Raw genomic sequence first — 128,414 nt, 5'->3', positions numbered from 1 at the left:
TGGAGGGTTGTTAACATGAATGTTGAAGTCTCCCACAATGTTTAAACAGTTATAATTAACACTGACCTTTACAGATAAGAGGTCATTGACATCAATGAAAAAGTTTCCAAACTTATACAAATCTACAACACATCTTAGATCTTCACTGAGTTCCTTGGAATCAGTCCAGTGAGTTCTGTCAAACAAATCTTTTATTGTTGGCAAAGAGTAATCACCAGATTAAGTTATATAATAATGATCCTTCATGGAAAATCAACAGACATTGGCCTTATCCAGTTAAAATACATTCTAGCATGCAGGAATCATGGTCCACCTGATTCCTGCATACAGGCAGAAACTAAAGCTCTGCAAACCTGTTGTGAGGACGACAAGGAAGTGGAGCAGTGAGGCTGTGGAGAATCTCCAGGCGTGTTTAGGCTGTACAGACTGGGATGTGTTCAGGACTACTACCAACAGTCTGGACGAATACACAGAGGCTGTGACTTCCTACATCACCTTCTGTGAGGACAGCTGTGTACCATCATGCACCAGGGTGAGTTACAACAACGACAAACCCTGGTTCACAGCTAAACTCAGAAGGTTAAGACTGGATAAGGAAAAGGCCTTCAGGAGTGGGGACAAAGACATATACAGAGAGGCAAAGTACAAGTTTGGCAAGGCAGTGAAAGAGGCCAAACGACTGTACTCTGAGAAGCTCCAAAACCAGTTCTCAGCCAACGACTCTGCGTCTGTCTGGAAAGGGCTCAAGCAAATCACCAACTACAAGCCGAAAGCCCCCCACTCCATCAACGACCGACGCCTCGCCAACGACCTGAACGAGTTCTACTGCCGCTTTGAAAGACAAAGGGACAGTCCTGCAACCATCCCCCACGACGCCCCCCAACAGCTGCAGCCACAATCCACCACCCCCATCTCTCCAACCTCAAGAGGGGCCTTGGCACCTCCAACCCCCACCCTGAAGTTCCCCCCCACCAGCCCACTACCCACGCCGAGGACGGCTCTTTCCATCCAGGAGAGGGACGTCAACAAACTCTTCAGGAGACAGAACCCCTGGAAAGCTGCTGGTCCGGATTCTGTCTCACCAGCCAGCCTGAAGCACTGCGCTGATCAGCTGTCTCCAGTCTTCACAGACATTTTTAACACCTCACTGGAGACATGTCATGTGCCAGCCTGCTTCAAGTCCTCCACCATCGTCCCTGTTCCCAAGAAGCCAAGGACCACAGGGCTTAATGACTTCAGACCCGTCGCCCTGACCTCTGTGGTGATGAAGTCCTTTGAGCGCCTTGTGCTCTCACACCTAAAAGACATCACCGACCCCCTCCTGGACCCCCTGCAGTTTGCCTACAGAGCCAACAGGTCTGTAGATGATGCAGTCAACCTAGCCCTTCACTTCATCCTCCGGCACCTGGACTCCACAGGAACCTATGCCAGGATCCTGTTTGTGGATTTCAGCTCTGCCTTCAACACCATCGTCCCAGTTCTGCTACAGGAGAAACTCTCCCAGCTGAGTGTGCCCGACTCCACCTGCAGGTGGATCACTGACTTCCTGTCTGACAGGAAGCAGCGCGTGAGGCTGGGGAAGCACGTCTCTGACTCCCTGACCATCAGCACCGGTTCCCCCCAAGGCTGTGTTCTCTCTCCTCTGCTCTTCTCCCTGTACACCAACAGCTGCACCTCCAGTCACCAGTCTGTCAAGCTTCTGAAGTTTGCGGACGACACCACCCTGATCGGACTCATCTCTGATGGTGATGAGTCTGCGTACAGATGGGAGGTGGACCATCTGTTGGACTGGTGCAGCCAGAACAACCTTGAGCTCAACGCTCTAAAGACAGTGGAGATGGTTGTGAACTTCAGGCAGAACCCAGCCCCACCTGCCCCCATCACCCTCTGTGACTCCACAATTGACACTGTGGAATCTTTCCGCTTCCTGGGAACCATCATCTCCCAGGATCTCAAGTGGGAGCCAAACATCAGCTCCCTCATCAAGAAAGCCCAGCAGAGGATGTTCTTCCTGCGGCAGCTGAAGAAATTCAACCTGCCAAAGACTATGATGGTGCACTTCTACACAGCCATCATTGAGTCCATCCTCACCTCCTCCATCACCATCTGGTACGCCGCTGCTACAGCCAAGGATAAGGGCAGGCTGCAGCGTGTCATTCGGTCTGCTGAGAAGGTGATTGGCTGCAGTCTACTGTCGCTCCAGGAACTGTACACCTCCAGGACCCTGAAGCGGGCAGGGAAGATTCTGGCTGATCCCTCCCACCCCGGTCACAGACTCTTTGAAACTCTCCCCTCTGGCAGGAGGCTGCGGTCCATCCGGACCAAAACCTCACGCCACAAGAACAGTTTTTTCCCATCTGCCACCAGCCTGGTTAACAAAGCCCGGAAACCACACTGACACTGTCCCTTTCCCCCACACCCCCCCTTTTTTTGCTGACAGGACACTTGTAACTTGTAACTCTATGCGTTACATTAACGTTCAGCATGGACTCCTGCTTTACTTGCACTGCTTTACTTGCACAATGATCACCTGCACTGTTGTATTGCTCTTGCATCTTATACTGCTCTATATTTACTCTCACTCACTTAAAACTGTGCACATATATTTATATTATATTGTAGATATGTTTATACTGTTTAATTTGTACTGTATTGCACTGACTACGCCAAAACAAATTCCTTGTATGTCCAAAAACGTACTTGGCAATAAAGCTTTTCTGATTCTGATTCTGATAGAACTTTAAGCTGATGCATTTGCAGATATTTGAGCCTGTAGGTATAATTTTAACCTCAATGTTGATTTAAGAAAAAATCCAACTTAAGTACACTGTCTAAAAAGAATCATTGTAGTTGTTTGTTGTATGAAGATTCCATAATGAAAAAAGACTAATGAAAAGCCAAAATTAATAAAATTTGCTAAGTAAGGAAGGAAGGAAGGACTGAGGGAATGAAGAAACGAACGAACAAATGGACAAACAGAAAGAAGAGACTATCGAGTTCTTTTCAACAGAGGTTGAATGTCTCCATTATTTTTCTTAGAGTTGACATTCAGCCCTTTTGGTGGGAGAACAATGTTGTTGTTGTCTCTTGACTATTTCGACAGCAATACCACCTCCATTCATGCATTAGGGGGAGTTTCAAAAGGATGGACTGAGGCGCATCAAGAGCTACTACACACTGATCAATCCTACAAGTGGGATACAAATGTCACATTCCACAGTTCAAGACACTTCTGAACCAGAAACTGGACTGTTGCTCAGTAGTCCAACGTTCTCTTTTCAGATAAGTAAAGTTTACATTTCATTTGGAAATCAAGGTCCCAGAATCTGAAGGAATAGTAGAGAGGCACAGGACTCATGTTGCTTGAAGTCCAGTGTGACGTTTCCACAGTCAGTGATGATTTGGGGTACCATGTCATCTGCTGGTGTTGGTCCACTAGGTTTTCTAAAGTCCACAGTCAATGCAGCCATCTTCCAGGAAATCTTAAAGCACTCCATGCTTCCTTTTGCTGACTAGCTTTATGGAGATCCTGATTTAATTTTCCAGCAGGACTTGTTACCTGACAGAATTTTGGGTTTCCATTATCTGTAAGTCAAACCCAGTTAAATTACAAAAATGAAGGCTTGATTTTTTTTTATTCGATGTGTAATTAATCTATATTATATATGATTTTCACTTTATGAAGTGAGTGACAAAAATATAGAGCTTTTTCATAATATTCTAAGTTTTTGAGATGTACCTGGAATGGTACCTAAGGATGACCCAAACCTATGAATGTCCGAAGTTTCTTCCTGATAGCTTGGCTGATTTCTTTTATTATTTCAATGCTGTCACACAAGGAAGCATCAAAACCCTTCTCAAAGTGCGTAAAGACACAGTAATCTTAGAATATGTAAACTTCCAAATTTGAAAAAAAAAAAACACGATGCAATTAAGCAGACAGAAATATTTATAGTTAATCCTAACCAACCTAAAACTGGGAAATTCTGGTTGGATTCAAAGTGAGAATATGAGGAAACAGTGGTTATGCATTTTTTAATACAGTGTATGTAAATTTCTGGTTTCAGTGGTATATGCATGTGAACCTATGTAATCCATCTTATCTGCAGACCTGCAACTTCAATTTTAGTACAATGAGTCAGTTTTAACTCAACATAAAGTAAATGTTAGATTTGCTAAGACTGCCTGTTTGACCTGCAGAGGAGTTAAGATTTGTTTGATGTGATTGTTGAGGTCTCTTCCTGTTAGAAAACACACATACGTCACAGTTTTGTTTATACTGTTTGATTGCTGTATTGATTGAACTGGTGGGGTAGCACTTTCAATAAAGATCATCTTTCTGAGTAAATAATGACTGAATAATCCCTGAATTGTGTTTATTATTATGATTGTGGTTCACTTTTTGCACTTAATAGATTTTTTTCTGTCTGTTTCTGTCCTTAAAAGTCTCAATACCCAAAAAAGGAGAGTGCTTTCGCTGTTACCCTACTCATCTCTGCGAGTTGCAAAGTTTCTGCTGTAACACGATTTAGTGACTTTGGGGCTTTTATCATACATAGAAATGCACATGCACACAATAATCTCTGTTTCAGTGTTCTGCAAATTAAACGTCAATCTGTCCTTACGCTTTACAATGGCGGACTTAAAGAATCTCAGCCAATCAGAGATGGTTCGGAGGAAGCTGATGTCCCCTCATTGGTACATCCTCCATGGGTCTGCATGGTGACACCCTAGGCTGTTTCTCAGCTGACTAAGCTTCAATTAGAGAAATACTGCTGTGAACGCACCGCTCTACATTTGCAGGAACGTTCAAAGCAGATTACAGAGGGATGTGCATTTGGTGTTAGAAATGCAAGAGTGAAGGAAAGAGAAATTCCATCAGAGCATAAAACAGATTTCTTTACTGTTAGCTAACTGAATTACATCTGGAATGAAATATATCATTTGCATTCCGTTCACCTTATATGCGTTATGCCTTTAATTCTGAATTTCTTGTTTTTATTTGTATTTTCTCATGAAACGTCATAAAATTTGCCCTCTCTCACATTTCTTTCTACATCGAAATACACGCATACATGCAGTTTCTCTTTGAGGCTTCCCAAGCTGTTATAGCTACACTGAGTCGACCCATTTTTCTTCAAGCAATTTTAAAGACACAAGGACATAAAAATAAATTTATTGAACTTTAGTTATAGGTGATGACTTGAGCAAGTTTAACAGCATGTGTAACAATATTGATCAGTCATGTGGACGTTTGGAATGACGAGCTCAAATCCCATCCTTGAAACTGTTTTGACCACACATACTCACATGTGCAGTCAGACGTGGAAAGCCAGCGGTGAACCTGCTGTCCAGGGTTTACCACAGTGTGTGTCCCTCCGCCATGAACATTCCCAGCACATGGCAACAGGAGCTAAATATAGCCCCAGCAGCCTGGCTTCACAGCAGGATCATGCTTCCTCTCACTAGTGGAGGATCTCTCTCTGTACTGCTGTCTGTCCTTCTCTGCTGCCTACAAATATGGTGCACTTCCCCTCTGCTCTTCATTTGCTTTACTACATCTTTGAAGTTAAAGTTACTCCCATTCTGTCACTGTGTGCCATTACCCCATGCATTGTAGCTGTAACGTATCTGTTATATATATAAATATATTGTATTATATATTATATATATATATATATATATATATGTAGTTGCAACTAAAAGTTTTAAAAGTTAACTTAATCATACAACTTCATTTTCACTGGGTTTTAGCCCTGCCACAAGATAATCTTCTAGCATAAGTTTAATTCACTTTTCATTAGTGAACACCATTATTAAAGGCAGGACAGCTATCATCATAGCTTTGCATCAGAAAGGGTTTTGCAGGAAGGGGTAATGGAGTTTAAATGAAAATTCAACATGGAAGACTCACCATCACCGCCAGCTTCGTCTAATTACAGATTGACATTCTACAAGAAGTACAAGGAATGGATTCTGGAGAACTAGAGTTTTTTTTGTTTTTTTTTTTTAGGTAACCCTCTTCAGACTGGGGCATATGGAGAAAGGGCTGTCCAGAAAATAATAGATGAGTCCAGTGTCATCCTGAGACCATTTACAGTATATACCTAAATGTTTAGATATTACACAAAAAGGAGTTTTCAAAAAAGGATTTTGTTTTAGTTATCCAAAGCTATCCTACCTCTGTGTGAAAAGTATTTGTCACCTAAACCGAATAACTGGTTGTGCCACCCTTGGTAGCAACCACTAAATTGTTGATGATACCATGAAATAAGACTTTTGCAACACTGTAGAGGAATTTTTGGCCCACCTGTAAAATAGTTTTAATTAGGCCACATTGGATGGTTTTCAAGCAGGAACCAATGTGTTTAAAATCATAACACAACATCTTATTCAGAATTCATTTCAAACTTTGACTAGATGGGGCTGCACGGTGGTGCAGTTGGTAGCACTGTTGCCTTGCAGCAAGAAGGTCCTGGGTTCAATTCCTTGGCCTGGGGTCTTTCTGCATGGAGTTTGCATGTTCTCCCTGTGCATGCTTAGGTTCTTACCAAGTACTCTGGCTTCCTCCTACAGTCCAAAGACATGCCTGTTAGGTTAATTGGTCACTCTAAATTGCCCTTAGGTGTGTGTGCATGGTTGTTTGTGTGTTGCCCTGCGATGGGCTGGCAACCTGTCCAGGGTGTACCCCACCTCTTGCCCATAGACTGCTGGAGATAGGCACCAACTCCCCTGTGACTCACTATGGAATAAGCAGTAGAAAATGACTGACTTTGACTAGATCTCTCCAAAACTTTTTTTATCCAGTCAGACAGTGTATTTTGGATCATTGTCCTGTTGCATAACCCAGTTGAGCTTGAGCTGAAGGTCAGAAGCTGAAAGGTCAGAAGCTGATGATCATGCATTCTCCCTTAGGATTTTCTGCTTCAGAGCATGCATGGTTCCTTCAATTGTGGAACGTGATCCAGATTTTTTAAACAGCGAGGTCTCTTTCCTGTTGATGAATCATGAACTCTGACATTAAATGAGGCAAGTGAGACCTGCAGAGCCTTAGATGTTGTTCTCAGGATTTTTTCTGTAAGAGTTGTCAATGGGCTCCTGATGTAATTACGGAAGCCACTCCTGGGAAGGTTCACCACTGTTCTGTGTTATCTTCTACTGGATAATGGCTCTCACTGTGGTTCAGTAGAGGTTCCAAGAAATGGCTTTGCAACCCTTTCCAGATTCATCGATGGTGTCATGAATTTCTTTAGATCCCCAGATGGGGACAGGGGTCGTTGGGGGCTGGTGTCGGAGTGGGGGGTCAGGGTTTGGGCCGGGGTTGCTGGAGTTCGGGCGGTGCCAGCACTAGTCTGGGCTTGTGTTGGGACGGTCTGCCTGTCTCCACACCGGAATGAAAGGGACAACCTCCTGGGTCCAGGGGCTGGTTGCCACTCTGGGATATCGGTACCTGGACCTGGGAGTTTAGATTATGTATAGAGAGTGTGAGTGACTGTACAACGTCCACTGTTGTGTGTCTTTATGTTGGGTGTGTGGGTGTGAGTGTTTTTATGTGTCTCTGCCCTCCTGGGGTATTGGTATTTCTCGGTGTCTGAGCGTCAGTGCTTTGGAGTGTGTCAGCTCCATCCCAGTGGCTGCTTGCCAGGGCCCCCTGGCTCTGTTGAGCTTCCACTGGATGGTGATGTGCGCTCTGGGGGGGGGGCCTTTGGATGTCTGTGGCTCGGATCTCCTCCGTGTCTGTCTTGAGTCCAGGGGGGCAGGTCTGTGGTTCCTCATGCTTGCTATTGCATATTTTTATGGAGATACCTTTTATACAGTACACAAGCGGGCTCGCACTAACACTCACACCCACACCCACAGGAGTTTAGACTTGTGTTAACAGATACACAGATGTTCTATATTCAGCTGCAGTTACCACTAAATCCATCTTGAATTCATTAGTACCGTGCACTTTTCAGTAACATTGCTGTTGTTATATGTTTCTGCAGGTGTAGAAGCAGTATTCTGTTACCTGGTAATCTCTCATCCTTCTTTCTCTCTATTACTTTGTCCTTCTCTCCCTTTTCCCCAACCTCTCTCTTTTCTTGCTTCTTTTTTATTCCTTTTCGTTTCCATCTCTGTATCTAGTACAATTGAAATAATCCCAAAGCAGTTTCTAATAAAGTTTCTTTTTATATATATCAAGTGGGACATTATAGTGTTAGCCATAATTCTCCACTTGTGAAAGTAAACCTGTTGGGCTTCTTCTTGGCACTCAGACAACAATTCTGAGTGCTACTCTGCTGGACAGGACATGGTAAAAAAAAGAGAAAATAAGCCACAAGATGTGCTCTTAATTAGCAAAACAGACTAATGTAAGGGTTAGCACTAAACTTAGTTTCACCTAAGAAACTCTTAACTAACCCATACATGCACAGCTGGGGATTAAAAAGATTATTTTAAATTAAAATATATTAGTATTAGAACTTTTAAAGTGCTCTAAATTGTTCTATTATTATTCTGCACATGCTTCAGTAAGAGCAACTCATGACAGAGAGGTTAGAGCAGAGGAGAGGAAAGAATTGAGGTTAAATACTTGAATGCTCCCAACAGATTTGCATTAATGCAGGGGACACAAACAAAAATATATAAGTCCTAGTGCTTTAATGTGACTGACCCTTCCGTGATGGCACTAAACTGCTGGAGCATGGGGTATAATCCTGGCTTAATTTGGCACAGTGAGGTATTACATTGCTCACAGGCTGCATAAGTCCCACTGATGACATGTGCAAGCTTGCATTCACTACTGTTGCAGCACTGGGACGAAGGAGAGATGAACTTTGCAACAGGAGGTCACAGAGGACATGAAGTTTAAAGTTTGCAAACATTGAAATTAAGTGAGCTGGAAAATGACTGGAGTAAAAATTAAAATGGGTCCCTTGAGATCTTCTATTGGCTTGATTAGAGTATGATGACCTCAAACACCTCAAATGAGACCTTTCACATGCTTTTTATTATGTTCTTCCATTACCTTGACATGAAAATATCTATTTTAGAAATTCAGAAAGCTTTTTAAAAAATCCAGAATTTATTAATGATTACTCCTAACTTTAAAAGTGACTTGTCTTCTCACATAGTTGGAAACCCAGAATAGAGACTGGTTCTGCCAGTGAGATTGTTTATTTACCGATGCATTCTCATTTAAACAATGCGGTTCAATATAATAGATAAATGTTCTTTTATTGACTGTCTGTGATGTGGCTATACCTTCCACAAATTTTATCCCTTGTTAGCAGCTCAGTCCAGTGATGTTTTCCTCTTCCAGAACCTCCGGCTGCCTGAGTTCTGACTCAGACAGACAAAAACAAAAACTCTTATCCGAAACCAGGTTGCGAGGGCAACAGTCTCAGCAGAGACGCCCAGACTTCCCTTCCACCTCCTTCAGCTCCTTTGGGGGAAGCCCAAGACGTTCCTAGGTCAGCTGAGAGACAAAGCTCTTCCAGCATGTCCTGGGCCGTCCCCTGAGCCTGTCCTGGTGGGACGTGCCTGGAACACAACAACAAGCCTTACCCACCCATTGAGTTCAGAAATAGGTTGGTGAGGGCCCCAGATCTGGAGATCCAGCCTGGATCGCAAAGGGGTGTAAGGCATTCTGATTCTTCTGATATGGTGGTTTTTCTCATGCTGAGAAAAAGTGTCTTGGAAGCTTGGAATCCCTCCCTGAAGTTTTTCTCCTAAACATTTTTTCCCATCAGAATTACTGTTGGATAATAAAATTAAAAATTGGGCCAGGAGTCCTTCCTTAAACTTCAGAGAGGGGTCAAGAAAACGCTCGATTAAAAATTAAAACTTTATTTGGAGCAGACAATATTTCACATTAATCGCTTATTCATAAACCTTTTCACATTTAGAAATAGTAAAAAAGTAATGTTGGTCTCTTTTTTTATGGTTTGTATTTTGTAACTAAATTAAATCCTTGATTTTGTGAAATTATTATTTAAATCGATTGGTGAACATTATTTTAACAGATATTCCAAAGTGATCCCAGGGACAGGAAAATAATTCCTACTTAAGGTAGTTAGTTTAGTCACTAGTGGCCTGTAGTTTCTCAGGATTTTGATGGGCGAACAGGAAAGGGGGTGGAGGGAAGGGGAAGACATGCAGCAAACGTCGACAGCCCGGGACTCGAACTCGGGACAACCGCCTCAAAGAAGCATCTGTACACGGGTCGCCTGCCTAATTCCTGCGCAGCTGCTGCGCCCCTTGATGCTGTTGGTTGATAGATTATTGACAGATTATGATGTAAATTATGAGAATGAATGAAACATGTTTACAGCCTAGCCCAACATGTTTCATGCATTTGGTTGATTTAGATTTAAAACTATTTCTATTCAAGCAAGAAGTTTGTTTGTGATAGGAGATGAGACGGTTTTCCAACTACAGATAGCAAAATAATGGACAAAAGATTGTATCTGTTTTTATTTAGATTTTAATAAAAAAATCGTGTTGTGAAAATTATTTATAAACCTCTTAAAAATCAATGTAAAATATGTACAAGCATTACAGCAATCAAAGCCTTCATATCATTGCTGACCAGCTTTTGGCATGTTTCCTCTGATATTTTGATGATTTGTCTTCTGGTGATGAGCTGCAAGTCTTTGCAGTAGGAACGCCTTCTTACTATCACCTTAATGTTTAGCTTCCTCCACAGATTCTCTGCCAGATTGAAGTCAGGATTCTGGCTGACCCGCACCACAACGTTAATATTATTTTCAGTCAGAAGAAAGATCTTGGTCAGTTTCAATGTTCACTGCATGTATATAAATATAAATGAAGTTATGTAGGTTCGGGAGCAGGGCCACACCTCTAATTACCCAGCAGTCTACTTATACGCAGTTCACCGATCCTTTAAAGTCTCCCTTACCCTCAACTCCATCCCTATCATCCCTATTCCTCCTCTTCATCCCATCACCCTCATCCCTATTTCCTTATATTTATCCTCACCTCTTCATTGTAGGTTCCATCTGTGAGGGTCGTAAGTGGGCTCGGCAAAACGCCATTTCCCGAAGATTGCACCTTACACCGAGTCTCCTCCTCCCAAGCCTTCAAGCAAGTCTCCCCAGATGACCCGTCCTCAGTCCAAATTCATCCAAGCCCTGGACCCCTTCCTTCAGTAAACCTTTAATCTGATATCTTTGCAGCATGGTCCTTGCAAGTGAAATTAAAGAAGTTATCAAATGATGAATATGAGTGTTAGCACAATTTTTGGTGTGAGTGGCTAAACACCAACAAAAGATTATTAACTAAAATTATTGTCAGATCTATCTCCATTCAAAATACAGGGTTGTCAGAAGATTTTATAAAATCTAAAGTCATACAGGAATGATTTTCAGGACCTTTTCCATCTTTAAGTAAAATGCTGTTTTTACACCTAAGTAAAAATAGAGTTCATCCTGTAACCAGTGGGTTGCTGGTTCAAACCCCCGCTCTCTCCATCTCAGATGTGTCCATTGCGTTCAAGACACTTTTCACCCGACTTGCCTGCTGATGGTTGTCAGAGGGCTCGGTGGCCGCTGTGTATGGCAGCCTGTGTGTATGAATGAGTGGATGAGTGATTGTAGTGTAAAGTGCTTTGGGGCCTCTGGGGACTTGATAAAGCGCTATACATGTTCAGGCCATTTACCATTACTCACAAACACCAAATTATTTTGTCATTTAAATAAAATGAGACATAGATTGTTTACAAAATCCATCCATCATCAGAGGGGTCAGAGGTAGGGTACACCCTGTACAAATCGCCATTTGTATCGCAGGGGAACACACAGACACACATGACATTCTTCATTAAATAAAAATATATATAAAAACAGTATTTTGAAAGTTGAAGACAGTTTTTACCATCATTTGAAAAACATAAATGTTCAGATGTTCACAGAACTGTAGACAAACATAATACATTACATGTTAGTTACCATGTAGCTGTAAAATGTACAAGATGCAGTTTTCAAACAGCTCAACTAATCCCCTTCATATCATCCACTTTCAAACACCTAAGCATTAACAGTTAAGCTCAAAATTATTCACACCCCTGGCAGGTTTTGATTTTAATGCTATCCGGGATTCATCTGGCTTTAGTCTGTCAACTTGTATCTGAATCAAGCAGAATGCATGTTAATACCAGGTGTGAGCAGAACCTCAAGTAAACTGAGCCTCAGGTCAGGTAAAACCTCTTAAAATAAATGGTCCAAAAATGCATGGTGTGAGATCACTAGAATTCAAAACTCTCAGTCACAAAGTACAATTAAATTCAACATATATATGTGTAGTATGCAGCAATTAGACACCAGGAAATATCATGTAGTTTAAACGCTGCTTCAATATGCATAGAAACATCTGCAGAAGCAAACTATAGTGTTTAGAAAAAAAGAATTAATATACAGAGCCGTTTCATTCAGATTCTTATTCCTCCAATGAATGTTTGAAAATAAGGTCTTGTGATCTTGCATTTGGGAAAAGGTTTAGCAGTGAAATCATCTGGGATTGTGTCTGTTTTTGTTTTAGGAGATTACCTAAGAACATGCATAAAAATACTGCTGCTATACGACTTTCTCTGGAAATATCTGAAAGCTTAAAAGGGTTAAAATAACCACTCGGCATGCCTGTGCAAGTCATAGTGAGTCACTGTACTTGTGCATATTTCACCTTCAACTCTATAATTGTGTTACTGAAATAAATGAACTTTTCAATAATATTCTAATTGAATGAATGGGTCTGTATATTAAGAGTATTACAGTAGCACATACAATCCTAAATGTGGCTAAAAGATGAGACTTCTGTAGAACCTCTTAGCATAATACTCTAAAACTTTCAACGGGAAACAGTTTTTCTTCCAGCCTGTATATGTACTAGTTTTAGTTCTTTATTTCATTTCATGAAGCCGCTGAACTAATTGGTAGCTCTACCGAATGGATCAGCTGACCTCCGCGTGAAGCTGAAACACAATGCTTCCTACAGTTACATTTTCTCTACCTGTCTGCACATAGCTTAGTGTGTTTCAGCAAGAGGATCTTGTGTGTGCCACATGTGAGCAGACCTCAGCACAATTAGATTCTTGTGCGACTCTGTTCCCCCCCCCCCCAGGCAATGTGGATTCTTATGGCACAGCTGACTCCAGAATCAGCAATGTTAAGTCTGTGGAGGCTACCCATATTTAAATAGCCAGCGTGCCCTGTCAGCACACCCTTGCAGCATACGCATGGGTTCCAGGCAGCTGCCAAAACTCACCCGAAGAAGGACCAGTAAACCGGCTCAGACAACGGGATCACCAGGAGAGGTGGGGGAGGAGGAGGGAGTCAAGTTACCCTGAACTCTTTCACCTGTCTCTTCCTCAAATGTTCAGCTGTACACTTCCACACAAAGTGTTTATTGGAGGAGTGCACGGAGTGATGAGGCAGCAGCAATTCATCGTCTTGACTCAGGCTGAAGGACAGGCTCTTGTTGTGTGGAGCTTTAACAGTCCTGATTATCTCCTCGCAAATCACAAGGTATATGTTAAAGTCAACTTAGAAATGGTCAAAAATAACAACAGGATCCAAACTAATTAATTCAAAATTTAAAATGCTATCCTTTTGTCAGTCAGTCATCTTCTATACTGCTTCTTCCATAGTGGGTCGCGAGGTAGCTGGTGCCTATCTCCAGCACTCTAAGGGCAGGAGGCAGGGCACACCCTGGACAGGTCGCCAATCCATCGCAGGGCAACACAGAGGACAAACAACCATGTGACCCATTCACACCTAAGGGCAATTTAGAGAGACCAATTAACCTAACAGTCATATTTTTGGACTGTGGGAGGAAGCCGGAGTACCTAGTGAGAACTCACACATGCACAGGGAGAACATGCAGAAAGACCCCTGGCGGGGAGTCGAAACCCTAGACCTTCTTGCTGCAAGGCAAAAGGGCTACGATCTGTGCCATTTACAAAAGCAATCCTTTTGTAAATTCTTTTAAAAAAAGGATTGCATCTATCAAACTGACCAAGAATCCACTGTTGTTCTATTGTTTGTGTTGTTTCATATTTCAATGTGTACATGTAAGTCTCTGACCAGAAAAGTCACATATCTGAATTATTTTTCAATATATCCATTTCCTGGAAATTAAGAAAAAGCTTGATCACTCATCCTACACTGGTCCATGCTCTTATTGAGCTTTTTTATCAATAGCTTGTTGAAAATGTTTAAAAGATGGTTTTCTCCTGCAGTTAATAGGCAAGATTCAGGGTTCAGTCATGATCACTAGTCAGTCTAGTCCTCAATTAACCCAACATGCATGTCTTTGGAATATGGTGAGTAGCTGGGGGAACCTGAAGAACACCCTGAATCTTGAAAGGGGAGAACATGCAACCTCCATTGACAACCCAGAACTGCTGAGAGGTAACAAAACTAACCACCACATCAAAATGTAACTTCTTATCCAATTTCAAAATATTTTTTATTTAAATTTCCAGGAGGAAGGTTGTTGACACAATGCCCTTGAGGCCAATACTTTTAACTTCTGAACAATTTTTCTATGTTGGTCTTCTGATGCTTTGAAGGATTTGGGTCCATAATTACATACTATGTTTATGTTACAGCTCTATTGGACAGTTACATTTTTTTTAGGTGGAGAACTGTTAAAAGGTTACAAGAAGTAAATATCTTAATCGAAGTAGATCATTCTTTTGGAGCCTTTATGTAAATATGGATTTCATGTTCCCGGAGGTCTAAAACTATTAATTTACGCAACACTAAGGTGGATTTATTTAGTCTATAGAATACTTGCTTGCATAAAAAGCTATTGGTATTCACAGGAAAGAGCATAGTAGGTTAGTCCATTATATTCATTTTCATGGGGCAACATATTGCATATGCAACTGCCAGGTTAGAGCAACTATGTATTACAATGATAAAGAAATGTAAAAAACCAAAATATTATACTGGTTTAGGTGGAAACCAAATCATTGCCTGACCTTTCCAGAGTTTAGTTCTTCTGCTCAGATATGCTCCATCTTGCAATACATGTTTTCAATCCAAGGTAACTGGCACTGGGCTACAAACTATCAGTCTCTGTTGTTAATTACAGTAGACTTGCATGAAAATGTGAACAAGAGGTTCAGAGATATTTCTGAAATTGGAGTAAAGATAGAAGACATCTACTTTTAGTCTCAGACCTGCTCTGAGTATGTTAAAAAGTATCCTGTACCTTCTCAGCTTCACATAACCTCTCAACAGAACAGTTAAAAAAAAAATACGAACTATCCCTTTATGACACAGGCTTCAAACTCCAGTCCCCGAGGGCCAGCATTCTCCAACGTTTAGATGTGCCTGTCAACACACCTGAATCTCATAATTAGGTCATTAGCAGGAGTGCATGAGGAGGTAAACCAGACCTACGATTCAGGTGTGTTGGATGTGGAACAGGTCAAAAAACTGCAGGACAGCAGCCCAGCTCTACAGGTCCTTCTCAAAATATTAGCATATTGTGATAAAGTTCATTATTTTCCATAATGTCATGATGAAAATTTAACATTCATATATTTTAGATTCATTGCACACTAACTGAAATATTTCAGGTCTTTTATTGTCTTAATACGGATGATTTTGGCATACAGCTCATGAAAACCCAAAATTCCTATCTCACAAAATTATCATATTTCATCCGACCAATAAAAGAAAAGTGTTTTTAATACAAAAAAAGTCAACCTTCAAATAATCATGTACTGTTATGCACTCAATACTTGGTCGGGAATCCTTTTGCAGAAAGGACTGCTTCAATGCGGCGTGGCATGGAGGCAATCAGCCTGTGGCACTGCTGAGGTCTTATGGAGGCCCAGGATGCTTCGATAGCGGCCTTTAGCTCATCCAGAGTGTTGGGTCTTGAGTCTCTCAATGTTCTCTTCACAATATCCCACAGATTCTCTATGGGGTTCAGGTCAGGAGAGTTGGCAGGCCAATTGAGCACAGTGATACCATGGTCAGTAAACCATTTACCAGTGGTTTTGGCACTGTGAGCAGGTGCCAGGTCGTGCTGAAAAATGAAATCTTCATCTCCATAAAGCTTTTCAGCAGATGGAAGCATGAAGTGCTCCAAAATCTCCTGATAGCTAGCTGCATTGACCCTGCCCTTGATAAAACACAGTGGACAAACACCAGCAGCTGACACGGCACCCCAGACCATCACTGACTGTGGGTACTTGACACTGGACTTCTGGTATTTTGGCATTTCCTTCTCCCCAGTCTTCCTCCAGACTCTGGCACCTTGATTTCCGAATGACATGCAGAATTTGTTTTCATCCGAAAAAAGTACTTTGGACCACTGAGCAACAGTCCAGTGCTGCTTCTCTGTAGCCCAAGTCAGGCGCTTCTACCGCTGTTTCTGGTTCAAAAGTGGCTTGACCTGGGGAATGCGGCACCTGTAGCCCATTTCTTGCACACGCCTGTGCACGGTGGCTCTGGATGTTTCTACTCCAGACTCAGTCCACTGCTTCCGCAGGTCCCCCAAGGTCTGGAATCGGCCCTTCTCCACAATCTTCCTCAGGGTCCGGTCACCTCTTCTCGTTGTGCAGCGTTTTCTGCCACACTTTTTCCTTCCCACAGACTTCCCACTGAGGTGCCTTGATACAGCACTCTGGGAACAGGCTATTCGTTCAGAAATTTCTTTCTGTGTCTTACCCTCTTGCTTGAGGGTCTCAATAGTGGCCTTCTGGACAGCAGTCAGGTCGGCAGTCTTACCCATGATTGGGGTTTTGAGTGATGAACCAGGCTGGGAGATTTAAAGGCCTCAGGAATCTTTTGCAGGTGTTTAGAGTTAACTCGTTGATTCAGATGATTAGGTTCATAGCTCGTTTAGAGACCCTTTTAATGATATGCTAATTTTGTGAGATAGGAATTTTGGGTTTTCATGAGCTGTATGCCAAAATCATCCGTATTAAGACAATAAAAGACCTGAAATATTTCAGTTAGTGTGCAATGAATCTAAAATATATGAATGTTGAATTTTCATCATGACATTATGGAAAATAATGAACTTTATCACAATATGCTAATATTTTGAGAAGGACCTGTATGTAGCGCATCAAATTATAGGACAAACAAAAGGCTGTTTGCTCAGTAAGAGAATCTACCACCGTTAACATATCACTTTGCATCGCTGACATATTTTAAAAAGGGGAAAAACAGCTAGAAGTATATCCAACTGAGCAACCGAGTAAACTCCTCTTGACTTCATGTTCTTTAAGGATACAAATGGCAAACATCCGAGTCTGTTTAAGGCAGAGATGTCCAGGCCCTCTTAACATTTTCGTGCACCCTTTGACCACAACTCTAGAATGAAGCAAATCTGGCCTGAAAACACAGGTGTTAGATGCAGATACTTTTTTTTTTATTATTATGTTAGGGCAAAATCTTCTTTAGAAAATGTTGGGTACAACACATCAACACCTTTTAAAGCTACCCTGCCAATTTAGTCCTGAACAATGACAAGAACGTGACCCTACTGGAGACACATCCTCAGGAAGGTCCTGTCCATCTTAAGTTAAAAACATTTACAACCAACTACTTTAGTAAATATTAAAACCTTAAAAAGCCATTGGTGCAGGACGGGATATGAAGGGAATCATTAAAAAATATCAAATCAGGACATCTATGATTTGTTCCGCTTGATATTTTCAGTAACTTCTCCACTGTCCAGAAATGCTTTAATAACACAGAAAGTGCATGATAAAGAAAAAATGGAAAACTGTTCAAAGCTACGCCAGAAAATGTTTAATATCCTGACAGAAAGGAGGGCTGTCCGTGAAATTTTGAGATTCTAAAGCTGCAGCAAAAAAGTGAAAACATTAGGATCATAACTTTGAGTTATATAAAAAAAAAAAAAAAAAAAAAAGGTTTTGTAAGAGATCGGCCCCAAACCAAACACTAACGATACTTACTATTGTTATTTTGGCTACTGACAAATTCTCCACATTTTAGGAGCTGAAAGATTTCTCATTAAAAAACGTTTTTAAATTAAATATTAAAAAACTGCTTTTTGTATAAACTCAGGTTGTTTGGTCAGATATTAAAATGTGTTTAATCTGAAAAATGTAAGTGTGACATTAAAACCAGAAGAATTGCCCTGAATATTTGGCTTTTCGGCTCTTAATAGAACAGAGTCTAACAGTCAAATGAGCTAAATCCTCTTTATTTTTTCTCTTTAGTCAATGCATCAAAATTCAGACTTTTAAAACTTTCCAAACGTTTCTGTGTAAATCTTGTGAAACCAGGGTTACCATAATGTGAAGATCACAGCTAAGCTCAGGTTACTGCAATGATAATTGATCAGTTTGATCAAATGTGGAGTAAATAAAGTAACTTTAAAGAAAACCCCATGTCTTAATAGCACATAAAAATCACAACACTGAATGGTAAATTTAAACTTGTTTTAATCAAGGAAATCTTATAATTTCACTCTGGGAAGAACAAAATGAAACAAAAATCTGGAACTTTAAATCACATCTTTGTTCTATGAAAATTTATTTTTATTTTTAGTCATGAAACTCCTTTAGATAATACATTTTCTTTATAAGTATTTGAAAATATATTTTGCTGGTTTGCTTTATAATATATGTCATGTAAGCTGAATTTTATTTCAATATACTTCTTTTGGAAAAAAAAGAATAAAAAAGGAAAACATCCATCAATGCACATCTGTCCAGGGTCTTTGACATGTCTGAAGATGTCAGATACAGGCCTAAGCTGTACCAGACCTCATCTTTCCAGCCCCGGACCACCACAGAAAGCCTGATGGGAAAACTCCTCGCTGTATCTGAAGCAGCGCTCGCCTGCCAAGCGCTAGACATTTGGACCCTTGTTGTGTAGGAGCTAATGACCACTGGATAAGTCCCTGTGTGTTGTCCACTCTGAGGCCCGCTTCCCGCATGTTTAACGCAGCGCCAGGGATGCTCTGGTGCTCATCCTACTGAAGACACCATAAATTTAGCTTTGCTAAAAATTGTATGTATAACATAAAACCCAGCTGACCTGCACTGTAACTGACTGCTGGAGTCAAAGCTTTAATTCATTCCATGAGGCCGTTGTTGTTCGGGCTTGCACATAACCCTCTCGGCAGCTTCCCCCTAACATTTTGGGTAATCTTTCGATTGACAGCCTACAGATGCATGCTTGTTTGACAGCTCTCCATTTGCTGAAATAGATCACTGGCAGCAGCTCTCTATAAATTCCTCTCCAGTTCTTCAAACTGACTTACGAGACTCCCACAAACTGCCCACAGAGGAGAGACCTGGACCAGAACAGGATGGATGCTCGCCTTCTCCTAAACTCAAGCAAGGAAATCCTCTTAAGCAGGTCCTCACTCTTTAAATATACACTAGGTTCCAAACTGGATAGTAATCATTGGTTTCAGTTCTAGTTATAAAAACCAATCTGCTGGTTTTAGTAGCATGTCTTTCCTCTTTTTCGTTAAACATCAAAGCATAACTCACTCTTTTTTTTAAACCAATGAGATATCTCATTTACACATATTTTCCACTTTCAGAGAATCACACAACCACTCCAACCCTTAAACCTACAAACTTTTGAGATAATACACCAATAAGTCCCTGAACATGTACTTTTTTACGCCACAATACTTTAGTAGGCTATTACAGCACGATTTGTCATGCACTTTTATCTGTCGTTTCTGCTTTTTTTCTTCTTTTATGAAAAATACCCCTATGTTGCACATCTGTGGAGTAGCTGGACTAACAGCTGCTGTAATTCGCGTTCTCAGTCGTCATCCACGTCGTCCCCCTCGGACTCTTCTCTCCTCTCGTACATCTTGTCCCTCTGCCGCTCCTGGATCTCCTTCATCTCCTCGGCATACCTGCAGAAGGCTCCTCCGAACTTGCTCCAGGCTTTGAACGGAATGGTGATAGAGTTCCTGTAGCTGGGCTTCACCTCGCTCACCCGCAGGAACACTCCGTATTTGTTGGATCCGACGTCGAAAAAGAAGCGCTTGGAGTCCACCATGATGGAGGTGCCCTCGGGAAGCTCGCTGTAGCCCCCCGGGACCGTGCCCCCCGTCAGCTCCCCGTCATCTCCCCCATAATCATCTATGAGCTTAGCAAGGGCGTCTCTGAACTCTATTAGCCCTTGCGCCGGAAGGGCAATGGTCTGGCCGGCAAGCATGCCACCCACGGGCCCCCCGACTCCAAAGCCAGGTCCGCGGTTTACGGTTTGCCGGATGCGCAGGAACCTACCCCGCTGGTTCTCCTTCAAGTCGAGGTAGTACTTGCGGTTTTCCCGAACAAGAAATTCGCTCTTTAGAGCTCGCCTCGGCCCACCGTCTTCACCCGCGGTGGCATGGGCTATTTGCTCCGGCGTGCTAGGCCCCAGCTGGGCGTAGTGCTCGATGAAATCCCCGAGGTAGTCACGGAACTCCGCCGCAACTGACAGCGAGAGGGTCAAGCGACTTTTGGAGCCCCCGGCCCCTACCTCGGCGATTTTAATGAACCTGCCTTTACTGTTCTGCTTGACATCCAAGTAGAAACGCTTGTTTTGAATGTCAAGGCGCTTGCTCGCCAGCTCCTGGGTCTCCTGGTCTCTCTGAAAGTGCTGGAAGCCTCCTCCTCCGCTACTTCCACCGCGCTCACTCCCACTGTCGCCATCCGCCATCTTCAGCACCACCATTCGGCTTCTGCCCCCCTCTTTCTGCGCAGCAGCTCTTTGCGTGCAGTTGTCAGCAAGCGTCGCGCACCCTCCCCTTACGTTCACTATTGAAGCGCTGTGATTGGCCAAAACACTTGCCACTTCAACGTGTTCACACCGTTACGGCGTTTTTATTGGTCAATAAATTTCCGTGCTATCGTCCATCTTTAAAATCGCTTGTCAGCCATTGGTCCACACTTGAGTTATGTCAGCAAATGCGTACTTCTCAAACCTTGTTTTACATTAAAGTTGTGTTTGTGTAATATAACACCTTTAAAGCCGTCGTTTTAAAATGTTTTGAATGGTATCAGAAATTGTTTGGATAATTTTTGTTTCTTTCTCACTGATACAACGGGACTTCCCCGTCCTTTAAATGTAATAACGCAAAATACTATTGGAGAAAAACGTGTTGGTGGTTTTCTAAGCTGTAGCGATGCTACATTGCTGTTGCATTACCCGGTTTTGACACCAGATGGCATGACACCATTGTATACTCAGCCAACCGTTATTTTGCTTCTACTTCTTCCTAGTCTAGTATCCATGACATCTACTGTAAGTTTGAATGACAATATAATATTGTTTTATTGCTCTTTTGTGTATATATTTCTGTACATGAAAGACTGGATGTGGTTTAACATGGGAAAACTCAAGTAATAAAGAGCGCTTATAATAGTAAAACTGAAATATGTTTATTTCATTCAAATAACAAATGTCAAATTTTGTTTATTCTACTATATGATGTCATCAGATATACTCCCTTCAAATCACAATCCAGTAAAAACCCGTAAATCAAGTTCCAAACTCTTACCTGTGCTGCCAGGCATCATAAAGGACTTTGTTGCCATAGGAAACTTCATAAAGTCAACAACTTACAAACCACCAGCACTGAAGCTTGCTATCAGCTGAGAACTGCTTGAACATCAGTTTCGCTTTCCAAAATGGTGCAAGATTTACATCATGTCAGACTGAGATGGTGCTGAAGAATCATCAAGAAAATCAGCACTTTCAAGCTTGACTGAAGTAGTCATCTGTCCACAGTGCAATGTAAAAAGTCTTCCGGAGAAAAGGTTTGTGGTCAAATGAGACAAAGATTGAGTTGCAGTGGCAAGAAGCAATGGAGGAAACCAACCATTTCAAATGAGGCAATTCTTCAAATATCAGCCACACATTTTGATGTCCGTCTGTCCGTCCGTCATCTATACCCGCTTATCCTTGCAGGGTCACAGGGGTGGTGGGTAGTGCTTATCTCTAATTTTAATTGGGCAAGAAGCGGGGGAAACCCAGGACAGGACACCAGTCCATCACAGGGCAACAGAGAAACACCGGTCAAACAACCATGCACATACTGTTTTCTTGGTATCCCTGTTAATGATGTGTTCAAAAGACCTATAACAAATGGTTTCTTTGGAGACTTGATGACATCAAGGTGCCACTGTTTGCTGCAATCCATCCTCCTCACAGTGTGTGGTGACATATAAAAGTCAGAACCATAAAACGGACATCATTTTCAGCTTTATCTTTTTTGTTTTCATGGATATTTTTATAAGATTTAAAATTCTAGATGATGAAATCTACAAACATTATTCCTCTGTTCTCATCTGTCTAATGCTCTTTATCATCATCCTCTGGAGTTGGCATGTACCAGGTTTTTGGGAAAACCTGGTCTGATCCGGAGAGACGGCATCCATCCCACTTTGGATGGAGCTGCTCTTCTTTCTAGGAATCTGGCTGAATTTATTAGTTCTCCAAAACTCTGACAACCCAGGGTTCAGACCAGGAAGCAGGGTCGTAGTTTAACACTCCTTTCTGCAGCTTCTGTACTGCTACCCACCCATTACCCTATTAAGACAGTGTCTCGCCAACGGCCAAAATTGAATAGATTAAAAAATAATCTAAAAGGAGGAAATCAGGAAAATCTAATAAAAATAAACACAACTCAGACCGAAAAGAAAAATAAAACAATTAAATGTGGCTTACTGAACATAAGATCTCTCTCTTCAAAGACATTTCTAATTAGTGACCTGATTTGTGACAATAAGATTGATTTACTTTGCCTCACAGAAACCTGGCTGCAGCAAGAGGATTATTTTACTATAGGATTATGTTACTATAAATGAGTCAACTCCTACTAATTATTTAAATTTTCACATTCCTCGAATTACTGGGCGAGGAGGAGTAGCAACCATCTTTCAGTCGGATTTATTGATTAGCCCCAGACCAATCAATAGCTACAACTCTTTTGAATATTTAATCCTTAGTTTTCCTCATCCAAATTGCAAAGCACTAAAACCTCTTCTGTTTGTTGTTTTGTACTGTCCAACAGGCCCTTACTCTCAATTTTTAGATCAGTTTTCAGACCTTTTATCTGATTTAGTGTTAAATATAGATAAAGTTATTATAGTGGAGGATTTTAACATTCATGTAGACGCTGAAAGTGATAGCCTAAATATAGCGTTTAATGCTATCTTAGACTCAATTGGCTTTGATCAAAACATTAACAAACCTACCCACCTTTGTCTTCATTCTCTGGACCTTGTGCTGACATATGGCATTGAGTGTAAAGACATAACAATATTCTCTCATAACCCTGTCCTGTGACCATTTCTTAATAACCTTTGAGTTTAATTTAACCGAGTACTCCACACCTGAAAGAAAATTTCATTATAGCAGATCATTATCAGGCGATGCTGTAACAACCTTTAAAGAATCTGTTCCACTTTTAATTTCCTCATTATCACTAAAAAGCACAATGGAGGGCAATAATTCTGTTTCTGCCCCTTCACAAATTGATTCTTTTGTTCATAGTGTTTCTTCATCATTGCGTGATGCATTAGACAATGCAGCCCCTTGAAAAAGAAGGTAATCATTAATAGGAGGCTAGCTCCTTGGTTTAATTCAGAGCTGCATACTTTAAAGCACAATGTTAGAAAATTGGAGAGAAAATGGCGCTCTATACACCTAGAGGATTCCTACTTAATCTGGAAAAATAGCCTACTGTTGTATAAAAAGACACTTCGCCAAGCTAGAACAGCTTATTTCTCATCATTAATAGAAGAGAACAAGAATAATCCTAGGTTTCTCTTTAGTACAGTTGCTAAACTTACACAGAATCATAGCTCTGTTGAGCCATCCATTCCCTTAGCTCTTAGCAGCCATGACTTTATGGGATTCTTCTTAAATAAAATTGATTCTATTAAAAAGAAAATCTTTGACATACTCCCAAAGATGATTACTTCATCCTCAGCAAGTGAGACAACATTGGAAATAACTGCAGAACCTTATTTGTGTTTGGACTGTTTTGATCCTGTGTAGCTTCCTGAGTTATCAGAAATATTAGCTTCATCTAAACCTTCAACTTGTATGTTAGACCCAATCCCGACCAAATTATTTAAGGAAGTGTTCCCTCTGATTACCAGCCCCATTTTAGATATGATTAATCTATCTTTAGTAAATGGATATGTACCACAGGCTTTTAAGTTAGCTGTAATTAAACCTTTACTTAAGAAACCTTCGCTTGATCGAGATGACTTGAAAAATTACAGACCTATATCCAATCTTCCATTCTTATCTAAAATTCTTGAGAAAATTGTTGCTAATCAAATGTGAGAGCATCTACACAGCAATGACCTGTTTGAAGAGTTTCAGTCAGGTTTCAGAGCTCATCATAGCACTGAAACAGCTCTGCTGAAAGTCACTAATGATATTCTTATGGCCTCAGATAATGGACTAGTGTCTATTCTGGTTCTGTTAGATCTCAGTGCTGCATTTGATACAGTCGATCACAAAATTCTCTTAGAAAGGCTGGAATATGCTGTAGGGATCAGGGGAACAGCGCTAGGCTGGTTTAAATCTTATCTGTCTGACAGATTCCAGTTTGTTCATGTAAATGATAAATCATCTTTAAACTCCGGGGTTAATTGTGGAATACCACAGGGCTCAGTACTTGGGCCAATTCTCTTTACTATATATATGCTTCCAATAGGTCAAATTATTTGGCAGCATGGAATAAATTTTCACTGTTATGCTGATGATACTCAGGTTTACTTATCCATAAATCCTGATGAGCCCAACCAGTTAGATAGACCACAAGCATGTCTTGAAGATATAAAAACTTGGATGATGTTAAATGTTTTGCTTCTAAATTCAGACAAGACAGAAGTTGTCGTCTTTGGACCGGAGTCTTTAAAAAAGAAACTGCTTAGTCAATCACTTAACCTGGACGGCGTTAAATTGACCTCTGATAATAAAGTAAAAAACCTTGGTGTTATTTTTGACCAGGACATGTCATTTAAATCCCATATTAAACAGGTTTCTAGGATTTCCTTCTTTCATCTCCGGAACATTGCCAAAATTAGAAATATCCTATCTAGGAGTGACGCTGAAAAACTGAGCCATGCATTTGTTACTTCAAGGCTGGACTATTGTAATTCGTTACTATCAGGATGTCCTCAAAATGCAGTTAAAAGCCTTCAGCTGATTCAAAATGCTGCAGCAAGAGTTCTGATGAAAATTAAAAAGAGAGATCATATTTCTCCTATTTTAGCTTCCCTTCATCGGCTCCCTGTTAAATCCAGAATAGAATTTAAAATTCTCCTCCTCACATATAAAGCCCTTAATGATCTAGCTCCATCATACATCAGAGATCTGATTGTTCCATATGTTCCTAACAGAGCACTTCGTTCTCAGACTGCATGTTTACTGGTGGTTCCTAGAGTCTCTAGAAGTAGAATGGGAGGCAGATCCTTTAGTTATCAGGCTCCTCTCCTGTGGAACCAGCTCCCAGTTTTAGTCCGTGAGGCAGACACCCTGTCTACTTTTAAGGCTAGGCTTAAAACTTTCCTTTTTGATAAAGCTTATAGTTAGAGTGGCTTAGTTTATCCTGAGCTATCTTCCTTATTTTTTACCTCCGTCTTCTTCCCTCCCTGTTGGTTGGAGTAAGGGGGAGTCAGGTTTAGCCTAAACCGGCTCAGTTATGGTTGAGGTGCAAACACACCCTCCATTTCTGCTACCTGTATGACCTCTTCTCTTTTCCAATGGTTATAATCAGTCTGACAGAGGGAGGTATCCCAATCATTGTGGTTTTTAGTATAACAATGACCATCAGTGGGACCCTTTGTGGGGTGCCTTGAGACGACATTGTTGTAAATAAGCGCCGTTTAACTAAATAATCTGAACTGAAACTATCTGTGTAGTTATGCTGCTATAGGCTTAGGCTGCTGGAGGACATAACGACCACTTTCACCCTCTTCGCTACATTCTCACACTACCCTCCAATTTTGCATTGTTTGCTGTTATTTCAGCTTTTAACCTTGTTCTCTCTTTTCTCTTCCTAGAAGCTACACCTGGCCTGACTCTGTGTCTACCTGTGACACCTTTCTGGAGAGGGGAATCGTCCGAGCTTCTGCTGGCAACAACTTAATGCTCACCCTCTACCGATGATCCACATAGCCCTGTCTTTTAGTGTTTAACCCTTTCTCTCTCCTAGACATGGAAATTGACTGAGCTTTTACTGTGACTAATTATATGTGCTCTCTTTCAGATTCTAACCTTGAAAACTGGCTCAGAGTTTATCTGTTCTTTCCTTCTAGGTGAAACGACTAAAGGAGCTACATCCATTAACATTTACTTTTCCTTCCCATAGAAAGTACTCCTTTATCAGTGCTTCTTTGTTCTCTTTGTGTCTCTGCTCTGTTCTCTCAAACCCCCAGTCAATTGTGGAAGATGGCCGCTCACACTGGGCCTGGTTGTGCTGGAGGTTTCTTCCTGTTAAAAGGGAATTTTTCCTCTCCGCTGTCGCGACATGCATGCTCAGTATGAGGGATTGCTTCAAAGTCAACGCCAGTGACTGTCCACTGTCTCTACATGCTCATCCAGGAGGAGGGAATGCTGAAAGTCACTGACTGGATGCAATCTGCTGGGTTTCCTTAGATAGAAAAACTTTTTATCCAATTTGAATAAAAAGCTAACTCCGACTGCACTGTTCAATTGTTAGGATTAATAGGAACGTATGTACCTGACTGTTGTGAAGTGCCTTGAGACAACATGTGTTGTGAATTGGCGCTATATAAATAAAACTGAATTGAATTGAATGTAGCCCAGTCCAGATGTAAAATGTTCCAACACTCAACATGACCAGATTATTATCTATTATCATTTTCACTATGTCAAATAAGAACATACTAATCAGTGTTTAATCAATTTACAGGACTGTTTGATGTCTCGGTTTTATCATTTGGCATATGACCTATATTCTCCAATTAAAATGAGTTTTTTTCAATTTTGCGACACCTTGTGTCTTTGATAGCTTAGATGCATTTAAAGTAACTCAGAGGAGCATTTTAGTTGCATACCCTTTCAGTTTTAAGAGATCAGCATTACTAGTATAAAATATAACTTTACTAAAAATCCCTCCTGCTCAATAAAAAGCCTACCTATGCCTGTTTGAGCAACTTGTTTATTCAACCAGGATGAACAGCTGCTCACACAGAAAACACAGGAAAAATGGCAGGAATACATTTTCTTCTGGGCTGCACGGTGGTGCAGTTGGTAGCACTGTTGCCTTGCAGCAAGAAGGTCCTGGGTTCAATTCCCAGCCTGGGGTCTTTCTGCATGGAGCTTGCATGTTCTCCCCGTGCATGCGTGGGTTCTCACCAGGTACTCCGGCTTCCTCCCACAGTCCAAAGACATGCCTGTTAGGTTAATTGGTCACTCTAAATTGACCTTAGGTGTATGAATGAGTGTGTGCATGGTTGTTTGTGTGTTGCCCTGTGATGGACTGGCGATCTGTCCAGGGTGTACCCTGCCTCTCGCCCATAGACTGCTGGAGATAGGCACCAGCTCCCCCGCGACCCACTATGGAATAAGCGGTAGAAAATGACTGACTGACATTTTCTTTATTTAAATTTATTTTCACAGTCACATAAAAACACAACTCTACATAAGCAGCTTCATCAGTGTAAATTTAAATAGATCAAAACTGTACAAACACAGAGATACACACACACTCACACACTGTTCATTTTATTGCACGCCACCCAGTTCATGTTGGAATTTTAGGAGATTGTAAACTATTTGGTTCCGTTAATCTTAACAGGATGATATCAACGGTTTTGTTATAAAAAATATCCTTTTTTGTCTCAGAAATGCAAAATGCTCCAAAGGTTTCTTTTCAGTGTCTGTGATCAGTAGTATTGAGGGTATGGTGTGTAGGATCCCCTGAGATGAGAGGTGGCAGTGGGCAGCATGACTCCTGGGAGGCTGCTGTACTGGTAGAAAGGGTCCAGGGGCAGAACGGAGGTGTTTGACAGAGGGGAGCTGTACTGAAAGGTGGGAGGATGAACGTAGGATGCGGGAGTTGTGGCCTCTGGCAGCACCGCTGCTGCCGCTGAGTGGTATGTGGGGTACGGCCCGGGCCTGTAGGCATGTAGCTCAGGATAATGCATGAAATGAGAGGCAGCATTGGCCTGGCAGGCGTGAGCCAAGGCATCCTGCACCGTCCTCTTTAGCTTCATCCGCCTGTTCTGGAACCAGTTTCTGATCTAAGAGAGATATTATAATGGGAGCATATTAGGCTGAAGCAGGAGTTTTAAATAATAAATAATTTTACAAGCATTTACTTCGCATTCCAAAATCTATGTGAGACAAAACATAGCTAACAGTTTTACAAATAAAACAATAAAGTTATGTAATTCAGTCACAGGCGTTAAAAAACCCAGACAACATTTTATTAATCAATTTATACATTCAAATCGGTTTGGCACCAATAATTAATACAGCCCATTCTGTCCCAGGTACAACAAGATACTTTCCCCAACTCACAAGATACTCACCGACCCTGCTGTTTTTTGAGGTTAGTTGTAACCTGGTTTCTGTCTGACTTAAAGGTTACTTTCCTGGCTGCTCTTAGGGTATCAAGTCCTGCATTGTAGTGTGATCCAGGTCTCTAAAGTACACTGTAAGTTTCACAAAGTAACCTGTAAGTACTGAAAGTTCCAGAGAGTAACCTGTAGGTTTGTTAAAAAAAAAAAACCTGAAACTTCAGAAAATAGCATCTAAGTACTGAAAGTAACCAGTATGTTTGGAAGAGTACCCAGAACTTTTCAGGAAATAATGCTTAAGTACCAGAAAGTAACCATTACGTTTAAGAAAATAACATTTAACTTCAGAAAATGTATTTCAGTGTACTGAACAGTAGCCTATTAGTTCAGGAATTTAACCAAGAAGTTCCAGAAAGTAACCTTATTTAATCAGTAAAGTAAGCCATACATTTTAAAGCAGTGTTTCAGTTTCAGAAATTAAACTGTCTGTACCAAAAGTAACCTGTGGGATTTAGAAAGCAACTTTTAAATTTGGGAAAGTTAAATGTAAGTTTTGGAAGGTTTTAGAAAGTTAATGTAAGTTCCAGAGAGTGACCTCTAAATACTGAAAAGTAACCAAAATATCCATTAACTTCAAGAAAGTAATTTTCTGAGGTTCAGAAAGTAACATGTAAGTTCGTGAAAAATAGTCTCAGCTACATATTGGCATTTCTTGCTAAATGTTAAAATATAGACATTTTTTAAATCTAAACTTAATTGTATTTATTCATTTAAAAAAACGTCATAAATGATCATAAAAACATCATGAACATATATAAACGAGCTAATGACTTCTAATTACAGTGCGTGGTTAGTGTGTTACTTTATAACTTTCCCTAGCGATCAGTTGAAAATCATCTGAGCTGTTAAAAAGCTACCTCGTCAACGAGCGATTCACCGTCGGCCAATCGAGGATTGTTACCTGTTTGTCGGAGAGGTTGAGCTTCTTGCAGAGCTCCGCCTTGTCTTGTGTTCCCAGGTAAGCGTTTCTCTTGAAAGCTCTCTCCAGGCTGCTGATCTGCTCTGCCGTGAAGGCTGTGCGGGGCCTCCTGCCCACGGGGGACGTGGAGGAGGCGCTGTCGGTGTGGGTGGACGGGGAATGAGACTGACCGCCTTCACTCTCGTACCCTGAGGTCTCCTCCTCGGTGCCGCTGCTGAAACCGGCCTCATTCGCAGCTTACAGCAAGAAGCAAGGAAGACATTACTTTAAATGAACGTTACTAACATCAGACACAGACTAAAGCACCACTGATGGTATATTGTGAAGGTAATAAACCACCGTTTCTGTGAAGGTTCAAAGGAAAACTTAAACATAAGAGCAAATGTGGATATTTTTATACACTTCTATGAGAAATAAACAAATCTCTCAGATTATATATGTTACAGATACATCTGTATATATTATTGTCTTTTAAAACTAATGTACAATTTAAGCTAAATTCTTCTGATTTGAATTTCTGACATTAACATCTTTAAATTGCCGTAGAGAATAAAACAATTAAAATCTCATACAAAAGATTATAGAAGACCAGTTCAACAGAACGTTGTTGGATGTATGTTAAAAACGGTAAATAATATATTTTGATTATAATATTACAGATACAAATTTGTTTTAAAACTGAAATCTAAGTTTAAAAAAAAAGCAATTTGATCAAATAAAAATAAAAGAAGCTTGTGTAACTACCCTTAGGGTTAGGGTTAGGTTAGGTTAACCCTAACTATCCTAACTACTTTTCAAATTTCAAATTCCAAATACCATATTTATTTGTACCTTTAGGACAGGTATCATTTAAATATTAACTTTTCCCCATAAAAATTCACAAAATAGAAGATCTTTGGTAAAGGTTGAGATAAAAGTCATGAACCTGCCACCTCTTAACCCCCCCGGACTGAACTATACACAGAGTTAAACTCTTACCTTCATTGCTGGGAGATGTTTGGTGCTGAGGAGCTTCTTGGCTTAAAGTGTTGATGTATTGCTGCTCCAGCTCTAGTAGCTTTTCAGATTTTGGCTTGCAGTAAAAACCCGGCAGACTCTCTGAATGCGTCCCCCAAGCTGCTGGCACGGGTGCTAGAGCGGGGAAAGTCCCTGACACTGCTGGCTTACTGCTTTGGGCCATCCACTCGATGGAGAAATGTCCCCTCATGGTTGCTGAAGATTAAAGGTTCTCTCTGCAGGAAGCTGGGAAGAAAAAAATCCTTTTGTGGCTTCTTAGCTCAGAGTTTAGGTCAGGGGAATGTTCTTCTCAGGATGGTTACTTGCAAAGGTCACAGACTTATGATTGTTTCTCCAAGCAGGCCGTATTTATAGTAGATGTCCCAACCTGAAGATCAAAGCATGTTCCTTCAGTTTTCACAACTGGAGTAATTAAGATGTCCCATTCAGTCTCAATGAGGCTGTTACAGCAAGGCTCCAGTGAGTCTGGGAAGGACCCCCACCTCTCCTCCAGCACCCTCCTCCTTCCTGCCTCTGCAACAGATAATAGACTCACCCCAAACCGTCTGCATCTCCCCTACGGCAACAGCCATGCCGTAAAAACATGGTTAGTTAAGATTTTCTTCAGGGAAGAAATTTCCACTCAGGACGGGTGTGGAAATTCTTAAAAGCAGAATCAGATTCAGCTGAATTGTTGGGTGGAAGTTGGAGAGAGGTCAAAGTTTCAAACATAAACCAACCTCAAATGAAATTTATGTTGCATCTTTTTTGAGAATATGTACTTGTATTTGCTAACTGATTTGGCCCCTTTAAATGAAAAAACAAATCCAAACACAATTTAAAAATGATATATAAGAAAATAACAATGAGGAAAAAATTGTTTAAATAAATTCAAAATCAAAGAAACATTCTGTTTTTTTTTGTGGGATAATAATCCTCAAACTAAAAGCCTGTGGTAAAACAGAACGGAGGGGATTAGGAGGCGTGAAGGCTAATATTCACCACTTTCTTTGTTTTCTAAGGTAGTAAAATAAAATATATTTTTAACCTTTTATTTTAACCTCTGAAACTTTTAATCAGTTAAAAAAATAACAATTCAATTTCAATTGGCAATCATCAAAAAACTTTTGCTGATCAATGGGGAAAAAAATCACGTTTACAGCCTTAAATGCTCTCAGGGTGGTAAGCTTCTCATCATGGCCAGTAAATCAGGATCAACTACTTAGAAATGATGTTTCCTGCATCTCCAAGAGAGAAGGAGTCATCAGGTTAATAAGCAACATAATGAGCAGTGAGTGGTTTAACATACAGACAACAGTTAATCTTGAGATCATCCAGAGATTAAAGGCAGACTTTGTAAAGCTGATACACACGCACACACACACTCTCTTGTTTTGCTATATGTAGTGAGGACCATCTGTTGACTCCCATTGATTTTCAGTCATTTTCAACCCTTTCTATGCCCTAACCCTGACAATAACCCTAAACCTAACAATTACCAGTGCATGCCTCACCCTAACCTTAACCTAAACTCAATTCATACCTTAGTCCTAAACCTAACCGTTAGCAAAATAGGTCGTGAGGACCAGCAAAATGTCCTCACTTTGGTACAAACGGTCCTCAATTTGATGGTGAAATCGGGAAAATGGTTCTCACTGTGATGCCAACACAAGAACACACACACACACACACAGGGGATGCTGGTTGTGTAATCAGGATTCAGCTAGTTCTTATGTTCTCATGCCCAGTTGTACTTGTCTACTTTCATTTTGTACTCGTACTCGTCGTCTTCCGCTTTATCCGGGACCGGGTCGCGGGGGCAGCAGACTCAACAGAGACGCCCAGACGTCCCTCTCTCCAGACACCTCCTCCAGTTCCTCCAGGGGGAGCCCAAGGCGTTCCCAGCCCAGCCGAGAGACATAGTCCCTCCAGCGTGTCCTGGGCCGTACCCTGGGCCTCCTCCCGGTGGGACGTGCCTGGAACACCTCCCGAGGAAGGCATCCAGGAGGCATCCGGTATAGATGCCCGAGCCACCTCAACTGGCTCCTCTCGACGTGGAGGAGCAGCGGCTCTACTCCGAGCCCCTCCCGGATGGCCGAGCTCCTCACCCTATCTCTAAGGGAGTGCCCGGCCACCCTACGGAGGAAGCTCATTTCAGCCGCTTGTATCTGGGATCTCGTTCTTTCGGTCATGACCCAAAGTTCATGGCCATAAGTTAGGGTAGGAACGTACACCGACCAGTAAATTGAGAGTTTTGCTTTTCGGCTCAGCTCTCTCTTCACCACAACGGACCGGCACAGCGCCCCCATTACTGTGGCAGCCGCACCGATCCGTCTGTCGATCTCCCGCTCCATTCTTCCCTCACTCGTGAACAAGACCCCGAGATACTTAAACTCCTCCACTTGAGGCAGGAACTCCCATCCAACCTGAAGAGGACAAGCCACCCTTTTCCGGTCGAGTACCATGGCCTCGGACTTGGAGGAGCTGATCCTCATCCCAGCTGCTTCACACTCGGCTGCGAACCGCCACAGCGCATGCTGTAGGTCTTGGCTAGAGGGGGCCAGCAGGACCTCTCCAATACCCTGGCGTAGGCCTTACCAGGGAGGCTGAGGAGTGTGATCCCCCTGTAGTTGGAACACACCCTCCGGTCCCCCTTCTTATGAAGGGGGACCACCACCCCAGTCTGCCAGTCCAGAGGCACTGTCCCCAACCGCCACGCAATGTTGAAGAGACGTGTCAACCATGACAGCCCTACAACATCCAGAGACTTGAGGTACTCAGGGCGGATCTCGTCCACCCCCGAAGCCTTGCCACCGCGGAGCTTTTTAACCACCTCGGTGACTTCAGCCTGGGTGATGAAAGAGTCCAACCCCGAGTCCCCAGCCTCTGTTTCCACCACGGAATGCGTGATGGCAGGATTGAGGAGATCCTCGAAGTACTCCTTCCACCGCCCGATAATGTCCTCAGTCGAGGTCAGCAGTCTCCCGCCCCCACTATAAACAGTGTTGGCGAAGCACTGCTTTCCCCTCCTGAGGCGATGGACGGTTTGCTGGAATCGCTTCGAGGCCAACCGGTAGTCCTTCTCCATGGCCTCACCGAACTCCTCCCAGGCCCGTGTTTTTGCCTCTGCCACAGCCCGGGCCGCAGCACGCTTGGCCTCACGGTACCCGTCAGACGCCTCAGGAGTCCCACAAGCCAACCACAGCCGATAGGACTCCTTTTTCAGCTTAACAGCATCCCTTACTGCCGGTGTCCACCACCGGGTTCTGGGATTGCCGCCGCGACTGTTAGCTTTCCATCCCTCCATGACATCTTGCTACTACAGCTAAATAGACTTCACACTGCTTCACTATAAATTGAATTAACCATTTTAGACTACAGTATGTCAGTTTATTTTCCATTTTAAGTAAGTGTTTTCATGAATTTTGGAGATAAATGTCAATAAAAATCTTAAGTCTTTACGATAGCGCTCCACAATTGCGAAACTATATCTGGTATTCTGAGAGATGTCGAGGAACATAAGCTTTCCCCTTATGCTGATGACCTTCTGCTGTATGTCACTTCCTCTGGTTCTAGCACGGCTCAGTCAGTTTGACAGTTTTTCAGGCTATAAACTCAACATCAGCAAGAGCATGCTCTTCCCCGTTAATGAAGCAGCACGAGCCTCAGACTTTACTAATTTCACCTTTAAAATTGAATCTAATAAGTTCACCTTTTTAGGAGTTACAGTTACCAGAAATGATAAAAACTAATTTAAAGAAAACTTATTTAATCAGATTAAATGGTCCCTGTCACAGAGGTCACCACTATCCATGTCTCTGGTTGGACGGGTGAACTCTGTTCAAATGGTCATATTGCCAAAACTTATGTACCTCTTTCAAACGTTACCAGTTTTTATTCCTGGCTCCTTCTTACAGCAGTTGTACACAGCCTTATCTTCATATATATGGCAAGGTAACCGACAGCGCCTAAATAAAACCCATCTTCAAAAAGTAAAAATTGCAAGGTGGGTTCACGCTGCCAAACTTCCGTTTTTATTATTGGGCTTCCAACTTGAGAAATCTTGTGCATTGGTGCATTTGACATGACCACCCCGACCGTCTGGGTTGTGACAGAGCTCAGCTTACATAACAACCTATTTCCACGGGCCCTTGTTGGCTCTGCCCTACCTTTACGTCCCATTCCGTCATTTGATAACCCTGTGGCTAGACATTCACTGAGAATATGGCCACAGTTCAGGAGACATTTCGGCCTTTGCAGTTTTTCTGTTTGGAATCATATTACCACAAATAACCCCTTTAAACCATCTATGACAGATCCAGGCTTTCAGCGATGGCGCAAAAGTGGTATCATTAGTTTTAAGGATTTACTTATAGATGATACCTGGCATCATTCATACAACTGAAAGACAAAATTGACCTTTTAAATTCAGATTTTTTTATCTTCAAACACAGCATTTGTTTTTACCTCACAACTGCCCGATTTCTCTATTTCAACAGAGACGGAAACATTCAAGCAAAGGTCTTATCTCTAAACTGTATAATATCATGCTGGATATTTTAATAAACCCTGGTGGATCAAATTAAGACTGCTTGGGAAAAAGATAAAAGCCTTCCTTTATCTGAGGACACCTGGGTCTCAGCTCTTATAATTCATCTTCACTTTGTGCTCAACATCGGTTAATCCAGTTTAAGGTGGTACATCGGGCCCATATTTCTAAGGCTAAGCTGTCTTCTGCGTACCCTACTATTAGTCCACTGTGCACCAGATGTAACCTTATGGACGCCTCTTTCTACCATATGTTCTTTTCATGTTCACACCTCAGTAACTACTGGAAAGAAGTATTTGGCAAAATATCTGCGATATTCATCGTCAAACTGGAAGCAAACCCAATACCAGGTCTTTTTGGGGTCATAGAGGGCATAAATATTTTAAGCACTGTTAAAAACGGTCTATAGCCTTTGCACTATTTCCTGGCACGTCAAGTTATCCTCCTTAAATGGAAGGACGCCTCTCTACCATCTCACTCACAATGGTTGCAAGATATCATGTCTTGCCTAAAACTGATGCTTTAGACAGTTCATGGGGTTCTTTCTTGAAGTCAATATTACCTTTTGGGTAGCTAAAACATTTTTAGGAGAGTAACTGCATGTTATTATACACTAGGCAGGCCCTAAGTGCGGTGAAGCGACAGCGCAACTTTGGCAGTGGTTATTTGTTGGAAGGTAAGGGTTGTTTTACTTTATTTGGGGTTTCTTTCTTTCTTTCTTTCTTTCTTTCTTTTTTACTGTTTTCTTTTGTTTGATTTGAATCACATGGTCTATTCCTTCTAAATATTTTCTGTTTAAGTCTTTCAATTTGAAAGTCAACCCTGTAACAATTACAAGTGTGATCTCAAGCACGTTTGTGAAACCCAATAAATATATCTTGAGTAAAAATAAAATCTCAAAGATAGTTTGGCTAAATTCTATATTATTATTTTAAAACTTTGTATTACACTCTATTTCCACATATTTCGGTTCTGATACTTGTATGGGCCAGCTGAGTTTAAATATCATCCAACAGCACATTTTATTTCAATATATTTCTAGATACAGATTTTCTTACAGAACACAATGAAGGAATAATATCGAATTACTGTGAATTCTCCGTGTTCAAAGCAGGTATGTAATGTCCCCCTGGCGGGTAGAAATTGATGCATGGTCAATATAAAATGACCCACATTAGACGGCACCATTTTCTTACCCAAAGAGAGTTAGGAACCCGATTCAGCTCTAGATGACAACGGGACAGTACGTTTTAGATCAATCAGTTAAAGAAATTAGCCTTTATTTTATCACTTCAGGACTAAAGAAAAACCGGAACATAAAGAAGATTTGAATCATTCACGGAAAAATAAGGGACCTATGTAAAGTATAAGGAGTCCTGTAATCCATCTTTGAAATACACCAAGAACTGTTCAGAGTTTTTATGTAAAGCAAGCCAAAATTAAGGAGCAAAATTGCAGCTGCAACAATATTTTCAGCCAAATATGCATCAATTAAACATATATTGATCAAACCCTAAAATGGAACTGTAACAAGTGCATATTTTGTTGCTATTTAAAGCTACACTCCTGCATTTGAAAGTCAGAGTATAAAAGATAAAAAACGTGCATCTTCTAAAGTAAAACAAAAAAAATTGGAAATAGTGTTCTCTGTTATCACTTGTTAGTTAGTTAGTTAGTTAGACACAATTTGCAAGTTTAGGTTAATTAGACTTTTAACTGCATTGCTTATAAGTTAATATGAGTTTTTAAAATAAAAACTTAAGCTATATTACATTCTTTTACAATAGTGGAAGTAATAATAGCACCTTTTACAGTAAATGTTCCTACATTTAAGCCCTTTAAAAAAAAAGTTTTTTAGACCATTTTGTTTAAAGTAACCTACAGGACTACTTTTAAAAAAATCCTGACAGAGAAATGCTTGAAAGCTCATTCATAAACATGTGTGTTTTCCTAAACAATCTTCAGATATGTCATTTCTGTAAAGTTCCTCTGTTTCTCGCAAATGCATCATTCCTAGAAATGTCTTCATCCAGGCAAAAATGACACATGGCGCTACAGTAACAATGCCAGACTTGTACCCGGTGCTGTAATAGTGCTACAGAAATGCACAATAGATAGAAAAGACGACATGCGGCATTCACAAAAAGCAGATTGACCGATATGCTGCTGGTCAGGGGTTAGATTAGAAGTGGGACTATATGGAACCTGTTTAAGAAAATATTATTTCACTGCTTCCAAAACACAGTTTCTGTGAGACCAAGGCAATGCAAGTTTATTTATATAGAACAATTCAGCAACAGGACAGTTCAAAGTGCTTTACATGATTAAAAAAAAGTAAATACAGTGACAAAAAAACATAAAAAAATATATTGCACTTGCATGATAAAAGAAAGTAAAAAAAAAAAGCAAAGTAAAGAAACAATAATTAACTTTGGCTTATTCTCACAACATCACTAAACACCCTGTATCATTGAAAAAGTTCATTTATTTTAGTAACTTAAATGACTTAGTCAAACACATTATATGGATTAATTACACACAGACTAATGTTTTCAAGCCTTTATTTCTGTTTATGATGATTCTCTGCTTTCAGCTAATGAAAATACAACATTTAAGATTAAAACATTCCATTAGACCAATTAAAAACACATTTTAATAAAGCAATGTGGGTTTAATGAAAAGTATGTCGAATACCTGCTTAAAGGTTGTTATTTTCAAAAGACATTTTTATCTAACAAACAGGCCTCATTGGAATTTTAATTTATTGATGACTGTAAATACACTATACTGCTAAAAATATTCGCTCACCCATCCAAATGAATAAAATCAGGTGTTCCAATCACTTCCATGGCCACAGGTGTATAAATCAAGTCCCCAGGCATGCAGACTGTTTCTACATTTGTGAAGGAATGGGTTTCTCTCAGGAGCTCAGTGAATTCCAGCCTGGTACTGTGATAGGATGCCACCTGTCCAACAAGCCTAGTCATGAAATTTCCTCACTCCTAAATATTCCACCGTCAACTGTCAGTGGTATTATAAGAAACTGGAAGCAATGGGAAATGACAGTAACTCAGCCACGTAAACTCACCGAGCGGTGGTGCATAGTGCACAGAGGTCCTCGACTTTCCGCAGAGTAAATCGCTACAGACATCCAAACCTCATCTGGCCTTCAGATTAGCTCCATAACAATGCATAGAGAGCTTCATAGAATGGGTTTTTATGGTCGAGCAGCTGCATCCAAGATACATCATCAAGAGCAATGCAACGTGTCAGGCAGGCTAGCCAATACATTTGGCAATATAAATTAATTGTTAATAATAACACAACAAAGGCATTGTAGGCTGAATTACTACTTATCAACAATTATACAGGTTCATATTTTAAAAAGTCCTTTTATTTGCTTTATGCATAAAAGTTAAACTTAGTAACCTTAAAATCTGTGATGTTTATTATGCTTAGCCTCCTTTGAGAGAAAAAGGTCCAACAGCAAGATCTGTTAAATAAGTAGAGCTATCAGAACTAGTTTGTTTCTAAGAGATTAGTTCGTCCAACAACAAATCCTAAGTGTTGTCTTTGTGGCGCCTCCAATCATCATAAACTATAAAGAGTTTTTGGAGTGATTGATAAGGAGCCGAGGATGATGATCCCAGCTGTGGAGGGGTTCTTTAGGGGCTCCGCTGCCCTGATGGACCAGAGTGCGAAAAAAGGCCGACGGACAGGTGCTGTTTTGTACGCAAATGCTGCGTGGATACATCGTATTGTTCGATTCTTAAGGAGTAATCCCGTCAATCACAGAGGTGTGCTGCTACTGATAAGATAATAAGCGAAGTTAGGCATTGCGCGCGGAATGTTCTGCGCTTTTTCCGCGCGCCTGCAAACGCGCTGTTTGTGCGCGCGGAGGAAAGGAGCCGGTGCTAACAAGTTCCTACTGAAACCAGAACACTTCAAAGGTCGTCGGTGCTTTGAAAACAACAGGCGGGAAGGGGGGAAGATACGGAGGAGCGACACCTCGCAGCCTGTTAACGGCCATTCAGCCCTCATAAAGTCAGTCTGTGGTAAACCCTAATAAACACCTCTAACTGCCTAATTTATGGATTTTGATTGAGAATTTGTAAACTTTCAAGTGCGAGTAGTTTCTATTATGAAGCAAATGACTTGAGACACGATTTACTGAAATCTGACACTTTAAGACATCTCTCTCAAGATCATACTCCTTTTTCATCGGTCATACAGAGAGCTTGAAAGAGCAGCAAAAGATCTAAACATCCAGATTGGGTATTGATCAAATGTGAGCAGTCAAAGGAGCTTTTCTGCTCTGGCCAAACATAAAAATCAAATTCAGGAGAAAATTGTTTTGCCACTGAAAGGAATAAGTACGGGTTCAAGCTTTCTGTGATTTGACCTGCATGAAACATGTTTATATAGATTTTATGAGTGCATTAAAATGCTGTGTGGAAAGTCACAGCAAAAATAAAGACCTATCAGTGTTACCACGCAACTGCTGAAAACCTGAACATCTCTGTCTAATGACTGCCTTGTTTACTTGTTGAGATTCTTTAAGAGGTCCTGTTTGGGTTTGGTGGAACAGGTACAAAAATATCCAAACTCCTTAGTGAGACAATCAAACAAACAAGTTCGATCCCTATCCAAGTTACATCCCGTCTAAAAACTGTGGAAGACCACAAGTGCCACAATTTAATAAAAATTATTAGTAAATTAAGACTTTGATGAGTCATTGTTTATTTAAAACATGCAACAAACAAACTTAATGGATTAGATTAATAATTCAACAAATATCTAATTATAATATAAATATTTAAAATGATTATTTCACCTTGTATTTTTTTTCTGGGGTTACTGCAACACATCATAAACTAACAGTGCTTTCACACCAAAGCTTTGGAATGCTTTGCACCGTGCCAGAGTCCAGTTTCTTGAGCAGATCCCACCTATGTTACCCATCCCAGACCCTGAAACAGACCACAGAACCAACCAGCATGGTTACAGCGGTCTCGGCACGGTTTATCCGAACCGTTGAGGAGTTTGCTTGCAGTGTGAATGCATGCCGGGTCAGCAGGGGGATGTTATGTAAGAGCAGCGCATTTGAGTAGAAGAAGAACTAGAGGACCAACAAAAGAGCTTGAAACTGAAAGAGTTTGAGAATGTCTCATGGGTCTAAGTGGAGTAGTAAAGAGGGACATGCCCACAACTACATTTGAATACCAAAATAGCAACAGAAAACCAGATGAGACACACTTTGTTCTTCATGCTTTTTCTCTTCTCAATCTCACAATACTACACCGAGACAACTGAAGATGTTAATATTTTCCCTTTTACTGATTCCTGGACAGATCCCTGGACTGGACCAGCAGTGTGAATGCGCCCTTATTGATCCATCGACAGTGTTACCATGGTTAAAACTGCTCAGTCCAAGATAATTGATATGAAGTGGACATGAATGTTAACCAATTCGACGTTAGAATCTATTTTACAAGCCATAGTAATAGTTAAAATTATTTTATATTTCCTGCTCTAGAAAATAAACCATGAAATAGTCAAACAAATAACAAAATACATATATTTCACTTAAAATTTTAAATAATGAAAAAATTAGCGTATTAGGTATTTATTTGCTTATTTATTTATTCATATTGGCATTTGTGGCACGTAATGGTAATACTATTGCAGAAAATGTTAAAATATTATTACAAACTGATTTGAGGACTTTTATTTTGTCCATTTGGAACTACTCGAATTATGTTTATGTATTGATTTTGACCATTTGACTAAAAATCGACTTATATTGTAACTTATAACTGCTTGACTGGGGTAAGGAACCGATCCACAGATTATTTAGAGTACTGTGTCCAGAGTGCCCTATAAAACTGGCTGTAGAAGTGTGATTTATTATGGTCTGTATAAACAAAAGACATTAAGTTATAACAAGAAAAAAACATAAGGTTGACCAGTTTAAAGTCTCCCTCCGCCTGACATTCACTAATGTACAAAGTGGGACATAAAACTGATTCACAATCAATGTCAGAATCTGACAAAAGTCTCTTGACAGACATGTTTACTAAAGTCATCACCTTGAAACAGTTGAGTGGTTTTACACATGAAAACAGAATGTTGGTCTTTCAAGATTTCTGTGTAGATAAAAAGTGATGCTAATTGTTGCTTATTTGTGTATCAGTGTTCCAGTGTATATGACACCAATGTGTGCTTTTCTGCACTAAAGTGGCCATGTTTTCTCCAAACCCCATACCATCACAGATCCAAGCTTTTGGACTTGGAGCTAATAACATACAACATTATCCTTCTGGTTATTGGGTGAGGGGCCATCCTAGATGCCTCAGAGCCCAAAGTGGCTTACAGGATGCATTCATGAATGTAAATCTATAATTGTGGAGCTTGACAAAGGTTTCCCATAGTAATCCCTTGGCTGTGTGGTTCTGTCAGAGCTTACCCTCACTGTTAACTTGAAATTACAAGACAGAAGAAACAGCAGACTGTTGATTGGTACAGTTTAGAGTTCAAAGGACTGCTGTTTTCTCTCTGTCACCTCCACCGCTGCATCCCTCTCAGTTTGTCTGTCTGTCTGTATGATGATGATGTATGATGGGGCGGATGTCTGAGGAGCAGCCTCAGCCTGCCCCTCCTCCTCCTCCTCCTTCCCGTCCTGATCTGTGACATGCGGTGTTCCCGCTCTTTGATGTAAGGATTGCAGAGACAGATGAGAGGACAGGAGACGAGTGGCATAAGAGACGATTGTCAGGTCTTTTTGCTGTTTATAAACTTAACAAAGGGTCTGTGAAAACCTGACTAATCTGGTAATAAGAAACTGCTACATTACCCCTAAATATACTTTAGTGATATTTATGCTGTTTTGCACAAAGGCAGGACTCAGAGATTTTTTATGGTTTGTTTCACAGCATTAGAGGCCATTATTTATAGTTTTTTTTCTTTAAGTAGGCAGACAGGAACTGGGGTGGAGAGAGGGGAAAAACGTGCAGCAAACGTCACCTGAATCTGGGACAGCTGCATCACGGAGTATGACCTACATACATGAGTTGCATACTCTACCGCTGCGCCACAAGCTGTGACCCAAGAGTTTTTAAATATCTGGATTTTTTTATATTTGTGATGCCTGAGTTTTCTTGAAAACACAGAGGCAGAAATGTTACCATTTTCCTCAAAAAGTCAGATAAATGACAAGAATGGCAAATACCCTAACAATCTAAACTTGGACCAGTTTTGATAACTTGAACCCAACTACACTCATTTTTCTATTCCTTAAGTGACCAATTTAAAGGGCCATCTTCTTGGAGACTAACATCTGATGCCTGATTTCAGGTGGGGCAGCTCGCCTGTTCACCACTTTGTACCGTGCCTTAACATAAATTAAGTTCAGACTGGGTCTTAATGTAAAAAAGACAATTGAGTCCAGACTTTGTCTAGTCCACTCCAAAACCTTAATTTTGTGTTCATAGGTGGACTTGCAGCTTTGCATCTCCTCAAGATGTTCTGTACAGAGTAAAGGTTGTCCAGTTCCTGATGATGCAAAGAAGCCCCAGACTATTGCACTGCCACCACCAGTGACACAAATAACTAAAGCCCCTTTCAGATCATAGTCCTGCAAGCATGAATCCCCCAGTACCAATCACTTTGTCCTTTGAATTCAAGTCAGTCCTCAAAAATCACAGGCCATGTGTATTTTCAGATCATCTGTTGAAAAAATGGGATCTGGCTAACTGAAACTGAGCTGCAGCACGGTGGCCAAGATCATACAGCGGTTTAACAGGATAGGTTCCATTCAAAACAGGCCTCACCATGGTTTACCAAAGAAATTGAGTTCCCGAGCTCAGCTTCATGTCCAGAGGTTACCTTTTAAAAATAGACGTATGAGTGCTGCCAGTTGCTGCAGAGGTTGAAGAAGCGGAGGGTCAGCCTGTCCGTGCTCAGACCATACACCACACACTGCTTTAAATTGGCCTGCATAGCTGTCTGCCCTGAAGAAAGCCTCTTTTAAAGATGATGGACAAGAAAGCCTGCAGTTCGGTTAAGACAAGCAGACTAAAGACATAGATTACTAGAATCATGTCCTGTGGTGTGTCTTGTCTACAGTAAAACATGGGGTTGGGAGTGTCATTGTTTGGGACTGCATGAATGCTGCCAGCTGTGGGGAGCTACAGTTCATTGAGGCAACCATGAATGCCAACCTGTACAATGACACCATAATCCTCTCCCTTTGGAAACTCATGTTGGAATCCCTCCCACAGTACTCCAGCATGATACCGACCCTCCAACACACCTCCAAGACGACTATTGCCTTGCTAAAGAAACTGAGGATAAAGGTGCTGGACTGGCCAAGAATGTCTCCAGAACTAAACCCTATTGAGAATCTGTAGGTCATCCTCAAACGGAAGTTGGAGGAGCTCAAGGTCTCTAACCACCACCAGTGGAAGATGATTCCAGTGGCAACCTGTGAAGCTCCAGTGAACTACATGCCCAAGAGAGTTAAGGCAGTGCTGGAAAATAATGGTGGCTACACAAAATATTGACACTTTGGGCACAATTTGGACAGTTTTACTTAGGGGTGTACTCACTTTTGTTGTCAGCGGTTTAGAAAGTAATGGCTGTGTGTTAAGTTATTTTGAGGGGGCAGCAAATGTACGCTGTTATACAAGCTGTACACTGACTACATTACATTACGACATCAAAGTGTCATATCTTCAGTGTTGTCTCATAACAAGATATAATAAAGTATTTACAAAAATGACTCACCTCTGTGAGATACTGAGCTCGTTGTCACTGTCACATTATTGGCTGCCCAAAATAGATTCAGTGATTTAGATGAAAGAAAACTCCTTGTGTGTAATATTGGTGGGTCGACCTCAACCCTCCATTTGTTTTGGGGACCTTTCAGCTGATCGTGAGGCATAAAGGGGATGATCTGAAAGGGGCTTAAGTGACCTCTTGCTGACTACTTAACAGAGTCACATAACTGCAACTTCACCTCCTGATAAAATACTATTAGCAGATAATAGAAAATTACTTTGAACTAAAAGTTTTTAAACAAAGGCTCCTACGGCGGACACAAATTGTTGCATGCTCAGTATGGAACATCCAGACAGCTACCTTTACTTGAAAAATCTGCTTACAAAATAACAATAACTATAAAATTCCAAAACAGCAAAAAGGCAAAGCTCTCTTTGCTCACATGTTGCCTCGTCCTCAAACATGAAACATGAAGTCTGTTAAATGGCTACAATTCTTCTCTGAATGGAAACAGATTGTAAGTAAGAGTGTGTGTGTGTATTAACGCGTCTTATCCATGACATGGGGGAGATTGGTCCTTCTTCGGCCCCAATCACAGGCTGCTGCTGTCTGTGGGGTAACAGATCCCCTGCAGGGCCCCTCTTTGATTGGCTCCATTCAGACGCTTTAATCTCTAATGGGCCTGTTTGCTGCTCTGTTATGGACACAAACGCACCTCAACCTCCCCTCCCTTTCCCCAGTCTCAGCCCATCCTCCCCCACCTGGGAGGGAGATGCGTGTCCAACCAGATTGGAGTTTCTGAGTCCCTCATGACTTTATGTGATTCCCCAAACTGAGCTACCCTAATCTCACTTGAGCTCGTCCTTGTCCTCTGACACAATTTAAAGGGTGAAAAGGCTTTAAAGTCAGTAGCTTTCAGCTCTGAGTTCAGTTCATCCCACTCAATACAAATTTCAAGCTTTCACAACAAATAGTTTCCTTTTAGAAACGGATATTATTTGTGACAAAAAAGGTTTGAGGACAATTTTTTTGTAAAACCAAGGAGGCAGCTGTTGTCATTTGAAAACGAATCAGTATCAAGATGAACCAGCTATTTAATAGCTTGTTCAACTGTAGACTTAGAACAGTTCAAAAGTAAATACGTTTTTCTTTTTTTTTTGCTAATTTCCCAATAAAAACATTAATTTCTGTCTTATTGCATAGGTGAGTGGATTTCATTTAAAATTTCCTTATTATCTTATTTCCTTTAGATCCAAACAATCCAACAGTCTAACCTTTCTCATTTCGTTCTCATCTCAAACCTCAACTACCTCAACCTTTTAAATGTTGGTAGTAATTTACTGGTGTTTCCTAATCAGGATAATGCATTTTGCTTAATCAGCCCAAACTACAGTTTTTGATGCAGTTGAATTTATCTTTAATAAAAATCTCCATATCTTTTATAATGTTGATTTAAAGATGATAAACTGTGCAATTATTGCATTTTACTGTGTTTTTATTGGTTGATTCAATGAGGGCATCAAAGAATCTGGAGGATCCATAATTTATTTATTCTAATCAAATGGGATGGCTAAAAAAACAACAACAATGTACAGTAAAAAATGGTATTTTTAATCATGTAAAAGCTTCAAATAAATAAAGAAGTGTGAAAACTATACACTAAAACCATCACTCATTCGCAAGGCTGTTGTTCATTATTTTCCCTTTTTTACATCTTATGCCTTGAAACATCACATTAAAGAAATGCTATGTTTTGTTCCTGTATAAAGCAGTCTGGACTCTGCTGATACACATTAGTGCTAATTTAGTTGAAGAAATATTTTTTCAGCATTTGTCTTCCTTTCCAAACCAAAATGAGATGAAAATGAATTTTAAACTCACAGAACCATGGTGGAAAAGACAGACATTATTTTAGATATTTAAAAAAGGGGAGACTACTGATATAAACAGCCAAATTCAAGTAACAGTAAGTTTGCCTGTGTATTGCAAAATGTAGCACCTCAGTGTAAAGAAATGTAAGACAGCTTAAAAAATGATTACTTCATAACTTAGTCAGAAGTTAAATACAATGTTGTATGATTTAAGTAAAACCTAAAAACACTACAGATGACAAATATGTAACAGAAACGAAATGGCATTCTAGTCATTAGACTATGACTATACATAAACAAAAAATTGCATTAAAAATGAACAGAGATGTTCATCTGTATTGTTGCAAACTAATGTATGTAAGCATAGACTTTCCCAGAGTTTCAATTCAAAAGTTCTAAAATTCTTTCTTTTTAACAGAGCATTTCAGGATTGTGATCCATGTTGTCCTTTGCTTTGTCTGACTTTGATCCAGCCACAGGCATTATAGTTGTCCATGGTCTGCATGTTGACTGATCATCGGCCAGACGGACCATAATGATAGCCTGATCCTCAGTCTACTGATCAAACTAGCCACAGTTCTGAGGTTATTCTAGTTCTAATTCTAGTTTTGGAGTTTGCTCAGCAGCTTATTATTCCACATTTAGTGTTAAAAGATTATTTAACATCTCCTCTCTCTGTTGGTGGGGAAACAGTACCTTTTGTTTACACTCCTAGGACTAATTTATTCATAGTGTTGGTCTTCTTTGCATGAATTGTTTAGAATAAACAGAGCAAATGGGAAAAAAGCCCAAGATGTGGCCTTTGACACAGATATGTAGGATCTGCTAAACACCTCAGAAGATGGCCCTTTGATGCTGAATGGATTCCTCTATGCAGATCAAGGCGGTGATGGCGCCTAATAATCATTGATCTCCATTGCCGGCAGTCTCCAGCAGTTGCCCGCCCCGTCTGTAACACAGTCAGTTAAGACCTCTTCCCTTGTCTCATTGATCCCTATCAACCTCATCAAAGGCTCCCTGGGCTTTGATGGGGCCAGTGGGACTGGTCCCAGTGGATGAGCAGGCACTGCTCATCAGATGAGGGACAGCAGCTCCGGGGGAAGATTGGGACATTTGAATATCAGCCAATGATTGCAGGACTGTTGACTGGCTGTGGAACACCTCAAAATATTCCAGCAGATAGAGACAACGCAAGCCCGAATACAGTCACTTGATTTAAATAATCCTTGATTACAGACGTAATACAGGTGATGTTTTAATCAGATTTGTATAAAACAACTAGTCTGCTGACCATTGAAGTATTTTTTTTTTTTTTTTTTTAGAATATAGTAGATTTGTTTTCTAAGAAGCAGCACTAGGATGATTTTTGTAGTGAACTGTTTGTTCATAACTAGAGTTGACTTAAGAAGAGATAGCCAGAGTCAATTACAAAAGTATTTTGCAGATGATGAGTTGTTGAAGTGAAAAAGGCAATCCAAACAGGTTAAGCGTAAAAGTAATTGCCTCCCTTGTTAAATGATGAAAATAACTGTAATTTACCACATTGTTTCGATTTTGTGACACTAGTGGCTTTTATTCACAATTATCAGACAGGAAATAAGGAGCGAGAGAAGAAGCAAAGATGTATAGCAAAGGTCCTGAGGTGAAGCATCAAACCCCAGATGGATTCATCAAGGACAAATAGCCTCTGTATGTGGGGAACCCACTCTGCTGCCACGCCACATGCTGTAACTTAACCACATTTTATTGGTTTCATATTACTTTCTACACCCAGGCCTGGTTGTTCCCAGACTTGTAGAATCAAGAAATCACTTTAATAGAACCTGTTTGACAACATGAAGTAGGCTAAAAGCCCAATCTGCAGAAAAATTTAAGGACTGATTGGAAATAATTATGTGTCGCTTTTTGAAATCATTTAGCCTATTTCATATTGTCAAACAGTTTCTGTTCAAAGGATTTTTTGATTCAACAGATCTAGCAGTGGTCAGGCCTGGGTGTGTAAATCTGAAACAAAAAATGTGGTCAATCACAGTTCATTCATTATTTAATTATATTATATATTATATATATATATTATATTTTCACAGATGGGCAGATTGGTTTGGGTTTCTTCATTAAGAAGGACAAAAAAGCAAAAAGAGAAGAAATCTGTAAGGGTGCAAATACTTTTTTACAATTCAATTCAATTCAAAAATACTTTATTAATCCCGAAGGGAAATAAAATGTTGTTGTAGCTCATATTATACAGGATTCTTCAAACAGTCGTAGATGCTGATGGTTGTGGGCAGGAAGGATCTCCTGTAGCGCTCTGTTTTACAGCAGATCTGAAGAAGCCTCTGACTGAAGAGACTCTGTTGTTGTAGGACAGTCTCATGACGAGGATGCTCAGGGTTGTGTCCAGTGGAGTGGAGTTTTAAATTAGTGATTTTTCCTGTTAGATTTTCTGTTAGTGTAACAAATTGAACATAGAAAAAGATTTCTATCATATGAGGCTTGTGAAAAACATTTTTCTAATGCAAATTTGTTCAGTCACATCAGCAAAACTTTAAATGACTTTAAAACAAAAGCAGATCCCTAAAGATTGTTATTATTTGCCTCCCCAAGTTATGTCGTTATTTACTGTCTGTAAAGACAGAATATTGGAAATATTTTCTGCATTGGAAGACGAGAAAAATGATAGACTACATGAAAAAACAATGGCATTTCACCTGTAATTAGTTACAATCCTGATGTAAAAGTAACTTACATTTACACTAATTGCTTCTGCTTGGCATCACAGAGAGACGGACCGTCACCTTTTGCTTCACAAATTCAGTGTCAAAACAGTCACGTGTTAATGCTGATCCAGGAACAACATCAAATAAAACCCTTCTTCCGATGTAGCGGCTTCCTCCCTGCAACTACTCTTTCATGCATCCACAACCAAGGTCACCTTTCTTACCGCTGCAGAGGGAAACTAAACCTGCTTTTGCACATTATTGCAGAACGGTCAATACATAAAGAAGTGTGTGGACTGAGAGGAGATGGAGGTGTGAGTAGTGACGCTGCCTTTGATGTCAAACTGGTATTTAGAGGATAATGAGGCTGTTAGGAAGAGCAGAAGGAAACGCCTGCTAGTTCACACACCAAAAAACACTCAGGAAACTAAGGAACTGACAGTCTGCTGCATGAAACCTGCAGGATGGAAATATTTCAGGATCCTAACTCAAGTTAGAAGTTCTTATTGACTGATTATGTCCTTTAAATATGTATCAGTATTACAGCAATGTTCAGGTAAGAACTGAACTAATATGGTTAATTTGGGAACATTCACTAATTAAAGATAATCTAAACCCTGAAAATTTGTTCAACAGGAAGAGTAGAGTTTAATATCAGTTCCTATATGGCAGGGTTGATAGAACGACTTTTATGTAATAGACAAACAGAAATTAGGGCATAATGGAGAAGTGGAAGGCAAATGAGATATGATTTTCAAATTATTTTAAAAATAAGTATCTGAAAAATATGGCTTACATTTGTATTCTTATACTCTTAAATTAAACCCAATCCAACTGTCTTCTGAAATGATGTAATTACTAAATAGTCCCCCTGAGTGTACGTTATTTACCCTGTTAATGCAAGGAGCTACAGATATCCGCAGCTCAGGTGGAAGAATCTGGATAACAAATCAGTCGTGAACTGAACAAATCTGGTCCTTATGAAAGAGTGGCAAGAAGAAAATGTTGTAGAACTGTTAAAATTCAGTCCTCAGATGTCCTTTTTGTGATTTGTCACAAGCCATGTATGGGATGCTTTTCTTCAGCAGGGACAGGGTGCTGGTCCGAGTTGACAGGAAGATTGATGGAGCCAAACACAGGGTTATCCTGGACGAGATGCTAATACTTGAGACAAAGACTTGGGATTCAGCTTCCAGCAGGACAATGATCCTAAACTTACAGTCAGAACTACAATGAAATAGTTTAAGTCAAAGGATAATCATGTGTTAGAATGGCCCAGTCAAAGTCCAGAGCTAAATCAAACTTAGAATCTGCAGTGAGACATAAAAATTGATTATTCACAGATTCTCTCCATCTGGTCTGAGCTGGAGCAATTTTCAAGAAATTTTAATCTCTTGATATGCAGAGCTGATACAGACATACACTACAAGGCTTGCAGCTGTAATTAGAGCAGAAAGTGGTACTACATAGTGTTGCCACACGTTCCAGTTTAATCTCTAAAATATTTTGAAAACCTTCTATCATTAATATTTCTCTTCATAACTACACCCTCCTTTTGTCTATCACATAAAATCCTAAAAAAATACATTAAGGTTTGGAGGATGGAACAAGATTATGAAAAAGTTGGCATTTCACTTAAATTGATTCGAAAAAAGGTTTCTGTATCACCTCAGAAAAAAAATAGGAACTACATGCAATAAATGGAACTGTAAAACAGCTTTTACATTTTTAAAGTGTGTACTTACAGGCCTCATTGAGGCCAGACATAATGTAACCTACTATGCCACCTGTTGACCACATGACACACTCTGCTTTTTCCAAACAGAACCAGATAACCTTTTAGAGCTTTAGGTTTGCTTCACATTTCATGAGCAGTTAAAGTGCTGCTAAAATGGACGTTAGTTCTTAAAGAAATAATCAACAGTGTGTTTAAAGCTCCAAATGTCACTAAACAAATTCACAAAGGACTCCGCAAAGGCTAGATATGTTGATCCACTACATAAAACATTAGTTTGGTATGAAAGGTTCCCCTGTTGTTTCCCTTTTAGAACTGGCCTGATAAAGATGTGTAAAAAGCCTTAAAATGAGTTCATCTTTTATAGAAATCTTTTGAAAAATATAACCTTTAATTAGAGTATATTTATATCTCTGCTGTCAATACTGTCACCACCTCCATTCTGCCATTAAGACACCACGTAGTCTTCTCCTTCAACATTTCACAAGGTTGGAACAGACAGAGAAGGGGATTTTGAAAGTTTCTAGATGGTCCAAAGTTCTGGTTCCTTTCTTCCGCTCATCTCACAGGTTTCCTTTTTTAGATCTGGGTGCTGAGGTGATCATAGTAGAAGGCTGATTTTGTGTCTAGTGAACCGTTTCTGTCTTGATTTACCCAAATGTTTTGGACCATTGTACTGAAAAAAAGACCCCGTTCATCAGATTTGTAAACTCTGCTATTTCAAACAGTTCATAAAGGCATGCAATCTAACAAGTTGTCCAAGGTCATAGGAAGAAAAACAGGCCCACAGCATACAGTTCGTCAGCCATGTTTAACAGTGGTCATAAGGTTTTTTTCCACATATTTATCCTGTTTGACACCAAACTCACCTAACGTGCTTGTTGCTGAAAATCTCAATCCAAGTCTTATCTGACCAAAGCTCACGGTTCCAGTTCATGTCCCAGTAGAATTTAGCAAACCCCACATTTATGTTTGTGATGGTGGGACAGAAAAATGCTTTTTTTTTCTTGCATCACTCCCAAACAACCGGTTTGCATGTGGATAGAGTCTTATGGTTGCTATAGAGACTTGGTGACCCCAAGATGACCCTCTTTCCAGGGGTTCTCCAACAGCTTTGGAGATTTTTCTACCATCCTGCTCTCTGTGTGGTGGCAAAATAAATATAGGTCCTACTCCATCCCAGTAGCCAGAGGATTAAAGAAATTGACCTATGTGTCACATCATATTAATACCCCAGGGAAACAAAACGTTGTGGATTAGTAATTAAAAGGTTCTTGAAATTCTGATCAACTTATAAAAGTAAAAATAAACAATAGTTATATTTATAACAAAAGGAATAACAGTGGTATTAATATTTGTGGCACTCGTGATTTAGTTGAAAATAATTGTTTTTTTGCATGGATTTTTTTCCAGCTTAATAAGTAAAGTGAAATTAAAGGTTGGGTTTTTCCTAAAATATTTGAGATTACGCTGTCAAAATGTATTTTCTTTTACACTTTTCCTAAGGATATACTAAAATGTATGTGCGTCTGTTTATCCTACATTTTTAAGATGTTTTAATCACATTTTATTGAATATTTAATAGAAGTTTGTAAGATCTGGAGTTGGCGGGTCAGTCAGAAACTACATCTATATTATAGTTTACATACGCCAAATATGTTAAGGTAAAAAACTATTTTACTCTAATCTGGTGTATGATGGTTGTGCTCAACTGTAGAATCCACAGCTGCCCTTCATCTTAATTTACTCTTAACTCTTTCCAGAAATGAAATGACTGTTGGGGTTTTTGTGCTCAGGAGATGTGCAGATAAGCTGATAAGGATGGTCCTGAATAGATGTCACTGTGACACAGGTGTGTTTGTGGGGAGATTCACTTAACAATACACTTTTCGCACAGAAGCTGAGCAAAATGTTTACAGTTTCAACATGTGTAGCAAGGAGGTGCACTAAAGAAAACTCAACGTGAAACCACAAAAGCCCTCATTTAAGAGAGCCGTGTGTGCTTGTTGTTCTGCTGTGTTTTAGTTTACATGCTATGATCTGTGATCCTGTGGAAGAAAACTGTAAAAAAATGGACCACGCTAAAATTTTCACAATTTCTGTTTCCCAGATTCAAAGCTATTTACATGTCAGACACGATTGTCTGCTCTGTGTGGTTCTAACATGTATTTTAATAAACTGTAGTCTAGTCTGTCAGGAACAAAAAATAAAGACCACCTGCATGTTTGAAAATGAAGTTTGGCACTTTTTGCATTTTTACTACACCATATCAAGGACATATCCACATATAACAGTAAACAATTGTAACAATAGTCAAACAAATTTATTGTAAAAATAAATCACGGAACAACAACGTATTTGCACAAAGTATATTATTAATTTTATAAACCACATTCAGGATGATCCATTAAATGTTTTGCATTTAAACATTGCATCCATCTAATTCGCCACCAAAGGCAGATTCACAACCAAGTAAGCATATCTGTGCTCTGATTGACCACATTTAAATTGGGTCATTCTGCACTTTTTAAAAGGTAATCTGCCCATTAGAGTCCCACGGGTCACGGGATTCCCATGGGAATCCCGCGGGACGGGAGACAGCATCAGTAAAGATCCCGTGATTGGGACGGTACAGGATAAAAAATGAACGGGAGCGGGAGCTAACCAATAGGAGGGAAAATAAACTAGGATCAATTGTCTTTGGAAATGTAAAACTGAGACTTTGTTATAAACTTTAAGAAAAAAAAACTTGGATCGACGCCGCCATTGTGTAGTTTTTTTCCAAGAAGCCTATACTATAATGCGAGTCAAACGAACTACACGACCCACAAGCCAACAGTGCTTCTGCTCGATGTTTTCCTCCTGCGTTCAGGATGGAGGGAGCAAACGCAGGTGGAGAACTGGACGTGGTAAAATTGAATTAGCAACGTAAAGTCAGAAGTAAGGACTTATCTATTAAACTCATAGAGCTGACAGGAAAGTCGCAAATATTACCGAACTTCAGGAGTGTTGAATGTAGCGGTGTTAACACGCAGTCTGCTGCTTGTAAAACGTGTTTAGTCGTAATCAAGGACACCAGTGATTAAGGGACACTTGTGAGGCAGATACTGGATTAAATCAACCCTGCATCTCTTCGTCAAACCAAAGAGATTTGGTTCTTCAAACAAAGAAATTGCCAAAAGACTAAATGAAGAAAACAAAAATGGGAGTGGCACAGGAGTGGGAGTCAATTTACCAGGAGTGGGACGGGACAGGATTTTTTTTCTTATGCTGGCCTGGGATTGGGATGGGACAAGACATTTTTCTGTGGGAACGGGATGGGACAGGAGAGAAAATCTACTCCCGTGTCACCCTCTACTGCCCATATTTATTAACAGTGATCTAACTAACAGCCAGGGCAAAAAGCATCAGAACAGACCATTGCTGCATGTGACATGCAGTTAGCAGTCTAGATTTTAGATGTACAAACTTTATGACCACAGAGCAGTCTGACAGTGCTTTACATCCAGACTTTAATGAACAGAACTTAATGAAATGAATCCGATTCTGCTCAGGCACACTGAGGAATCTCTGTCCTGCTCGACTGCTGTACCGAGGGCCAGAAAACTCCAATTTAATAAAAAATACCTGAAAAAAGACCTGATACTCCTCTTCTGGTAGAAACCAAAGAGTATTGCTTTATTTATTTAGGGAAATAACAGGACATAAGGATGTTCATAGAAGCACAAGCATTTATTTTTTGACAATTTATCACAAATTAATAGTTTTTGTTGGAGAGATGCGTGTACACATACAAATGGTATTATTTTATCTGTTTCAGTTTCAATCTGTGCTTTTTACCTTCAATGAAATGGGTTAAAGGAGTGAATCCTTCCACTGCCCTTGCAGTGCAGATGATGGAGACAAAAGGACTCTAACAAAGATAACACTATAATTTTCATATTTTTGAAATACTCTGTTGTTGCTTTTCTCAACAGAATTACAAATGTACTTTTTGTAAATTTCCAAAATCACTCTACTCAGTTGCACATTTCACTAACCTGAGTATGCCATATTTATTTTTCTTATGTTGTCATTTTCTTCCTGTATAGTCTACTCTTTTTGATCTTTATAGTGTTTTATGTTTGTGAGTACCTGTATGCTTCCATTTGCCCTTTATGTTGCAGCTAACACAACTTAATTTCCCTACTGTGGGACAATAAAGGGTATTTCTATTCTATCTGTAGCTAATAGGAGTACCATTGTGATACAGTGAGATATTGTTCCAACCTGAAGCTCAATGGAAGGAAATATTTTTCTCTGTTACTTTGGTAGCAGTGGTTTTACTAAGTCCATGAGGACTGAATGCTGCAGTGTCAATGACTCGATGCAATCTGCTGGGTTTCCTTAGATAGAAAACTTTATAACCAATTTGAATAATAAACTGAACTTGACTGCATTGTTTGAACTAGGATCAATTAGAATGGGTGTACTTGACTTGGAATCTGCCTGTATGATCAGATTGAATTGATTTGTTTTTTGTAAAGTGCCCTGAGATGACAAGTTGTGGATTGGTGGAATATAAATGGAGTTTGAATTGGATCACATGTGCAGCTGAGCTGAGACTAAACATAGCATCATCTTTGTGGATCCGTCATCATGTTTTTAAAGCATCTAATCCATTATATCCAATATTTTTATCCTATTGTTTTTTCATTTTTTGCCTTTTCAATTAAAAATAAAATGGAAAAGCGTTTAAGTAACTCGTTAAGGTAAGCTGTAAACCGTCCCATGCCTATATTTTGGAGCTGCCAAATTGTTGTATTTGCAGCTTCATTAAAGCAATAAAAATGATAGCTCCCTGTGGATATATTTCTAGATTCAACATCACGGTGCGAGCCATGTTTGAGGTCTTGTTATTGATATTTATATGTGGAATGTTTGGAATTATCAGCTGTTCTAGTATAAAATCTAAGGCTGACCAGATAAAAACAAGCATACAGATGTATCAGTTCTTATTATCCTAATTGCATATGATCCCAGTCTTATTAAAACTGGGAGAAATCAGCTTTTTTACTTTAAAACTCAATGCTAGCTTACACAGCAGCAAGCAGTCCAAAATTTGTTCCATTCTTTGTGAATAGATGCAACATAATGAGTAAACAAATGTGTTTACACCCATTCATCTCAAATATGATACAAAAGCTTCTGAGCTGGGAGGAATTTACCATTTACATCTGGAAATACGTGTCGGATCCCTGAGAAAAACAGATCCGTGCTTTTCTTCGTTTTTGCTTCTAGCCCGCTGCCTTTAACTTCCAGACCTCAGAATAGGCTTTTTTGATGCTTCTGCAGGGAATCTTCAAGCGTTTCTCTCTGATGGAGGAATGTACTCCAGACCAAGATGAGCAAATATCTCCTCCTCTGAAAATGCTCTTATATATCTTCCCTGTAAACATAACCGATTCCTTTACATTATTTAATTTCTGTAACCAGAATAAAATAAATAAAAGGAAGTGATATGAGGGAACTTTGTGCTCAACCTGGAGGTTCAGGTTTGCTTTTGGAAACATAATAGTGGTAAGATATGCTATCCGATGCAGACTTTTACTGATCATTTTACCTGTTTGTTGTCGTACAGGGCGTGACTACTCAGAGACATGCTCCTCTCATGCCCCGCCCACCGTCGTAGCTCCCTCTCAAACAGCTGCAGAGAAAGTGATGTCAGTGAAAACATTAGAAGATGTGACAGAGTCTGAAAAAAGACCACAGAGGTCAGTGATGATGCTCACCTTGGATCCAGTCCAGCCCAGAAGAGCGAAAGCAAACTGACTGACTGGAGAGACCACCAGGTCCACTCTCACAGCTCTCCACCGTCTCTCTGCGACTGCTTCTGTTTGCAGATGTTGACAAAGTTCACCTGATTGTGACTTTACATGTTTCTCTGACTGAACCTCCAGCTTGAAGATGGCCAAGCATCTCTCAAAGCGATCAATGTTGGCGGGAGGTCGCCCAGGGCCATCCTTGGACTCTAAGTAGGAGTTTCTGGTAGTTTTCTGGTACAAAATTAAACCCTGTTCATAAAAAGAGAGAGCATTAGGACAACGTTTGGAAGTCTACTAGTAGGGAAATTTTTTTGTTTCAATCAGGAAGAAGAGCTTTTTTTGAGGAGGAAACAGAAAAGGCTCAAAGCTATCCCTGAACTTGCTTATGATCCTGAGTCACTTCACAGCACAGGAATTCCAGCTAATGGATGGACATCACATTTAACAGAATATCTCATCAGTCTCAACTCAGCTTAGCATGACATATTTTAAACAGTTTATGTATCAATATAAATAAGAAGAAAACCTAAATATGATGGCGCCGCAGATGGTCGCCTCGGCGTGTTGGTGCGCATTGTTTTGTTTTGTTTTTTGCTTTAAAACGGTCTTCTGTGATGGTACCCGGAGCTCTCTCACCAGAGAAGAACTCATGAACATCAGGGCTACTACACCAGAGGAGTTATTTCCCACTTTTCTGCCTACTGCTCTGGAATTTTTGGACATTCTGGTCAAAGGTGCGCTCACCTTTGTTCACGCGGTGAAACGCCGGAAGAGAGGGAAACGGGCTGGGGTGCTGGTACATCTTCGCCAGCGTGGACTACGAACACCGTTACCTGGAATATTTCTCTCTAACGTGCGCTCACTTCCCAACAAAATTGAGGAACTACAACTGCTGTTGGGGAAAAACAGGGACTTTTATTCATCGGCAGTTTTGTGCTTCACAGAGACGTGGCTGTGTGGATTAATACCAGACTCTGCGCTGCAGCTGGCAGGATTCCAACTCTACAGAGCGGACAGAGACACGGAACTCTCCGGCAAAGCGAAAGGTGGAGGAATCTGTTTCTACCTCAACAGTGGTTGGTGCAACGACGTGACAGTGATTCAGCAGCACTGTTCTCCAGACCTGGAAGCCTTCATCATAAACTGTAAGCCTTTCTATTCCCCCCGTGAGTTCGCTTCGTTCATCCTGGTCGGTGTTTACATCCCGCCGCAAGCTAACATGGAGATCGCACAGCGCATGCTCGCCGACCAGATACTGAGTGTGGAGCGGACCAACCCGGACTCCTTAGTAATCGTCGTTGGTGACTTTAACAAAGATAATCTCACCCACGAACTCCCCAAATATAGACAGTTTATAAAATGTCCGACCAGAGAGGAGAACATTCTGGATCACTGTTACACCACCATCAGAGACGCTTATCACGCCGTCCCACGTGCTGCACTGGGCCAATCTGACCACATCATGGTCCACCTGATTCCTGCATACAGGCAGAAACTAAAGCTCTGCAAACCTGTTGTGAGGACAACAAGGAAGTGGAGCAGTGAGGCTGTGGAGAATCTCCAGGCGTGTTTAGGCTGTACAGACTGGGATGTGTTCAGGACTACTACCAACAGTCTGGACGAGTACACAGAGGCTGTGACTTCCTACATCAGCTTCTGTGAGGACAGCTGTGTACCATCATGCACCAGGGTGAGTTACAACAACGACAAACCCTGGTTCACAGCTAAACTCAGAAGGTTAAGACTGGATAAGGAAGAGGCCTTCAGGAGTGGGGACAAAGACATATACAGAGAGGCAAAGTACAAGTTTGGCAAGGCAGTGAAAGAGGCCAAACGACTGTACTCTGAGAAGCTCCAAAACCAGTTCTCAGCCAACGACTCTGCGTCTGTCTGGAAAGGGCTCAAGCAAATCACCAACTACAAGCCGAAAGCCCCCCACTCCATCAACGACCGACGCCTCGCCAACAACCTGAACGAGTTCTACTGCCGCTTTGAAAGACAAAGGGACAGTCCTGCAACCATCCCCCACGACGCCCCCTGACAGCTGCAGCCACAATCCACCACCCCCATCTCTCCAACCTCAAGAGGGGCCTTGGCACCTCCAACCCCCACCCTGAAGTTCCCTCCACCAGCCCCCTACCCACGCCGAGGACGGCTCTTTCCATCCAGGAGAGGGATGTAAACAAACTCTTCAGGAGACAGAACCCCCGGAAAGCTGCTGGTCCGGATTCTGTCTCACCAGCCAGCCTGAAGCACTGCGCTGATCAGCTGTCTCCAGTCTTCACAGACATTTTTAACACCTCACTGGAGACATGTCATGTGCCAGCCTGCTTCAGTTCCTCCACCATCGTCCCTGTTCCCAAGAAGCCAAGGGCCACAGGGCTTAATGACTTCAGACCCGTCGCCCTGACCTCTGTGGTGAGGAAGTCCTTTGAGCGCCTTGTGCTCTCACACCTAAAAGACATCACCGACCCCCTCCTGGACCCCCTGCCGTTTGCCTACAGAGCCAACAGGTCTGTAGACGATGCAGTCAACCTAGCCCTTCACTTCATCCTCCGGCACCTGGACTCCACAGGAACCTATGCCAGGATCCTGTTTGTGGACTTCAGCTCTGCCTTCAACACCATCGTCCCAGCTCTGCTCCAGGAGAAACTCTCCCAGCTGAGTGTGCCCGACTCCACCTGTAGGTGGATAACTGACTTCCTGTCTGACAGGAAGCAGCGCGTGAGGCTGGGGAAGCACGTCTCTGACTCCCTGACTATCAGCACTGGTTCCCCCCAAGGCTGTGTTCTCTCTCCTCTGTTCTTCTCCCTGTACACCAACAGCTGCACCTCCAGTCACCAGTCTGTCAAGCTTCTGAAGTTTGCGGACGACACCACTCTGATCGGACTCATCTCTGATGGTGACGAGTCCGCGTACAGATGGGAGGTGGACCATCTGTTGGACTGGTGCAGCCAGAACAACCTTGAGCTCAACGCTCTAAAGACAGTGGAGATGGTTGTGGACTTCAGGCAGAACCCAGCCCCACCTGCCTCCATCACCCTCTGTGACTCCACAATTGACACTGTGGAATCTTTCCGCTTCCTGGGAACCATCATCTCCCAGGATCTCAAGTGGGAGCCAAACATCAGCTCCCTCATCAAGAAAGCCCAGCAGAGGATGTTCTTCCTGCAGCAGCTGAAGAAATTCAACCTGCCAAAGACTATGATGGTGCACTTCTACACAGCCATCATTGAGTCCATCCTCACCTCCTCCATCACCATCTGGTACGCCGCTGCTACAGCCAAGGATAAGGGCAGGCTGCAGCGTGTCATTCGGTCTGCTGAGAAGGTGATTGGCTGCAGTCTACTGTCGCTCCAGGAACTGTACACCTCCAGGACCCTGAAGCGGGCAGGGAAGATTCTGGCTGATCCCTCCCACCCCGGTCACAGACTCTTTGAGACTCTCCCCTCTGGCAGGAGGCTGCGGTCCATCCGGACCAAAACCTCACGCCACAAGAACAGTTTTTTCCCATCTGCCACCAGCCTCGTTAACAAAGCCCGAAAACCACACTGACACTCCCCCCCCCCTTTTTTTTTTTTTTGCTGACAGAACACCTGTAACCTGTAACTCTATGCGTTACATTAACGCTCAGCATGGACTCCTGCTTTACTTGCACAATGATCACCTGCACTGTTGTATTGCTCTTGCATCTTATACTGCTCTACATTTACTCTCACTCACTTAAAACTGTGCACATATATTTATATTATATTGTAGATATGTTTATACTGTTTAATTTGTATTGTATTGCACCGACTACGCCAAAACAAATTCCTTGTATGTCCAAAAACGTACTTGGCAATAAAGCTTTTCTGATTCTGATTCTAAAACAGCATTCACTAAATCTAAAAAAACAAACATAAACTTCAGATAGAAACATTCACATATGATCCGCCAGAAATACTGAATGGTGGCAATTTAAAAACATGATTAAAATCTCTTAAGTGACATTAAATGATCATAACTACAAGAACAAATAACAACTACAAGAATTTACACTGTGGTCCATCTAGGCTTTGATCTACATTTCATTTACCAGGTTTGTTCATAAAATACTCAGCAACATTGTTTTAGCCTTTAAAATAATGAAGTTTACTGGATATAAATGTTAGCCCAAGCTTGGCTCTTCACTTATTAGCCCACATAATTAAAAGCAGAAGATATACAGTACAGACCAAACATTTGGACACACCTTCTCATTCAAAGAGTTTTCTTTATTTTCATGACTATGAATATTGTAGCTTCACAATGAAGGCATCAAAACTATGAATTAACACATGTGGAATTATATACTGAACAAAAAAGTGTGAAACAACTGAAAATATGTCTTATATTCTAGGTTCTTCAAAGTAGCCACCTTTTGCTTTGATTACTGCTCTTCACACTCTTGACATTCTGTTGATGAGCTTCAAGAGGTAGTCACCTGAAATGGTTTTCCAACAGTCTTGTAGGAGTTCCCAGAGATGCTTAGCACTTGTTGACCCTTTTGCCTTCACTCTGTGGTCCAACTCACCCCAAATCATCTCGATTGGGTTCAGGTCCGGTGACTGTAAAGGCCAGGTCATCTGGCGCAGCACCCCATCACTCTACTTCTTGGTCAAATAGCCCTTACACAGCCTGGAGGTGTGTTTGGGGTCATTGTCCTGTTGAAAAATAAATGATTGTCCAACTAAACGCAAACAGGATGGAATAGCATGTCGCTGCAAGATGCTGTGGTAGCCATGCTGGTTCAGTATGCCTTCAATTTTGAATAAATCCCCAACAGTGTCACCAGTAAAGTACCCCCACACCATCATACCTCCTCCTCCATGCTTCACGGTGGGAACCAGGCATGTAGAGTCCATCCGTTCACCTCTTCTGCGCCGCACAAAGACACGGTGGTTGGAGCCAAAGATCTCAAACTTGGACTCATCTGACCACAGCACAGATTTCCACTGGTCTAATGTCCATTCCTTGTGTTCTTTAGCCCAAACAAGTCTCTTCTGCTTGTTGCCTGTCCTCAGCAGTGGTTTCCTAGCAGCTATTTTACCATGAAGGCCTGATTCACACAGTCTCCTCTTAACAGTTGTTCTAGAGATGTGTCTGCTGCTAGAACTCTGTGTGGCATTGACCTGTTCTCTAATCTGGGCTGCTGTTAACCTGCGATTTCTGAGGCTGGTAACTCGGATGAACTTATCGTCCGAAGCAGAGGTGACTCTTGGTCTTCCTTTCCTGGGGCGGTCCTCATGTGAGCCAGTTTCTTTGTAGCGCTTGATTGTCTTTGCGACTGCATTTAGGGACACTTTCAAAGTTTTCCCAATTGTTCGGACTGACTGACCTTCATTTCTTAAAGTAATGATGGCCACTCGTTTTTCTTTACTTAGCTGCTTTTTTCTTGCCATAATACAAATTCTAACAGTCTATTCAGTAGGACTATCAGCTGTGTACTGTATCGACCTCCTGCACAACACAACGGATGGTCCCAACCCCATTTATAAGGCTTGAAATCCCACTTATTTAACCTGACAGGGCACACCTGTGAAGTGAAAACCATTTCAGGTGACTACCTCTTGAAGCTCATCAACAGAATGTCAAGAGTGTGAGGAGCAGTAATCAAAGCAAAAGGTGGCTACTTTGAAGAACCTAGAATATAAGACATATTTTCAGTTGTTTCACACTTTTTTGTTCAGTATATAATTCCACATGTGTTAATTCATAGTTTTGATGCCTTCAATGTGAAGCTACAATATTCATAGTCATGAAAATAAAGAAGGAGAAGGTGTGTCCAAACTTTTGGTCTGTACTGTACTTTAACAAACGTATGATGCTGCAGCGAAGAAAATGTGCCAGCATCGCCATTAGAACCTGATGTTATGTTCATGATTAGAACAGAAACCTCTGAGGCCGCACAAAACAGCTGCACACAGGTGGACTGGTTGCCATTTAGGGTAAAACCCTGCATGCTTTCCCTTCTGCTTCACAAACAAAAACTACACAGAAGTTTGTTGTAACGTGACAAACTATGACGACGGTTTAGCCTGCTAATTTCTTTGAATGAAATTTTCATCTGGATGACGAAAAGCAAAGAATAACGGCGTGATGGATTAAATCATAATTTGCAGTTTAAAGCATACCCGTGAATCCAACCAGGAGACCAGTTTTGGCATCAGGCCCACCTCGCAGCCCTCCTCAGGGTGAGTAATCAGGAAGTCCACATCATGACCTGTTAGCTTCCCCCTGGAAAACAAAACAGTCAGTGTTTACATCTCATTAGCAACATTATGGGAAAGAAACAGATACCCCTGATACTGATTGAACTTCGCAAGACAGTTTTAATTATTTGTTTGTAAGTTATATTATATGTGTAAGCCTCATGAAGGTGCCAGTAGATCAACTGTATGGATGATTGATCTCAGACCTTCTGAATCCTCCTGTGAGAACAATCTGAGCTCCTGGTAACACAGAGGCCACTGCTCCTCCCACAGTCTCCCTGATAGCATCAGCCTCCGCCATGCTTACAGGCTGGTTGATGTCATCGTAGTGCTCCAGACCTGCAAGACCACAACATACAATACTGGGAAAAAAACATTTGCTCCCTTGCACATTTCTTTGATTTTATGTCACATGCAACTGATTTTAGTATCCAACAAAGATAAACACAAAAGAATCCGATTTCAGTCATTAACCCCTGTGGTGTGTTCATACTTTGGTTTCTCAGCTAGTGTTTGTGGGTCTGGTGGACCGGCTGCATGTTATTGTTTGAAATTCAACACAAGCAAACAATGTTGCATTAAAATACAAACCGGATGTTTACTTCCCTATTAATTACATCATTATAAACAGCATTTATAGGTTGATATTTGCCTTCTAACTTGGAAAGAAAACATTTAACTTAAAAAAGTGCTACTAATTCATGTTTAAGACAAAAACATGTATCTTTAAAAGGAACCAAAGTTTTAATTCAATGTATAATTTATTCGTTATTGTGACTACTTTTTTTTAGTTTTCTTACTGTTATTAGAAATTTTACTCAATACCCTGAAAGAACACAAGTTCAATGCAAGTGGTAACCAAGTCAGTCTAGACGTCTCCTTCCACTACAGGACATGAGGTTCTGTGAGGACAAGAAAATGTCCTCACTTTACAACAAAAAGTCCTCACTTTGGTGGTGAAATACGAAAAATGGTCCTCACTCAGTTGTGAAAACAGGAACACACACACACACCCTTAAACACACAAACAGCAACCTCTGTCTATTGATCCCCATAAAACAGATGGTATAAAGAGAGCAGGTTAGTGAAAGCTAACACACACACACACACACACACACACACACACACACGACTAACTTGCCCAGAAAGGACAGATTGAAGGCAAACGTTTTTATCAGCTCTAGGTCCGGTGGACCCAAACATCCATGTGTTTGGGGTGCGGTGTACAGTGAGTGGTAATCAGGTTTATGTTCTACACAGAAAATGATCCAAGGCCAATGAGTCTAACTTTGAAAAAGTAAGTCAGTTGGATTTAAGTCCAGACTTTGACTAGGCCACCTTAATTTTAGATGTTTTCAGCTATTTAGAGGTGGACTTTCTGGGACGCTTGGGATTTTTGTCCTGCAACATAACCTAAATACACTTGAGCTTAGTGGTGTGAAGTGATGGCCAGACATTCTCCTTCAAGGATTTCTTCTGTAGAGCAAAACTCCTGCTTCCATCAATTACAACCAGTCATCCAGCAAAGCAGCCTCAGACCATCACAATCCCACCACACCATTTGATAGAATGTATGATGTTCTTTTTCTGAAATGCTGTTTTATTTTTATGTCAGATGTAATGGGATCACAGCTTTCAAAAAGTTCCACTTTTGTCTAGTCGGTCCGTAGAGAATTTTCCTGGAAGTCTTTGGAATCATGAACATGTTTTTGGTAAATGTGAGAGGGGTCTTTGTGTTCTTTCTGATAAGCAGTGATTTTGGTCTTGGGACTCCTTCATGGCAGCCAGTGTTGCATAGTCTCGCTTTTTTATTATTAGATCATGAACTCTGACCTCAACTGAGACAAGTGAAGCCTGCAGAGCTTTAGATGATGTTCTGGGTTCTTTTGTGGCCTCCTTGATGAGTCGTTAATGCATTCAAGGAGTCATTTTGTAAGGTCTGTCACCACTGGGAAGGTCCACCACGATTCCATGTTTTCTCCACTTGGGGATAAAGTTTCTCCATGGTTTACTGGAGTCCCAAAGCCTCAGACGTAGCATTGCAACTCTTTCCAGATAAACATCAGTGACTGTCACATGTTCTTTACATTGGGGCATGATGTGTCACTTTTTGAGAGGTTTTAGCCAATTTCATGTTGTCAGACAGGTTCTATTTCATTAACTTCTTGATTCTACAGTAATCAGGCTTGAGTATGGGTAGTAAATCTGAATAAAAAAATGTTGTTAATCACAGGCTTAACAAGAGAGGCAATTACTTTTCCACATAGGGCCAGGTTGGTTCGAATAGCTTTTTCCCTTAACTAAAATCCTCATTTAAAAACTGCAGTTGTATTTCTTCAGGTTATCTTTATCTGATATTAAAATAACTTGATGATCTGAAACAAAAAGGTCAAACACCTTCACACCTAGTTACTGATTGCCAGCAACTGTTATCCTCTTAACTGATGTGGTCTAAAGACAATAAAATGGAGCTCATCAGTGACACAAATAATCTTGTCACACCCTCGAAGTATGCGTGTGGCTTTTAATGTACCTGTATATTGGGATGAAGGGTGTATAATTCAAGGTGTTCTGCTGTGTCTGAACTGGGTACTTAGTGTTACTTTTGTTATGACATCACTGTCATGGTTTTATTTTTAGGTTTAATCTGGGGATAAAAGTTTAATGCTTAATGAGTCTCCCTAAGTGGCCAAATAAATGTAGATCCAGCTGTTGGCAGTTGGAGCTGCTTCAAGATTTCAGCAGGTCAAGGTGAGTAAATCTTCATCAGTGTGGATACAGCATATGCATAGCATAGCACGACATGACATTAAGTTATGTTATTACTGGAGCACTGCTGCAATATTTGAGTAGCATTCCTGTAAATTTCATAGAACTGGTCCATATGTGTGGTACACATGGAGTCTCAGTGTTGAAATCCAGAATTTTCATGGCAACATTTCTATCTTCTATTGTCTGCCGATAGCAGGTTTTCTTAACCTGCTTCACAGTACAGAACTCTGGTCTGAGGGCAATCAGCGACCTCGAACAATACGAGAAGTCGAAGTGCATTAGTTGAAAAGGACTTCTTTACTTTTTCTCTAATGACAATGTTTTACTGCTTTAGTTCACCTGGGAATACAGGAAAACAGACACATAAGTCTGACGTGATTCACACCACTGGCTGCGATGATCTACTAAACAACATATCCACACATACTTAGCTGCCCTCAGTGTCTGTTTTGGCTGACCTTATTCTGATCATAAGTCCTCCTCTGCCAGGATGCTACACAGTTATCAACATGCATTTAAATAGACTGTTTAAAAATGAAGCACATATCACTTATTAGAAAAAACTATTATTTAAGGTGGGGGGGGGCACATCCAGTCCATTACAACTGGTCTCCAACAAAAGCACAAACAAAATGTATTGAAATAGATCTGAAGAATATTGGAATCAACTGAGAACATAAGTAGTTTATCTGGTAAGAGAGCTCTGTCAGATATCTGCTGCTATGGAACGAATGTAATGCAGAGAAAAAATATTTACATGATGTTCACTGTGTATGAGTGGTGGAACATAACAAAAACCTGCTTGTTGAGCACGATTGAGCGTATGTCCTGAATCTCGTAGTTGCTGGAGGTTATGTATCCCCTCTCGGATCCATCGGTCAGCTGTCTTTGATCCAACTCCAAAAATACCCGTAAACACCTGAAACACGGTAAAAGCTGTATTTACACCCTATCTAAATGCTTTTACTTCCTTACTATGAGATTTTTTTGTCAAATGATTACAAAATTCTTACAAATGACCGATAAATTTAATTAATGGTTTTCTGTTTAGTGTACTTCTTTGTAAGGGACATGTATTAATAAACAGGCCCCAGCTTTTTTTTGTTTGTTTTAGGGCCAAACAATACAAAGGCCCAAAGAAATTTAACTTATTGTTGATCAAAACCAACTCATGTCAAAAAGAGAAAACAAAATGAAAGTATAAAACCATAAAAAGTACAATGTGGCCCATCAGGCAGTATGTGGGGTCACTATTATCATAAACATTTGTCCAAAAATCAGCTCAAATGTAATGAAGATGATCACATTTCTTTTTATTATTTTGTAATTTTTCTTAATAAAACATTTATTTTTGTTTAACTCGTCATTCAGATTTTTCTTGAGGGTCCTTAAGGTAAAATAAATTAACAATAATATTTTCAGTTTAATAGTCACGAGCTGAAAAGTATATAACACACAATTCCAGGCCTTTTCAAATACATAAATGTGGGATTTTTTTTGGAAAACAGTTCTCCAGCAGACTAAGTTTTCTCCCAAAAAGTGTGATTTTTATTTTCATAGGCTGACATACCTTTAATGCTTTAAACCGCTCAGACTCCTTAGTGGATTGAACTTCACTTGATGCTCCATTCTTCAAGATGTCCTGAAAAGCCAGAAATAAAAGAAATCTTGTGTAAATCAGTTTTAGGTTTCAAAGAGAAGTCACACCACAGTTGGAAATGAATAAAGCATTACACATCCACTGACTTTAATGACTCTGAGTGAGTGCTCTCCCAGGCAGGGCAGGCCTGTAAGCTGCGACAGGTCTGTAACTGCTGAAGGAAGCGCCTTCAACACTGCGGCGGCCCTGCGGAACGCCACGCCTCGGCCGTCCTCGTTGCTCAGCTCAGCGTTTTCAGCCAGGAGTGACAGAGCGTCCTGAGACAAAAAGTGCTCTGATGTGACATGGGGGTTTCAGCAAATATCACATGGACTGTTCGCTGGGTGAAGAAGCCTACAGTTAGAAGAGTGTTATGGTTTTCCAGAGTGGTCCTCCTCTGACAGGCGTAGCTGGGAAGGGAGAAAGGAATAACCTCCAAGTCATTTACAACAAGATCCTGAAAGACACAAAACCAACTCTCTTTATTAATGTCTAAAATGGGAAATTGAAATGAGCAATAAAACAAAAATCTATTTCATTTTATTGATTGGATTGACAACCCAGAAAAAAACTTTAAAAGGTTAAAAGCTTCATTTCTGTTGCCCTTACAGTAAATAATGATTTCTTTCAGAAAGTAGACCTTTATCAAAATGGCTGATCCAACAGTTAGTGCACCTGTAGTTTATGTCTGTCCAGTATCTCCACTGGGAACCCATCCCGCATGCTCTCCGTGTACCAGCTGACGTCCAGCAGGTGGAGCTTTGCCTGCCTCCTTCTCTGTGACTCCAGCCACATTCTGACCTCCTCTCCAGAGTTGTTTTCACAGATAACATGTGTCACATTTTCACTGCGGAGACAATGTTTCATGTTACGAGCACAAGCTTCTGTTAACTGTATTTGGATTTTATGGGATGTACCAACAGAAATGAATGCTTAATTCTGATGTAAAAGAAAATGGATACATGGTTTTCAGAGTTGTTTTTTTTATCAATAAAAATGTTTTTACCAGCGTTGCACATCTAGAGATTATACATTTTCACACAGTCTGCTTTGCTAAATAGCTTGAAATCAATCTGAGTCGATTGAAAGTGTTTGTGAAGAGCAGTTTTCAAGTCTTCCCACAAATTCTCAATTGGAGTTAGATCCGGACCTGGACTTGGCTGGTCTAACTCATGAACATACTTTGATGTAAGCCATTCCATTGTAGCTCCTGCCGTGTTTAAAGATATCTTACTGGAAACCTCTGACTCAGTCTCAAGTCTTGTCCTGTATGTAGCTCCATCCATCTTCCTCTCAACACTAACCTGCTCCCCTGCTAAAAAAAAGCATCTCCACAACATGATGCTGCCACCACCATGTTTCAAAGTAGGAATGGTGCGTTCAGGGTTTCCCATCAAGGAGAGTTTTACAGTTAAGCCAAAACGTTTTGGCCTGATCTGACCAGAGCACATTCCTTCATGCTGTCTCCTACATGGTTTACAGCAAATGCAAACAGGAGTTATTCCAGCAATGGCTTTATGCGTGCCTTCTTCTTATATAAAGGCCAGATTTGTTGAATCCACGGCCAACATTATCGTCTTGGCAGGTATGAACACTTTATCATTACACTGTAATTAGTAGAAAGACTTATTTGTATTTCAGGTATGGTCCCATCCAGTTTTTGTTCCCTCTCACCTGAACAGTTCCTGCACCTGAAATCCTTTCCTCCGTCCGAGCTGAGAGAGAAAAGCTCTACGACTGGCTCCCATTTTTCTTTCCAACAAGAACAAAACAATATGGGGGAATTTGGTTGGCTCTGTTAGTCCACTGCTGTGTGTCCCAGCGTTCAGAGTACCCGAGAGGGAGACCTTCCTCCGTTTTAATGGTACCATTTTCCTCTGGCAAACCTTAAGTTATCTGATTATGCGATGAAAAGCAGTCATTACTTGAGTCAGTGTGTCCCATAGACGTCCCCAGCTCATCCCTCCTGCAGGTTCAACTACCCGCAAAACGTCAGACGGTAAGCGGATGCAGCTGTGCTGCACTGCCGGCGGAGCGTTACCAAAATAGTCCCGACTAGAAACAGCACGCGAAGTCAAACTGAGATGAATATTGTACCGTGCAGAAGTTTTCACACCCCTTGAACTTGTTCGCATGTTGTCACGTGACGATACAATCACAACATGTAATTTATTCTGTTGTGATTTTATGTGACAAGCCAACACTTAGTCGTCACGTCTTCGAACATCTTTCGGCTGCAGACCACTGTGGAGCTAAATTGGGGCCATAAAGTTTGTTCAAACGAAAACTATTTGAACCTGAAAAATAAAAGTTTGTTCAAACAAAAATTTTTTTAAATCTGACAAATAAAAGTTTGTTCAAAAGAAAAACATTTGAAAACCAGATGCAAAACGAGTCGGTATTTTCCAAATATCCTTGCATAATTAAGCCTGGACTTGTTTTCACACGGACTGGACTTGGGTTTCGGTTTCTGGTGCATTTTTGATTAAAACATGTTTGGTCTTCATTTAGTGAAGTGACTCACAGCCAGGAGCAAACTGGCATACAGGGCAACCGTGGAAATCCCCGGTGGACCGCTGGCTTAGGCATTTCTTATTTTGTGAATGTTTAGTTTTTAATAACCGCCATGCACAGACGCAGGGCGCTGGGCCGGCCCACGAGCTGAACCACTGGCCCACCGCCCTGCACAGACGCGGGGCGAGCACGACATCAAGTACGCAAGAGGCGACAGTTTCTGGGGCGCTGATATTTTGCTGGACTATTGTGCCCTAAACTATGCCATATCAACCTGTTAAGGATAACCTTTATTTATATGATTCATAGCAGTTTTTCCCACTTATACCATAGTGATATAAAGCATAAGTTCTAATGTTTCCTTTTTGTTAGAATAGGATAAGAATGCTCATCGACACACATTACAAGGATAAATGGCCCAAGGTTTGTCATGAATGACCTGTGGCTGGGGCACTGGGTTTGATGGTGGAGCAGGCTGCAACTGGTTTGATTAGAATGCAGCAGCACACTTAGATTAAGGATGGACACCCACTACTAAACAACTTACCAGATAGACACACCAATGGTGACACATAGTCTGCTGATAAACACTGAGGGACAGCACATCCATTGCATTGGAGTGCCAGATATAAAACTACATGTGACCTTCTATCGAGGCTCTTCCTCATCCTTTCACAGACGCGACGGTCCGAGACGAGCCTCGGCGCTGATCTCTGTAATCATTCCTCTACCTAATTTAGATTAAAGGAGCTGAAAGTTAGAAACTGTTTGAGAGTTGTTCCTTTAAGAGTCAGTGTTAGAGTGTGATTGCTTCTGGGGACCAATGACCGGAGAAACTCTGAGAGGTCTGACCGCCAACAGGGTGCGGTAGCTCGAACAAACCTCTCCTCTGCTCCAGTCAGGCAGATCAGCTCTGCTGCGCGCTGGCGAACAGCTGATCTGTAACAAATGAACATGAGCTGCAGGGCGGCCAGTTGAGCTAACAATGAAGAGCGGAGATCAGAAAAAAAGCTATGCCAGTTTGACCCGAGTCCAGTCCATGTGAAAACAAGTCCAGGCTTAATTATGCAAAGATATTCGGAAAATACCGGCTCGTTTTGCATCTGGTTTCATACCGCCGCTTAGTCTGGCGGTTCTTTTGCTTTATGTTGAGAGCATGGGAAATCTCCAACATGGACTTAAAATGCTGTGCAAATCTATCAAGATCATATTTTCTCCTCTGAGATCCCCGTGATCTGAGGCCCCGCCCCCCACGCCAAAACAGGGCCAAAAGTTTGAAGCCAAAAAAAAAAATCTGCAAGTTCGAAAAAAAAAAAAACTTGAATCTGAAAGTAGTTTTGAACTTTTTTTGTTCAGTTTCACATCTGTTTTTTTTTTTCAGTTGCAAAACTTTTTTTTTCAGTTTTCACATTTTTTTGGGGGGAGGTTCAAAATAATTTTTCAGGTTCAAATGTTTTTTTTTTTTGAACAAACTTTTTTTTTCAGGTTTGAATTTTTTTCTTTTGAACAAACTTTTATTCTTCATGTTCAAATTTTTTTCGTTTGAATAAACTTTATTGCCCCAATTTAGCTCCATACTTTTCCCAATGATTTCCATTGTCCCTACTGTTTGTTGAAATAAGAGACGAGCTTTAGTCCCCTCCTCCCAAACCCACTGCCAATCAGATTTTACTTCCGAACAAAATGCGTCTGTTCTTCTTTTTTGTCTTCTTCCTCCTCTTCTTTTCTTGATTGGCGGATTGCAAACAACTTTAATGTGCATACCACCGTGTGTAGCTCTGTGTTCCACCTACTATATTCTAATTTTAATGTAGTATTATGTAAAAATAAAAACATAATTATTGTTATTATATTAATAATCCTGATTTTCTTCCTATTCCCGTCTGTTCTCAATACTCCTTTTTAACTCCATTCTCTCCCCGTTTCCCTTACTGCCTCATCCTCTCTCTTTCAGCTTCATATTTATAGCACTTCACTAAAACATGACCCACATTTTTTTTCACCCTTCCAATTATCATTGTTCCTTTTCCCTAGTATAAATAAAAAAACATTTAAGTAGGTATGGCCTAGTCAAAATCACATCTTCCAATGTGTAGTGTTTTTTCATTATTACAGATTCCTAAATTTTATATAGTTTTCTTCTTTTCTCATCTCCTTTCCATCTTTTTTTTTTTTGGGAAATTTCTGTTTCTTTCTTTTTAATGATTGATTTACCTTTCCCAAATGGAATCTGACCTGTAATATCCTTCCCCAAAGCCTTTTTAGCAAGTTAATCTGCCGTTTCAGTTCCTCTCACCCCTTCATGTGCTGGTACCCAACAAATCTGGACCTCTATTTCACACCTAGATAACCTGAATAAAGTCTGATGGATTTTGATTGAATACTTTCTACTAATGCTTTTGAGTCTGTGCATATCCCCACGCTGTCCGGTCTAGCTTCCTCCACCTATTGTAAACTGATAATAATTGCTACCATTTCTGCAGTGTATACAGACATTAAATCCATTAATCTTTTACAGATACATAATTGAAACTATGGAATGAATATCCCTATTCTCTTTGTATTTTTAGAATCATCTGAATGTTTAAATAACTGTCATAATATTGTCTGATATACATGCTGGTTTTAACCCCAACTTCACGATATTTCCATTCTCTTTTCATTTCAAGAACTTTCATGTCTGCTTTTGTTTCTGGATACAACTATAGTGACACAGCCCTTATTAGATTACTATTAGAGAATTTCTTGTCACCCCATAGCCTAAAGCCGTTTCTTGAAGTATTCCCATCAGTTCTTTAGTTTCTTGTCCACTATTTTAAGTCTTATCTAGTAAGAAAGTGATATTTAGATTCTTCTTGTTAGGAATAACCTTTATTTATATATTTATTATATAGATCCAAGATGGCGCCGCAGATGGTCGCCTCGGCGTGTTGGTGCGCATTGTTTTGTTTTGTTTTTGGCTTTAAAACGGTCTTCTGTGATGGTACCCAGAGCTCTCTCACCAGAGAAGAACTCATGAACATCAGGGCTACTATACCAGAGGAGTTATTTCCCACTTTTCTGCCTACTGCTCTGGAATTTTTGGACATTCTGGTCAAAGGTGCGCTCACCTTTGTTCACGCGGTGAAACGCCGGAAGAGAGGGAAACGGGCTGGGGTGCTGGTACGTCTTTGCCAGCGTGGTCTACGAACACCGTTACCTGGAATATTTCTCTCTAACGTGCACTCACTTCCCAACAAAATTGAGGAACTACAACTGCTGTTGGGGAAAAACAGGGACTTTTATTCATCGGCAGTTTTGTGCTTCACGGAGACGTGGCTGTGTGGATTAATACCGGACTCTGCGCTGCAGCTGGCAGGATTCCAGCTCTACAGAGCGGACAGAGACACGGAACTCTCCGGCAAAGCGAAAGGTGGAGGAATCTGTTTTTACCTCAACAGTGGTTGGTGCAACGACGTGACAGTGATTCAGCAGCACTGTTCTCCAGACCTGGAATCCTTCATCATAAACTGTAAGCCTTTCTATTCCCCCCGTGAGTTCGCTTCGTTCATCCTGGTCGGTGTTTACATCCTGCCGCAAGCTAACGTGCAGGTCGCACAGCGCATGCTCGCCGACCAGATACTGAGTGTGGAGCGGACCAACCCGGACTCCTTAGTAATCGTTGCTGGTGACTTTAACAAAGGTAACCTGACCCACGAACCCCCCAAATATAGACAGTTTATAAAATGTCCGACCAGAGAGGACAACATTCTGGATCACTGTTACACCACCATCAGAGACGCTTATCACGCCGTCCCACGTGCTGCACTGGGCCAATCTGACCACATCATGGTCCACCTGATTCCTGCATACAAGCAGAAACTAAAGCTCTGCAAACCTGTTGTGAGGACGACAAGGAAGTGGAGCAGGGAGGCTGTGGAGAATCTCCAGGCGTGTTTAGGCTGTACAGACTGGGATGTGTTCAGGACTACTACCAACAGTCTGGACGAGTACACAGAGGCTGTGACTTCCTACATCAGCTTCTGTGAGGACAGCTGTGTACCATCATGCACCAGGGTGAGTTACAACAACGACAAACCCTGGTTCACAGCTAAACTCAGAAGGTTAAGACTGGATAAGGAAGAGGCCTTCAGGAGTGGGGACAAAGACATATACAGAGAGGCAAAGTACAAGTTTGGCAAGGCAGTGAAAGAGGCCAAACGACTGTACTCTGAGAAGCTCCAAAACCAGTTCTCAGCCAACGACTCTGCGTCTGTCTGGAAAGGGCTCAAGCAAATCACCAACTACGAGCCGAAAGCCCCCCACCCTGAAGTTCCCCCCCACCAGCCCCCTACCCACGCAGAGGACGGCTCTTTCCATCCAGGAGAGGGACGTAAACAAACTCTTCAGGAGACAGAACCCCCCGAAAGTTGCTGGTCCGGATTCTGTCTCACCAGCCAGCCTGAAGCACTGCACTGATCAGCTGTCTCCAGTCTTCACAGACATTTTTAACACCTCACTGGAGACATGTCATGTGCCAGCCTGCTTCAAGTCCTCCACCATCGTCCCTGTTCCCAAGAAGCCAAGGACCACAGGGCTTAATGACTTCAGACCCGTCGCCCTGACCTCTGTGGTGATGAAGTCCTTTGAGTGCCTTGTGCTCTCACACCTAAAAGACATCACCGACCCCCTCCTGGACCCCCTGCAGTTTGCCTACAGAGCCAACAGGTCTGTAGGTGATGCAGTCAACCTAGCCCTTCACTTCATCCTCCGGCACCTGGACTCCACAGGAACCTATGCCAGGATCCTGTTTGTGGATTTCAGCTCTGCCTTCAACACCATCGTCCCAGTTCTGCTACAGGAGAAACTCTCGCAGCTGAGTGTGCCCGACTCCACCTGCAGGTGGATCACTGACTTCCTGTCTGACAGGAAGCAGCGCGTGAGGCTGGGGAAGCACGTCTCTGACTCCCTGACCATCAGCACCGGTTCCCCCCAAGGCTGTGTTCTCTCTCCTCTGCTCTTCTCCCTGTACACCAACAGCTGCACCTCCAGTCACCAGTCTGTCAAGCTTCTGAAGTTTGCGGACGACACCACCCTGATCGGACTCATCTCTGATGGTGACGAGTCCGCGTACAGATGGGAGGTGGACCATCTGTTGGACTGGTGCAGCCAGAACAACCTTGGACTTCAGGCAGAACCCAGCCCCACCTGCCCCCATCACCCTCTGTGACTCCACAATTGACACTGTGGAATCTTTCCGCTTCCTGGGAACCATCATCTCCCAGGATCTCAAGTGGGAGCCAAACATCAGCTCCCTCATCAAGAAAGCCCAGCAGAGGATGTTCTTCCTGCGGCAGGTGAAGAAATTCAACCTGCCAAAGACTATGATGGTGCACTTCTACACAGCCATCATTGAGTCCATCCTCACCTCCTCCATCACCATCTGGTACGCCGCTGCTACAGCCAAGGATAAGGGCAGGCTGCAGCGTGTCATTCGGTCTGCTGAGAAGGTGATTGGCTGCAGTCTACTGTCGCTCCAGGAACTGTACACCTCCAGGACCCTGAAGCGGGCAGGGAAGATTCTGGCTGATCCCTCCCACCCTGGTCACAGACTCTTTGAAACTCTCCCCTCTGGCAGGAGGCTGCGGTCCATCCGGACCAAAACCTCACGCCACAAGAACAGTTTTTTCCCATCTGCCACCAGCCTTGTTAACAAAGCCCGGAAACCACACTGACACTCCCCCTTCCCCCCTTTTTTTTGCTGACAGGACACTTGTAAACTGTAACTCTATGCGTTACATTAACGCTCAGCTTGGACTCCTGCTTTACTTGCACTGCCATACTTGCACAATGATCATCTGCACTGTTGTATTGCTCTTGCATCTTATACTGCTCTATACTTACTCTCACTCACTTAAAATTGTACACATATATTTATATTATATTGTAGATATGTTTATACTTTTTAATTTGTATTGTATTGCACTGACTATGCCAAAACAAATTCCTTGTATGTCCAAAAACGTACTTGGCAATAAAGCTTTTCTGATTCTGATTCTGATTCTGATTAATATGACTCATAGCTGTTTTCCCCATTTATACCATAGTGATATAAAGCATAAGTTCTAATGTTTCCTTTTTGTTAGAATAGGATAAGAATGCTCATCGACACATATTGTAAGGATAAATGGCCCAAGGTTTGTCATGAACGACCCGAGGCTGGGGCACTGGGGTTGATAGTGGAGCAACTGGTTTGATTAGAAAGCCACAGCACACCTAGATTAAGGATGGACACCCGCTACTACACAACCTAACAGATAGACACCACAATGGTGACACATAGTCTACTGATAATCACTGAGGGAGGGCATTGCATTGGAGTGCCAGATATAAAACTACATGTGACCTTCTATCGAGGCTCTTCGTCATGCTCTAACAGACGGTGACGGTCCGAGACGGGAGCCTCAGCGCTGATCTCTGTAATCATTCCTCTGCCTAATTTAGATTAAAGGAGCTGAAAGTTAGAAACTTGCGGAGAGTCGTTCCTTTAAGAGTCAGTGTTAGATAAAGTGTGTGATTGCTTCTGGGGACCAACGAGCGAAGGAGCTCCAAGACGTCTGACCGCCAACAGGGTGCGGCAGCTCAGAAAAATTGGTGTTTCTGCCCGTGCCCCGGAAGCGAAAACCACTTTTGGATAGGGTTGCCACGGAAGGAGAAAACATCACAGCAGCGGCCGCAAACTAAAAGGTAGGGAGATTCCTATTAAAAAATCTCCAGTGTTTTTCCTGTAAAAACACTCTGGCTGTGTTGTTAGTTCTGAGTGAGCTGTTTTTGTAATTTTTGAAGGCATAGAAATGGTTCAGAATAATTGTTGCGAACACTTTAAATTGTAAGGCGTGTAGATAAGCGGTGAGACTTTAATGGTGGCGGTCTGGGAAGAACGGTAAAATCTTCTAAAAGAAACTAAAGTCTAAGGGAGAAGGTTTGAATTTTCTTTATTGCATGCAAGGGAAGATATTTCCAGACCGGTGCCAAGAAGATTGGGCGGCAGACGAAGGTGGAGACCTCAGCGGCCCGATCCCCGGATGCTTAGGCTGGCTCTAGGGACGTGGAATGCCACCTCGCTGGGGGGGGGGAGGAGCCTGAGCTTGTGCGGGAGGTTGAGAGATATCGACTAGAAATAGTAGGGCTTGCCTCCACGCTCTGGAACCCCATCTCCTCGAGAGGGGCTGTACTCCCTTCTACTCTGGAGTGGCCCGTGGGGAGAGGCGGCAGGCTGGGGTGGGTTTGCTTGTTGCCCCCCAACTCAGCCGTCTCGTGTTGGGGTTTACCCCAGTGGATGAGAGGGTCGCATCCCTGCGCCTTCAGGATGTGGACAGGTCTCTGACTGTCGTTTCGGCCTACGGGCCAAGCGGTAGTGCGGAGTACCCGGCCCCTCCCAGGGACTCCATTATTCTATTATTCTGCTGGGGGACTTCAACGCCCATGTGGAAACAACAGTGACACCTGGAGAGGCGTGATCGGGAGGAATGGCCTCCCCGATCTGAATCCGAGTGGTGCTTTGTTATTGGACTTCTGTGCTAGTCACGGATTGTCCATAATGAACACCATGTTCAAACATAAGGGTGTCCATCAGTGCACTTGGCACCAGGACACCCTAGGCAGGAGGTCAATGATCAACTTTGTTGTCGTGTCGTCAGACCTTCGGCCGCATGTTTTGGACACTCGGGTGAAGAGAGGGGCTGAGCTGTCCACTGATCACCACCTGGTGGTGAGTTGGATCCGCTGGAAGAGGAGAAAGCCGGACAGACTTGACAGGCCCAAGCGCATAGTGAGGGTCTGCTGGGAACGTCTGGCAGAGCCCTCGGCCAGGGATGTATTCAGCTCCCACCTCCGGGAGAGCTTTGACCAGATTCCGGGGGATGTTGGAGACATAGAGTCCGAGTGGACCATGTTTTCCGCATCTATTGTCGATGCTGCTGCCCATAGCTGCGGCCGTAAGGTCTGCGGTGCTTGTCGCGGCGGCAATCCCAGAACCCGGTGGTGGACACCGGCAGTAAGGGACGCTGTCAAGCTGAAGAAGGAGTCCTATCGGCTGTGGTTGGCTTGTGGGACTCCTGAGGCGGCTGATGGGTACCGTGAGGCCAAGCGTGCCGCGGCCCGGGCTGTGCCAGAGGCAAAAACTCAGGCCCAGGAAGAGTTCGGTGAGGCCATGGAGAAGGACTATTGGTTGGCCTCGAAGCGATTCTGGCAAACAGTCTGGTGCTTCAGGAGGGGGAAGCAGTGCTTTGCCAAGACTGTTTACGGTGGGAGTGGGAGGCTGCTGACCTCGACTGAGGACATTATCGGGCTTCGAGGATCTCCTCAATCCTGCAATCAGGCATTCCCTGGTGGAAACAGAGGCTGAAGTCACCGAGATGGTTAAAAAACTCTGCGGTGGCAGGGCTTCGGGGATGGATGAGATCCGCCCTGAGTACCTCAAATCTCTGGATGTCGTGGGGCTGTCATGGTTGACACGCCTCTTCAACATTGCGTGGTGGTCGGGGACAGTGCCTCTGGACTGGCAGACTGGGGTGGTGGTCCCCCTTCATTAGAAGGGTGACCGGAGGGTGTGTTCCAACTACAGGGGGATCACACTCCTCAGCCTCCCTGGTAAGGCCTACGCCAGGGTATTGGAGAGGAGAGTCCGGCCGATAGTCGAACCTCGGCTTCAGGAGGAGCAGTGTGGTTTTCGTCCCGGCCGTGGAACACTGGACCAGCTCTATACCCTCTACAAGGTACTTGAGGGTTCATGAGAGTTTGCCCAACCGGTACACATGTGTTTTGTGGACCTGGAGAAAGCATTCGACTGTGTCCCTTGTGATGCCCTGTGTGGCGTGCGACAGGACTATGGAATCGGGGGCCCTTTATTAAGGGCCACCCGGTCCCTGTACAAGTGGAGCAGGAGTTTGGTCCGCATTGCCGGCACTAAGTCGGACCTGTTCCCGGTGCATGTTGGACTCCGGCAGGGCTGCCCTTTGTCACCGGTCCTGTTCATAACTTTTATGGGCAGGATTTCTAGATGCAGCCAAGATCCGGATGGAGTCTGGTTTGGGGACCAGTGGATTTCATCTCTTCTTTTTGCAGATGACATGGTCCTGCTGGCCCCCTCTAGCCAAGTGTGATGGAAATTCTTTTATTAAGTGTTCCAAAGTGTGTGACCTTTGGGTTACTTCACTCCTGTGAACATCTGTGTTAGGGAGTAAGCTGTAAAAGCCATTATCAGAAGTTTAATGGTTAAGGCCATTTGTTAGGGTGATGCCTCGGGGAGAGTAGATGGTTGTTCCTAGGTAACCTAGTCACCTCTGAACCCGAGAAGGGTCTAGGGTCGTAAAACACAGACTCTTTGAAGTTGAGATAACACTGTCATGTTTGGTATAAATACTGTGTGTAAATGTTGATCGGGGCTCTGTTTCACTGACTAACCTCAGTGACAGAGTCATTCAAATGCTGAATGCCTTTGAATAAAACTTATAAAGACAAAGTCCGGATTTTCTCTTGTTATGAGTCAACTTCTACCCACTTTGATAAGAAAATTCCACAACACAAGACCTACAGCATGCGCTGGGGCGGTTCGCAGCCGAGTGTGAAGGGGCTGGGATGAGAATCAGCTCCTCCAAGTCAGAGGCCATGGTGCTCGACCGGAAATGGGTGGCTTGTCCTCTTTAGGTTGGAGGGGAGTTCCTGCTTCAAGTGGAGGAGTTCAAGTATCTCGGGGTCTTGTTCACGAGTGAGGGAACAATGGAGCGGGAGATCGACAGATGGATCGGTGCGGCTGCGGCAGTAATCGGGGCACTGTGCCGGTCCGTTGTGGTGAAGAGAGAGCTGAGCCGAAAAGCGAAGCTCTCGATTTACCGGTCGGTCTACGTTCCTACCATCACCTACGGCCATGAACTTTGGGTCATGATCGAGAGAACGAGATCCCGGATACAAGCGGCTGAAATGAGCTTCCTCCGTAAGGTGGCTGGGCACTCCCTTAGAGATAGGGTGAGGAGCTGGCCATCCGGGAGGGGCTCGGAATAGAGCCGCTGCTCCTCCACATTGAGAGGAGCCAGTTAAGGTGGCTCAGGCATCTATACCCGATGCCTCCTGGACGCCTTCCTCAGGAGGTGTTCCAGGCACGTCCCACCGGGAGGAGGCCCAGGGGACGGCCCAAGACATGCTGGAGGGACTATGTCTCCCGGCTGGCCTGGGAACGCCTTGGGCTCCCCCCGGAGGAGCTGGAGGAGGTGTCTGGGTAGAGGGACATCTGGGTGTCTCTGCTGAGTCTGCTGCCCCGCGACCCGGTCCTGGATAAGCGGAAGATGACGAGTACGAGTACAAGTACGAGGGAAGATAGTTTTCCCTCGCACGCAATATAAAAGCGACCTCCCTGAATGAGGCACGCAAATAGTCGGTTAGGGTTTGTAGGGTCCCAACCGTTCCATAAGAAGGGTCAAAAGATATTACCCAGGCGAAGTGTATGGGTTTAAACGGCCTCCCTGATCTTCTTAAAAGATCTCAAAGCTGCCCACCTCTTTGAAAGTAAACACGCAGGGATATAGATGTGCAAACTCGGTAAGGTTTGTAGGATCCTGGACCTCTTTAAAGAAGTCCGAAAGATACTGCCATGAGGAAGTCTTCCTTGTGAGTAATCAACTGCGAAGAAAAGAAAAAAAAAAATACATGTATATATAAAGGATGTAACATCAACTGGCCAGTGTGAATGTGTGTGAATCAATAACAGTGAGCTGACAGAAGTGACGGGGGACAGATTACACTGATGGACTGCTACATGCTAAGCAAACAGACCCTAGCTCACTGAATAAACTCTACTGTGAATAAGCTTTGGTGTCTGAGAGACAACGAAATAAGCTCTCATGTGGACCAGAAAATAGTGCTGTACCGCCTGGTTGGCCAGAGTGTGTGAACGTGTGTGTGAAGTGAGAGAATGACTGAGACATCACTAGAAAATGAGTTCCCTGCTTGTTTTCTTGGAGCAATGCTTGGAGACAGGGAGGAGAAACATATTAGCAAGTTTCACCCACAAAGATGCTTTAACAAGTTAAAACATCAGTTTGATGGAGCTTGTCTGGGTCCCGAAATAATTGTCGACTCACCAGAAAATGGTAAGAAATTATTTTTAACCATTAAAAAACAGTTCAAACAAGACGTAAACTGAGGAACCAGTCCTGACCAGGCCATGGACCGCCTGCTTGAAGGGTAAAAACATTTTAAACTTTCTGATGCTCAGTGTTAATTATTGAATAAGGTATCACAATAATAATTAGAGACTACAAGAGCAGGTCTGATCCTCAACAGTACCATAATAATATTAGGTCAGTTCTTTATGATAACATGAAAGGAAGTGCCAGAAAGGGACAATCTCTCCCCTCAAAACATAATTTTAACAGATGGTTTGACTTTTTCCAGTAAGGTTCAGAATTATCAAATTAGACCCAAATTTAACACAAGATGAAATGCACCTTAACAGAATTACTGGACTGGACTGAAATGGAGAAAACTTGAGTTAACTGAAACAAACTCTTGTTACTTGAAATAAATACAAAGTGTAATTAAAAGGGAAGAACTATTGCTGACTGCAACTTTACGGTGTGTTTATAAAATTGGGTAAGACAAACTAAGATTATAAGCCATAACATGCCCTTCATTTAACCCTTCTAAACTGATGAGTAGGGAGTTTTTTCCACAGGACTCGGTTACAGTTAAATGGAATTGAACCACATTTTGAAAATGGTATCTACGGTTGAGAAACTTACATTCGCAATTTAATGAACACAATACTCTGACCCTTCTTGAAACCTACACATAAAAAGAGACCAATCGAGGTATGGAATAATTGCTTTGGGGGTGACTACCTATTGACTGGACAGGAAAGATGTGCCCTGGTTTCCCTCTCCATCCAGGATGCCCCGACACTGATTGGCCCACTTCGTCAGGAGGAACCTTTCAGAAAATGCGTTTTTGAATTTGATGTGTCTGTTAGAATACAAACTGCTTCCTGTTAGAACCGATTCTAATCTTTTAAATGACACCAAGGCAAAACAGGAGAGACAGCTGAAGCCTGTGTAAACAGGATGTTGAAATTATTTCTTGTCAAATTAGAATAGCTTTGTATATGAGCCTAGCAAAAAGAAAAAAGAAGGGTTGTGTGGTGTTTTTGGAGAAGCGTGTTCTTTTATTCCCAACAATTACAGCAACTGATAGATCTCTGACGAAGGCCCTAAACGAATTGCAATCATTGTCCATTGAATTAAAATTGCACTCAGGAATCGATGAACAATTCACAAACATGTTTGTGATGTGATTTGGATAATGGGGAAACCTACTGGTGAGTATATTCACTTCATTGCCTGCTGTGGTGATTGCAGTTTGTGCATGCTGTTGTGCAACGTGTATTCGAGCTCTCATCCTTTGGTGCATGACTACAACCATGGGCTCCATGGACTCGGGGGGATTGGGAGTGCCAACCGTCTATCAGATCAAGGGTGTAAGAAAGAGGGGGCCATGATCAGGCTCACAGGATTGACTGAGGATAACCTCTGACCCGATATCCTTTACAGTGATTTCTATGACTTAATGAATAATGTTGATATTAAAGAAATCAGAATACTTGATTTAATGGTATGAATGCTGTATCAGATAGGTTAATGACGTGAATAAGTGAAATTAGTTAAGCACATGTCATGAATGAAAGTATTAATAGGACCTCGCAGGTTATTTTTAGTTATGTGTTCACCTCTCCATAGGTTGATTTTTAGGACATGTGTTAGATAATAAATGGAGGCTGGTTTAAAGTAAAAAGGTTTCTAATTGTGTTAAACAGGTACATTGTTTTTGATAATGATTAAATATTTTTGATTAAGATCCATTTGATTAAGCCACTATGTGGCCTGCTTTACTGATAATTATACCAGTTGATAATTACCTACAAATGGGTGTAATCTGCCCGGTATGAACATATGATTTTATATTCCATTTTAAGACTAACCTTTTCAGGTAGCTGAGTCTGTCAAAAGAAGATGGACGAAGACAATCAACACTAAGAGACTACATTAACTGATTCACATGATGTTAGACAGAATTTTCTGCTGTGCTTCAGGCTGTTGTCCTTTCTCTCTTTTCTCTAAATCATACACATACAGGTCCTTCTCAAAATATTAGCATATTGTGATAAAGTTCATTATTTTCCATAATGTCATGATGAAAATTTAATATTCATATATTTTAGATTCGTTGCACACTAACTGAAATATTTCAGGTCTTTTATTGTCTTAATACGGATGATTTTGGCATACAGCTCATGAAAACCCAAAATTCCTATCTCACAAAATTAGCATATCATTAAAAGGGTCTCTAAACGAGCTATGAACCTGATCATCTGAATCAACGAGTTAACTCTAAACACCTGCAAAAGATTCATGAGGCCTTTAAAACTCCCAGCCTGGTTCATCACTCAAAACCCCAATCATGGGTAAGACTGCCGACCTGACTGCTGTCCAGAAGGCCACTATTGACACCCTCAAGCAAGAGGGTAAGACACAGAAAGAAATTTCTGAACGAATAGGCTGTTCCCAGAGTGCTGTATCAAGGCACCTCAGTGGGAAGTCTGTGGGAAGGAAAAAGTGTGGCAGAAAACGCTGCACAACGAGAAGAGGTGACCGGACCCTGAGGAAGATTGTGGAGAAGGGCCGATTCCAGACCTTGGGGGACCTGCGGAAGCAGTGGACTGAGTCTGGAGTAGAAACATCCAGAGCCACCGTGCACAGGCGTGTGCAGGAAATGGGCTACAGGTGCCGCATTCCCCAGGTCAAGCCACTTTTGAACCAGAAACAGCGGCAGAAGCGCCTGACTTGGGCTACAGAGAAGCAGCACTGGACTGTTGCTCAGTGGTCCAAAGTACTTTTTTCGGATGAAAGCAAATTTTGCGTGTCATTCGGAAATCAAGGTGCCAGAGTCTGGAGGAAGACTGGGGAGAAGGAAATGCCAAAATGCCAGAAGTCCAGTGTCAAGTACCCACAGTCAGTGATGGTCTGGGGTGCCGTGTCAGCTGCTGGTGTTGGTCCACTGTGTTTTATCAAGGGCAGGGTCAATGCAGCTAGCTATCAGGAGATTTTGGAGCACTTCATGCTTCCATCTGCTGAAAAGCTTTATGGAGATGAAGATTTCATTTTTCAGCACGACCTGGCACCTGCTCACAGTGCCAAAACCACTGGTAAATGGTTTACTGACCATGGTATCACTGTGCTCAATTGGCCTGCCAACTCTCCTGACCTGAACCCCATAGAGAATCTGTGGGATATTGTGAAGAGAACGTTGAGAGACTTAAGACCCAACACTCTGGATGAGCTAAAGGCCGCTATCGAAGCATCCTGGGCCTCCATAAGACCTCAGCAGTGCCACAGGCTGATTGCCTCATGCCACACCGCATTGAAGCAGTCCTTTCTGCCAAAGGATTCCCGACCAAGTATTGAGTGCATAACTGTACATGATTATTTGAAGGTTGACGTTTTTTGTATTAAAAACACTTTTCTTTTATTGGTCGGATGAAATATGCTAATTTTGTGAGATAAGAATTTTGGGTTTTCATGAGCTGTATGCCAAAATCATCCGTATTAAGACAATAAAAGACCTGAAATATTTCAGTTAGTGTGCAATGAATCTAAAATATATGAATGTTAAATTTTCATCATGACATTATGGAAAATAATGAACTTTATCACAATATGCTAATATTTTGAGAAGGACCTGTACAGGTTTGATGGGGTTAGACTTGTCTCCACTAGGTGTCTCAACTGTTGCTTTGACACAACCAGGGGTCTACCGGTGTGATGGCGTTCCTCTCTGGGGGTGGGGGGGTGGGGGGGGTGGGGGGGGTGGGGGGGGGGGGGGGAACCATGTGACAGCTGGAAGGAGATTCCCTGGTCATATATAGGTTTTAACATATTTAACATACAGGGTTGAATGATTGTTTCGGGGGGTGGGTACCCAGTTCCAGGAGGTCCACTACCCAGTGCCTAGGGGGTTAACTGGTCTAAATTAGTGAGGTGCCTTTAAATGACACCTCATCAGGGGGGTTGTTAGGAATAATCTTTATTAATATTACACATAGCTGTTTTTCCCATTTATACCATAGTGATATAAAGCATAAGTTCTAATGTTTTCCTTTTGTTACAATAGGATAAGAATACTCATTGACACACAGTACAAGGATAAATGGCCCAAGGTTTGTCATAAATGACCTGAGGCTGGGGCACTGGGTTTGATAGTGGAGCATCTGGTATAACTGGTTTGATTAGAAAGCCACAGCACACTTAGATTAAGCATAGACACCCGCTACTACACAATCTAACAAATAGACACCACAATGGTGACACATAGTCTGATAATCACTGAGGGAGGGAACATCCATTGCATTGGAGTGCCAGATATAAAACTACATGTGACCTTCTATCGGGGGTCTTCGTCATCCTCTAACAGACAACGACGGTCCGAGACGGGAGCCTCAGTGCTGATCTCTGCTATCATTCCTCTGCCTAATTTAGATTAAAGGGGCTGAAAGGTAGAAACTTGTTGAGAGTCGTTCATTTAAGAGTCTTTAGATATAGTGTGTGATTGCTTCATGGGCACCAAGGACCGGAGGAGCTCCGAGACGTCTGACCGCCAACAGGGTGCGGTAGCTCGGACATTCTCATTTCTAAAGGAGTCTCTCCAGACTCTACTAAAAGAACATTGATGGAGGTGGTCTTAGTTGCTCCAGTACATACTCGTAATGCCCTGTATTGTAATTTATCTGCTAATTGTAATTTTGATTTTGCTGCTGCTCCATGTACTATACATCCATATTCTAATGCTGATTCTAACCGCTTCATTTGTATTTTCCATGTGTACAAGTATCTAGCCATAATCCTAGATATCTAAATTATGTTACACTTTTTAAAGGCTCATCATATAATATTATTTTTCTATATTAATATTTATTTTATTTGTGAAAATCTTGTAGCAGGATTTATTCACTGATAATTTGAAGCCCCATTCATAAGACAATTTTTCTATTTTATTAACTGCTATCTATGTTTTCTGCTGCATGCGAGACACTGAACCAAACACTCTTGCAAAACAACAATTAATAGCTTTCAGGTCGCATGACCAAGTGACACAAAACTAATGTTCACTTATTCTACTAGACTGGCTAGATGGGACACATTCATTTGTATCTGATTTTAATGCAGTTTTTATTTTTTAAATCCATTTTCTAAATCAAAATGTATGATTTATATTTAGGCCACATGACCCAATAACACTGTATAAATCTTCAATGCATGAACAAGTTTCTTAATATATCTGAGTGAGAGTTAAGCTTACTTTGGAAAAAGAGAAACTCAAATGTTGAAGCAGTTTTATCTTCACAAATTGTTCTTCACAAAAGGTTCGAAGCATGTTTCTCCATCATTCAGAGCTGTGCTCCTTTCGCCCACATCAGTGGTTGACAGGAGATAAGTGTGATTGTATTTTTTAAGTTTATGTTTCACTTATTTGTCAACATTTACTTCACTTTAAGAGTCATATCCAAAAATTTTCAGATTTGCTGGCAAAGACAGTTTAGGCACTTTAAAGTGCCGAAACACAAACTGCACACAATATGAAAATGCAAAGAAAGGCAGCTAGAAATGTCCATCATGCAAGTAAAGAGCAAAGTGTATTCAATGTTAGAAAGATATTGGTATAAATAATATGTTGGAAATAAAACTGTATATCCGTTAGATTGCTTTAAGACTGTCTCATCTGCCATTTTTAGTAGAATAATTTAGCATTCATTTAGTGAAAGTCACATGACCTGAAAGCTATTAATTTTTGTTTCTCAAGAGTGTTTGGTTCAGAATTGGATTGACAGTCCGTAAGCAATCTGTGTGTGGCAGAGACCTGCTGCCCATAATCAGATTGCCAGCATCGGTTCAAGCAGGACGGGGACTCCGCTGAATCTGCAGAGTGCGAACATTCAATATCCAACCTAAAAGTAACTTCACCAGGGCCCAGAACCAGTTTTTTATTTTTTTATTTTTATTTTTTCTTCTTTGCTAAATAAATCAAGGTCAGTCAGATTTGATAAATAGCCGCTGTGAACCACAAATTCAAAATCTTGTTAACTGGATTTAGGTCTGGACTTTGATTGGGCCATTATATCACACACAGGCACATCTAAAAAAATTTGACTATCGTGAAAAAGTCCATCGTTTTTTGTCACTCACTGATGACTACATTTAATGAAACCCAAAATTCAGTGTTTCAAGAAATTACAATATTGTGAACTGTTAAATATTGGAAACTCATGGTGTTATGCTCTAATCAGCTAATTAACTAACTCAAAACACCTGCAAAGGTTTCCTAAGCCTTTAAACGGTCTCTTAGTCTGGGTCAGTAGACCACAAAATCATGGGGAAGACTGCTGTTGCACCACCAACAGGGATAACCACAACCTTGAGAGGATTGTCAAGTAAAATCCATTCAAGAATTTGGGGGAGCTTCATGAGGAGTGGACTGAGGCTTGAGGAGTCAGTGCATCAAGAGCTGCTACACATACAGGTCCTTCTCAAAATATTAGCATATTGTGATAAAGTTCATTATTTTCCATAATGTCATGATGAAAATTTAACATTCATATATTTTAGATTCATTGCACACTAACTGAAATATTTCAGGTCTTTTATTGTCTTAATATGGATGATTTTGGCATACAGCTCATGAAAACCCAAAATTCCTATCTCACAAAATTAGCATATCATTAAAAGGGTCTCTAAACGAGCTATGAACCTAATCATCTGAATCAACGAGTTAACTCTAAACACCTGCAAAAGATTCCTGAGGCCTTTAAAACTCCCAGCCTGGTTCATCACTCAAAACCCCAATCATGGGTAAGACTGCCAACCTGACTGCTGTCCTGAAGGCCACTATTGACACCCTCAAGCAAGAGGGTAAGACACGGAAAGAAATTTCTGAACGAATAGATTGTTCCCAGAGTGCTGTATCAAGGCACCTCAGTGGGAAGTCTGTGGGAAGGAAAAAGTGTGGCAGAAAACGCTGCACAACGAGAAGAGGTGACCGGACCCTGAGGAAGATTGTGGAGAAGGGCCGATTCCAGACCTTGGGGGACCTGCGGAAGCAGTGGACTGAGTCTGGAGTAGAAACATCCAGAACCACCGTGCACAGGCGTGTGCAGGAAATGGGCTACAGGTGCCGCATTCCCCAGGTCAAGCCACTTTTGAACCAGAAACAGCGGCAGAAGCGCCTGACTTGGGCTACAGAGAAGCAGCACTGGACTGTTGCTCAGTGGTCCAAAGTACTTTTTTCGGATGAAAACAAATTTTGCGTGTCATTCGGAAATCAAGGTGCCAGAGTCTGGAGGAAGACTGGGGAGAAGGAAATGCCAAAATGCCAGAAGTCCAGTGTCAAGTACCCACAGTCAGTGATGGTCTGGGGTGCCGTGTCAGCTGCTGGTGTTGGTCCACTGTGTTTTATCAAGGGCAGGGTCAATGCAGCTAGCTATCAGGAGATTTTGGAGCACTTCATGCTTCCATCTGCTGAAAAGCTTTATGGAGATGAAGATTTCATTTTTCAGCACGACCTGGCACCTGCTCACAGTGCCAAAACCACTGGTAAATGGTTTACTGACCATGGTATCACTGTGCTCAATTGGCCTGCCAACTCTCCTGACCTGAACCCCATAGAGAATCTGTGGGATATTGTGAAGAGAACGTCGAGAGACTCAAGACCCAACACTCTGGATGAGCTAAAGGCCGCTATCGAAGAATCCTGGGCCTCCATAAGACCTCAGCAGTGCCACAGGCTGATTGCCTCCATGCCACGCCGCATTGAAGCAGTCCTTTCTGCAAAAGGATTCCCGACCAAGTATTGAGTGCATAACTGTACATGATTATTTGAAGGTTGACGTTTTTTGTATTAAAAACACTTTTCTTTTATTGGTCGGATGAAATATGCTAATTTTGTGAGATAGGAATTTTGGGTTTTCATGAGCTGTATGCCAAAATCATCCATATTAAGACAATAAAAGACCTGAAATATTTCAGTTAGTGTGCAATGAATCTAAAATATATGAATGTTAAATTTTCATCATGACATTATGGAAAATAATGAACTTTATCACAATATGCTAATATTTTGAGAAGGACCTGTAGACAAATCCTACACAGGGGCTCCAAAGCTGTGATGGCCAAACTCATGGCCACACTCTAGTAAAGTCAATAATTTTCATGCACCTTCATTCAGTAAATCATTCAAACCACAATGACACTTTAGTTTGTAATAGAATTGTATTGATTGGTTTAAATACATTTGTTCTCCTTGTAAGATACACATTTCGTTCACCTATGCCTGGGTGTTTCCCCAGACATAATGTATTTAGGTGCACTAGCCAAGGCTTAGTGCACCTAAATACATGGAATAGATAATTAGAGAGCACCATCAGCTCCTGCTGGAGAAGGAATATTTGTATTTTCTTTAGTTCAAGTAGTTTTTTGTTTTACTAAAGATTTGTATTTAAAGTTTAATATTTCTTTCCTGTGTGCTTAGTTTAACAAACTTAACTAATGTTTTCTGTAGTTGGTGATTGTATTGTTAAGTAACCCCTATTGTGTTGTAATGGTCTGATCATCCATTACACCTTCTGTATCATTACTTTGCACAAACGAAGCATAACTGACCTCACAGTCAGTTGGTTTGTTCACATTTTTTGCCTAAAATAAATTGTTTCTTTTTCCTTGTCATCTTCTGATGTTGGTCCACTGTGTTTTCTGAGGTCCACAGTCAATGCAACCATCTACCAGGAAGTCTTAGAGCACTTCATGCTTCCTTCTGCTGACAAGCTTTACAGAGATGGTGATTTTATGTTTCAGCAGGGCTTGCTCCTGCCCACACTGCCAAAGGTACCAAAAGCTGGTTCAGTGACCATGGTGTTACTGTGCTTGACTGGCCAGCATGCTGGTCTGACCTGAACCCCATAGAGAATCTATGGGTCATAATGAAAAATAACTGACTCTTCCTAAGAGCAACAACTACGGAGACCTAGAAGCCTTTGAAAGAGTCTGAGAGACAACAGGGTGAAAATGGTAAACTGTCAGGACTGTTCAGATGGACCTGGCTCGGCACAAAGGAAGAGAGAGGAGTGGTTACTGACTGGTAGAGTAATGGTACTGTAGTTCCACTGAATGGATATGGAGAGGTCTTACTGTTGGAGAAGGGCAGTAGCTCGTTAGAAGGAGGTTAGTCATCCACAGAAGCTGAGCTTGGCAGGTGGAGTTATCCAGAGGGTTTTAGGAACTGAATCTCTCTCGTGCAATCACTTTGGAGCAATGGGTGCTGGGGGATGGACAAGCAGGTGAGCAGAGGTTCGGTGTTTTCCAGGGGGAATGATCTCTGAGTCCTGAAGGCCGGCAGCAGGAGAGATAAGGAAACTCACAGAAGGGTTTGCAAGGACTTCACAAGGAAAAACGCAGAGCAGGAAGTCCTGGGCATGAACACCAGAGGAGTTCACTAGGAAACAGTGGGTAGCAGTTAGGTTACCACACTAAGTGAGCTAACAAGCTGACTCCTCCTTCCTAGTTCCTGCTCCCTATGAAAACCTTCTGATTGGACCAATAAGGCAGCACCATTGGAGCTGCACCAGAAGAGCTGCACCTGCCAGTCACACCCTGTAGGGGGAGATAGAACAGCAAAATGCATACCAACCTGCACACAACCTCTGCAGTGTGACACTGTGGAGTATTGTCAAGAGAACTACGAGTGACACCTGACCCAACAATGCAGATGACCTGAAGGCCACTATCAAAGCAACCTGGGCCTACTGAACATCTCAGCAGAACCACATGCTGAACGCCTCCATGCCATGCCACATTGATGCAGTAATCCATGCAAAAGGAGCCCCAACATAGTATTCAGTGCACAGATATGAACAAACTTTTCAGACGCCTGACATTTCTGTTAATTTTTATTGATCTTATGAAATTCTCCAATTCCATCAGACACTAAATTTTGGGTGAGGGTAGGAACGTAGACCGACCAGTAAATTGAGAGCTTTGCTTTTCGGCTCAGCTCTCTCTTCACCACAATGGACCGGCACAGCGCCCTCATTACTGTGCCAGCCGCACCGATCCGTCTGTCGATCTCCCGCTCCATTCTTCCCTCACTCGTGAACAAGACCCCGAGATACTTGAACTCCTCCACTTGAGGCAGGAACTCCCCTCCAACCTGAAGAGGACAAGCCACCCTTTTCTGGTCGAGTACCATGGCCTCGGACTTGGAGGAGCTGATCCTCATCCCAGCCGCTTCACACTCGGCTGCGAACCGCCACAGCGCATGCTGTAGGTCTTGGCTAGAGGGGGCCAGCAGGACCAAGTCATCTGCAAAAAGAAGAGACGAAATCCACTGGTCCCCAAACCCGACCCCTTCCGGCCCTTGGCTGCGTCTAGAAATCCTGTCCATAAAAGTTATGAACAGGACCGGTGACCTATGGCCATGAACTTTGGGTCATGACCGAAAGAACGAGATCCCAGATACAAGCGGCTGAAATGAGCTTCCTCCGTAGGGTGGCCGGGCACTCCCTTAGAGATAGGGTGAGGAGCTCGGCCATCCGGGAGGGGCTCAGAGTAGAGCCGTGCTCCTCCACATCGAGAGGAGCCAGTTGAGGTGGCTCAGGCATCTATACCGGATGCCTCCTGGACGCCTTCCTCGGAAGGTGTTCCAGGCACGTCCCACCGGGAGGAGGCCCAGGGGACGGCCCAGGACACGCTGGAGGGACTATGTCTCTCGGCTGGCCTGGGTACGCCTTGGGCTCCCCCTGGAGGAACTGGAGGAGGTGTCTGGAGAGAGGGACGTCTGGGCGTCTCTGTTGAGTCTGCTGCCCCCCGCGACCCGGTCCCGGATAAGCGGAAGACGACGAGTACAAGTACTAAATTTTGGGTTTTTATCATCTGTAAGCCATAATCCACAAAAATACAAGAAATAATGGCCTAAAATATTTCACTCAGTGTAATGAATCTATATATTATATAGTTTCATTTTCTGAAAGGAGTGACAAAAATATTGAACTTTTTCACAGTGTTCTAACTTTGTGAGATGTACTTGTAAATATGCTTTAATCTAAACCAGTGGTGTCCAAAGTCAGTTCTCAAGGGCCAATATCTTGCATGTTTTAGACATTTCCTTAGTTCAACACTCCTGAGTCAAACTAGTGGACATGCAGAACTGTCTTAATCTAATCCATTTGATTGTTGCTCTTTCTTTTATGTTTAGGGTCTGCTGGAAGGTCAAACTCTGTCCAGTCTCAAGTCTTTCGTAGCCTCTAACAGGTTTTCTTCCACGATTGCTCTGCATTTCGTTCCATACACCTTCTCATCCATGTAACCATCTTCCCTGTCACTGCTTTAAAACGAAATGGCGAAATGGTGTGTACTTGTATAACGCTTCATCTATTCCAAGGACCATAGATAGAATCACTCATCTACCCATTCATACACTGACAGTGGTAAGCTACATTGTAGCCAGTGAAGCCGGTGAAGTGTCTTGCCCAAGGACACAACGACTGAGACGGACGGAGCAGGGGTTTGAACTGGCAACCCACCGGTTACAGGACGGACTCCTCAGGTGGTAGGATCCCTTCACCATGATGCTACCACCACCTTGCTTCACCATGCGGATAATGTGTGAATGCGATTTGCAGTGTTAATTTTTACAGAACTGTATTTATACTGAGATTAAATTACACACAAGTGAAGACAGTTGGTCCGACAGAGTAAAGGGGGCTGAATACAAATGCAGGCTACACTTTCTTACGACTTCACAATTATGCACTACTTTCCCAAATATGCACTAATTCCCAATTAAACAAACTGAAATATGTGGTTGTAAAGTGATAAAGTGTTAAAGTTCAAGGTGGTTCTGACAAAGTTCAAAATAACATAAAATGACAAAAATTGTATGAATAAAATGCCTAACATTTTATTTTGTGGCTTCAGTATTTTGAATAGATCCAATTTAGTATTAGTACATCTACTAATACTGTATGTCAAATACTGACTAATGTGATCAATTCTTGTTTTTTCAGTACTTGGAGTTAATGAGAGTTTGTTGGTTTTTGTTTCTTTTCTTGCTTTTGGAGAAATGAATAGAGGTTCTTTATGAGGTTAGGATCTGGGAAATTTCCCAACCACAAGTTCAAAATTTAATTGCTCCGATCTTTGAGCCAAATTGTTCTCACTTCTGCATTGTGACGGTAATTCATCATCCTGAAATAAAAACACATGATCATCACCAGACTGTTCCTGGATTATTGGAAGAAGTTGTTGATGCAGGACATTTTGATCCCACTCAGTGTCATTGGGCAGAATTGGGAGGAAGGCAATTTCCTTGGATTAGAAGCAATCCCCCACATGGATTGTATCAGGATACTTCACTGTTGGCACAACACCAGATTCATCTGTCCCTTGTCTTCTCCAGATAATTTTATCTTCCAGGTGTCTCAAATAATCAGAATAATGACTGATAAACAAAACTCAAAATAACTTTGTTCCATTATGCTGCTGCCTATTCTTGTGCTTCCTGTAGATTTTCGGTGCATCCTTGATGTCTTTCTCAAACCGAAGTGGCTTCCCTGCTGCCCTTCTTCTCACAAGGCTGTTGTCAAAAAGTCCTTTTCTCACTGTGTGCTGATCCACTCCCATCTACTAGGTGCTAATATTGATCAAACTCTGCACCAGTTGCAACATGATTCTGAATACCACAACATGGAACTTTATCTGCACTTACTGGACACTTCCAGGACTTCCTAAAGTCTTATTTACTGCAACTGAACTTCTCACATTGAAGTTCTTGATGATCAAGATAACTGTCCTGTGAGGTGCAATTTTCTTAGCCGCAATTTCTTTGCACATTACATCATTTTGATGCAAAATTCACACTTACACAGGTAAGCGTTGCTAACAAGACAATGATAGAAAGCACATCTGCTTTCAATAAATAAGGTCCACAGGTAAGGGCAGGTCAGAAAGAGATTTAGCGAAGCAGCTTGCTTGGGTGTTAATCAATCTTTGGCTTAGCATAAATGTTTAATACCATTTTAATTTACTGATGCAACATATTCATGGAATTTAGATCATTTAAATTGCAAGAAAAACATTAAAAAACTCAAAATCATCAATTTCATTTAAAGTCAAACTAGTAGGGAAAATGGCTTTAAAGTAGCAAAAGATCCCATAGTTTTTCAGGTCCGATCCCTCTCTATCTTCCTTGTGTACCTGCCCATTTTATCTATAAAATAGAAAGGTGAATTAAAATATCTCACGCTAGAATAGCATGGCTTGTTTCCTCTGTGTTGGTTGTCATGAATTTTTTGCTAATAGCTAACTGCTACATTGCTTAGCAAAGAAATAACTACTCACCATAGCTTACAATTTTCTCTTTATATTGGCATATTTCAAACATTCTTCTCAACAAATTAGAAAACGTTTCTATCAGTTGCGATTGCTCTAAGACTACAAGGGAAGCTCAGCTTCCCCTAAAATGTCAAAAAATAAGTGATCAAATATATACTGTTGTGTGTTCATGTCATTGACTAAATACAGGTCCTTCTCAAAATATTAGCATATTGTGATAAAGTTAATTATTTTCCATAATGTAATGATGAAAATTTAACATTCATATATTTTAGATTCATTGCACACTAACTGAAATATTTCAGGTCTTTTATTGTCTTAATACGGATGATTTTGGCATACAGCTCATGAAAACCCAAAATTCCTATCTCACAAAATTAGCATATTTTATCCGACCAATAAAAGAAAAGTGTTTTTAATACAAAAAACGTCAACCTTCAAATAATCATGTACTGTTATGCACTCAATACTTGGTCGGGAATCCTTTTGCAGAAATGACTGCTTCAATGCGGCGTGGCATGGAGGCAATCAGCCTGTGGCACTGCTGAGGTCTTATGGAGGCCCAGGATGCTTCGATAGCAGCCTGTAGCTCATCCAGAGTGTTGGGTCTTGAGTCTCTCAACGTTCTCTTCAGAATATCCCACAGATTCTCTATGGGGTTCAGGTCAGGAGAGTTGGCAGGCCAATTGAGCACAGTGATACCATGGTCAGTAAACCATTTACCAGTGGTTTTGGCACTGTGAGCAGGTGCCAGGTCGTGCTGAAAAATGAAATCTTCATCTCCATAAAGCTTTTCAGCAGATGGAAGCATGAAGTGCTCCAAAATCTCCTGATAGCTAGCTGCATTGACCCTGCCCTTGATAAAACACAGTGGACCAACACCAGCAGCTGACACGGCACCCCAGACCATCACTGACTGTGGGTACTTGACACTGGACTTCTGGCATTTTGGCATTTCCTTCTCCCCAGTCTTCCTCCAGACTCTGGCACCTTAATTTCCGAATGACACGCAAAATTTGCTTTCATCCGAAAAAAGTACTTTGGACCACTGAGCAACAGTCCAGTGCTGCTTCTCTGTAGCCCAGGTCAGGCGCTTCTGCTGCTGTTTCTGGTTCAAAAGTGGCTTGACCTGGGGAATGCAGCACCTGTAGCCCATTTTCTGCACACGCCTGTGCACGGTGGCTCTGGATGTTTCTACTCCAGACTCAGTCCACTGCTTCCGCAGGTCCCCCAAGGTCTGGAATCGGCCCTTCTCCACAATCTTCCTCAGGGTTCGGTCACCTCTTCTCGTTGTGCAGCATTTTCTGCCACACTTTTTCCTTCCCACAGACTTCCCACTGAGGTGCCTTGATACAGCACTCTGGGAACAGCCTATTCGTTCAGATATTTCTTTCTGTGTCTTACCCTCTTGCTTAAGGGTGTCAATAGTGGCCTTCTGGACAGCAGTCAGGTCGGCAGTCTTACCCATGATTGGGGTTTTGAGTGATGAACCAGGCTGGGAGTTTTAAAGGCCTCAGGAATCTTTTGCAGGTGTTTAGAGTTAACTCGTTGATTCAGATGATTAGGTTCATAGCTCTTTTAGAGACCCTTTTAATGATATGCTAATTTTGTGAGATAGGAATTTTGGGTTTTCACGAGCTGTATGCCACAATCATCCGTATTAAGACAATAAAAGACCTGAAATATTTCAGTTAGTGTGCAATGAATCTAAAATATATGAATGTTAAATTTTCATCATGACATTATGGAAAATAATGAACTTTATCACAATATGCTAATATTTTGAGAAGGACCTGTATGCGCTACAACGCGCTCAACATTTGTTCAGAATCAGCTTCTTATCTCTGGTAACGACGCGGCTTTCCTCTCACTCATTCCCGCAGCTTCACAGCTTTAAACAGTGAGTTCAATGCTGGGCTTTGTCCCGCCCATCGGACGCTCAGCGTCTCTGGGGGTCTATGGGGCAGTGGGCGGGCCTCGGCTGGTCCGGACGCTCAGCTTCTGCATGATGATTGGATGATCTGTCCGGGGCTGAGCCCCTTTTTGATTGACAGCGAAATGAGCGAATCAGCGATCTTGAAATTGAGCTTCCCCTCCTTGAAAGACCTGCATCTGCCACTGGTTTCTGTATATCTGTAAAATTACTATTTCTCACCCAAAAATGACAGGTCCTCTCACCACAATGCTGGATGTCTTTCCTACCAAATATTGTGACCAGTGACCTTTGACCTAATTTTTGAAGGTCCAAAATGTATTTTAAGGGCAGATATGATGAGTGTGACAACCAACACCAATCTCCCCTACTCTAAACGTAGCGGGAGACTTATAAAACTTGATATGTTATAATAAATACAAGTTTTATATAATGCAACAAAAACTGTTCATCTCAGTCTGAGGTGTGAAGTTGGTCTGCAGATGGTGTGCATGGTGTTCTCCGTCTCCTCCCACTGAGTCTCGGTCATATGACAGCTGACTCTTGACTCCACTTCCTCAAAGTTTAAAGCCTAGCTACCGGATTTCAGGCAGCCGCATGCTGCTCGTCCTTTCTCCCGGAGCAGGAATCCAAACGGGCCTTGAACAGCGGCGTGTCTGAGAGCTGCAGGCCCGGAGCTGCACCGCGGAGGCTCCCATGGCGGATCCAGATCCGAAAGGCATGAGCGGAGGTAGAAGCGGAGGGACGTCGGGACACCGGCGGAGAGGACGCCCCGCAGCCCTCGCGTTGCTGACTGCGCTGCTCACCTGCTGCGTCAGGTGTGCGGAGAGCGTGAAACAGAGCAACATCATTCTCGTGCTGGTGGACGACCAGGACGTGGAGCTGGGGGGCATGGTGAGTGGGTGCTCCCGGAAAACACATGCTTTATCGACTGCATTGATCCCAGAGAGTCTCGTGACTAAAGGGTGACAACATCACCATAACTTTGTTCGAACACTGATTCAAACAAATATTTTATAGTGTAGTGTCTTTATACTCTGAGTCTTAAGTCCACTAATAACATTAACTCTACCTCTGCTCTCATCGATATAGTACAAGCAGAGGTAGAGATAATGTGATTTTTTTTATTTTGTTTTTAGACATTACTAGGTTCCTTTGATTTTTAATCACTTTCACTGAGATCACTGATACAGGGAAGGTAATTTATCCACTCAGAAGAGAACAGATGTTGATGAAGGTACGTCAGAAACAGCAAATAGGACAGAAATGCCTCAAACCTTTAACTGATTATTAGTAAGTTGGAGACTATGGCTAATATTGTCATTAACCCACTTTCACACATTTTACTCACTGTTCATTTTGGCAATGCATCAATCAGGCTTCTCTCGGCCAATACCGATCTCTAGGTTTCTTTAACATCTGACACGCTGATTCTGTTTTTTTTTTTTTTTTTTTGTTCCATGAAGATAAAACTTTAAAGAAAAAATGTGCTGCCAGGTTTTTGATAGTGGCATTTTGAATCCTATAGAAACCTATTACAAGATTATTCCCACAACCTTCAAAGCATACGTCCTTAATCTCTTTGGGATTTTTACTCAACTCCAAAAGTGCATCAGAGTCCATGCTGTTGGTTAGGCATGAACCGGTACTAGATTATCATGGTAGCATAACCATCAGTACAAATGTCAAGGTATCATGGTATTTACACAAAGTTTTAAAAATGACCTAGAACATGATCTTATTGCTTTCATTTAAAACAGACAAGCAGCATTTATTCCCACTGCTGTAAACCTGATCTATTGTTCAATATACTTTAGCAAAATTATAGAATAAAGAGGTGGCAAATGTATTTTCACGTGTTTAATTGATATTTTCTCTTCTGAGTGATCTGTTTATAGAGTAACACTGGTGGCATAGCGAGCTGATGTCAGATAGTTAAATATTCAGACCATTTCAGTAGCTAGCCTGCAGTCTTCTCCTTCCTTACAGCTGTGGAAAACTCTGGTCACTCAGGCCCTTTCTGGTTGATCTAATTTAAAGTGCTTTAAATTGTAGGAACAGTATGATGGAAAACAAAAGCTGTTTTGAAACTAACTTTTTCAAACTTTGGTAGACCAGCCTATGGCTGCTGTCCTGTATGCTGATGTGTTTATAGACCCACCCAAAAATCTATAGTTTTTAGTCATTTAGTAATAAAAAAAAAATTTGAATTCATTTATTAAGTATTTGACCTGCCAATCACCAGTCATACCAACATCTGGCTGATTGACTTCTACATCCTGCTTTAGTTGGTTTACATGCTGAGACATGAAAAACTTGGCCTGCCTGACTCTTCTTGTTTTCATTTCTGCAGACGCCTATGAAGAAAACGAAAGAACTAATAGGAGAAGCAGGGGCAACGTTTGTGAACGCTGTAAGTATTTTTACCGTGCAGCAGAAAGTGCAGGGTATTTCAGGCTTCCTTCTGTTTCTCCTTTTCACAGGAAAAACATTTTTATTTTAGCTACAGCGTGTCACGGATGTGTTCACTTCTGTTTATTTTCAAACGATAAGCTTGTGAAAGGTGACGTTTTTTAACTAGGAATTCAACCAGGGACAGTGTCCGTGTGGAATGGCTCCTTTTACAAGACAGTAGTTTAACTAAAATGACAAAAACATTGGTATTTGCCATTTTTTTGTTTTTGGTTCCGCAGGTCTGGAAATATGATTGATTGACTGAACAGTATCGAATACGTACAGTATTGAATAAAGAAGAAGCAAAAAAACTAGAGAAGCATGCAAACAGGGTTTTTGGCAGGATTTAGAGAACATCAGACTTTAAGGAGAAAGGGATTTCCAGAGGTGATGGACACCTAAAGAATTGAGAACCCTGGGCTCTATCGCAGACAGGCAGGTGGGGTCACAGAAAGGTTGATAGAGACAACTGGGGTGGAGGTGGGTTTGTTACAAATTGTGATGCAGCATAGTATGTACAGAGAGGAAAATTAATGCATATAAATAAAGTCACCATAGTCCAACAAAGAGAAAAAAGGTAACTTTTTTTTTTCTGGCTCCAAAGGGAAAACAATTTTCAAAGTGCTTAGCCTATTAAACTAAATGATCACTGTGAGCATCAACGGTTAGTTTTTCATCTAGCAAGTATTTATACAAGTAACTATTTTATACTAATGGCATCAAGAGTAACAATGCAAAACAAGTGAAAGTCAAATGTTAGTTGTCTGCCCCGCTTGGCATTTTGCATGTAGAACAAAGATTCTATGTTTGTCTCATTTGAACAGAGCATATTCTTCCTTATGTTTGTTGTGTCCAGTAGATGACTTGTGGTAAACTGTGAAATTCAGACATTTCTTTTTGATTGATTTCAGAAACATTTTCAGCAGAGGTAACTACAGGAAAGGCTGGATGCTTTTTTTTTTAAGGAGGAGACCCTTTATAAATGACCATCATTAGGATAGTTATTTATTTTGGCTGCAGTTTGTCCATTAAAAACAGAGAATACAATGGAGCCTAAAATACATTCTTGTGGAACACCCTTACACACAGAGTTCTGTCAGATAAATAATTTCTAAACCAATTCAAGGCAAATTAACTGAACCCTAGATTCAAATCTTTTCTGTAGAGGTTTATGAGCTACATAATTAAATGCATTAGATAAATCATCAAATAATTCTGCTTAGTATTGCTTATTGACTCAGGAGTTGATATCATTTGTAACCATCATTACTGTTGTATTTGTACTGTGGCTTAATTACCATTGAGGTTCTTTCTCTTCTTGTTCCTACTCCTCTGTAGTTCACCGTCACGCCGCTGTGCTGCCCGAGCAGGAGTAGCATTTTGACTGGTCAGTACCCCCACAACCATGAGGTTAGGAACAATTCCCTGTCTGGTAACTGCTCCAGCGTTAAGTGGCAGCAAGGACCTGAAGCCGAGGCTTTCCCCATCTACCTCAGCAAACAGAAATACCAGACGTTCTTCGCTGGGAAGTATCTGAACCAGGTCTGGATTCCTGTCCCGTTTTATCCAATAACACAAAACGTAACAAAACAAAAGGGTCTTAACAAGCTCACTGACATTTGCTCTAGGTCTGTGGTGAATATTGTAAATTTATATTTATTGTTTAATTCGATTGGTTTTCAGATATTGCTGACTTTTAAGAATAGTCTGGGTTTTGTGAAGGCAAATCCAAGATGTTAACTTCTTAATACACATTCATTGTTGAATGTGAATATAATTAATTTTAGGCTTTTAATGGTTAATGGCCATTGATTTGAGATGAAACTGAGCAGTTTAGAGGTAGTTCTCATTCTTCATCATTCTATCAAGTTAGTGTAATAAGCTGGCGGTACTGGCGGAAAACAGACCCTCAGCATGATGCTACTACCACCATGGTTGAATGTTGGTTCAGTGTGGCACTTTTCAGTGGTGCTTGAAGGTGTCGATTTTGAAGCAGGTCAATCTTACTTTTTCAGAACCGAGTTTCCAGTTAGACAGACATGATTTTGGGGTTGTTTCGAAACATCCGCAACTCATTTTCCTTTATTTGAGGGGAGGAGTTCTGGTCTTTAAGACCTAGGCAAAGTGGTAACAGATCTGAATAACTTGCCCCTCTTTACAGCTGTTTGAATGGGTGGTCTTGGAATCCCCAGTGGTTTAGAAATGGCTCTAGAAGACTTTCCGAAATCCTATAAATCCACATTTCTCCTTCGATCTTCACTGAGTTTTTGTTTTATTTTCCCACTGTTCTATTGGTTTGTTGGTACTAATCAGTCCAATGAGTGCTGTCAAGCCTCTTTTAATTTTGTTGACATAAAGTGTTTGTGAAGTTTTCATCAGCAACCTTTTTTTTTCTAAATGAAAACTAAATAGAAACTTATGCAAAATGAGTAGAACTACTTATGAAAATGGCTGGTATTTTTTTTTTTGTGAATAAAAATGCTACGAAAATACTAGAGAAAGATAAAAATCAATGAGATCTTATTTTATTTGTGTTGAAAGGTGGGATGAGTTGGAAAAATAGCCAATGAGGCTTGATCTAAAGTTAATCCAATCTAAATCCATCCCATCCTAGGATAAATATTTCCCCTGGGTGCAAATAAATGCTTTCCTCTAAGAAGCCCTAAACATTCACCAGCAGCTTCGTATGTTACTCAAATAAATTCAAATTATGTCTACTAAAATATAGTAACTTTTACTCTACTAAAACGAAAATGACCACAGCTCATTTAATTGTAACTGAAAGAACAATTTTAGTCAGAAGACTGAAAAAAAATCTTATTAAAACCTTCTGTCACAGTGAAAATTGGCAAATAAATCCTTTCTATTCTGCAAAGAGAAACAACCAACTAGAGCAAGAAGGTTTTTGATGCAATAATTGCATGTGGTCAAGGTTCAACTTTGACCTCCAGCTTGCTCTGTGTGTTTAATTTCTATCAGTATGGCAGAAAAGATGCAGGAGACGTCGGCCATGTTCCACCTGGCTGGGACCAGTGGAATGCATTGGTGAGTACTGTGTTAATATGTTGATTTCTACTTCAGTTCATTATCGCGTTCTTCTCACCACTGCTGTGTGACATTCAGGTGGGAAACTCCCAGTATTACAACTACACGCTGTCCGTGAACGGTAAAGCAGAACAGCACGGTGACAGCTATGAGAAGGACTACCTGACAGACCTCATCGTGAGTCATAATCACACCCTCACCATCGTGACTTCTGCTTGCACTGAGGCTTGTGATCAGCAGCATTTCATGAAATCACACATTTAAATAAAAGCAGCACAAATCAGCTGCTAACACAGAACTATAAAAAGTTTAGTACTGTATAAGGTTAATTATCTCCTGAAGAAACAAGCTGCAGTAGTCAGTTACTGTGCCTTCCTAAACATGTTGAACTCCGAAGCTGCTTTACATAGTGATGACAGTTGTTGTTGTTGCCACATGTTGTCTTCATTAGGTGATAGGATCATTGGTTAAACCAGCCTAGCCAGCTGTCTGCTTTACTCTGAATTTGTGAAAGCTGAGCTTTTAATTGTCAGTTTACAAAAGCAATGACATTCCTGTTAAAGAAAAAAAAAGTCTTTTTTACAGAGGGCCTCGTTGTGCTTTTAAAAAGCAGAATGAGGTACCTGTTTGTGGGGAGCTCGGGTTTATGTATCAGGAACTGTCTTTACTAGCTCGTAAAATTCTTTAAATGACGCCTCATATGTACAAGAATATCTGATGAAGAAACATTTGTACCTGCAAATCTGTCTCCATTTTATTCGGCTTGACTTTAACTAAACCTTGGCAGCACCTTAACTCTTTACTTTCTCAGACATCCTGCAGATTTGCTGCTATGTTTGGGATCATGGTCCTGTTTAATGACCCATTTGGAGCCGAGCTGCAGCTGTTGGACAGTTAGCCTCACGTTTGCCCCTTACTTAGGTATACAGTGGGTAACAAATGCTTCCACACCCTTGAACCTTTTGATGTTCTGTTTATATTAAAACCTACTTCATTGAATTTTATTGGGGTTTTATGTCATAGACCAACATGAAGTAGTGTATAATTGTGAAGTGGAAGAAAATGATACACATTTTACAAATATAAATCTGAAAATTGGTGTGAAGTTGTTTTCAGCCGCCTGAGTCGGTACTTTGTAGAACCACCTTCGGCTGCAGTTACAGCTGTGAGCCTTTTGGGGAATGTCTCTACCAGCCTTGCACATCTAGAGACTAACATTTGGCCCATTGTTCTTTGCCAAATAGCTCAGGTTCAGTCAGATTGGGTGGAGAATATCTTTAAACAGGAGTTTACTTCGATTCAGGCTTGGACTTTGACTTGGCCATTCTCACACTGTATTTAGTTCCATTCATCTTGCCATCAACTCTGACCAGCTTGTAGAAAACTGCAGCAGTTCTTATGGCTTTCATCTTGCCACTCTTCATTGAAAGTCACATTTGTAGAATGCATGACATATAGTGCTGCAAGAAGGTCCTGCCTTTAAATCCTAGCCCGTTGTTATCTGCATGGAGTTTGGATGTTGTCACTGTGAATGCATGGGTTCTATAGTCCAGTGTGGGAACCTGTCCAGTATTGCTCAATGACTAGTGGAGATGGGCGCTGGCGTCATACCCTCTGGTGCCTCTCTTCTTCTCTTTTCAAGTCACTCCAACATGCTAACTGATCTCAGTGGGATATGAACAGTATTCCAGGCTGTAGGATGATGGACTTCAAATCGCCTTTAAGGTTTCCCAGATTGATAGGTGGCAAAAATTGCTTACAGGTTGTTTTTGTGATGTTTAGGAGCTGGTGAGCAAGTCTTTGAAGAAGATTGCTGATCACAGATAAACTTTTTCTAGTCAAATTAATGTGTATTATTCACGTAACGAATTGTACTTAAATGCACCATCATAGCATGTTGGCATGCGCAGCCAGGCAAAGCTCTATGCATATGCAAACATTAGGTAACTAGTTGCACCACAATCATTTTTTTCAGCTCAAAATCCAAACAGACACATATCCCGTTATCACAGGAAAACAGCTTTCCCTATTTCCTGATAACAAGATAATTTTCTCGTTATCTCGAGAAAATTGCATGAAAATTATTTCTAACAGAAGCGGCAGATCTTTGCTTCCATACAGTCCGACTCTACAAATGAAGATGCATCAGTTTCAACAGAAACAAAAATACGAGTCAAATTTAACCAAGAGAATGATATTAAAATAAACCACATATGGTGTGTGTCAGTGAGTCAATGACGTAGCATCTGTGTGCTTATGAAAGGGGTGTGCGAGTGCTGTATGGTGCAAACAAAACAAAACTATTAGGAATAGAAAGAAAATCTTAACTGCAGGACTGGTTGGTAAAGAAGGGAGCAAAGATACAGAGTTAAACAGCTAAGACTTGGATGAAGTTACAAAACTCGCATAGTATCTAGTCCACTAGGGTGCATGATTAAGCATCTGTGGCAACATTGCCCTTTCTCTTAACGGGATAGTTCAGAATGTTTGAATCAAGGTTATTTTAAAACATTATAAGCGGATAATATCTTACCTGCGGTAGATAAGTCTCTTGGCATCATCATAAGATAAGATAACTTCATTGATCCCGCAGGAAATTGTGCGCGAGTTTCAATACAACCGAACATACACAAGGAATCAAGCTATGTAAAATCACATAATAGTCTGAAATAACAGAGTAATATAAAAATAACAGAGAACAAATAGCGTATGTAAAATATACAGCAGACAAAGTGCGGACAGAAACGTAAAATGTATATTGTAATACAGGATAAATTGTTATTGTTATTGAAAAAGAGGAGGAGTATAACAGATTGATAGCCACGGGGAGGAAGAACTTCCTGTGGCGTTCTGTAGAACAACTCTGTGGTCTCAGTCTATGACAGAAGGTGCTGCGGTAGGAGACCAAAGTAGCATGCAGGGGTGTCACTTGTTGTTAAGGACTTGGAGCAGTTTCCTCAGCATCTTCTGCACAGACACTTCTGCCAAAGACTGCAGTTCCCCTACCAGGACAGAGCCAGCTCTCAAGCAGCACGGTCCTGCAGACATCAAAAGACCTGAGTTTTTGAATAATAAACTGGATCCGACTGCACTGTTTGATAGTAACGATGAACTGGAATGTATGTACCCGACTTGAAACCTGTATGATTCGAATGAATTGACTTTGTAAAGTACCTTGAGACAACATGTGTTGTGAATTGCCGCTATATAACTGAAACTGAATTGAATTCTAAGGAAACTAAGGCAACTCTACCCGTCTTTTGAGTATAAATCCAGATTGGTTGATCCTGGCGCCTGAAGCGAACTGCTAGTCTGGTAGGGGCCAAGCCTAAAGCAGACTTTTACTGTATGCAAACCTTTAAACCTCAGTCATGTTTCATTGGACAGTTATATACAGATGACCCGTTATGGAATTTAAAGGTGGTGCATCACCAGAGATCCTCCTGTTAGGAACACATACTGGGAACAGAACAAGTGTTTCTGGTCAGAGTAACTGACAGAAAAATAAGGCATTATGAAAAACATTAAAATAGTGTTTACTTGAACTTCTGTTTAACAGTTTTACTTTATATCGGATTAGGCATTGGGCTGGCATGAGATCCTCAGTGTATGGTAACATTGAGCTAAAATACCACGTTGTGACAGTATTACCAAACCTTTTCAACTACAGTTTAAAAGATGGACCTGTCTTTTCTTTCAAACAGAAATGCAACAATAATTTCTGCTGCTGCTAAAAAAAAAAAAGAACATATAGATTATTGTGCTCAGAATCATGTCTGATTTTGATGGACACATATGAAGAATGAGAGAATGCAGATGAATCTGTCGCACTAAAGTCAGAGGCAGCTTTTTCAGGTACACGGGCCTTGACAATGATCTACAAGTCAGCTTTATTTCTGGATAATTCAGAAAGATCAAAAATTCTATCTACTCCAGTTACTAATAGGAAAATGTCTGTGTCAATGAAAACATTATTTTAATTTTTCTTACCAGATATTCACTGGTAATGAAAGCAATAAAGAAAAAGACCAGTGGTGAATTTAGAAGGTTTTGAGTAAACATGCTTCTGTAGAATATAGATTAAAACACTCATCAAGGATCTTCCACCTGGGAGAAGTATCTCTTTTTTTTTTTTTTTTTGAGAAATGCAAACGTGTGATGAGTCATGTTATTCTTTCAGCTTAGTAAAACTTTGTTTTTTAAATTTCCAACTGCTGCTTTTAAACAATAGAAATGGAAACTGTAACAGGTAGGGCCTCAGGGCCCTCATGTTTCAGATGTGTCCCTGTTCCAGTACACCACATTTAAATGACTGCATTATCATTGGTGATAATGCAGATTTATTGTTTGGCAACATATAGACACCTAAAACACGAAGGACAGTGCAGAACAAATGTTGACAACTACTGTCCTACTTCCTGATCCTGTTTTAAACTGCAACATTTTGCTGATCCAAACCACAAGTTCTTTCATGATCACATAGCTGAGCTAGAAGAAGCTGAGCTTAAATACTAGCAAACAGGTCTGTCGGTGGCACTTTCCTCCAACCACACTGGCATCTACCTGCAGCTTTAAAGGATCATCCAGATGTGCATTTATCCCATGATCCTGCTCAACCACACTGCTAAAATATGCCACTATCTACCCTCACTGACTCCCACTTTGCCAACTTGAAGGTTCTGATTGTCTAACAGTGAGTGTTAAAAATCTGTACCTTCTGGTTGGACTGTATGCTCAGCAGCAGTGCCTTGGTAATTCTCGGTCTTGTCCTTAATCTAGCTGAACCGTTCGCTTCACTTCCTGGATGACAGAAGCCCTCAGCATCCCTTCTTCATCATGTTGGCGCCTCCAGCTCCTCACTCCCCATGGACGGCAGCGCCTCAGTACCAAAAAGAGTTCAACAATGTCCAAGCCCCCCGAGATGGCAGCTTTGACAAACCAGGGAAGGTACTGTTTGGGCAGTTTTACACATTTAACATCGGACCTGGTTTTAATCTGTATCTCTGAGGAACGCCTGTTTATGTTGTTCTTTTTTCAGGACAAACACTGGCTGCTGCGTCAGCCTGTCAACCCTATGCTAAATAGCTCCGTTACCTACTTGGATAATGCATACAGGAAAAGGTACAGAGAGGGTTTCCTGATTTAATGGGATACAGTTGAGTAAAAAAAAAAACGTAACAAACAGTATAAACTAATGCAGATGAACAACTTGCACTGTAAAACAATTCATTCATTACATATTGTCTGTAATTAAATTTGAAAATAACTGGTAGAATACATACAGTTATAAAAAGATTTGTAGAACGTCCTGGACCTTGAAAGATTGGACTTGGAGATAGGCCTGCACACTGCTCCTGCAAACATTTATGAAAGAATGGGTCACTCATTGGAGCGCAGTAAATTATACGTCTAGCTATATCCTTGCTATGAAATATTTCACAATCAGATGTTGGTGGTATTATAACAAAGTGCAATCGATTGGCAACGATCACAGAGTGGGTTCAGCCAATGCTGGATTGCATAGTGTGCAGAGGTCACCAATGTTCTGCTGTCATTAAATACAGACATCCAGATTAGCTTAAAGAGCATTGTGTAGAAGCTTCATGGATTGGGTTTCTATGATTAAGCAGCTGCAGCCAAGCCTTACATCACCAATGCAAAGTGTCAGATGAAATCGGCTAAAGCACGCTGAAACTGGACTCTAGACGAGTGAAGATGGGTTGTCCAGAGTAACCACCCAAGAGGGGGGCTCTGTCCACACATCTCTTCTATCTTTACATAAATTACTGCATCTCAGAGGACCCGTCTGTGAAACTCCTGAAGTTTGCAGAAGACACCACTGTCATTGGTCTGACCCAGGACAGTGGTGAGTCTCCATACAGACAGGAGATGGATTGGCTGATCCACTGGTGCGGTCAGAACCACCTGGTGCATAACCCACTCAAGACTGGGGAGATAAACGGTGAAATCCAGGACTTGTACAGGTCTAGGATCAGGAAAAGGGCAGCTATGTACATCTCTGTAGACCCCAAACATCCTGGACAGAAACTATTGAGACGTTTACCTTTAGGTTGGTGCTACAGGGCACTATTTGGGAAAACAAGCCGCCACAGAGATGTTTTTTTTCCCCCAGACTGTCTCGCTATAAATCTAAGAGTAAATTGAGTAAATGCTTAAACTACCCTCATGTGTTTTGTTCACAAGTGTCCTCATTTGACCTCCTGATGAACCATGGCACTCCATTGTGTTGAGGCTGAACTAAACTGCTTTACCCTGCAGGTGGCAGACGCTGCTGTCTGTGGACGACATGCTGGAGAAGTTGGTGAAGAAACTGGACAGTATGAATGAGCTGAACAACACCTACATCTTCTACACCTCAGACAACGGCTACCACACAGGTCCGCTCCAGTAAACCCCTGTTAAAGCAGGGAGCTTCCTTTCAAGTTAGAAACCGTTTAGCATTTTTTCAAGCTCTGTTTGGGTCCCATATGGCTGGGAGGTCTGTGCAGTTTTCATATATTTACACATGCAATTCAAACAAACTGCATATCCTTTTAAAAATGTTCAGTCCCTGATGGTGATAAATTAGCAGCTTTACACTGTGTTTTACTAAAGTATTCATACCCCTTGAACTAAATGATGGATCATCACACTATAGGGCATAATTGTGAGGTGGAGGGGAAAAATGTTGCATGGTTCACAAATAAAAAATCTAAAAAACATGATTTGCTTTTATCCCTTGCCCCCTTTACTCTAAAACCCTTACATAAAACCCAGTCCCCTTCAGAAGTCACCTGATTAGTAAACAGAGTCCTTCTGTGCTGGTCAAATCCAGCTGTTCTATTAGTCTGATATTTATTGGAGAACATTGGAGAACAAACGGCATCATAAAGACCAATAAACACAGCAGACCGGTCAGAGAGGATGTTGTTGAGTTTAAAGCAGAATTGGGCTATCAAGAATATCCTTAGCTTTGAACATCTCACAGCTAAAACATGGAAACACCAAACAACACAACACCAAACCTTCCAAGACATGGTCGTCCACCTAAACAGACAGGTTGGGCAAGGAGAGCATTAATCAGAGAATCAGCCAAAGAGGTAACTCTGGAGGGGCTGCAGAGATCTTCACCTCACATGAGAAAATCTATCAAAAGAACACATATTTCTACTACTACCACCACTCCACAGATAGGATCTTTATTAAAGAGTGGCAAGAAGAAAGTCTTAGTTTGCTGAAAAGGACACGGCAAACATATGGAAGATGATCTGGTTATATGTGACTTGAGATTACTTTCTTGGCCTACATACAAAATGCCGTGTGTGGTAGTAAACTAATACTGCTTATCACCCTAAACATACAACCCCCACTGTGAAACATAGTGGTGGCAGCATCATGATGTGGGGATGCTCTTCTTCAGCCAGAACAGGGAGGCTTATCAGACTTGGTGGGAAGATGGATAGAGCTAAAGAGGCTCTACATCTAACCTGACTACACGTGAGCTTTTTGCGAAGAATGATTAAACATTTTAGTCTTTAGATGTGCAAAGCTGGTAGAGGTGTACCTCAAGATTGGTTCCACAAAGTATTGAGTCAGTGATGCTGAAAAGAAATGTCCACATGCATTTCAGATTTTTATTTGTAAAATACACTACCGTTCAAAGGTTTTAGATAACATTTCTCACTTAATAGGTCTCCTTGTTTTCAGGACTATTTACAATATAGATTCTCACCACAGCCAACAAACCTGTGAATAAACATATGGAATTATGTAGTAAACAAAAAGTGTTAAATAACTCTGAACATTTTTATTATTTAGATTCTTCCGGTTAGCCTCCCTTTGCTCTGATTACTGCTTTGATTTCTTGGCGTTCTCTCCATGATCTTCATGAGGTGGTTCCCCTGAAATAGTTTTCCAGAGATTCTTGACAGAACTTCCCAGAGGTTCATTGTGCGACTGGCAAAGGTTAATATTTCAGTTATCACAGCAAAGGGCGCTACTTTAAGGAATCTAAAATAAAACATATTTAAAGTTCTTTTACAATTTTTGTTTGCAACAAAAATCCATCTGTGTTCATTCACTGTTTTGATGCCTTCAGTGAGAATCTACATACAATGGAAAAAACCATAAACATAAAGAAACCCATTAAACGAGAAGGTGTCTAAAACATTTGACTAGTAGCGTATCTTGGAAACCATGTATCATTTTCCTTTCACTTCCCACTTTATGCTCTGCATTTTCCGTCGATCAATCTTAACAAAATACTTTTTTAGTTGGAGGTTTAACTTGAATATTTGGTTTATGGTTAGGTTTAAAGCTCTCTTTGCGCTCTTTGTAGGGAACTGTAAATTAAAACGCCTTTGTTGAAATATAAACCCAGCTCTGTGTTCTCTGTCCCAGGTCAGTTCTCACTGCCCATTGATAAAAGGCAGCTGTATGAGTTTGACATCAGGATACCGCTCCTGGTGCGTGGCCCTGGCATCAAACCAAACCAGACCATAAAGGTCCGAACTATCTTCCATCAGTGTCCATTTGTAGCTTGCATTTTCTTTTGAGATATGGTAATATTGCTCTCAGTTTCAGCTTGTTTTTCACCCTTCTAGGCTCCAGTGCTGAATATCGACCTTGCTTCAACCTTTCTTGACATTTCTGGTGTCAACCTGTCAACTGTCAATGTGGATGGACAGTCTTTCCTTGCTCAGATGGTCAGCTGCTGCTTTTCATTGAGTTATATGTTGTCCTACACTCCAATTGTTCCCTAAGACCTGACTAAAGTCTCTGTTCAGGCTCCATCGCTACGGAATGGCACAGCGCGACCATTTTTCCTCGTTGAATACACAGGAGAGGGAAATCCAACAAACCCTACTTGTCCTAAACTTGGCCCAGGAGTATCTGTAAGTATATATATCTGCAGCTCCACTAAAAGTTACCATGAGCCTCTCGGCTGTTTCTGTGATTAATGCTGTCATTGTTCAACCTGTCAGTTCAGGCTGACTGTCATGTCTTAGAAGATTTGCAGTTTTTTCACCCTCTTTCCATGTTCAGATGATAGCTTAAACAGATCTCTGTGAGACATTTAAAGCTGGGATATTATTTTAGAACCTAACTCTGCTTTAAACTCCTTCACAACTTTCTCCCTGACCTGTCTGCTGCGTTCCTTGAACTTCATGATGCCGTTTGTTCACCAATGTTCTCTTAACAACCCTCTGAGGCCTTCAAAGAACAGATGCATTTATTCTGAGATTAAATTACACACAGGTGGATTACTTCTAAGTGTAATTGGTTACATTTCATTATATTTTGGAGTAAAGGGGGCCCAAAAGTTTTTTGTTTTTTTTTCAATTTCAAGATCATGGCTCATTATCCTTCCACATCAGAACTATTGACTACTTTGTGTTGGTTTGTCAAGAGATCCCAGGGCGTTCAATACAAAATATGAAATTGTTCAAAGGGTCCGAGTACTCCTTCAGGACACTGTAGACTCATAAGGTTTAATTCCATCCACCACATACTTAACAAAAATTAACTTGTTTTTTTTTCCAGCAATGTTTCCCAGACTGTGTGTGTGAAGATGCCTTCAACAACACATACGCCTGTGTGAGGACCCTTGATGGCAAACAGAACCTACAGTACTGCGAGTTTGCAGACAGCGAGGTAATGGCAACTTCGTCAGCTTCACTGAGGATTTGAATGTTGGACAGGTTTTTGTGGAAGAAGAAATAGTGAAGCCTTGTCTGTGTCCACAGTCTTTTGTAGAAGTGTACAACCTGACGTCAGACCCACACCAGCTTGAGAACATTGTGAAGAAAGTGGATCCGACAATCCTGCAGGCCATGAACCAGCGGCTCATAAAACTGCAGTCGTGTGTGGGGGACAGCTGTCGTGACATTAAGTAAAGTGGAGGAGAACAAGGGTCCTACCATCCTCAGGGGGAAGGGCCATGCTCTTTGATACTTTCAGACAAGCAGACAGACATTTTGATTGGTTTTCACTGGGAGAAAAAAAGAGAGAAGTCCTGGTTGAATTCTATATACTGCACCAGTTTGATGCTCAGTGTTTAGAGGAGAAAATGCCTTTTTTTAGATTTGTGCTCACACAGAGTGCCAGTTAATGGGTATGGTGCATTCTGTTAGTACTTGAAAATCAGAATCTAAAAATCTGAGCAGGAGAACTCACCATAAAAGCCCATGAAGTCGGTATTACTTCTTGAAAAGCTGGAGATTCATAAGAAAACCTGATACGAACATCTAATATGGCTGCCATGCATCAAAACGCAAAGAGGTTGCAGTATTAAATGGTTTATTTACATGTCAGATTATGACAAAATAAACCAGTGACACAAATTGTGCAATTTCTATTTGTGAACACAACTCTAAAACATCTGACTGCATAAAATGCAAATAAATGCATTGCGTTTAGCATATTACATTTAGCATAGTGCTTAGCCAGGGCACTCAGCAAAACAACAGGCTGTTTCTTCTGGATTTTCGGCCTTGCAGCTGTAACACTGGTTAGGTTTGGCTTGATGTCTTTCCCACATCAGAGATCTGACCTTCAAGGCAAATGGAACAGACCATTAGCTTAGCAACAGCTAGCCTAGCTTTGTAAAAAAAAAAAAAAAAGTATTGTTATGGTGCTCAGAGGGAACAATCTACATGATAAATGAAATCAACAAACGGTTGGTAGACTTTACATGCAGCCACTCAGAAAGGCTTTAATTAGGACTTTTACTTTTTTGACGAATCAAAATGTCTGCCACTTTTCTGAGCAGTGCCTTTTAATCTTGCGCTTTTTAAAGCCTTCTTTTTGTCTTTTAAAGCATGCTTTTTTTTACCATGCTGTGACATTTTGTTTCATAAACTGCACTATAAATATTAAACTTTCTGAATGCCCTTTGACTACACCGAAGACAGAACCACACGAACATCTCAAAGATTTGCTTCTGATGGTGATCCACAACCAAAGGCTTGTTGGTACTGTCTCTGCTCTAATCATCTTTTTACTGAATCTGACTTAAAGCTTTAGCAATTGTTTAACTTTTTGCATCTGATGAGAAGATTTATCCCACATTTTGCATGAAGCAACCACCAGCCGATAGCATAGCACACAAACACTTGCAACAGAGGACTTACTCAGCAGGGATGAGTTAAGTTCACCACCCAGGTGTAGTATCAGCTCGTTTTCATACAGGCCTTTATGTCTATCATTTATTCTCTGCAGACGCTTGGTCCTGTCTTTTGCGTTGAAATGTGAAAAATTGACTTTTTCTACCAAAGTTCAATGTGAATGTGTTTAATGTGCCCATACGTTCATGAATTTCTTCTCCGACTACAAATAACTGGAAAGGGAATTTTTATCTAGTAATAAATTCTTTAATCTTGTGTGCCTTTTGTTTTTGCAGACTGGATGCCTTAAATGTGAATGGATTTGCACTGTGATGATTGTTGATATAAAATAAAGACCATTTTACCACAATCATGGGATTATTTTCTTTATTTTCACTGTGGATTTAGATAGTTTTGAGGTCTTCAGTTTAAATAATTTTGTTTTGCTATTTGATACATGTATGAATTATTTTGAATATGGTGAAATAATTTGTTTTACATAACATGAGTGCACAGTATTTATTAGTAAAGTTCAGTTTTGTATTTTTAGCCTTCAAACCAGCAAAGGGGAGAGAAGAATCCAGCAGAGCATTACAAAACTTAGAGGCAGGGTAGGAGAAATGACAAGCAGACCAGGAGGAATAATCAGAGATGTGGAGCAGCTGTGGCAGAGGGAAGGCAGAAAAGCTGAAAGAGAGAAACTAATTAACACAGATGAGCTGGACAGAAATACAAGGAAACTACAAATCAAGGGTGGAATGATAATCAGAGGTCTAACCAGAAATAAAACAGAATGTAACAGGACCCTAGAATAAAACAAAAAAATTAATAAGGAAAATGCCTACATAAAATAAAAATAGGGAAATAAACAGAAGCAAGACCAAAAGAACAAAGTAAGCAGAAAACAAATGGTCAAAATACACACAAAGGAAAATCAAAACTCAACTCCTCAGGATCCTGACAGTTGCTCAGATTTGGCTGCTGATATTTTACATGTTCTTATTAAAGATTGATTAAAACATTACATTTAAAATACCTTCATTATCAAATACATAAGATTCATGTGAAGGCTGAACATTTCCAGTGTTGATTCTCTCCAACTTGAAAGATACCAACTTCTGGGTCAAATCCCAACTGATGGTGATTAGTCTCAGTGGGGCTGATAAGATTTTCAGGTTCAAAATATCAATGCTGTGATCCAATCAGAATTTTTCTCTATCCAAGATGTTTCTCATAAAGAGAAGTAGCTTCTATGTCCTTCTTGTCACAAGGTTTTTGGCCATTTGTCTTTGGTTCCCTTGTGGATGTAAAAACACTCACCTCTACCTACTGTCAATGTTGAGCATGCTCTGCACCGGTGGCAACACCATTCCAGCCATCTTGCTAGACTCTTCTGGATGTCTGTAAGCTTTATCGTCTTCAGGCTAAAGTTCTTAGAAGCAGTTTCTTTCTATGTGAGACCAGTTTACTGCAAGGTGAGGACAGCTGCATGAGTTCCTCTGAAGGTAACCATTGCTAAGCAAAGGAGACAATCAAATATATCTAAGCATGTTTTTAGCAACCAGACCAGTTTTCTGCTTTTATTTAAAGCATTTATTCGCATGTTTCCACATTTTAGTGTTGTTAATCATGTCAACTTGGCATCTGTTTGAAAGGACTTTTAATTTTGTTGCAGTGGCCTTCATGGCATATATTTATATGTTTGCTCTGGTGATAAAAATAAAAGTAGAAAGAAAGTTACACCATCTCAACACAAAAGGATGTAAGAAAATAAAAGGTTTTTTATATACTTTGAAAAAAGTCGAATCCAATTTTAGAACCAATAAAAACTTGGAAAGTTCAATATGTTTACTTGGACAGATATTTGTGCTATTGATAATAAAATAAACTCAGTTTGACTGAAAAAAAAAAAACTAAAATATTTTCCTCTTGGTTAAAGTAGCTAGATTTCAGCTAGACTCTCTGACTGCTTCACCTCTCCTGATGATAAGACTACATCCACATGAAGTTGAGCCAAATTACCAAACTTGTTATGAAGTCAACGTTTCTATCGAACGAAGCATTTCACTGTGAATATGCATCTGGTCACTTTGCACAACAATCTAAAAGCAATGCAAATTGTCAGAGCAAAAACAAAAGTCAAAAGATCTGCAAAACACAATGTGTGTTTCTGCCAAAACCTTTGTCTATAAATATATTTTGGGTGTGATGCATAAAAGGTCCTAATAATTATTGCACCACATTTGTCTAAAGGTGTACTTTAACAACAATTTTATAGTTTCTTTGTTCATCTCTTCCTACTCTACCTCCATTCACAACAATAACAGCATCGCATATCTGTTCCACATAAATCTATACAGCATTTTAATGCACAAATGTGAACTTTCTCTTTGCTTAAACTTTACCAAATGGAATCTGATATTATCTCAGTCTAGAAATTTTCACCTAACATAGATGCGATGATAGTGGGTTCTATGCTCCAGGCATAAATTTAAAAGATGAAAGACATTTTAAGGAATCAAACAGCGTTTCCAACAACATTTTTTTATGTTCAATACTCCCTTTACTCTGTCTTAACTTATTTAAAATAACCTTCTACAGATAAAACAAAGAAAGGAAATGTAGTTCTGTCAGAGATACTTGTACACAGCTTTATCCTGCAGAGTCTGAATATCTAGCTTTACTGGGCATTTATAGAAGTGGGACAGCAGGGACTCGGAATATCCGATCAAAAAATAAAACTTCTGAGGCGGCAGCTTCTGTAGCATCAGAGCGCACACGACGAGCATGTTTCCACGACGCTTGATCACGACCTCATTGGCCAGGCAACCGTGGAAGGTCCCGAACATGAACCTCCGGATAAAGACATCCTCCACAGTTCTCTCGGCCGCCCCCTCCACTCCTTTGAGGTTACCTGTCAGAGTGAGACAGGGAGAGTGAAACTGAAACATAGAAGCTCTGCATGAAATGTGTTGCACTAACTAGGCTAAAAATTATGAGGAGCCATGTATGAATGGAAGGATATGTGTTTTTCCAAGGACCTTGTTTTCCTTGTAGTTTATATTGCCATGATATTACAGTTTATGTTGTTGTTAAAATTCTATTTTTAGCTACAACAAACTTAAATATTTTAAATGTTGCAGCAAATATCAGAAAAGGCAGCAAATCTTTGTTTAGGAACAAGTGATATTTTTTTTCCAAAAAATGTTGTTTATTGACACCTCACACAGACTTAGTTAAGGTTTATGTGGTATAGAACTACCTAAAATAGAAGCATTCCAACCTGTTTTAACTTTTTTTATAGATCCTTTCATCTGGAAACATATTTCACATCTCAGAACTTGTGAAGTTACCGCTAGCTGCCTGTAGAGGGCAGAGTATGGGAATTACATAAAAGAACAACACAATTCTGAAATGTAAACATGTTTCAAGAGGTGGGGATTTAATCCCTTCACCACTTTATGCATTTATAGTTTCGGTCATTTTGATTGTGACATTTTTTGGGAATAAAATGGAAACCTTTTCCATGGGACGTTTCTTTCCTACTTAGACAGCCACCAACTGAAAGTAATTCACTCAGTCTACTGTAAGGAAATCAGGGTCTGCAGGAGGTCACTTAGAGCTATTTTGGTTGGATCTGGTGCTATTCTGTCATATTTCATAAAAGTCACTGGACCTAACAGGACCAGAAGCAAAATAAATGAAAAAGAAAGATGTAGGGTAAAATCTCTAGAAAATAATATACTATTAAATTAAATTATAGACATTAGATTTGCTCATTTTATGGCTTTTTATCTCAATAAACCCTGAAAACACCTAACTACCAAGAGAATAAACTGATACATGATTACTTTAGCACTTGAGAACCAATTGGAAGTAGGAAGGACCTAATGGACAGAAACTGGGCTGTGAATTGGCTAAGAGGTGAATTGTCCTGGTGCCATTTCAGGAGTATAATGTGGGCAGAAACACATGGCGGACCTATTTTCAGTTTGTACTTCTGTAGTTTTAGTATGTGGATGTATGCTATAAATCAGCGTTGGGCCTTTCTTTAGCCATGCTCACTGGTGTGTTGAGACAGCCATCCTTTGCGGTGGGCAATTTGATGAGGATGATGTGCTTGCTCGTAGGTCAGTGGTTTGTCGCCTTTGCCGATTCGGATCCGAGCAGCCTGGTTCTGCAAAGAACAAGAGAGTGAGACAGTAAAACAGCAAATGTTTGAAAATGTGTTGGCACAACTCTCTCACAACCAAATGAATTCCAGGTAACCTAACTTTGCTGGCGTTTGACAAAAGCATGTACCTGGCATTTCATTATGACCCCAGAAAATTGTGTAAAGTATAAAAAAATAAAAATAAAAAATAGGGCTATAATATGTTTCGACAGGGGAAAGAAACCTAAACCAACAGGATACATGGATGACAGTGTTTACCTTGCAGCACACTGCAGTTACATGGAGGCTTCTGCTTTCAAAGGAGTTATACAGCACATTAGATCGGGCCAAAGCAGTCTGAAAAAAAAAGATCATAGGAACCCAGCCAAGGTTCAAGATGAGTACAGAAAGAGTGTTATGATCCTAACTAAGGAAGTGGAACCAGTCTGTACTAAGTCAAAACAGAAGGAACTTCAGACGCTCATACACCATAATTGAAAAACAAAGCCAAACATCCAACGTCTTAGTAAAATATTATCAGTGAGACTAATATGTCCTCCATGCAGTCTGGATCACATTTAGGTTAAAGGACAAGGACCTAGGTCTCTAAAGAAGCTAAACAGCTGTAAATATGAGTGCTGCCAACATGTGCCAAAGGTGGCTCTGCAATGTTCAGCCTAAAGATACACTACCGGTCCAAGGTTTTAGAACGTTTTTCTCATTTCATGGTTTTCTTTATGTTTATGTCTATTTACATTGTACATAGATTCTCACTGAAGGCATCAAAACTGTGAATGAACACATGTGGAATTATGTAGCAAAAAAAAAGTTGTAAAAGAACTTCAAATATGTTTTATATTTTCGATTCCTTAAAGTAGCAGCCCTTTGCTGTGATGACTGAAATATTAACCTTTGGTCGTCTCTCAATTAACCTCTAAGAAGTTCCTTCAAGACACTTTGGAAAACTATTTCAGGGGAACCGCCTCAAGAAGATCATGGAGAGAACACCAAGAAAGCAAAACAGTCATCAAAGCAAAGGGCGGCTATTTGGAAGAATCTAAAATATAAAAATGTTCAGAGTTATTTCACACTTTTTGTTTACTACATAATTCCATGTGTTTATTCACAGGTTTGCTGCCTTTGGTGAGAATCTATATTGTAAATAGTCATGAAAATAAGGAGACCCATTAAGTGAGAAATTGTATCCAACTTGTAACTGTAACTTGTGACCGGTAGTGTATTTTATTGAGTCTTAACAAAACATCCACACCCATATAACAAATTTAACACCCTGGGATAAAACCTTGGCGGAACAAAAGCTTAACTCAAACAGCATCAACCCAGACAATTAAAGAGGCAAAACATCTGCAGAACTTTTTATAATTATGTATTTAACGTGGACAACAATCCACATGCACAGTACACATCACCCAGTCATTTAGAAAAGTTAGATTTAGCCCTACTGGCTAATTTTCAGCCAGTAATAATAAATGAGCAGTATAAATAAAAGTTGTTTTAGGTTTTTAGGCGCAAAGCTGAAATTATTTATTTTTTATTTTTTCACTAAGTGCAAAAACAAATGTAATTGAACTGTTCTGAATAATGAATGTGATTAGCGATTTTACAGTGACTATTTTTAGTAATAATTACTTTACACAAACATACACATTTCTTTTTCTAATTTTAATTTTAATTTTATTGGTTAAAAACAGAGGATGCGGCTAAATCAACTAAGGAAAAAATGTATTCGAAATCTAAAGAAATTTTTAGTAATGAGGTTATTAAACAACTAAGTAGACATAATTACACTTGGTCTGTGGTAACACTGAGATTCGATGGGCGCACATTAAACAGACTAAAAGGTAATTAACAACAGATATTACTTTTAAATATTCCAAACATTTTACTTTATTTTCATTTCCTTACCATCAGCCTCGCGCTCCCCGAGCTGCTCAAGGACGCCGCCATGTTTCCGCAACGTTAAAATGTAAAAAGAACCTACAAATAAATCGCAATAAATTATTTGACCCGGGAACAGTTAAAAAGCTACAGCGAAACCGTTTGTACTCGCTGCGATTTAGAGCTCGTGAAAAATTTAATAAGTGTACATTCCTCCAGCTGTAGCGCCAACCTGGAGCTGGAACTAACAAGTGATTTTGTGTTTCCATCGGACTGAAGAGAACATGTACCAACAGGAAGTGCGAAAATAAAGCAGGTTATAAACTGTTACCAAAATATAAAACCTTTTTCAAAACTAGTCAAAACTGAACTAATATAAAAAAACATTGGATGTTTAAAAACTTTTTTTAAGAATATATTTTTGCTATTGATAAAAATAAACTCAGTTTATTAAAAAAATTACACAATTTAGTGAAATATGACTTTATTTAAAAAAAAAAAAGTCTAACCTAAAAACATTTTATGTGTCTTTATTGTTGCCATAACTGTTGATATGCTGAAAATATATTTTTTCTTTCTCAAAAGGCAAAAGGAGTTAGTTTAGCTGGTATGGACAACCTCTCAGGATGCCTTCTGGCCGCCTCCTTTTGGAGGTTTTCTGGGAACATCTCACTGGGAGCAGGCCCAGAACTCAGAGGAGGGACGACATAATGACTTCTGGCCTGGGAATGCTTGTGTTTGTGGCGAACACTGGCCTTTTATTTTGAAACCCAATAACCGGAAGCAACTGTATTGTTCTGGAAAGAGGAAAACATTCGTAAAGCTCAACTCGTCCCAGTTATTATCGAACTTCCCTGTGCTGACGGCGCTTGTCTGTCGGTTTGAATACTCTTCAGGTTTGTTGACAGGCGGGATCATTAGAAGGTGGGATGGCGTCGCCGCTGATGATGACAGAAATGTACGACAACGCTCTGCTGGGGATCATTCAGCACGTTGGAAACATTCAGGACTTTCTGCAGGTCTACTTTGGCTTTTTGTACCGAAAAACGGACTTTTATCGGCTGCTGTCTGATCCTAACGACAGGATGGGCTTCCCCCCGGGAGTGGCGGAGAAGATGGTGCTCAAGGTGAAGGTTGTCAGCATTTTAGCTGGTTGGGTCTACAGGCGCCATGGCAACAGCCACCTGGAAGACTCTGAAGTTAATGAAACTAAATTACAAAGTCCATCAGATATTTTCGGAAATATTCAACACAAACCTTTTTTAATTTTTTATAAATTTGTTTTAATTGGTTGTGAAAATATTGTTAAAAGTCTGCAAATAATTTCCATTCTATTCAAGTTATTAAGAAAGGATTTATATATATATGTTTTACATGTAAAGTTTCATTTATTCAGTCCTTAGTTATTTGGAAAAAAATCTACAATTTTACAATGATAACCTTGACTGTATTTAATTGTTATGTTACATGATAGACTTAAAGTATTCCGTAATTGTGAAGTGGAAGGACTGGACTTTGACTAGGCCATTCTAACTAGGGCTGCAGGATATTTGAAAATCTTGCGAAGGCAATAATATTGGTAGGTAATTCAATGATGGTGTCTAGTGAGATGTATGCTTGTTTTTATCTTTTCCTGTCTTTCTCATCTGTGCTTCCATCACCCTGTGACCCGACCCTTTGACCTTTTGTGCAATGTCATTTGTATCTGGTGTGAGCAGCTGCTGCCGCGAGACTCTGTCCACCTGGTTAAATATTACATTAGCATAAAAAAATGCAAGTTCATTACTCTTGGAATATATTAGCCAACAACTATTGTACTCCAAACAGTCCTTTGCAATCTGATTGAAGCACACACTGATATTGCAATGATGATATATTCACAAGATATTGTGCAGCCTTAATTCTAACACATGAATATGGTCTGATTCAATTCAATTCAAAAATACTTTATTAATCCCAAAGGGAAATTAAATGTTGTTGTAACTCATTATGAAGGTTTCTTCAAAGAGCCGTTGTAGATGCTGATGGTTGTGGGTAGGAAGGATCTCCTGTAGCGCTCCGTCTTACAGCACATCTGAAGAAGCTTCTGACTGAAGACACTGTTGTTGTAGGATAGTCTCATGAAGAGGATGCTCAGGGTTCTCCATAATGTTCTTCATTTTATGAAGAATCCTTCTTTCCACAATGATCTCCAGAGGTTCCAGAGGAGTTCCCAGAACAGAGCCAGCCTTTTTTATCAGCTTGTTGAGCTTTTTTAAGTCCCTGGCTCTGATGCTGCTTCCCCAGCAGATGATGGCAGAAGAGATCATACTCTCCACAACAGACTTATAGAAGATATGCAGCATCTTGTTGCAAACACTGAAGAACCTAAGCTTCCTCAAGAAGTACAGTCTACTCTGTCCCTTCTTGTAGATGGCTTCACAGTTGCATCTCCACTTTAGTCTGTTGTCCAGGTGAACACCGAGGTCTAATGATCTAACCCGTTCCATTGTAGCTCTGGCTGCATGGTCGTCATCCTCCTGGTCTTTTTCAGCCTCTAACAGGTTTTCTCTCAGGATTGCTCTGGATTTAGTTCCAGCCATCTTCTCATTAACTCTAACCAGCTTTGCTCTTCCTGCTTGAAGTAATGCGTCCCCACAGCATGATGCTGCCACCACAATGTGTCACTGTGGGGATGGTGTGTTCCAGATGATGTCCAGTCTTAGTTATCTGCCACACATGGCATTTTGAATGTGGGCCAAAACGTTCAGCTTTGCTCTCATCTTACCAGAGCACTTTCTTCCATATATTTGCTATTTACCCTACATGGCATGTGGCAGATTGCAGCAAAACTTCTGGCTTTATATCCACAACGGCTTTCTTTTTGCCAGTCTTCCATAAAGCCAGATTTGTGCACAACTAATAGTTGTCCTATTAACAGATTCTTCAGCTGGAGCTGTCGATCTCTGAAGCTTCTCCAAAGTTCCTTTGAGCCTCTTGGCAGCTGCTTTGATTAATGCTTTTCCTTGCCTAGCTTGTCAGTTTAAGTGAATGGGCATTTAGTTTTTCCATAAACTGTCTCTCATTATAATGAGGTTAAAGGACTCTATTTAATTACTAGGTAACTTCTGAAGACAGTTGATTGCAATTTTAGTCCTAACAAAACTTCACTGAAGCTTCATCACTTCTCTTACCGGTACATCAGGCCATATGCTCTGTTGATCTTTCATTCTCTCTTTAGACATTTAGGATGTTTGAGAAGCTGGCCGAGCACGACAGAGAGAAAGCGCTGAGCGAGCAACAGATGAGGGAGGAGAGTACACGTGTTCCCCCAGCAGCCCAGGAGCTGGAGGTCGCCTCTGTGCCATGTGAGGCAACGGAAGAGAAAAGTAGCCCAGAGCCATCACAGATGGAGGGCGCTCCCTCAGATGAAGGCCAGGTTTCCACTCCTGCAGTCTCAGATGCTTCTGTGAGATCTCAAGCTGGTAGCAGCAGCAGCAGTGGACCAGGAGCTCAGGGAGGTGAAGCAGCAGCCAACTGTACAGCATCAGTAGACAAGTAAGTATCCACCGATGTGCCAGCTAATACATCTGATCCTAATTGCATGTGCAGCGGGCTCATGTCCAGCCCTGTAGAACATCATGTTCATGTTCATTAAAAGCAGCATGAACCAGAATGTTGGAGCAGTGGAAACAGATCACAGTCAAATTCACACTGGACAGCTATGAATCTCCTTTTTTTTTTGCACTTTGGTCTTTTAGGTTGACAACAACAAACCTCACAAAATCATAAACAACAAAACAAAAATGGTTTTCTTTATCAGAATCAGCTTTATACAGACAAACAAGAACTTTGAATCCGGTATACTTTGCTCTCAATAATAAAAAATATCTTTTTAAATGTACTGTTCTACATGATTGCTGTGTCCCCTGAACGGCCAGGGGCAAACTGCAGTCCTATTCCTGGCTTTCTCTCAACATTGGCTTTCGCCTGTCACTCTTTCATAAATCTTCCCCACTCACTTTGAGCTGCAACCATTTGTTGTGAGCTTTCTAAGCTAAATTAATGCAAGAAGCTTCAGTCCTGCTGCTGAAGATCACACATGTTCAACTGCTTCCTTTCGCTTTTTCTGTTTCTCAGTGTTGCACGATTGTCATTTCTTTCATTTATTTCGATCAATTGCAATAAAAAAAAAAATAAGAAAACAAAAAACAGACAGTTCAGTCTTCATACACAAAGCCCAAGTGACTGATTAGGTATGAGCTTAAGCTCTACTTATTTTAACTAACCCTTTCTCCATCATTTTATTTAAAGATATTATATAATTATTATAAAGATAATAATTTACGAATGTGAATGATGAATATCTTTTCTAGTATGTGTTTCTCTTCAAGGCATGTCCAAATGAACCCGGAAGGAAAGTAAAAACCTGACGTTGCAACATTTTTTTTTCTGTGGAAAACCGAAAGCGCTTTGTCATCTTACACTGCCCCCAGGTGGTAGGAATATGCAACAACAAGTAAAAATGCCTTTTGAGGAAGCTGGACAAGATGTCACCAAACATCTGCACCAGTCAAAGGCTGAAATGTCAGCTTGAGCTTTCAGAATGCTTGCTCACAGACTGCTGGGTAAAGCTCAGTAACATCACCCTGCGTATATCTGTCAGACTGGGGCGTCTAGATGTGTTGAAGGCTAAATGTTCAGGTTTAGTTTTAACAAGGCGTTGAGATGACATGAAAGGTAACATTTGTAGAGCAATGAAGCAATGTGAGATTGTCCTCACAGAATAATTTGAAAACTTAACAATTATCGCCTTTTAAGTTTTTTTTTGTCTCCTGTGTTTGTGTAAATTTGTGCTTCAGAGCTCAGAATGAGTTCCAGTCCAACCCCGACAGTTACAACGGAGCCGTGAGGGAAAACTACAGCTGGTCCCAGGACTACACCGACGTGGAGGTCCGCGTGTTTGTGCCCAAGACGGTTGTAAAGGGCAGACAGGTGAGCACGGCATATTCAACCCCCTGACAAGGCTAGACTCTGCCCGTTGGTGTGCTGACTGCAGCCGCTGTCGTCCTCAGGTCAGCGTTTGTCTGCAGAGCGGCAGCCTGCGAGTGGGTGTGAAGGATGGAACGGAGGAGAAAACGCTGATGGAGGGAGAGTTCACACACAAAATAAACACTGAAGAATCTCTGTGGAGTTTGGAGCCTGGGAAGTGCGTGCTTGTAAGTTCTCTTACACAGCGTTCACACGACTTAATAGTGTTGCATCCTAGCTAAGCTGACCACTCGTTGTGTTGCACCCGCAGCTGTCTCTCAACAAGACCTCCGAGGTCTGGTGGAACGCAGTGCTGAAAGGCGAAAAGGAGATTGACATCAACCAGATAAGCCGTGAGCGCTCCATGGCAACGGTTGATGAGGAGGAGCACGCCGTTCTGGACAGGCTCACCTTCGACTATCACCAGAAGCAGCAGGGAAAGCCACAGAGTCACGAAATGGTGAGGGAGCAGGTTAACATGAACACGTTTTATGGTCCATTGTCCCATAGTGAATGTACACCGATGTCAGAAATATGACAGAAGTTACAATATATTAATTTTGCACCTTTTAAGGAAACATTCCAATCTTTTCTTTTTGAAAGTGGACTGATGATTTGATAAACATCATTAATGAAGTTTCTAAAACAAGAATTGGGTCTACAAGTTTGGACATGTTTTGGATTCTCTCTAAGGATCAAAAGTATACATCCAGGCTCAAATATACCCATTCACCCCCACTATTATGTATTTACTGTATCCTGTCCTTGCAGCCCTGGCAAACATGGTGGGTCTGGTTGCCTTTCCGTGTCAGAGGCAAATTCGCTCTACAAAAGGGGGAAACAAGAATGTGTTTCAGTCACGTGATTTTGATGACGCTCGAAGAAGGCGCGATTTCAGATGGAGGGCAGGAAGTAAAATGTCAAAGGAGGCAACCGTTGCGGAGAGTCCGTATTGTACGAATTTAGATCCAGTTACCAGGCGAAGATACAAACAGTTAATTCACATATATGTTGGATGTGACCCATATCTCATCAAGCCTCTCTACGGCTACATTAACTTAACAATCATTACTACATAAATAGGCATTTCACGACAAACTAATGGTAAACAGAACCACAAAAAAAGAAGTTGGACTGCTACTTACCGCTGACGAAGTGGTCGCTACAGACACTCGCATTAGCAGACTCTGCTCCTCCCGACCGCAGATGTACATTTGTAATCCACTTTTTAAGTCGTTTTTCGGTTACTTTTTTACATCTTTCACCTTTATGAATGACAACCTTTGGCACTCGATAATAATGCTTTTCCTTTTTTCTGCTGGAGCGATTGGAGCAGCCGTAAACGGCACAAAACATGTGCATGTTTACAGATGGCAAATCCTCGGCTACTTCACTTCCTGCCCTCCATCTGCATTCCGCGCTCTCGCGGCATAGCTATGTGACGTCACGTGAAAGCTAGCTATTATTAACTTAATTTCAGCAAATCGCACATACCACTAGACAATTATGAAAAGACCAATATAACAAGGCTAGAGACATGAAGACAGGCACATTTACTGCAACAGTAACAAATGAACAAGTAAACGGTTATTTTTTGAGGCAATGATTGAGCTTTTTGGCCACACTGACAAGATGCATGTTTGGAAAATTCAAGGCCAAGATTTCAAACCTAGGCACACAAATCAATCGTCAAGCATGGTGGAGGTAGCATTATGCTGAGGGTCTGTTTCACTGCCAGAGACCCACTCCTGGACTGTTGAAACTTGGACACATATGAGTCTTCCAACAGGACAATGATCCTAAACATGTGAAAACCAGGGTTGTAGTAGACAAAGCTGACCTTGACCTCAGCCCTGTTTAACAAATGTGCTTCAGAACCAACCAGTTTAACAGCTCTATCATTTAACCAAAAATCAGTGGATGTCTACGCATTTAAAAAAAAAGATTTTTGAGAAAAATCCACAAATTCTGACTTGCTCACCCAATTCTTATTTTTATAGTTCTTTGGTAGTCATTCCACCCTGGATAAAGGACGGTTTAAATGTTTCATTAAAAGCCCCCAAATTAAAACGACATTCATGCCGATGATGAAAGCATGTAAACTTTTCACTGAAGGATAATCTACTCCACCTCTTGCTGCCCTTGCTGCACAGATGTTCTATCTGCACCACGTGATGGTGCCTGATGTAAATTTTCTACCAAAAACAGCTGTCTGCAAATTGCTCCTGATGTCATGCTCAACCTAGTTGCTTATGGTTGAATTTTGTAGAATACTCTACAACAATCTAGGTTTTTATTGTTTGTGCATAAAGTATGCTTTGAGTTGTCACTGTTGCTGACATAAGCTTTATTTTGCTCTAATCAGATAGGAGTTTTAGGATAACCTGTAGTTGTGTTTTTGTTTGCTCCTAGAAGGTGCACGAGATGCTGAAGAAGGGCTGGGATGCAGAAGGTTCACCTTTCAAGGGGCAGCAGTTTGACCCGTCCATGTTTGACATCCCGCCCAGCGCCGTGCAGTTCTGAGTGGCAGCTCAGACTCAGCCAAACCGACTCCCGTTTATCTACAGTATGCATCGCAGAATAGGCAGCATTTTCCTGCGACTGTCAGACGGCGCAAATGTAAGATCATCGATTGGAAAGGTTGGAAGGAGAATAGTGATAAGGGCGCATTCCTGATGTCAAACACTGGGTCGATGTTTTGGCAGAATGAACATGTTTCTTTCTTTGGCCATTATTTATTGAGCTCCTCTGTGCCTATTTCTTTCTTTTCTGATTTTATTGTTTTCACCAGCTCCCCACATTGTTGGATATTTGTACAACAGGTCTGTCAGATTTCCTGCTAAATTTCCAACCAAAGTTTCAGGAGATCCAACACAGTCCTCCTCCTGCAAATACTGTGTGCTCTTCAGTGGAAGCAATGCAGAAAATGTCACGGAGATAAAGTCTGTTTCAGCGACATGTTATCTCATATTGTCAGACAGGTTTACAAAATGTTCAGCCAAAAACAGCAATATTATTAATTTCTTTTTAACTTTAAAACTCAAAGAAGAAGAGCTGCCAACACTGTAAATATGCGGACATTTGTTAAACTGATACATTTCAGCAAAGGGAAGGCCTGGTGGATGATCATTCGGTTTGCTGCTTTTTAACTGGTTTATTGAATAAAAACATGTTAAATATGTTAAAATACTTAATTCTTTACTTGTCATTTTTTAGTTTTCAATTTGAAGCCATTAACAAGCTTTTTCAGTTCTCGGATGGATGGATGGACGGATGGATGGATGGATGGATGGATGGATGGATCATGCAGCAAACACCTTTAGTGGTGTTATTAACAAGAAGTTGTAGCTTAAGTTTGAACCTTTTTATGCCTTTTTCTCTATGGACACATGATCAATATTATGATATTGATAATTGTTAAATGTCCCTTAGCTACTGCACCTTATCTACATTCTTTTTGCAGGCATCTACAAGCTTGTGGAAAAATCTACATATTTGATCACTTCTGTTTGTTTAATTGTGTCTGTTTCCTACCACTGTGCCAGGATTTAAGCATAGGTCCTAGGGGGGCACCGATTGCAGTTTTCTGGCCGTTCACCGGTCTTTAAAAAGCCTGATCTGCTGATTCGGATTTTGGCTGATACCAATTTTTGTTTTTTTAAATAACTGATGCTGTCAGCTTTTATAAGGTCACAGTACACATTCAATGTTCCCATCTTATTTTATGGAAAAACATTGAGAAATACCAGTGAAACAATACAAACTTGTTTTAAATGCATATGCAGACCTGACCTTGCGAACGGGTCTATCAGTCAGTCCTCTCATGGCAGAGCAAAAGGAGACAGTGGCTGATTTTCAGACCTTTACAGAGGTAGTTAAGTAGTAATTAACATGTAAGAATCAACCGATCACCCAAAATGAAGGAAATTGGGGCTGATAGATCGTTGCACACTTGATAGACCCTAAATTACCAATAGGACTTGGTTTGAAGTTTTAATATCAGCCTCCTTTATGCATTCTAAACACACTGTCACATTCATATGAAAGGAAATCAGGTAGGATGTTCAAGAACAACCCAAGGAACCACTGAGAATGACTGGAAACTTCAGGAACACCAACACTATCCACAGTGAAGCAAATTTCAACTCAACATGGACTTAGAGCCTGCCAACCAAGAAAGGAGCCCATACTCTATAATCACGACCTTGAAGCTTGACTGGAATTTGCAGCTGTTCACATGAAAAAATTAGAAAAGCACACAAAGAGTACAGACCTCCGCCAAGGCCATTGCATATCAACTGCTGACAGGGTAAGTAACCATGTGGGGATTCCAAATTTGCACCCTGTTCTGGCAATCATAACGAAACCTTCAAAAAAATTCTGGATACAGATGGTGCTCCACATCACCACCAAAATTGAATCATCAGTTCCTTGACCTAATATGCACCTTGTCTAAAAAATGTCATTAAAATCCATTCATAACTTTTACAAGTATTTTGCAAACACAGACAGACAAACACAAAAGCATAACCTCCTTAACAGAGGTCATTACCTCTGGAGTAAAATCTCATGATCAGACAAAACAAAAATTTGATTTTTGGCCACAGCGACAAGGAGGATGTATTTTTATAGCTCTAACATTTCTGAAAGTACCACTCATTTAGGCAGCATTGGTAAAGTTTCCTGCCAAGGAGCTGGCTTTTAACCCCATTCAACCTGGAAACCCCTGATGCCCTGCAAAGGTATTTGTACTCTTTGAACTGTGATACGTTTTTCACATTTCAAATTTCATCCCAAATTTCTGCGTATTTTATTACACAGTGGTGCATAATTTTGAAATACAAGGACAATTATAGCTGCAAGCAGCACTGGGCAGCCCTCACAGCTCAGTGCCGCTGAGCCTGTGTGGCAACCGTGGGAACCTAGCATCTCCACCTCTAAGGCCCCGACAAGGCTGCCGCTCAATTCCGCACGTCAGGGGTGCTACGGTGAGAAGCGTTCAAAATTTGGCCAAAATACGACTTTCCCGATAAAAGATGCGCTCACCTTCTGTTTGGTGGCAACGGATTAACGAAGATTTCCTGTCGTGCTTTGATAATGTCTTCTTATTATGCCTTATTAGAGAAAGTTTAAAACTTCTGAAGACTGTCAAAGAAGGTCAATCAGCTAAAAAAGCTGTCGTTTGACTGTTTGTGGGCGGGGCTGAACTGATGTCATCATTGACTGTGCCAACATGTTCACCATTTGACCA

General features: G+C 41.2%; 6 protein-coding genes across 7 annotated transcripts; 2 read left to right on the top strand and 4 right to left on the bottom strand.

Moving 5' to 3' along the window:
• Positions 1-18,419: 18,419 nt before the first annotated feature.
• Positions 18,420-20,766, bottom strand: purbb (purine-rich element binding protein Bb). The gene has a single exon (XM_047373675.1). The coding sequence runs from the start codon at positions 20,679-20,681 to the stop codon at positions 19,779-19,781; it is 903 nt and encodes a 300-aa protein (XP_047229631.1). The 5' UTR covers positions 20,682-20,766; the 3' UTR covers positions 18,420-19,778.
• A 6,821-nt stretch (positions 20,767-27,587) lies between these two features.
• Positions 27,588-31,981, bottom strand: ved (ventrally expressed dharma/bozozok antagonist). The gene is made up of 3 exons (XM_047373260.1): positions 30,474-31,981; positions 29,478-29,731; positions 27,588-28,237 (listed from the first exon to the last, which is right to left on the bottom strand). Exons 1-3 carry the CDS (start codon positions 30,700-30,702, stop codon positions 27,881-27,883), a joined length of 840 nt encoding a protein of 279 aa, XP_047229216.1. The 5' UTR covers positions 30,703-31,981; the 3' UTR covers positions 27,588-27,880.
• A 21,811-nt stretch (positions 31,982-53,792) lies between these two features.
• polm (polymerase (DNA directed), mu) lies at positions 53,793-105,728 on the bottom strand. Of its 2 annotated transcripts, none has more exons than XM_047373268.1 (11): positions 103,530-105,728; positions 67,265-67,436; positions 66,948-67,046; positions 66,697-66,867; positions 66,521-66,592; positions 65,749-65,869; positions 62,385-62,517; positions 62,101-62,203; positions 55,913-56,194; positions 55,744-55,827; positions 53,793-55,569 (listed from the first exon to the last, which is right to left on the bottom strand). In XM_047373268.1, the coding sequence occupies exons 2-11, from the start codon at positions 67,382-67,384 to the stop codon at positions 55,483-55,485; spliced, it is 1,272 nt and encodes a 423-aa protein (XP_047229224.1). In that variant the 5' UTR covers positions 67,385-67,436; positions 103,530-105,728; the 3' UTR covers positions 53,793-55,482. The 2 variants fall into 2 exon arrangements, with proteins under 2 accessions (XP_047229224.1, XP_047229223.1); XM_047373267.1 differs by lacking the exon at positions 103,530-105,728 and adding an exon at positions 68,264-68,557.
• gnsb (glucosamine (N-acetyl)-6-sulfatase (Sanfilippo disease IIID), b) lies at positions 96,051-112,471 on the top strand. Its single transcript, XM_047373266.1, has 13 exons — positions 96,051-96,391; positions 97,851-97,910; positions 99,290-99,493; positions 100,931-100,996; positions 101,075-101,173; positions 105,776-105,943; positions 106,035-106,117; positions 107,276-107,394; positions 109,397-109,500; positions 109,600-109,701; positions 109,783-109,890; positions 110,540-110,650; positions 110,743-112,471. The coding sequence occupies exons 1-13, from the start codon at positions 96,194-96,196 to the stop codon at positions 110,890-110,892; spliced, it is 1,572 nt and encodes a 523-aa protein (XP_047229222.1). The 5' UTR covers positions 96,051-96,193; the 3' UTR covers positions 110,893-112,471.
• Positions 112,472-114,357: 1,886 nt separating this feature from the next.
• mrps24 (mitochondrial ribosomal protein S24) lies at positions 114,358-118,428 on the bottom strand. The gene is made up of 4 exons (XM_047373270.1): positions 118,181-118,428; positions 116,534-116,611; positions 116,167-116,278; positions 114,358-115,015 (listed from the first exon to the last, which is right to left on the bottom strand). Exons 1-4 carry the CDS (start codon positions 118,220-118,222, stop codon positions 114,732-114,734), a joined length of 516 nt encoding a protein of 171 aa, XP_047229226.1. The 5' UTR covers positions 118,223-118,428; the 3' UTR covers positions 114,358-114,731.
• Positions 118,429-118,884: 456 nt separating this feature from the next.
• Positions 118,885-126,352, top strand: nudcd3 (NudC domain containing 3). The gene is made up of 6 exons (XM_047373269.1): positions 118,885-119,280; positions 121,374-121,690; positions 122,995-123,127; positions 123,208-123,351; positions 123,435-123,623; positions 125,576-126,352. Exons 1-6 carry the CDS (start codon positions 119,083-119,085, stop codon positions 125,684-125,686), a joined length of 1,092 nt encoding a protein of 363 aa, XP_047229225.1. The 5' UTR covers positions 118,885-119,082; the 3' UTR covers positions 125,687-126,352.
• Positions 126,353-128,414: the final 2,062 nt, after the last annotated feature.

Source organism: Girardinichthys multiradiatus, chromosome 8 (genome assembly GCF_021462225.1).
Source record: "Girardinichthys multiradiatus isolate DD_20200921_A chromosome 8, DD_fGirMul_XY1, whole genome shotgun sequence".
NCBI classification, from domain to species: domain Eukaryota; kingdom Metazoa; phylum Chordata; class Actinopteri; order Cyprinodontiformes; family Goodeidae; genus Girardinichthys; species Girardinichthys multiradiatus.
The sequence above is the reverse complement of the archived record's forward strand: the minus strand, read 5'-3'. Positions and strand labels throughout refer to the sequence as shown.

What these genes read in the sequence shown, in the direction of transcription:
- ved (XM_047373260.1), bottom strand. Translation starts at nt 30,702, where the DNA reads ATGAGGGGACATTTCTCCATCGAGTGGATGGCCCAAAGCAGTAAGCCA. An exon ending in AACATCTCCCAGCAATGAAG is followed by an intron (nt 29,732 to 30,473) that starts GTAAGAGTTTAA and finishes TCTTGCTGTAAG; the next exon opens with CTGCGAATGAGGCCGGTTTC. An exon ending in TCAACCTCTCCGACAAACAG is followed by an intron (nt 28,238 to 29,477) that starts GTAACAATCCTC and finishes TATCTCTCTTAG; the next exon opens with ATCAGAAACTGGTTCCAGAA.
- polm (XM_047373267.1), bottom strand. Translation starts at nt 68,460, where the DNA reads ATGGTACCATTAAAACGGAGGAAGGTCTCCCTCTCGGGTACTCTGAAC. An exon ending in ACTCACTCAGAGTCATTAAA is followed by an intron (nt 66,593 to 66,696) that starts GTCAGTGGATGT and finishes CTGGCTTTTCAG; the next exon opens with GACATCTTGAAGAATGGAGC. An exon ending in TGGGCTGGACTGGATCCAAG is followed by an intron (nt 55,828 to 55,912) that starts GTGAGCATCATC and finishes CTTTCTCTGCAG; the next exon opens with CTGTTTGAGAGGGAGCTACG.
- gnsb (XM_047373266.1), top strand. Translation starts at nt 96,194, where the DNA reads ATGGCGGATCCAGATCCGAAAGGCATGAGCGGAGGTAGAAGCGGAGGG. An exon ending in GGGCAACGTTTGTGAACGCT is followed by an intron (nt 97,911 to 99,289) that starts GTAAGTATTTTT and finishes ACTCCTCTGTAG; the next exon opens with TTCACCGTCACGCCGCTGTG. An exon ending in GCTTTGACAAACCAGGGAAG is followed by an intron (nt 105,944 to 106,034) that starts GTACTGTTTGGG and finishes TTCTTTTTTCAG; the next exon opens with GACAAACACTGGCTGCTGCG.
- purbb (XM_047373675.1), bottom strand. Translation starts at nt 20,681, where the DNA reads ATGGTGGTGCTGAAGATGGCGGATGGCGACAGTGGGAGTGAGCGCGGT.
- mrps24 (XM_047373270.1), bottom strand. Translation starts at nt 118,222, where the DNA reads ATGGCGGCGTCCTTGAGCAGCTCGGGGAGCGCGAGGCTGATG. An exon ending in TAACTGCAGTGTGCTGCAAG is followed by an intron (nt 116,279 to 116,533) that starts GTAAACACTGTC and finishes TGTTCTTTGCAG; the next exon opens with AACCAGGCTGCTCGGATCCG. An exon ending in ATGGCTGTCTCAACACACCA is followed by an intron (nt 115,016 to 116,166) that starts GTGAGCATGGCT and finishes TCACTCTGACAG; the next exon opens with GTAACCTCAAAGGAGTGGAG.
- nudcd3 (XM_047373269.1), top strand. Translation starts at nt 119,083, where the DNA reads ATGGCGTCGCCGCTGATGATGACAGAAATGTACGACAACGCTCTGCTG. An exon ending in CGGAGAAGATGGTGCTCAAG is followed by an intron (nt 119,281 to 121,373) that starts GTGAAGGTTGTC and finishes TTCTCTCTTTAG; the next exon opens with ACATTTAGGATGTTTGAGAA. An exon ending in AGCCACAGAGTCACGAAATG is followed by an intron (nt 123,624 to 125,575) that starts GTGAGGGAGCAG and finishes GTTTGCTCCTAG; the next exon opens with AAGGTGCACGAGATGCTGAA.